General features: G+C 35.2%; 10 protein-coding genes and 1 long non-coding RNA gene across 16 annotated transcripts in view; 5 read left to right on the top strand and 6 right to left on the bottom strand.

Annotated features, from left to right (window-relative positions):
* The window catches only part of LOC110730932 (AAA-ATPase At5g17760-like), a 5,368-nt gene extending 4,130 nt beyond the window's left edge, over positions 1–1,238 (top strand). Inside the window, exon 4 of one of the 2 annotated variants that reach the window (XM_021910771.1) lies at positions 917–1,238. The gene's annotated coding sequence lies outside the window, so the exon portion shown is untranslated. Of the gene's footprint in view, positions 121–916 lie in introns of those variants that run through there. The other variant, XM_021910772.1, reaches the window with a different exon arrangement.
* A 36,809-nt stretch (positions 1,239–38,047) lies between these two features.
* On the bottom strand, positions 38,048–38,734 carry LOC110730748. Its single transcript, XR_002513152.1, has 2 exons — positions 38,467–38,734; positions 38,048–38,254 (listed from the first exon to the last, which is right to left on the bottom strand). It is a non-coding gene; the product is annotated as an uncharacterized LOC110730748 (long non-coding RNA).
* A 1,990-nt stretch (positions 38,735–40,724) lies between these two features.
* On the top strand, positions 40,725–47,807 carry LOC110730930 (P-loop NTPase domain-containing protein LPA1 homolog 2-like). Its single transcript, XM_021910767.1, has 8 exons — positions 40,725–41,168; positions 41,492–41,664; positions 42,886–43,214; positions 44,699–44,780; positions 45,323–45,745; positions 45,832–46,578; positions 46,740–46,847; positions 47,097–47,807. The coding sequence occupies exons 2-8, from the start codon at positions 41,506–41,508 to the stop codon at positions 47,442–47,444; spliced, it is 2,196 nt and encodes a 731-aa protein (XP_021766459.1). The 5' UTR covers positions 40,725–41,168; positions 41,492–41,505; the 3' UTR covers positions 47,445–47,807.
* A 119-nt stretch (positions 47,808–47,926) lies between these two features.
* LOC110730931 (pentatricopeptide repeat-containing protein At2g28050-like) lies at positions 47,927–50,514 on the bottom strand. Its single transcript, XM_021910768.1, has one exon. It carries the CDS (start codon positions 50,364–50,366, stop codon positions 49,077–49,079), a length of 1,290 nt encoding a protein of 429 aa, XP_021766460.1. The 5' UTR covers positions 50,367–50,514; the 3' UTR covers positions 47,927–49,076.
* Positions 50,515–58,101: 7,587 nt separating this feature from the next.
* LOC110730929 (SNF1-related protein kinase regulatory subunit beta-3-like) lies at positions 58,102–63,824 on the bottom strand. The gene is made up of 3 exons (XM_021910765.1): positions 63,389–63,824; positions 58,955–59,041; positions 58,102–58,877 (listed from the first exon to the last, which is right to left on the bottom strand). The coding sequence occupies exons 2-3, from the start codon at positions 58,979–58,981 to the stop codon at positions 58,554–58,556; spliced, it is 351 nt and encodes a 116-aa protein (XP_021766457.1). The 5' UTR covers positions 58,982–59,041; positions 63,389–63,824; the 3' UTR covers positions 58,102–58,553.
* On the top strand, positions 59,774–71,869 carry LOC110730798 (zinc finger MYM-type protein 1-like). The gene is made up of 4 exons (XM_021910621.1): positions 59,774–59,877; positions 68,806–69,055; positions 70,789–70,981; positions 71,046–71,869. Exons 1-4 carry the CDS (start codon positions 59,774–59,776, stop codon positions 71,867–71,869), a joined length of 1,371 nt encoding a protein of 456 aa, XP_021766313.1.
* Positions 71,870–77,216: 5,347 nt separating this feature from the next.
* Positions 77,217–80,878, bottom strand: LOC110730928. Of its 2 annotated transcripts, none has more exons than XM_021910763.1 (4): positions 80,740–80,878; positions 78,903–79,056; positions 77,772–77,924; positions 77,217–77,667 (listed from the first exon to the last, which is right to left on the bottom strand). In XM_021910763.1, exons 1-4 carry the CDS (start codon positions 80,789–80,791, stop codon positions 77,580–77,582), a joined length of 447 nt encoding a protein of 148 aa, XP_021766455.1. In that variant the 5' UTR covers positions 80,792–80,878; the 3' UTR covers positions 77,217–77,579. The 2 variants fall into 2 exon arrangements, with proteins under 2 accessions (XP_021766455.1, XP_021766456.1); XM_021910764.1 differs by having other exon boundaries at positions 78,903–79,063; positions 80,740–80,857.
* Positions 80,879–85,872: 4,994 nt separating this feature from the next.
* On the top strand, positions 85,873–95,526 carry LOC110730927 (ABC transporter G family member 3-like). Of its 2 annotated transcripts, XM_021910761.1 has the most exons (12): positions 85,873–86,206; positions 86,732–87,326; positions 87,426–87,505; positions 88,806–89,092; positions 90,098–90,269; positions 90,729–90,842; positions 90,970–91,098; positions 91,856–92,047; positions 92,909–92,995; positions 93,190–93,462; positions 94,583–94,690; positions 95,160–95,526. In XM_021910761.1, exons 2-12 carry the CDS (start codon positions 86,849–86,851, stop codon positions 95,415–95,417), a joined length of 2,178 nt encoding a protein of 725 aa, XP_021766453.1. In that variant the 5' UTR covers positions 85,873–86,206; positions 86,732–86,848; the 3' UTR covers positions 95,418–95,526. The 2 variants fall into 2 exon arrangements, with proteins under 2 accessions (XP_021766453.1, XP_021766454.1); XM_021910762.1 differs by lacking the exon at positions 85,873–86,206 and having other exon boundaries at positions 86,255–87,326.
* A 917-nt stretch (positions 95,527–96,443) lies between these two features.
* Positions 96,444–103,110, bottom strand: LOC110730926 (uncharacterized protein SYNPCC7002_A1590-like). Of its 2 annotated transcripts, XM_021910759.1 has the most exons (6): positions 102,711–103,099; positions 102,317–102,507; positions 101,825–101,870; positions 100,248–100,330; positions 100,053–100,169; positions 96,444–96,873 (listed from the first exon to the last, which is right to left on the bottom strand). In XM_021910759.1, the coding sequence occupies exons 1-6, from the start codon at positions 102,910–102,912 to the stop codon at positions 96,802–96,804; spliced, it is 711 nt and encodes a 236-aa protein (XP_021766451.1). In that variant the 5' UTR covers positions 102,913–103,099; the 3' UTR covers positions 96,444–96,801. The 2 variants fall into 2 exon arrangements, with proteins under 2 accessions (XP_021766451.1, XP_021766452.1); XM_021910760.1 differs by lacking the exon at positions 96,444–96,873 and having other exon boundaries at positions 100,105–100,169; positions 100,248–100,365; positions 101,825–101,932; positions 102,711–103,110.
* Positions 103,111–111,379: 8,269 nt separating this feature from the next.
* LOC110730797 (uncharacterized mitochondrial protein AtMg00810-like) lies at positions 111,380–112,388 on the bottom strand. The gene is made up of 2 exons (XM_021910620.1): positions 112,045–112,388; positions 111,380–111,782 (listed from the first exon to the last, which is right to left on the bottom strand). Exons 1-2 carry the CDS (start codon positions 112,386–112,388, stop codon positions 111,380–111,382), a joined length of 747 nt encoding a protein of 248 aa, XP_021766312.1.
* Positions 112,389–117,718: 5,330 nt separating this feature from the next.
* LOC110730925 (ABC transporter F family member 1-like) lies at positions 117,719–122,018 on the top strand. Of its 2 annotated transcripts, none has more exons than XM_021910756.1 (6): positions 117,719–117,954; positions 118,082–118,289; positions 119,115–119,188; positions 119,298–119,508; positions 119,604–119,838; positions 120,445–122,018. In XM_021910756.1, the coding sequence occupies exons 2-6, from the start codon at positions 118,089–118,091 to the stop codon at positions 121,497–121,499; spliced, it is 1,776 nt and encodes a 591-aa protein (XP_021766448.1). In that variant the 5' UTR covers positions 117,719–117,954; positions 118,082–118,088; the 3' UTR covers positions 121,500–122,018. The 2 variants fall into 2 exon arrangements, with proteins under 2 accessions (XP_021766448.1, XP_021766449.1); XM_021910757.1 differs by lacking the exon at positions 117,719–117,954 and adding an exon at positions 118,864–119,012 and having other exon boundaries at positions 118,174–118,289.
* Positions 122,019–144,179: the final 22,161 nt, after the last annotated feature.

The raw sequence follows: 144,179 nt of genomic DNA, 5'->3' as shown, positions 1-144,179 counted from the left end.
TTCGGTGCACCATCCCACTAAACGACGTAATTTTAATTTTTTTTTTTGTGCACTTCATCTATAATTTGACATTTAGTAAATATTTTTGAACATTTAACAAAAAAATGAACATTTCTTTAAAAAAATATGAACATAAACATCCAATTTAATATGTTCATATTTTATAATGAAATGTTCATTTTATATGCACTAAATGTTCAATTTATATTACGAAACTATTGAATTATTCAGAGTCAGAAAAACTTCTTTCAAAAAATTGATGTTTATAAAATAATGTGTTCACATTTAAAATTTCAATGTTCATTTTCAAATAATAAATGTTCAAATTCGAGTAATGTCATGTTCATATTTGTGGATGCTCATTATAAGATATTGTATATTGAACACTGTAGTAACTGAAACATTTAAAGCACTTGCATATGTTTTAATTTGGTCCTTTTACATAGTGGGACTGATTGTAAGACATCATCAAAAATTACCATTGGTTTTCTACCTGTTTTACCTTATTTTTCCATTGCTCAAATCAATTTCCTCCCCCTCTGTCATCTTCTATTGGATGTACTTGTACAATCTGCTAATTGTTGTTCTGTGGATACCATATTTTGCTGCAATTTTTGTTTGGAATCCCCATGGCACTTTCCCAAGTGTCACGTTCAGCATGATTTCATCACCAATGGTCCTCTTCTCTAGCTCTGTTAGTTGTTTTCTACCCCTGTCTTCAGTTTGGAATGGTTGATGATCATCTTCAGTCCCTGGTGAATGTGGATGTTACTGCTGTTGTTGATGTTCATTATTTGAATTAGGTTCTGAAAACTGACTCATGGTATCTTCCATGAGCAATTGTTCAATTCCAAAGTATTCTCCATCAAAGAAATCATCCATATTCTTTGATGTATGAGTCCCGTTTTTTTTTCAGATTACAATAATGAAGTTTTTTGGCGCTGGTTTTTTGAAGTGGAGAAGCTGAAACTCAAATGCTGCTATATTAACCACTGACATAGAAGTAGCGTGGTAGTTTTAGGATTAAGCGTAGGGATGATTTGTGAGAATGATTCCTCTCTTTTAAACAATAAAATTTTGGTGTGAACTTGTATTTATTGGACATGGATTTGAACTTGTAATCTCACAGCATAAGCTGTGTTTTGTTGTTGCTAAACAAAAACAGTGAAATGTGGAATGAAGTCTTTTTATAGGTTGTGGTATGAGAAAGTCCCTTGGAATTGGTTGGAGGGAAAAATATGAGTCCCTTAAAATTTGTTCAAATTTTTTTGGAAATAGTTGGAGGGAAAAAAAACTCTCCAAAAAAATGAGTTCCAAAAAATGAAGTGGGAAAAAAAAGAGGGAAATTTGTTGACCCATGTGGGTCTCTTTAAAAATCTATCAAAATCAGATTTTTTAACTCCCACATGGGGTCCTCTTTTCCCTTCTTTTTTTCTCCATAATTACACTACTTCAAACCCTCTAATTTCTCATTATCTTATATTGCATTGGAGTCCATGTATCAAAAAGGGTGCAGATAATGAAAAACGGAGGAAGTATGAAAAGTTTCGTGCGAGTGCATATTATTGCCTAACCTTAAGACAAATTGGACAATTTACTTAATATAGGTGCGATATGATATATGGGTTAGGCAAAGTTATGATATCGTTAGTAATCTTCAGATTGTAACTGATCCAGTAATAACGTGTGATATGATATACTTAATTGGACAATTTACTTGATTTACTAACCAAATGCATGAAATGAATTTTAGTAATAACCAGCTATAAGTAGGCAAAGAATATGCTAATTGATATGATAAACTAAAGTAGCTAGCTAAAGTAATAAAGTGCGATATGATATCCTAAACAGCTAACTAAAATTTGTTACCGCTAAGATAAGTAACGTTAAATAAGATATTTTACAATAAATTTGACAAGTACAGAATATAGTATGCTAAAATATACTCTGACAATATCATTATGTGTGTGTATATATATATATGGGGAGTGAATCATGTGAAAACAAGAGTTAAACTGAAAACAAGCAATCTCAATCATCGTTTAAAAAAATCAATGGCCAAGATTAGATCTATGCTAATTATAATAACGAAATCTGATCCATCCGCACAGTTACAAAAAGCTTCCCCTTCACGCTTCCTCATCAAGTGTACAAGACACTTTTTCTCTCCTCTAATTCCCAATTCGATGCTTTTGGGGTTTTCCTTTCTCTCTGCTCTTCTCTCCCTATCAATCAATAACTTAATTTTCTGAAATTTTCTGTTGATAATTCATTGTGTTTTTTGGTGTTCGATCTTGCTATATAGTTTTTTCCCTTCAATTTGAATGTTCAAGCTTCGCGAAATTTAGGGTTTCTAACACTATAATATTTTGCGATTAATGAGCTAAACGCTGGCAAAAATGTTAAGGATGAAGAGGAAATACAGACAATTGATTTTTTGGTGTTGATGATCGAGTTTTTGAGTTGATTTCTTCTGATTCTAGAAGTTTTGACTTTGAGCTTCATTTTGCTTTCTCTTTTATTTTTGAAAGTAATTCAATCCTTTTCTTTATGTTATAATTATCTAAATTTACCTATTTTGATTTTGATAATTTGATTATCTTTATTTTTTCAATTATCTTTATGTCGTGTGATGAATTGATTGTTAGACTGGAGAGCAAGTAGATATATATGAGATTATTCGATTTGATTATGTTCAATTTAATTTTGTTATTCATGAAATCAAATTGATTTCTAGGGTTCATAATCGAATTTTTTTAGTTGTATTGCTTTTTTAGTTGATTTTACTAGATAAAGGATAGCAATGTAGGACAATAGGACGTGTTGTGTTATTGATACGTGTATCAAGTATGAGGTATTATTATCATGGATGACTAATTAGGTCAAAGCTCGGCTAGATTGGTTTCCTAGTTGATATATTTATACGTCACCTAATAATTTCATAACAGCAATTCAACATACATGTTTTTTTTTTCAAAACTTGTTTGGATTGAAACAAACTTTAAGGGTCATTTTGGCCAACTTTTGGATACGATGTTTGTTGGTGAGGTTGAAAATTTTATGGCATATGCATTCTATCCAACAATTCTTGTTACCCCACTAGGAGCCTGAAGCATTATTGTTAGGTGCTTCTTGTAACCTTTCATAATTTCTTTTACATATCTCAAAACTCTTCCAGGGTTTTAGTGATTCAGTTGAATTGATTCTCAAATCATATGATTTATGCGATTATTTATATATGATGGGTGATATGCAGTGATGTGTTAGCTCATTTTATATTGAAAGAGAGATTGAACAAGTTGGGGATCTTGGGTTGTGTAATGTGCATTGTTGGTTCTGTGATCATAGTAGTTCATGTACCAAAAGATTTCAACAGCTTCTAGTTTCATTATGTTTTATTTTCCCTGGATATCTAAATCATGCTCAACTTGATTAATTGATATATCAATATGAACAACAAATTCATATTTTAGGCTAAGTGTAGGCGTCGCGCGAAGTGCGCTTACGTGTGCATACATGAATATGCATGGCTTTCGTAGGAAGTGGGATTTGACAAGTATACGCCGTAGGGAGGAAGTAAAGAGTCGCCAACAAGTTTTAGGAACTTGTAAACCGTTCACAAATTGTGAAGGTTACACCCCATTCACAATCTATGAGATTGCTACCATATTGGTTGCGAACCATGACTGGATATTCGGGGATGATGGTACAAGGTTGAATTATGAAGACAACCCCGCCCGTATAGTCCTTTACTCGATTCTTATTGCGACATTTGTTCCTTACAATTTGACTAGCATACAAACAATGGTTCAATTCGCTCCAAATTAAAATTAATCTAAATTGGTTGAATATTTAATGCACACATAGATTCTAATGAATCGTGACAACTTCGAATTAAAATAAGATTAAAGGTACCTAATCTGGTCGTCCAAATTATCTTAATTTAATGTGGTTTGCAAGTACATATTTCCTTTAATAATCATGCAAAAAGTGGTGATTCAATAAAATAAATAAAGTATTAAATTAAAGAAGCAATTTAGACGAGAGCAATTATAATCGTACAACATTAAACATAATTATTAGGATGATCCAAGCATGATAATAATAGTTTAGTAACATCCTAGCATGATACTAATAATTAAAATAAACATAACAATCCTAAACATGATTCAATAATAATTATAATCAATACTCGTGGTAGATAATTGAAATACTTACGTTGAAGTTGCCGGCTTTGTACTACAAAATCAATAAATCGTTAGTAACTTCAAAGGAAAATAAATCAAATTAAATAAAAGAGTATTAAAAATAATTAAAATAAATATAATATGTCTAAACCCTCAGAACATATCAAAATTTTACGCCTTGGCTTCAATGATGGATCATATGTATCGCGTATGGACTTTTTATCGTGTTTAGGATTAATCGTGTTTAAGGTTTAATATGTTTGGAGTATGTTTAGGGTTGAGAATTATGTGTGTAATGCTATTATGCTCGATTCTCGTGTATGTCCGTATGTGAAAATTAGTCTCGTATTTATAGGGAGGTTGTACGAATATTCAGAAATAAGGAAAATAATCAGCGTCGGAAAATAGGATTCAGCGTCAGACTTTGCAGATCAGCGTCCAACGTCGAAGAGAGAAGAGGAACGCTAAATCAAGGCCAGCGTCTGACACGTGGCTTTAGCACCACAATCTTGCTGTCAGCGCCATTGTTGTAAATATAGAAGAAATCTATAGTAATAGTATAAAGAAATAACAAGTAAGACTGAAAAATTGATCTCACAAAACAAAGGAACAAATGGTGTGTCGTGATGCAAATCACTGACTTGAAAACGAAATTTCGGCACAACCACGGTGCTCAATTGTATTAGCTGGCATGTTCCCTAAGGTTAACACACCTCTTCCACACAAAGGCACTTTTGGGTGGAAGGTTGGAGTCAATTATCTTATTCCCAAAGAGAGATGTGTTTAAGCTATTGTGTTTGAATGTATTTTCAAGTGTATGAAATCAGAAAATTATTCTCTAATATATAATAGAGATTGAGGTAGATGAAAAGATCATAGAGAGAATATTCTTGAATAAGAAGAAGAAGTCAGAATTATTATGGTGGTTAAAACACCATAATCAACCTCTTAAATGGGGGGTTACAAGAAATCAAACTAGAAGAGGAATCCAAGGGATCCGTTGGAGTTCAACGGACAAACATGCCCCCGATCGGGCGGACACTTTTTTTTTCCAGACGTCTTCTCGCGCCCGATCGAGCGCAAGAAGAGTCGTAAAATTCTGGAGCTCCGTTGCCAGATCGGGCGCGAGAAGAGTCATAAAATTCTGGAGTTTCGCCGCCAGATCGTCACGGGGGAATAGGTGTCAAAGAAATCTATACCTTCTTTTTGGGTGAAACCTCTAATGACAAGCCTAGCCTTGAACTTATCTATGGTCCCATCCGGTCTATGTTTCTTCTTGAAAATCCACTTACAACTTATAGGTTTAGAACCCATAGGCAAGTTACAAAGATCCCAAGTGTGGTTGGACATGATAGAATCTAGTTCACTCTTAATGGCCTCTTTTCAAATACTAGCATCTATGGACCTCATTGCCTCATCATAAGTCTTAGGGTCTTATTCTAAAAGAAACAAAGACACAACATGATCACTTACAGAATCCACGTCAAAGCCTTCTACAAGAAAAGAAGTCAAGAAATCTGGTCCAAAGGAAGACTCTACTCTAGGTCTCTTACTTATCCTAGGTTCAACTACTAGTCTACTACCACTTTGGTAGAGGAAGAAGGGAGATTAGAACTAGGCATAGAATCAACTAAAGTCACATCCATACTTGACTTACTAGCATGCATGTCTACATTAGAAGACAAAGATTTGTTCATAGGAAAAATATGCTACAAAAATACCGCATCTCTAGCTTCACAAATTGTTCTATCACTTAATAACATGAACCTATAGGCTGCACATTATGAGCATATCCAATGACCACACAATCAAAAGTTTTAGACCCGATAGTGGATTTTTTAAAGTCCAGTAAAGCAACCTTAGCCAAACACCCCCATACTTTTAAAATACTAAAATTTGGACTATATCCCTTCCAAAGTTCATAGGGGGTTTTATCCAATTTCATATGGGGCACTCTATTGAGTACATAACAAGCGGAAAGAATCGATTCTCCCCACAAGTTATCGGATAAACCGGAACTAAGAAGCATGGCATTCATAGTCTCTTTTAAAGATTTGTTTTTCCTTTCGGCAATGCCATTTGATTGGGGTGTGTAAGGTGGAATAGTTTCATGTATGATGCCATTGGCTTCACAAAAATCTTTTAAAGAATCTTTTCCATATTCACCACCTCTATCGGTTCTAATCCTTTTGATTTTAAGGTCCAATTGATTTTCAACTTCGGCTTTGTACTTTAAAAATGCACTTTCGGCTTCATCTTTAGTTTAAAGAAAATAAACTTTGGTATAACGAGAAAAGTCATCAACAAAAGTAATATAATAATTTTTTCCACCCCTACTAGTGCAATTTTTAAAGTCCGCTAAATCCGAGTGAATCAATTCAAGTAATTTGGTACTTCTTGAGACCACTTTCTTAAATGGTTTCTTAGTATGTTTGGCCTCAACATAAATATGACATTTGTCAAGTTTATCATCCATTCAAAAATTAATTAAATTCATGTCTTTTAACTTTTTCTAATAAGAGGAATTCAAGTGTCCCAAACGGTTGTGCCAAACATCCAAAGACTCAACAATATAAGCAAAAGAATACTTCCATTCTCATTCATAACATTCAAAACAAACAAACCATTATTGAGGTAACCTTTCCCAACAAAGTCTCCATTCTTAGTCATTACAATCTTGTCGGCCTCAAAGACAAGTTTTAGGCCGGCTTTGTTGAGAAGGGCTCCCGAAACAAGATTTCTCCTAAGAGAAGGAACATACAACACATTATTTAAAAATAAAGTTTTTCCGGAGGTGAGTTTGAGATGGACCTTTCCTTTGCCAAGGACTCCCGCGGTGCTACTATTTCCCATGTAGACATGATCACCATCGGTAACATCTTCAAACTTGGTCATTAAGGCCTTATTTGCACAAAAGTGCCTAGATGCTCTGGTGTCCAAAATCCACTCCACTTTGTTCTCCACCAAGTTGGCTTCTACCACCACCGCCGCAATGATTTCTTCTTTTTCCACCACATTGGCTTGGGAGGTGTTTCCATCTTTCTTTGCACCATGCCTCCGGTTGCATTGGTATGCTTTGTGTCCAACGATCCCGCACACATATCAAGCACCCTTTGGATTTTTTATTTTGTTGTTTGGAGTGAGATTGTTTTTGGACATGTTGTTTCCCTTCTTCTTAGAATTGTTCCTGTTTTTAGACACATTCAAAGAAGGATCAACAATATTAGCTTTAGAAGAATTAAGAGACAAATTCTCAAACTTATCCTTAAGGCAATTAGCCTCTTCGGTTCTCATGTGACTAATGAGCTCTTGGAGGGTCATGTCCTTCTTGTGCTTCAAAGAGTTACGGTAGTCATTCCAAGAGGGAGGGAATTTCTCCAAGAGAACATTAGCTTGAAGGGTCTCACACATCTTCATGCCTTCACCAAGAATTTCAGTCACCATGTTCTCATACTCATGGACTTGAGACATGATAGACTTCTCATCATCCATCTTGAAATTGAGCCACTTGCCCACCACGTACTTCTTTTTTCCCGGCATCATCCGCTCCATACTTTTTCTCCAAAGCATCCCAAATAACCTTGCTTGACCTGAAATTGACAAACAAATCAAACAAAGTATTGTTCATATGGATGAGGAGATGTCCACGAACAAGCTTGTTGTCCTTCTCCTTCTTCTTCAAGGCATCAGTGATGGCCGCCGGAATGGGATCCGTTGCAATCTTGGCCGCTTCCTCCGGCTTCTCCAAAAATTCAATGACATCTTCATTCAAAACATAATCTATTTCCACTTGTTCAAAAAAGATTAGTAATTTTTGTGACCATCTCTTGTAGTTGTTACCATCTAGAGGTTCCAACTTAGAGAGGTCGGGAAGAGACTTCATAATACTATTACCAATAGACATAATTTTCGTTTTCAAATTGTTGTAACTATAGAAGAAATCTATAGTAATAGTATAAAGAAATAACAAGTAAGACTGAAAAATTGATTTCACAAAACAAAGGAACAAATGGTGTGTCGTGATGCAAATCACTGACTTGAAAACGAAATTTCGGCACAACCACGGTGCTCAATTGTATTAGCTGGCATGTTCCCTAAGGTTAACACACCTCTTCCACACAAAGGCACTTTTGGGTGGAAGGTTGGAGTCAATTATCTTATTCCCAAAGAGAGATGTGTTTAAGCTATTGTGTTTGAATGTATTTTCAAGTGTATGAAATCAGAAAATTATTCTCTAATTTATAATAGAGATTGAGGTAGATGAAAAGATCATAGAGAGAATATTCTTGAACAAGAAGAAGAATTCAGAATTATTATGGTGGTTAAAACTCCATAATCAACCTCTTAAATGGGGGGTTACAAGAAATCAAACTAGAAGAGGAATCCAAGGGATCCGTTGGAGTTCAACGGACAAACACGCCCCCGATCGGACGGACACTTTTTTTTTTCCAGATTTCTTCTTGCGCCCGATCGGGCGGGGCTCGCCCGGTCAGGCGCCCAGTCGGGCGCCCGATCGGGCGGCGGAACTCCTGAATTTTACGGCCCATCTCGCGCCCGATCGGGCGGAGCCCTGGCAACGGAGCTCCAGAATTTTACGACTCTTCTCATGCCCGATCAGGCGCCCATATCTGACCCTTTGAATTTCCTCTCTTTATTTCCAAGAGCCATAATTTGCATACCAGCGTCAGACGCTGATCTCTTGTGACTGGCGCTGGTCGGCGCTAGTTTGGCAGTTTTTGTTTTTGCTATAAATTTTGATCCGTAAGTTGGAATAGGGCATGTAATATATCGTTGGAGAGAAATGTAAGTCTACTTTCTAACTCAATTAGAATCAGGTAAAAATCTTTTGTATATCTCAAGATATGGTCTTTTTAATGTAAAGGACTCGGTTTTTGGGCCTGGTTTAGTGTTTGTATCATATCTCTTTCATTTTAATTCGGAATTGGGCTTATGATATATCATTGGAAAGCTTATTTCAAGGGCTATCCAACTAAATTGTACTTGGATCAATATTATAGTTCACAAAATTTTCCTTGGACGGTTTTGAACTGTGGATACGAAAGGAGGATGTTGGGCTAAGGTTTGTGGACTTTGGGCTATGAAGGAGTATTGAATGAATGTTTGGGCTAGAAATGAAAGGGAAATGGAGGGAAAACGGCTTAGGATACACAACTTATCTTCGCACGATTCATTATCCACACGCTTTACCCAACCAATGACAGTGAAAGGTCACTCATCACCGGGTTTGATTTTGGGGAGACATAATTAGGTATCTACACTAAGTGCCTCAGACCTTTAGCTGGAACTCCTTGCACTTTTGGTTTATATCAAGTTATTGCTTAAAATGAGGAGTAATAACTAAACTAAAAATTACTCGTGTAGTCATGTTCATATGATTCTAGTGATATATTCACCGTTTGTTGTTTTCCCTTAAAGTGCATAATATGATTATCTTTTTATTAATAGTGGTCCGTGATTTTGTGCAATATTATGATAATTTATAGATTTATTGTTTTTGTATGCTGGAAGTCTATTAGCTCAATTGATCAAGCATTGTATACTTATGTTACGTATATGATGTGGGTTCGAATCCTACATAAGCCTATATGTTGTGATATTTTTAAAATGTAGCCTAATATAATATAATTACCTTATTTCTAAGTATAGTGAATTTTTTTTTTTTAAGTATAGTGACCTTTATGTAAGTAGTACCTTTAAAATTGGTAAAGTTACCTTATTTTTAAGTATAGTGACCTTAACGTAAATGTTATTAAAATTAATATAGTTGTCTTATTTTAAAATATAGATACCTAATATTTGAATATAGTAACCTTTCTATAAATATTGTTAAACTTGATAAAATGACCTTATTTTTAAGTATAGTAACCTTTATGTGAATGTTATTAAAATTGATATACTGACCTTATTTTTAAGTAAAATGACCTTATTTATGTACATGTTATCAAAATTGATATAGGCCATATAGTTGTCTTACTTTAAAATATAGTTACTTAATAATTGAATATAGTAACCATTTTATAAATGTTGTTAAACTTGATAAAATTACCTTATTTTAATATATAATGACCTTATTTTATTATATAATGAACTTATTTTTAAGTATAGTGATCTTTATATTGATGTTATTAAAATTGAAATAATGACCTTATTCTTAAGTATAGTGACTTTATTTGTGCAAATGTTATCAAAATTGATATATTTGTCTTACTTTTAAACATAGTTTCCTAATATTTGAATATAGTAAATTTTTTATAAATATTGTCAAATTTGATAAGATTGCCTTATTTTAATATATATTGACCTTATGTTTAAGTATAGTGACCTTAATAAAAATGTTATTAAAATTGATATAATAAACTTATTTTTAAGTATAGAAGAATAGTGACCCTATTTGTGTAAATGTTATCAAAATTGAAATAGTGGTCGTACTTTTAAATATAATTACCTAATTTTTGTATATAGTGACCTTTATGTAATTATTGTAATATTGGAATAATTACCTATTTTTTGTATATAGTGTTTCGGGGGTGAGGGAAGGTGGGGCTATGCGTTTTCGGCGGTTTTTAACGATTTATTGGGGGAGGAGGATGGTTGCGGGATGGGTTTAAGGGAAATGGAGGGTGGTTTGGGCGATGACCAACTCCGAGAGAGGGGGACAAGTTCTGTGTAGCAGTCGAGCGCAAGGGGTGGGGGTGGGGTTGGCCGTGGGTGGCATGGGGGTGGTTGGGCATGAGTGGGTCTTTTTTTTAATTTGAATTTTTGTTTTTTAAATTTTTGATTTTTTGATTTTTTTTTTAATTTTTGGTTTTAATTATTTTATGAAATTTTAATTTTGATTTTTTTTTTAAATTTTTTTTATTTTCTTTTTTAAAATTTTTTGATTTTTTTAGTTTTTTAATTTTTAAACCAATGATAGGTTGACCCGTGTCCAGAAACTTATGATAACAAGTTAGGTGACCGATTGAGAGTGATATTGCAGATAGGGTATAAATTTGAGATTAATAAAAAATAAATAAAAGTTGAGATTAATTTGGGCAGATGGAGCAAAAGTTGGGATTAATCCCAACAATTTTTTCTCATTTTTTTTTGTATATAGTGACCTCTAAAACACTGAATATGTTTTACTTAAAGTTAGAGAGATCCTGAGCGTTAAATCTTCTTTACTATTAATGAATGGTTGAGATTTATTGTTTTCATTTTTTCACCATAAGCCTTGTTTTCAGATGAAAGATACAAAGCGTTGAGTGCTGAGATTACCCATTATGAAAATAATTTAATGTACGAACATGTAGTATGCGTATAATATATGAAAGAGAAAATTAAGAGCCAATTTTACCTCAACAATGAACATTCTTAATGACTATTCTTAGGGCGTGTTCGGCGCTAGCTTTTGAGTAGCTTTTAGGTAGCTTTTAGTGGTTTGACCAAGTCAAACCACTACTTAACAAAAATGTGAGTGTTTGGCAAAGTAATGGTTCAAGCAGCTTTTAGTAGTGGAGGTAGCTTTTATTAAAAGTTAGGATTATTAGCTTTTGAAGTTAGAGGTAACTTTTGAAAATTTAATGTATAAATTAAAAATAAAATATTGATTCTTAGATGTAACAGCTAGTCAACCACTACTTTATCGAACAATCATACCTAAATTATCTTTTTTCACAACTAACAGCTTGTTGACAGCTAACAGCTCTAGCAGCTATCTCCACAGCTACAGCTACCTTCACAACTATATTTTGCCAAACATGCCCTTAATGACTCAAAATTAACTCTTTATGGAGATTCGCATGAAGATAATACCTAACTAAAATCCACATAATTGTTTTGAAAGTTAATAACTTTGACTTCAATCGAAATTAGAATAGAACGGAACCAAAATATAGTATTTTCTAGGTTTGGACCGCTTCTAATCTAGACTTGACAGTTCGGTTCAATTCTGATTTGGACCTGTAGGATCGACATTTTAGAATTTTAGAATTTCTTTTTTAAAATGTTGAATCTGTTAAAAAAAATAAGACAAAATTACAAGCTATAACATCATATATGAAATTTCAAATAAAATATAAAACTAACTTTTAAAAAGAAAAATTTGTAAAATACCATCTACATACTATTATAGATCTAAAGTAATTTTAGAAATAACCACCGGCAATTTCTTATTTTTATTTTACCAACATCATTTTTATTTTTATTTTATTTTTATTTTATTTTTATTTTTTTTAGCTTTACCACCAATAGTTCTTCAAAATATAAAAAATTACTATCTATTTGCCCAACTCCTATAGTGATGTCATAGTGGGTCCTACTCTTCAATTTCCCTTCTAGATTTTTCCTTTTTCTTCTCTTGATTCTCATCTCCGCTCTTCCCCCTTTTTTATCTCTCTTCTTTAACCCTTATTAGTTATTACTGATTACTCACCCACCCAGATTGAAGGCCAATTAATACATTCTAACATTCGTCACTTTTTTTCTATCTCTCTCCTCTTTATTTTATAAAATAGGGTTTTTTGTCACTGTTCTTTGAGAAATATTATTGCAAAGAGGGGAGGGGGGAGGGGGACCAAAAGCGAAGCAAAAACAAATACGACCAAGCATTGCAAGGTAATTTGTGTTTTTAAAGTGATTGTGGTAAACTTTAAAATCTGTACAAAAATAACCATAAATTGCAACTATAATTAGCAATAAATCGCGAAATAATAGCTATTTTTGCAAAGAAATAACCCTAAAATTATTTTAAAACCCTAATTCAATTGAAAAACCCAGAAATAATTGATTTCATAAACCATAATTAAACATAGCTTTTTGATAACATGACTATGAACTTGGTGTTGCATTGTTATTTGACAGAAGTAAGAATAGTGAATTAAAACCTTATTGCCTCACTATTCACAATTTTAGTAGAGAAAAGGAAGAAGAGGGAAACACGAAGTGAAAATCGAGAGAAGAGAGAGGGAAAAGGATGGAAATAGAAGAGGGGTCCCACATGATATCATAATAGAGGAGTTGGGGAAACTGGTAGTAATTTTTAATGTTTTAAAGAATTGTTGGTGGCAAAGTTTAAAAAAAAATGTTGGTGGTTAATTCTAAAAATGATTATAATAGCAGGTGGTATTTTTTAAATTTTCCTTTACAAAATTAAATAATTTTGAAGAAACAACAAATTAAAGGAAAATACACATGTGGTGCTTAGAAGCAATCAAGAGTCGCGCGAGCATCGTTGTAGTGGTTGCTAGTCGTTGGAAACACGCGAGTCAGGGGTGTTGGTGGTTTTCTAGCCATCGAAGTCTCTAGACAGCGGTTTACGTAATCTAGGGTTCGCAAGCCTTGGGGTTCGTTGCTCATGTTTACTCTAGTCTGTAGTGGTTTGTCTCACTAGTGATTGTTGATTGGTCGACCACTTTTATTGGTGCAGGGTGCTTTGTTGATTATTTGGTGTATGCTATGATGGGAAGGAACTTGAAAGTTGATGGGAGAAAGTGACAGTGAGAGAGGATGGGTGGAGGAAAGAAAAGTGGAGAACTGCTGCTAGTTTGCTAGATCAAATTTCTACCAAGATTAGGGTTAATAGGTGAAAGCTGATATTTGTATTAGAAAATTTTGACTTTTACCACCTTCAAAAAACCACTTAATTGAATTTACCACCTCCATAAAAAAATAAAAAAAATAAAAAAAATAAAAAAAAGATTTAGGCCCCATCTCTTCACCTCAAAAAAATAATATTATGTACAAATAATTTCAGTTCAATAAAAATAAGTTCAGTTCAATAAAATTAATTTCAGTTCAGTAAAAATAATTTAAGTTCAGTTCAGTAAAAATTCAGTTTTCTAAAAGAAGAATTATAATAGAAAATCAGTCAAATTAATTTCAATTCAGCAAAAATAATTTCAGTTCAGTAAAAATAATTTAAGTTCAGTAAAAATAATTACAGTTCAACAAAATTAAGGTGAAGAGAACGGGGCCTTACTTTACCACCACATAAAAAAAAACTTTCGTTTTACCACCTAATCCTAACTTTGGTGACAGAAAATGACCGTGGGTCCCACAATCTGTCACTTCCCTCCAAATTAATTGTTCCAAACCCGACTTCCCTCTCTCTATCTTCCTTTTCTCACCTTCCCTATTTAATTTCTATCATTTCTCACCTGCATCGATCCTCTTAAATTTCTTCTCTCTCCTTTGAATTTGCATTCCCTCCATGAACCTCCCTGCTCATATTCTTCAATTCCTCTCTGAACTAAGAGCCTTGCGTTTCACCTTCAAGCTGGGCAAGCACTTCCTCTACAACTCATTGATAATAGCATTGCTATTAATTTTATTTGAACACAATTACCATAACCTAACCCTAATTTTACAACCCAATTACAATTTCAAAAAACCCCAATTTTATTTTTACTACCATGAACCCTAATTTTTTTTCCCGCTGTAATGGGGGTTCAATTAATAACACATATGTGCAATTTCAATTACACTTAACAATTGGAACATAATCATGAAAAGAATTGCAAAAATTTAGGACATACATCATGAAAATTGCGTACCTTCTTCCTACTTGTTGTAGAACAGCTGACTTGATTCAATGACCACAAATCTGGAAGAATTTGATGTAGGAATGTTAGGGATCACCAATTTAAGGATTTGGGAAGAAAATCGCAAAAAACAAGTTCAATTTGGAAGAATTTGATGTAAAAATGAAGAAGGTGGGTTTAAATAGAAAAGAAAATCGAGAGAATTTGGAGAAAAGTTCAAAAAGTAGCCGTTTTGTGGGACCCACAGTCATTTTTAGTCACCGGAGTTAGGATTAGGTGGTAATAGAATTTTTTTTTTATGTGGTGGTAAAGTAAATCTTTTTTTTATGGAGGTGATAAATTCAATTAAGTGGTTTTTTTAAGGTGGTAAAAGTCAAATTTTCCTTTGTATTAATAAAAAAAATATAAAAAAAAAAAAAGCAATCAGGATTTTGGTTTTTACTTGGACAGGACCAAAACTCAAAATCCCCTTTTTCAACAGACCGAGGATCGAACCGGAATTCACTGGTCCGATTTCTGGTCCAGGTCCAATAATATTGCACACCCCTCTTAATATGTGTCTATCTGGGGCCATAAATTTTAACTTGTTTTGGCTCACCCCTGGTAATATGGCTAACCGTTGTTGGTTTAGGATATCTTGTAGAGAGACTATGGTAGAAAGAAAGGAAAGAGTTGTTAAAACATCTATATCTATATCTATACTTTAGTATTTAAAAACACAAACCACAAATTTTCCATATAACACATGGCATCACAATTCACAAGTCACTAATCACCCCATATGCCGCATGTCACCTCCCTTAATATATATGTTTATGTATATCTTTATGCATGCTACAACTTGTAAATTCAAGTAAGAAAATAAAGTGTTTCATTTCTACCATAGTAAAATAATGTTCAATTAATTAGTACACATTACTACATAAACATATAAATTATTATAAAAATTGTGTTTTCATCTCCTAGACTTAAAATATAATTTAAACTAAGGTTAATTTTTATATTATCACACCCAAAAATGTAACCATTTTCGAACTAACCACCCGTTTGATTTTTTATTTTAAATTACCACCCCTTAAATTAAAAAATGCTCAGATTACCACCAATTTTAAAAATCCGGTGGATTTTCCGTCTGTAGGCCCCACCTAATGCTTATTTTGACCCTTTTGATTGATTTTTTCCCCTATTTTTCTCTTTAAAAACTCTCTCTAAACTTTAATTCACATGTCCTTCACCAAATTCTACCAAATTTCAAAGAGAAAAATGTGAATTGAAGTTAGGAGAGCGTTTTTAAAGAAAAAAAATCGGGGAAAAAATCAGTCAAAAGGGTCAAAATAAGCGTTAGGTGGGGCCTACAAACGGAAAAAATCCACCGGATTTTTGAAATTGGTGGTAATCTGGGCATTTATTTGATTTAAGGGGTGGTAATTTAAAATAAAAAATTAAACAGGTGGTTAGTTCGAAAATGATTACATTTTTGGGTGGTAATTTAAAAGTTTTCCTTAAACTAATATTTCATTTCATATCCCACATTCTTCATGTATCTTACAAAATTCCATTATGTTCTCTCACATTTCTATCCTCACTCTTTTTTTCTTTAAGTTTTAGAAATGAAACAATTACTTTGTATAAAAGCATACCTACATATGTATATAATTAACCCAAGTAATAACCCGTATATTAAACGGGCTAAAAAGCTAATTCTACATAATAAGGTTTACTTATGATAGTTGTTAATTGCATTATTTACAATTGCAAGCATACACTATTATTCCCCCATAATTGAAGCAGAAGAATCACGTACATGATATATAAAGTCATCAAATAGTATGCGTATAGGCCTGGCCTTCAGTAAATATTTCGGCTCTGACAGCGGGATAGAAAATATTAGACACAAACTTTACCACAAACAAAATTCCTCTACCACACTACGTGTATAATCTGATTTTCTCAACTGAATTAAATTGATTGGAGGTGAAATAATTGGAGCTGATCGAACTGAATAGAGTTAAAATGAATTGTTTATGAGAGAAGGAAATTGGAAACTGAACTGAACTGGTTGGAGCTGAACTGAACTAAAATTAAACTAAAGAGAACAGGCCCTACGTATAACATTATTTCCACTCATATGTGCAGTGTCATGAAATCTCAACACCTTCCCTATTACGAAGTATATACTATACTTCAATTCGTACTCATCATGCCAATTTTGTACCTTTTAACGGCCTATTAAAAAACAAAAAACGAAACGAAATTCTCAAATAAAAACATCACATAGACACATAGTATATTAGTAATGCTAGTTCTTTCTATCACCCTTCTACGAACTAAACTTACATTTATTTAATTATTTTTTTTTTGTGAGAGAAAGTTACAATAACTTATTCAAAGTGCATATAGATCAACAAACCAAAAAAAAAAAAAAAAAAAAAAAAAAACATTACAACTATTAGCACATACATTAGACTAATGTTCATACTAAATAAAATTACATACATACGTAGGCTAGAAACTTCATATTAGTATATTACACTCACCTCAATTTCACAACTTATTTAAAAATATACACATACATACACTCATATATCATGTTATATTCGTCACTTTCACTCTTTGGGAGGATTGTTGTTAAAGTCTTGCCGTGGGATCTCATGGTGATTATTTGGATTACTTTCCGAGTAGTAACCAAATTTCGGGTTGTCAACACCGCCTTCGGACAACATTCTTGGCCTCCTCTGGCTGTTCTCTTGAGTTTGCACCATCAAAGTTCTCCCTTCTGCGGCTAACAACAAGAAACTTGAGATAATTAAGATGATCATAACCACCCCTTGAAACCTCATTATAGCTAACACAAGAGAATTAACAAGAGCTTAAGATAAAAAATCTAGCAATCAAGTTTTTATTTATATGTGTATAAGCTAGAAATTTATTTAATTGTATGTTTAACTAAGAGCTACTACATAGTTGAACAAATTTATAGAGGAATAATATAAGGTAAATGACAAAATAATGTGGTAATAAGAAATTAAATTAATTAATTAGTGATAATTAATGATGGGGTCACCCACCAAATCAGGAACATTAAGTGAGTGTTAGACACTTGTTGAAAATGTGAAGAATGATGGGAGTAGTAGGCATATATGCGTTTTCCTGTTACTAGAATTAGCATGCTTTCTCAATTCTCATTGGAGGAGACAACAATATTGGATGTTGGTGCATTGCAATATGAAATTTTAAAATTGAATTTACTTAATAAGTCATAAGTTGTGGACCTACATATCACAAAATAATGATCTTTATCTAAGGTAAAAATGATGAAATAATTTTCACCTATAAATTAAATGGTCGAGTTTAGTGTAGATATAGGTTCAAATAGAATAAAAAAAATAAGGGTTAATTTAGAGTGCGGCCTAAATTCAAATGATTTTTTTTAATAATAAATTTGATTTGTGGTTTAAAACGAAAATTTGATGTAATTGGATTACTCTCCTCTATAACACTAGGTGGCTATGTCATACTTTTTGGCTATTTGAGGTACAAATAGTCCCTCTTTTTTCCGTTTGAAATTAGACTATTTATAACCTGTTTAGGTTGTTTTTCTCTATATATTCATTGTTATTAATTTTTAATAATCTATACAAATAGTTTAGGGTTCGTTTGGCATCACTGTGGTTTTCTATTTTTTGGTTTTTTGATTTTAAAAAGTATATTATATATGTCACATAATAAATCAAAAATTATTTAGACTTATTAAAATCATGATAATTTTGAAAACTGATAACAAAAAAGTGGAAACACCTTTTTCTTATTTCCTGTTTTTGGTTTTTAGTTTTCAAAAAAAAAGAAAACTGAAAACAAAAAATGATGCCAAACAAGCCCTTAGATACTAGTTTCAGTCTCCCTATAATGGAGCTGCGTTGTTGATTTTTGGTATAGTTTGTTTTAAATGTAGAGTGATTTTTTTAGGGCAACTAGTCTTTTTCTTTCTTCTTTTTTTTTCTTTTTTTTCCGTATCTCACATGCATCTTTTTAATCAATAAAGTCTCGAACATTTTGTCCATTAATTAATGAAATTATTATCTCATCATTTATTTTCCTTTTATTGATATATATGCAGAGTATATATATATATAGTAAAAAAGGTACAAACATGCATCATTATTATAGTGTTTTGTTTATCGAGCTTTATAATAATTATCACAAATTCTTGATTAAAACAAACTTTCATTAACTTGTTGTAAGATTAACTTGTTGTAAGATATGTTAAAGTTCCTTAAAAAGCATTGAAAGCTACCATACCCTAATATAAAGTTGTCAATTCCTTACATAAATTTTACCCTTACCAAACACGTGTAATGTATTAGATTAATCATGTTACACTTCTTAGCATGTATCTTTTAGAAATTAGACATTAAAATACAACCAATTTCCTTACGAATTAAAAATTACCCTTTAAGAGATTAAAGTTACATAAAATTAAAGTTATTCTTAAATTGACCATCTTACAATAAAATTAATGTAACCCCGTTTTATACAAGACTTATTGTATGTTGAGTTGTTTTGGAAAAATGTCTAGCCGTATTTTTGCAACTTGATTTATATGTCCTACTCCTTATGCCCCTAATTATTTGCCTAGCCTAGTAGCAAAAACTTGGGTCAAACTAATCTATAAGAGAAATTATAATCTTGTTGGATCCGTCTTATTGTATATTTTGTTAATATCTAGTTTTTATATTTTTGACATGTATGAAAGTGGAGTTAAATCTATTCCAAGATGTATTTTAGAAACCGCAAAAAGTCAAACAGGACAAAATATTAAGGACGGAGCGAGTATATGACTACATTCGAAAATGTGAACCGCATGAACATCCCCTAGTTCACGTGAGAAAGCTCAATTTTCTTCTAAATACTTCACTGTGACCTACACTAGCTATTTATATACTAACTTTGACTTAATTAGAATTTCAGATCTTCGGGATTCTTCTGGGCTTTGGCATCAGGAGAATGATCAGATTGCTTCTATGACTCTGGATTTTTACAGAGACCTCTATTTGGTTCCTAATCAAGTTACGATGTATGATACAGAGTGGTGGGATAGTCTTCAATTACCTTCTCTATCATCTGATCAACAAAATTTTCTCATGAAGCCTTTTTCGTCGGAAGATATCAGGATTGCTATTTTTAGTATTGACGATAGTAAGTCTCCTGGTCCAGATGGGTTTTCGTCGAGTTTTTTTAAGGTTATGTGGGATAAGGTTGGCCCTTCAGTGGTTGTGGCAATTCAACACCTTTTTGCTCATGGTTGTATGTTGAAAGATTGGAATCATACGTTCTTAGCTTTACTTCCAAAGGTGGACAATCCAGGAGTTGTCTCTCAATTTCGTCTAATAGGTTTATGCAATGTGATTTACAAATGTATTGCAAAGTGTCTAACCAGTCGTCTTCGTCAGGTGTTACCTAGTTTGGTAGCTGATTTTCATAATGCATTTGTTCCAGGTCGTCTTCTGTCAGATAATGCATTGATTGCTCATGAGGTTTTTACCTGTATGAACAAATCAAAAGCGAAGAAGAGGTTTTTTGCAGCTATTAAGTTGGACATGAACAAGGCCTATGACAGGGTCAATTGGGATTTCTTATTTCGGTTGCTTCAAGTTTATGGTTTTCCTCCTTATAAGGTCCATATTATTCGCCAATGTGTCTCTACGGTTTCTTATTAGGTTCTGGTGAATGGTAATCCTCTTCGTGCTTTTCAGCCTCAGTGTGGTCTTCGACAAGGCAACCCTTTATCCTCCTATTTGTTTGTTTTATGCATGGAGGTTCTGTCCGCTATGCTTCGCAAGATGGAACGAGCTTCTCTTTTTAAAGGAATCAACATTTCTCGAGGAGCTCCTGAGAAGGTAAAGTCGTATCCCCAAATCAAAAGTAATTCCTAAATCCTCTAACTAATGTAGATAGGGAAGTAGGGTCGAATCCAGAAAGAAACGGATCTTTCTATTCCTAATTAACTATTATAAACTAGATTATGAGGTAACCAATATTTATATTTGAATAATAAACTAAACTACGGAGATCAAGAATAAGGAGAAAATAATATATAAAAGGATCTAGGGCATAGGTTCACCAATAAATAATATTCCAGGGTTGAATATAATAATCATTCATCAATGCATAATTAATCAGATCATAAAGGGCTTTCGCTACGTATTACAATCACACAATTAATTTACCGGTATTAAATCTCATCTTTCGAATCTCGACTTAACCATTTATAAATTAACCTGCCTATTGAAACTAGACCTAAACATCAATTCTCATCTGTCGAATCTCGAATCAATATTGTCAAACTCAATGCATAAAAGATCAGGCCTAATCTAGTCACAGAGCATTAAATCAATCAATAGGAAATTAATCTAGCATTGACAATTAACAACGATAAACTACCCCTTCATATTATTTATGGATCCCCATCAACCCTAGAAATAGAACTACTCATGCATAATTAAAACTAAACTAAACAAAGCAATTAAATAAAGCATAATAAAGACAATAATAACGAAACAAATAAGAAACAATAAAAATAAACCAAAAGTAAAAACAAAGGGATTAATAAAAGTAATAGCAGTGAGACTACAAAATTACGAAGCTGAATGAAAATAATTCTAAAGCTAATAACTAATAAGATCTAAAATATTGTAATTAAAGAAAAGCTTCAATTAAAGAACTTAAGAACTAATTACGTGAAAACATTAAACTAAAGTCAACCCCTACTTAATTCCAGAAACTAAGAACTATTAAAGATGTGAAAACTACTGAAAAGAGTACTAATGAAAAGCTGCTCCTAAAACTAAGCTAAAAGAATTTTTTTATAAAACCAAAAACTGCCCCTTGTTCCTCCAATATACGGGTTTATATCCCACTCAAAATACGAAGACCGACTTAACAAAGTCGGTGGATGAAAACAAGATCGCCGATCGGGCCCGCTTCTCTCACGCCCAACAACTTGTCTTGGAATTGGGCCATCTTTTACTTGGGCCTATCACTAATTCGTCCATTATGATAAATTTGCTCCCTCATACTTGTTTGAACTCATGGTAGTAACTTGGACCTTCGTGTTTAATCGAGCCCTTAATCACCGAACTAAATTTCTTTAACTCGGTCTTGAGCTTTAAATATACGGTCATAAAATACAATCAAACTCCAATGTCTTTGTAGTGGTTAATAAGCTCGAGAATTATCATAAATCTGCAAATTCCTACAAAATAAAACCAACTTTACAAAAACACTAGAAAACGTATATTAGTAATAAAAATAGCTCCGTAGAGCTCAAATAAGCACAAATATGACCGTGGGATGGGGAATATAATTACATATAAAATAGACTCATCAGCTCCTGCAATTTCTCACTTGTTCTTCGCCGATGACTCCTTATTATTCTTGCAGATTAATCCTGAAGCTTGCAAGAATATAACGGCTTTGTTATCATATTTCTTCTCTTTGTCTGGTCAGGTGATTAACCTTCAGAATTCCTTTGTGAAGTTTAGTCCCAACACTCCGACGGACTATCGTGATTTCCTCGCTCACAGTTTGAAATTTCAGAATAAGCCTACTCTAGGTTCATATTTAGGCTTGCCGATGGATTTGGGTCGGAATAAAGTTTCTGATTTTGGGTTTCTCATTGATAAAGTGGTTCAGCGTCTAACGAGTTTTGCCACTCTAGGCCTATCCTCCACAGTGAAGTTGGTTATTATAAATTCATTTTTGGTTGCCTCGTTCAATCACATTCTCTCGGTGTTTAAGATTCCTACTTCGATCAGTTCTAAAGTTGATAATATGTTGACCCGCTTCTGGTGGAAGTCGTATTTTCAGTCTCCAGGGCTTGCTTTACGATCCAATATTCTCCTGCATCTTCCTAAAGGCTTGGGGGGTCTTGGCATTCGTCGCCTGACTTCTTTCAATTCTACTCTTTTGACTCGTCAGTGTTGGCGTATTCATCATAACCCTCAACGCCTCGTTTCCAGACTTCTATTAACGGAGTATCCTTCTCTTCATTCTTTTCAGACAAGAATGATTCAGGGTTCATCTTGGGGTTGTCGCGGGTTGATTCATGGCCTCTTATTTTTGTCTGAGGGTATAGCTTGGAAAGTTGGTTCGGGTTCTCAGGTTCGCATTCTTGAGGACTCATGGGTTCTTGGGGAACCTCTTTCATTTCGTGACAATTGTGAGACACCTCTTTCGTCTCATGTTTCATCTATCATTAATCTGCGTTCTTACGCGTGGGACTCAAACCTAGTTCATCGTCTTTTTGATTCCTCTGCTTCAAGTCGTATTTTAGCTTTGGAACGTCCTTCCAGGCCGATGGATGATTTTGTATACTGGAAATACTCTAGAGATGGTAATTTTACTACAAAGTTTACTTATGCTACGCTGCTTAGCAGGCTTAATCACTCCAGTGAAGTGTCTTCCTTCCCCGCTTCATGGTGGAAGGTGTTTTGGAATTTGCCTATTCTACCGAAGTTACAGTGTTTCTGTTGGAAATTCCTTAATAGTGCCTTGCCTCTTTATGGAATTTTGCAGACTCGAGAAATCCTTGTGGGCTCAAACTGTGTCCTCTGTCTAGGTAATCAGGAGACGGTCGATCTGTTCCGTGATTGCCCCTTTGTTTCGAATCTTTGGTCTATTGCTCCAACAATTCAGTCACTTGTGGTGCGTTGTAATCAGCCTTTCAACGACTGGTTTGTAGACCAGGTGTTATATTTGCGGAAAGCCAAATCCTGAAAGCTTTTAATACGTCTGGTTTCCTTTCTATGGGTAATTTGGATAGCTCGTAATCATAAGGTTTTTCGACAAGCTGTAATTTCTCCTGCCTTTGTTCTTCACCTCATGAAGGACTGGATCTCTCGAGGTCTCGCGGTTCATGACTTTAAAGTTTCAATTCGCGCTTCCACTACTGGTCCTTGCTCTAGACCTAAGTCTTCTATTCCTTCCTGTTGTCTTCAAGGTACATCGGGTTCTACTTTTGATATTTGTCTGGTGTGTGATGGAGCTTTTAATGCTCAAGATAACTCTGCGAGAGCAAGTTGGGTTTTTCGAGAGCCAGGCTCGGATATGATATTTGGTGGTGGTTCAAGAGCTTTCCTTTCTTCCTCAGCTCTGCATTTAGAGTTAGAGGCTTGTCTCTGGGCTCTTAAGGCTGCTGATCGTCGAGATTTCAGGCGTTTGTTAATCTACACTGATTGCTCGACCTTATTTAATCTGGTTCACGGAAAAGGGGTGGAGATATTTCCTGCATCCGGTTGATTTAGGATATCAGGGATATCATTCTTAGGTTTTCAGTTTGTGAGCTTCGGCAGGTTCGTCGTCAGTGGGTTACCCCGGCTCATTGGTTGGCTAGTCAAGGTCGTCTTCGTCACTTTTTATACTGGTCCTTTTAGTTGTTTTTTTTTTTTTTGTTTCGTGTTTTTTCTTTTTAGCCCGTCTGGTAAAAAAAAAATAAAAAAAAAAACTTTGACTTAATTTTTTGTACTAACATCAAAAAGATCAATTTTCTTGTAATTTTTTGTACTGATCAAATAAGGGTGCGTGTAATTGGTTGCGAGATTAGGTAAAATGTCTATTTTCATAATCTAAAATTTGTATAATTTTTTACTAATAGACAATTAAAGACAATATTAAATTAATGATTCTCTACAAATTGTCTAGTCTAATTAGTGATGCACTTAAATGAAAGCAAATTAGCAATATGATTTTATGTAATACAATACTTCCTATATGCTCCTTTATTATTGAAGCAACTAAGGTTATTTTTACTCTACTAGGTCTATTCACATAACATCATTTGACCATTTACTACGTTTTTTTTTTTTTTAATAATAACTTTGATCTACTAATAAATAAAGTCATACAATAATTATAAAAGAAACCAAATTTATTACAAATAATACGTAGTAGACTAGTAGTACATAAAATAACAAATTGAATTGTCTAAAGGCTTTTCTCATTGCCGTTATTATTGTTGTAATTTGTTGTTAATATTGTACAATTGTAGTAGTTGGCTATATAACTAGATTTTATTATTAGTCATTTAGCTCCATTTCTATAAGTCCAATGTTTTCCACTTCTATAAAAATAATTAAAATGACAAGAAGTCAAGGAGGCACACTAAACTAGCTAGAAAATTGCGATCTGATGTCAAGGCATACGCATGGTTGCCTTATTGAAGTGGTTTATAAAGGAGAACCATTTCGAAATTTTTAACCTAAAATCATCATCACTTGCTAGGATTACTTAGAAAAACTCAATTATATCTACAATTTTCAACAACAATTTTATGTACACGTAATATTTAATTAACTATAACATTATCATCGTCAAGAATATTTTTTTGGAAATGTAGAGTTTTTAAGGCAACTCAAAAAAGACAATACTTAGGTTTTCAAGCCGGCAATTTCTTGTGGAGAAGCTATTGCATGCGGATGCCCGTACACAAATTTTTGTGCGGATGGTTTGGTTGATATGTTTTACTTGTTGGCTTATATGTTTCATGAGTTAGCTGATATGTTTCATTTATTGGCTGATATGATTTTTTGCTAATGTATTCTTTTTGTTGGCTGATATATGTATTTAATTGTTGGCTTATATGTTTTATTTTGTTGGCTTACCTGTTGGTCTTGTTGGCTGATACGCTTCTTTTGTTAGTTGATATACTCCTCTTATTGGCTTATATATATCTTTTGTTGGCTGATATACTCCTCTTGTTGGCTTATATGTATCTTTTGTTGTCTGGAATACTCCTCTTATTGGTTTATATATATCTTTTGTTGGCTGATATACTCCTTTTGTTGACTTATATGTATTTTTTGTTGGCTGATATGTTTTTACTAATGTTTTATACGGTCCGGGAGTTTGGGCCTCGAAACGTGCAACGCGCTCTACCCTTTTGGCGGCAGGAAAACGAGCATTGAGAGGAAGAGGGGCTTGTGAGCACAAAGCAACACAAGTGGACAATTAAATCATAAGAGCACTCACGTATATTTGGGCGACGGAGTGCGGGTGGTTGGGGCTTGTGGCGGCCGATACTTCAAAGCGGACACAAGCGGGTCCAAACCACGATTTCTTAGTGCATCAAGTTGGTTTGGAGGGGAGCTATTATGCAAGTAAGACACAATATCTATAAAGGTCTAACAATAAACAACTATAAAAGCAAGGCCACACTTGATAGAAGGTTAAATTGGCTGATATGTTCATTCTAATGGCTAATATACATCTTTTATTGGCTAATATTAACAACATACCCACAATCTCTTTCTCTCTCTCCTTTTTCCCCCTCTTCCTCTCTTTCTTTCTCAAAGAACCCACGAAATCCACGCCACACCAGCCACTAATCCCATCACAATCAACCACCAACCACCAAACACCGAACTACCACAAAAAAAATGATCTTCTGAATTGAAGTCTCCAAATGCTCGAGACATAGCAAGGCCTGGGTTTAGGGATGGCAGTGGATCTAGACCCGATCCGGATCCGTGGATCCAGATCCGTTTTCACGAATCTAGGTCTTCAAATTTTAGACTCGTCGGATTCGGGTCGAATCCGGTACCTGCTAGAAAAAATGAATTTGGATCCGGGTTTGGCCCCTAAAGCCAGATCCAGATCCGTTTACGCGTTTTAAAATTTTCCTATTAAAAAAACTAAAATTGTTTGTTTTTTTTATTAAAAATGTTGATGATGTTCGTAGTGATAAAGAATTAGTCCTTTAAGAGATGAATTTTGGATGCTCATATCGGATACATGATTTTGTTTTTTATACTTGCTCATTTATAACATCGTACTTTTTTCGTTGTTTATAATTTTTATTTCAAAGTATAAGTGTATAAGTTAATTACTTTGTGTTTTTTGATTAGTTGTATAACTTTAATTTAGGTTGAACTTAATAATCGTCGACGGAAGTTTAAAATGCATATTTTTACCCAAACATTACATTTATTACAAAAAATTAGGCGAAATAAATTGGACCGTTTTAGACCCGCATCCGGACATGAATCTGTTGGATCCATCGGATCTGGAAATGGGTCTCCATTTTTCAGACCCGCTGGATCCAGGTCAGATCTGGATCCTAGATACAAAAACGTATCTGGATTTGGGTCCATCCGGACTCGGTCCAAATCCAACCTATTGCCATCCCTACCTGGGATGTTCTCTTCGGGTTGCCATATTCGTGGGATGTGTGCTTCATCCTCTAGAGCAAACATTCGGCCTTTACATTCTCTAATCCGATCAGCTTTAGCTGCATCGATCCCCACTGCATCTCCAGCCACCAAGTCCACTAACCCACCATCAAAACCCACCCATTGATCCCCACCGCATCACCAGTCACAACCCGATCAAATTCGACGAGCCACCAGCCGCGATCTGCATCAACTAACCCAGTCGCGACCTGCATCAACCCCAGCACCGCTGCACCAATTCCACCACCGTGACCTGCACCAACTCCACCACCTTTGGAATGACGAAATTGAAGTCAAAATAATTTGATTCAATAGCAAATTGATGATTTGGTTCAATAGCAAAGTTGAAATTGAAGTGAAATTGAAGTCGAAACAATTTGATTCGCGACGAGAAAGAATGGAAGAGAAAGAAGGAGAGATATAGAAAAGACAAAATAGTTGGGACGCACAAACCTTTAGGTGAGGGTGGACACACCCAGTAGTATGTGTTTCTTGTGAGGAAGTTGTACTTAAGTTTTATTTGTACTTTATGTAATGTCGGAGCTAGTAAAACTCATCTTATCTTTTTAGTACCTTAGCAAACTTATTACATCATTTGTAATCCAAACTTATGTTATTAATTTCATGTCAAAAAAAAAAAAAAAAAAATGTTCAAGGATAAAAAAAATTTGTTATGTTGTGGCAATTAAGAACCACCGACTTAAAAACTACAATTTGGTGCAATCAGGGTGTACATTACTAAATTATAGTCGCCAATGAGTTTATATATCAATCTCATCAGTAGGATTAGGTTAATTCAGACGGTTGAGATTAAAACAAAATCCTCCCTCAAACCCCTAACCCACTGTTCAAAACTTTCTCTCTCCTCAAACTCAATTTTCAACCCTCTTTACTTTCTCTCTCCTCAAACATCTCAAAATCTAACACAAATTGCTGCATAAACAACCTAAATTGCTTAAATCGGGTACTTTTTCTTAGATTTTGTTCTAATTTCATAAATTTCGCATGATATTCAAGTCAATGTCTACGATCTTGCAATTTTGATTTTTGCGAATTTGGTTTTTGCGATTTGACTTTTGCGATTATGTGTTTTTTTTTTTTTTTTTTTTTTGTTTTGTTAGTTACATAGGTTGAATAAGTCTAGAACATAATAAAAAAATTTAGAACATAGATGTGGCACTTGCCTTTGGGAGTGCGATTGACTGGCTACTTGTTTACAATATAAGAAACAAAAAGTTAGAACATAATTAAAAAAAAGTCTAGAACATAAGAAAATAATTTTGAATATAAAGTTTTATTTTAGCATATGTTTAATTGTTAGGTATGCTAAAACCTATTAGCTCAAGTGGTAGAGCACTATGTAAATGCATAGAAGATGTAGGTTCGATTCCTACATAGGTTATATCTCTAAAAGTATCAAAAAAAAAAAAAAAAAAAAAAAAAAAAAAAAGAGTAAGCCAAATTATCTTAAAACAAACCATAATAACTAGAAAGGTAAAAAATAGATTAAACTATTGTTATGTTTTTAAAACTAAAAATTGACTTCTAATGATTTATGATTTGGAATGTAGATCACTATGCAAATGCATAAGGATGTTGGTTCGAACCCTACATAGATTGTCTCTACGAAACGATCAATTAATCAATCTTACATAAGTGGGGGGTTATTTTGAAGAATAACTATAAAAAGTAATTTAATATATGCTAAATTAAGAGCATTCGAGTCAATTAAATAATATTTTAGAACATAGTGAAATACTTTAGAATACAGGAAATTACTTTAGAACATAAAATGTAAACTTTAGAACATAGAGAGAAAATTTTTAGAGCATAGAGGGAAAACTTGAGAATATAGTGATTTACTATATGTTCTAAATTTGTTTAGAACATGGTGAATTACTTTTAGCTAAACTTTTAAATCTGTTTATCTTTAAATTCAGTAAACAACCCGGGCATCGCATGGGCACAAAGCTAGTATATATATGTATATATATATAACTTTTAGCCATGTCACGATGTTGTGACACTTGGCATTCTAATTTTTCGCCAAGTGTCGCGTATAGATTTAAATAGACTTCAGAAGATAAAAAAAAGGTTAATTTAGAATTCTATTTGGATAGAATTTTAGGATAAAATTTTAAGTTTATAATTTTATTTTCGATAAAATACCGAGATACAAATTGAATTATAATTTTATTCAAAAAAATTATTAGATTATAATTCTAAAAAAATATCATATAAATTTATTTTTTATGCCATAATATTTTTTTGGAGGGAAGGAATTAGTTTAAAGCGTAAACCATCTCTTTATAATATATACTAATCGGTTAAAATAATATACTTCACAACTAATTGCATTTTATTACTACATAGACCTGTCAATTAGGATCGGGTCATGAGTCATCTCGAATTGGGTCACTTTAGGTTACGAGTCAAGAAATGTATTAAAAATGTATTTTTAAATTCAATTAACAACCCGGGCATCGCACGGGCACAAAACTATCATATAATATATAATATAGAATTTCAACTTTTTGCCAAGTGTCGCGCCACGTAAGATGGAGTTATATAGAATTCAATTTGGGGGATAAAAACTTAATTTAGAATTCTATTTTCAATCAAATTTTGATAGAATTTTAGGATAATATTGTTAATTTAGAGTTTTATTTTCGATAAAGTGCCAATATTTCATACGTATAAATTGAATTATAATTTTATTCAAAAAATAATTAGATTATAACTCTCATAAATTATAATATAAATTTATCTTTTGTATTATAATATTTTTTTGGAGCAAAAGAATTAGTTCAAAATGTACCACATCCATTATTTATAATATATTCTAATCAATTAAAAAAAAAATTCACAATCATATAACTAATATATATAGTTTAACTTTTAGTCAGGTCACAAGACAGCGACACTTGGTGTTCCAACTTTTCGCCAAGTGTCGCACCACGTTGCATAGATTTAAATAGGATAAAAAAGTTAGTTTAGAATTCTATTTGGATAGAATTTTAGCATAAAATTGTTAGTTTAGGGTTTAATTTTTGATAAAATACTAATATTTCAGATGTACAAATTGAATTATAATTTTATTCTCAAAGATTATTAGATTATAATTCTCAAAAATTATCATATAAATTTATTTTTTATATCATAATATTTTTTGGAGCAAATGAAGTAGTTTAAAGCGTAAAACATCCATTTATAATATATATTAATCAGTTAAAATAATAAACATCACAATCTAATAGAATTATATTACTATGTAGATCTGTCAATTAGGGTTGGGTCATGAGTCATCTCAGACTGGGTCACTTCAAGTTACGAGTCAAGAAATGTTCAATCCTTGCCCAAAGTTTTGGGTTCGGGTCAACCCAACGGGCTTTAAAACATCATCTTTGGAAATAATGTTTAGATGATGAAAACAATACTTTTTAAAACATCATCTTTGGAAATAATGTTATGCATTGTTGACCCACTAAACAATATGAGCATAATAAAAGACCGGGTCTCCACTAGATTGGGGGGCCTTCCAAAGGGAGGTTTGATAGGTACTTGTATATACATATCAAGAGGCATTTGAGACATTTCGCATGAAATTTACCCATCTCTCTCCTCCTTTTCTCTCACACCCACGTGCTAGATTTAAATGTACCACTGGGTGATTAATAGTATCACTAGATGATCAAATAGTATCACTGAACATTCAGTGATACTATATATTCATTCAATGGTACTGTATATTCATTTAGTGGTACCAACTACGTATAGAAATAATATCACTACATATTCAATGATATTATATAAGTTTTTAGTGGTACATTTAAAAATTGGTCCCACTTGTCAATCTCTCTCCTCCTTTCTCTCACTCCCATGTGCTTACAATACTTTTTAATATTTTAAGGTTTGATATGTATTTGCAAATACATATCAAACCTTCATTAGTACTTCCTCGGGGGGGTGGTTTCAAGATTGTCAACTAGCCACACATGCGGGCCCTACAAATATAAAGGTCTCCCTCTCACAAAATCTCTAATTATTTTAAGGGAATTTTGTGTAAAACTACCCTAAATATAGGGTCATTTGTAAACAACTACCCATTTTTTTTTATTTGTTTAGAACTACCCGCAAGTTTGGAAAAGTTTGGGTACCTCTACTCACTAACGTTTTTCGTCCCATTAAAACGTTATTTTGGCCAATTTTTTACTTTTTTCAATTACAATGGTCAATTAATGCTAAAATAAGCAAAAACCCCAATTCAATTAAACCCCAAAACTTAGAAATTAAAATCCCCAAATAATACTGCACTCATGAACCCTAAAATAAATTATGATTAAAACCTTAATTAGGTTAATTAAGGTAAATTAAAACCTTTATACAAATTGGGAGAGTTAATTGGGTGGCAAAAGTGAAAAAAGTGAGCTCTGATAACGTCTTAATTGGACGAAAAATGTTTATGGGTAGTGCTACCCAAATGTTTTCAAACTTGTGGGTATTTCTAAACAAATAAAAAAAATGGGTAGTTGTTCACAAATGACCCTATCTTTAGGGTAGTTCTACACAAAATTTTCTTTTTATTTTTTATTTTTTTTGAATAAAAAAATTTCCTAATTTTAATTATAGAATAGTTTAATTATTTTATTAATTTAAAAATCTAAATTTAAACATTTCAATTACTACTTCCGTTTTTTATTACTCGCAATAAAAAAGAGTTTTGCGAACTCCTAGGCAAAATATGTTAAGCATAATTATCGGAAAAATAAAGGCATCTACTTAAGTATTAATCCAACCCAAAAAAAATTCAACCAAAATTAAACTAAATAACCCAGTGTCATTGAAACCACCTAGCACCACCACCCAGCACCACAAAAACACCGAACCCACTACCACCTGAACTGATCCCACGAACCCACCACCAACCAGCGATACCAACCCACCATCCCACTGAACCCATGAATCCACCAACCTAGCACGAAACCTACCAACCCACAAACCTAGCTCGAACCCAGCAAACCCACCGACCCAGCAAACCAGCGAACCCGCTAACCCAACGAACCCACACCCACATAAAACTATGAGAATGGGGTTGAAGGAAAAGAGAGAAAAATAATGGGGATGAGGAAGAAGATCAAGAAATTTGATGATGAAGGAAGAGAGAAAAAGATTGTGAATGAAGATGTTGAATGTTGATGAAGGGGAATGATTGAATGAATTTGGTGGGTAGGGTGAAACTAATTAACCTTGGGGTTTAATGTAATGAGATAACATTTGTAGTTTAATTAGAATGTTTTTTTTTTTAAAAAAAAAAGTAAGGGTTAATTTGTCACTTTACACAAAAAAAAAATTACTAAAAAAGGAAAGAAATCAATTTGTTGCGAGTAATATGAAAAAACCAGTTTTAATAAATGTTTGGAGTAATAAGAAACAGAGGTAGTATAAAGGTTAGGAAAAAAAAAACAAGAACACTATACTTAATTTTTCAAAACTAGACTGTCACTTGATAAAATTAGAAAAAAGTTTGTCTTTCACATAAAATTATTGATTCCATATAAAATTTCCCTTTTTCTTTACTAATGAGAAAATAGAGATAGACAAGCTTTATCCACAAATGATCTTAGCACACTGCTACATGGAACAAAATTATTCTATAACAAAGGTTTGAAATGTCTAAAACTATTATGTCAGTAAACAAATAACTTTTAATAATATTATATTCAAATACGAATAACTATCAATTGACTAACAACAACATAATCATATTTTTTGGAAATTTTAGAGTACGTCACAACATAATACTACATCCGGTCCAATTTAGTTGCAATTTTGGAGGTGATTGCGGAGGCCGAGGCAAAGGACATAAGCATGATTATTGAAAGATAAGGGTATATGCTTAAGTTTTAATCCAACCTAAGAAAAAAAATCAACTAAATTTATGTTAATTTACCCACCACCACCGGCACCACCTTGCTGTATTTTCCCACCACCCACTGGTCACCACCACCACCACCTACCACCGAACCCAGCAAACCTAGTGTAACACCCTTGAAATTCTTTTCCTTTAAAATACTTTTTTTGCCCTGTTTAAAACTTTTTAATAGGAATATCTAAAACATTACCGCCACCGTGATAACGGTTAAGACAACTATTAAAGACACACAGTGGAAGACTAATTTCAAAACATTTCAAACCAAGTCAACTTGAAAAGTCAATCAACGAAAGTAAGTCAAACGTAGTAAAATAAAATCAATCTACAACTTGGAACCATTGTAGGCCCTTATTAAAAACAAACCGAACTCAAAACCCTTTTCGTTAGTCACACACATAATAATAAAGTCATAAGTAAATAAAATAATAACACATTCATATACTTATAGAAACTAGCATGATTCGCTCTTCACTCATGTCCATTCATGAAAATGCTTCATCACCTAAAAAGCTTATCTATACTTGTTTCCACTACTCTCCATTAAAAATTGGTCATCATAGGGTCAAGATAAAGACAAGGCCAACAAACACATAATACATACAATCAGCAAAGCTGAGTACATAAGCGTAATTAACACACTAACATACAATTTCCTATCAACACACAACTTACCTCGTTGCACCTGTTTTTCAAGCATACAACATTCAATAAAATTTCTCACTAGACACTACATAATTTATTTAATGTTGACTACGCATCGAACGAGTTTCCCACTCAACCTCCCCCAAATAAATTGAGGTTATTGACACGGGAGCTAACCGTGCCAGCATCAATAACCACTTGTAAGTGGCGGAATTCCTGCGCATAATAATAATAAAAGGAATGTATAGCGTCCTGTACTCTAGTAGAAGTTATCATCAAATATAAAGTCACATAACTCCCCCTATATGTTCATACTCAAGGTGTATACATTCCAAGAGTTTTGGTGCGTAATCTCTTTCACTTTACGTTATTTACAGATTATTAAACTTGGTGATGATTCTCAAACCATAATCAGTTAACCAACAATAATTATTCAAACAATCAAATATACCAATTTAATTCTTGAATAATTAGTGACCACATAATATTTAATGTTGCATCCTTTTAAATTCTACCTCGGTGCCAATGACACCTTAAACGCATAAAGCGCCTCAATCCTATCCCTCAGTATTAAAAACACCTTAAGTGCACTAAGGCACTAACATACAATTTATTACCTGTGTACATAGACACTTATATAGCTCTTTCCTCATGCTTAGCCTATAGCATCAATAAAAATTATATGAACCATAATAAAATTTCTTTTCAATATTCCAAACCAAATTAACATTTGGTTTAATTAAACTTGCTTTCTAACATGTCATAAATAAATATGTGGTTCATAAATAATATTCCAAACTATTAATTTCCATTCAATAATCCATCACAAATAAATCATGCTTCATAATTCAATCACCAATAACATCCAAATTATAACTTCCATTCCAAACTTAGCATGATACTACTTGTAATCAATCAAACACATTTAGCATGCTATTATATTAACATAATTATGCTAATTTAAGTACGCGAACGTACCTTGTATACGATTTTAAAATAGCCACGGCTAATAAAAATCGCTCACTTCAAAGTCTCCTACAATTTAAAATTATAGAAGAGTATTAAAATCCATCTACACAAATTTCCAGCAATATATAATATTATAAAACCCCTCATAATTTAATTAAAATAAGCTAAAATTATATTTAAAACATCATACTTTAATCCCAATTAATGGGTATGTAACACCCCCGATTTACTAACTAAAAATAAATAAGAATTAAAGGGAAGTAAACAACCTTTAAATAAAATTTGCGGAAGCATACACTTAAATCGGAGGTATCACCGCCACACTCAACAACTTGTCAAGTGTTAAGGCTTACAAAATCCCAATAATTACAACCCAATAAACTAAGTGAGCTATTTATACAACTTTACAAACTTGTGACATCAGACTAATCGAAACACTTGAGCTCCTTTAGCTACAACCACCTGATCAACCTGTTTAGACAAATTTGACTGCTCACCATTAAGGACAAATTCCAAAATAGATCGTCGCAGGGCCACCATAAGAAAAAGACATGGCCGCAAACACAAGTAGCTCAACAAAACAACACACACGTTAGCAAAAGCTGAGTAATCACCACATATCAGAAAATAGAGTATAATATAATAATTAATATTATTAGCTTACTTAAACAATGTAGTTTAGAACTACATTACACATTGTACTCTGAAAAAAAAATACCTTTATCAACTCAACCTCGAATAATAATTCGAATCTTTACTCAATCAACTCATATAACCCATAAGTGTGTCATGCTCGTTGTTCTATACCTAGCCTTGGACATGGGTAATTCGAATAAAACCAACAAGTATAAAATCTTGAATACTCTCAATAACCAGATAACACCTTGAACCAGACCACATACGGGCCAATTCCCATTGTAGGGGACCATTGAAAAAAAAATATATAAATAAAGATTGTACCTCATTCTTAACTCATGATCATTATCTCATTACCAACATACCAAGGACTAGGTTTATAACGCTGAGCCTCAAACCAAGAACAAAATAAATAATTCTCAACCTTCTGATCTCATACTTGATCAAATTATCCTTCACAAATTAATTTATAATATCTCAATAATGGCACAAGTTCCCAAATAACATAATAATTCAATTCAAAAACATCTCAACTCTTAGGGGAATAATACTAGCACCAAAAAATAATTAACTCACAACCCAAAAATAATGCTCTGCATTAATAACCCTAAAACCTCAATAAAACAATACTCCCTATAGAAACAACATTAAAAACCCTAGAAAAATAACACAATCAATCAATACCACAAAAATAATACGGCAATTAGAATCATATAATACCACACACTAATCATACACATATAAATCATGATCATATATAATTCACAAATTATAAAATTTACACATAACAATATGGAGTACAATTAATACTAACAATTTATAATCAAACAAGTCAAAAAATTAATTAAGGTAGTGTGATTACCGTTCGGTTCAAAAAAAAAAAAAAAAGGCTGCCGAACTTGTGAATTTTGGGTAGCGATCCAAGACATCAGTCACATCACGCATACTGCACTCCAAATTAATAAGCAAAGATACAAAATTTGATCTCATATAGAGTGATAATTGTATACCCATAATTAAAGAGGTGGAAGTGTTTGGTGAATTGATTTTCACGCACCAACAAAATAAACAAAGTCAATAAGAAGTTAAGAACTCATGAAAGCAAAGACACGGATGCACTTTATTATATATTTAGGGTTTTACAATAAAATATATTTAGGAAATTAAAGATAATTTATATACGTTTACATTAAAATAGGTATTAAAATAACTTATTTTTATCTATATATAAAAATTATTGTATAAAATAAAATATTAATCATAAAATATTCGGGTATTACAATCTACCCTCCTTTAAACAAGTTTCGTCCTCGAAACTTAAAATAGAAAAAATTAGGGTATTACAGGGTAATTAAAATTCCTTAAAAAACTTGATTTTAAATGCTCTACTAAAAATTCAGCACTATATTTTAATTAAAACTTGCTGTAATTAAACCTTAAAACACTTTAATCAGAGGTCTAAACCATTATACATCATAACCCTTCAATAATTTACAAATCAAGAACCTAGGGTTTTCAAATTGGGGCTTTTTAATTAAAAACATAATCTGAAAATTAATTAACATAATACTTATAATCAAACATCAAAATCAAATCCCAAAACTTATAATTAACAATCAGATTTAGGCATAATTTAGTTTTTAACATTAAATTTTAATTTATATATATATTCGAAAGGGGGAGAGGGCAGCGGCAGCCACCACGCCGGCTGTCAGCGCCGATGGCTGCCTGCTGTCGGCGGCTAACGCTGCTGGCGGCCACCTGCTGGCGGCCACCTGCTGCCGGTGGTCGGCGGCGGTGGTGATGAAGGGGAGCCAAAAAAAAAGAAAAGGGGAAGGGGAAAAAGAGAAATAAAAATATGGAGAAAGGAGAGAGAAATTTACCCCTTCTCTACAAACCCTTTTTCTCTAACTTTCCTCTTTAAATTTTCCTAATCTCATCCCTAATAAAACTTTACTAAAATAAAACTTTCCTTAAACTAAACCCCAACTAAATTAAATAAATTAATTAAATAAACTTTCCTTTTAGAAATATTTTCAAACTTATTTAAAATAAATAATTAAAATACTTTAAATAAAACAATTCAATTTAATTAAATACTTCTCAAAATACTTAGGAAAAATTACTCCCATTAATCTGAACTTTGCCTCGTCCGCCGAAAATAATCCTAACTTTCGTTTATTATCTATCACTCCCAACTTTAGGGGGTATTAATTTCTATTGCACCCAAATAACTTGCAACCGGTAAAGCAGGTAAACCTTTGTGATTTTTTTTGCACACGTGTCAATATGTAATTGGTTGAGAAAAAAAAAAAAATTTTAAAAAAAAAGAAAAATGTACAAAAAAAAAAAAGAAAAAAAAAATTCAGAACAACCCAGCATCACCCCCACCACACCCACCACCACACGAACACCACTGACGTACATCAAACCACTACCACCGTTGGCCAAAAATGGCCGATATTGGCCACAAATGGCCGATGTTGGGGCTGAATACCCTAAACCGGCCAATTTCGGCCGTTTGTGGTCGATTTCGTTCATAGGCGTCGCCGATTTCGTGGCTGGGTTCCTCGATTTCGAGGGTGGGGAAGGGTTATCGGTGGCTAGGGAAGGGTTATCAAGGGCTGGGGATGGGTTTTCGGGACTGGGGAGGGGTAATCAGGGGTTGGGGAGGGGTTATCGGGGGCTGGGGAGGGGTGTTATCGGGCTGGGGAGGGGTGGGGTTATCGGTAGGGCTGGCAAACAGGTCGGGTCGGGTTCAGGTTGACCTGTTTACATAAACGGGTCAACACCCCCCAACCCGAACCCGACCTCAAAAATATGAACCTGAACCCGATTTGATTTTATACGAGTCGACCTGAACCCGACCTGATTTGACTTGTTTTTTTTTTTTTTTTTTTGTTAAACCTTAGATTGTTCAACCTGGTAATTCCAGAAACCTTTTGTATAATTTTATTCAATCAATAATTAGACAATTACATTTCCAACCAAAATAATAGTATAAACTTGGTGATATTACAAGTATGGCTCAAGTCTAAGTAGGCTTTCTTCTTTAAATTATCTCAACCAGATCTATGTTCATAAACTTCATTCGTTCATCATTTGACTTCTCAAGCTAGTCACCTGTGCATAGAAAAAAAATGCATAATAAGAATTCAAAAATATACCCGAAGAATGACAATCAACCAGATTTTCAAAAGCAAGGAAGTACTAATTTCAGCAAGCAAAAAATGTAGAGAAATCACGAGTTCAAATAAACAATCAACATTTTCAACATTTCATCACAAAATTAAATTGCATAACTATAAAAAGAATAAAATTGATGGGTATATTACCTTGACGAAAGAACGGTGGAGGATTAACGAGCATAGATTGAACAAAATGACATATAATGCGAGGATAATTGACCTTTTAACAAGTGAATTCCCTTTAAAAAAAAAGAAAAAAAAAGTGAATTTCCTTGAATCTGAAAATCTTGATGATAAATATTGAAAACAAAGAGAGGAGAGAGAATGGGTGAAAGCGGCGTGACAAAGAAAATGTAGTAGTTAGGTTTTACTTTCATACTTTGTTTTAGACTTTGGATAGGTTGGGCTTTGGCCCATAATTGCAAATAAAAGGCCAAATATCATTTAAACTAATTGGGTTAAACGGGTTGGGTTCAGGTTGACCCGACCTGAAACTGACCCAATTAGTTAAACGGGTTAAGGCGGATTATTTTCGGGTTGGGATTTTCAACCTGAACCTGACCCGTTTATTTTCAGGTCGGGTTCGGGTTGACCCAATTACTTAAACGGGTTGAAAATCTCACTCAAAATCCATTTATTTCGGGTTGGGTTAGGGTCGGGTTGTCGGGTTGGGTCAGCTTTTGCCAACCCTAGTTATCGAGGGTGGGGGAAGGGAAGGGGTGGCTGGGCGGCGGTTTCCGGTAGCGGGGGAGGGGTTTTCGGGGAAGGGGCGGTTTTTCCGGCGGGGTAGGGGGTGGGGGTGTGGTGTTTTCCGGGATAAGGTGGGGGGCTGGGTATTTTTCCTTTTTTTTGTTTTTTTTGGACCTATCACGTGTTGACACGTGTCTAGGTAACCTGCTACATCATGTTAGATGACCTGTTGGGTGCAACAAAAATTAATACCCCCTAAAGTTGGGAGTGATAGATAATAAATGAAAGTTGGGATTATTTTCGGCGGACGAGGAAAAATTCAAATTAATGGGAGCAATTTTTCCAAATACTTATTTTAATTAAAATACGTTTAAAAATACGAGGTATTATACCCAGCACCAACGACCCCCGAACCCACCAACCACCGTACCAACCCCGACGAGCCTAGAAACCACCGAACCCAGCCACGACCATCAATCCAGCACACCGAAACCACCAACCCAGCCACGGCCACCAACCCACCACACCGACACAACCAACCCAGCAAACTAAAACCACCAACCCAGCACACCGTAACCACCAACCTAGCACACCGAATCAACCAACACCGAAACCACCAACACCAACCCACCGATTTGAAACCTACGAGGCCACAGATCTTAAACCACGACGCCGCCGATCTTAAACCATGAGGAAGGAGAGGAGAGAGAAACCGCCGATTCACGCTCAATAACTCTTCGCCGTCAAACTCTGGAACTCGCCAAAAATCGCCGCTGAAATGAAGGAAATCGTGTCAATTGTTGACACGATAAGGCGACAAATTGAAGGAGGAAAGAGAAAAAAATGGGGACGAGGAAGAAGTAGAAATTTGATGAATAATGGTGATGAGGAGGAAGATGAAGGAGGGTGAAGGTGGCTGGAATTGCCCTAAAGGTGGTTGATTAAATGGAAAGGGGTTGATTTTGGTGAAAATAGTTAATTAATGTTAGGGTTTAAGCTAATTAGATAAAACCAGTTTTTTAATTGGGGTGTTTCAAAAAAAATAAGGGTAAAATGGTAATTTTACTACTAAAAAGTTACTAAAAAAAGGAAAGAAATGAGAAAGTTGCAAGTACTGTGGACCGGCCAAAAAAAAAAAAACAGTTGCAAGTAATTTGGACCAGAGGTAGTATATAACATCCGTATCGATCCAAAGTGGAATCCCGATTCGACTAACTCTAAATCTCGAACCACCACGGTAATATAGCATAATCAACATACGTGTCCAAGAGAAATGGAACAAATATTTAAAAATAGAGGGAGTATTAAACAAGTAAAGAATATGTAGAACATTACAATTTTATGTATACAATATAATTCCAAAGGGAAAATACAAGTTAATCTGCTAGATAAACAAATTTTTGTTAATCTGATGGCATTTTTGTAAATATATTGAAAAAGCAGAGTCATTTATTCAGTACTTTTGGTGAGCTATCTAATTACTGTTTGCCTTTTGTTTTTATTATTTGGTTAGAAAATTACACATGTACCCCTCAACTAGTACATGAAAATCTGGGGAATTGACTGAGTATCCCTCAATTTCAAATATTCCAGTCGATTTTAAGTAAAATCCTGATTCCAATAAAATAACTCCAATCACTACAGTAACCAACTTATAAAGTCAAAGACGAATGAGAATCAAACCCCACAGTTTCCCCTAAGCTCCCACTTGATTAAGACGGTGTAGATAATAATAAAAAACGATCTCAAATTGAGTCAATTTTTTAACCCGTCTCCCTTTCGGTCCGCGGTCGTACTACACGGAGGGAATCCCGTCCTTTTGGACAAACACGACCTAAACAAAAACAAAACCAAACGAAGCAAAAAGAGCAAGATTGCGAAGGTGGACGAGGCAGGCGCGAAAAGAGAGAAAGAAATTGAGCAGAGGACTCGTGTAGGCTTAACGCACACGATGCGTGGCTTCTATTGACAGCAAAAATGGCGACAACATTCAACACTCGTCTTCTCTTTTCATTCTCATTTTTGTCCTAAAATGGACATCTTACACTATAACTTCAACAATTACACAAATTCTTTATTCTTTTTATTTTAATCCCCAAATAAAACCCTAATTTCCATACTTCAACAATCTTTTATTCAATCTTACATTGCTTTTTCAGGTATGATCTTCCATCTTTGTTGTGTTCTTACATATATTTATTGCATTTTATATATACATTGTTTAATTACATATTTTTTTCCGTATTTTTCTTCAGTTTTTTGTGTATATTTTTCAATTTTGATGATCCTGAATCAAGTATATGATTGTTGTTTCAATATTTCGAGCTCTTCTGATTTTCATAAGAATTTATTTGATTTTTTTTTGGAATTTTTTTGAATTTTTTACACTTGATATAGAGATGTTATGAATTTGATCTCCTTTCTTTTTAATTTTCCTTGATTAATTGGATTTGAGAAATTTTTGTTAATATATTTTTTTCAGTTTTGGTGTAAAAAATGGCGGAAATGAATAAAGTACTGTATATAGTAGTTATGGACGGAGATCACAATAAAGCTGAGAAAGGGGAAATGGAGAAGGAGTCGTTTCGATATACTCGATCTGTTTTGCAGAGTACTTTGCAGCTCATGGGATGCAAAGCTCGCCATGCTTTTAAGGTAGTTTTAGTTTATTGTTTTCGTTTCGAGTTTAGTCGATTTTTTTGCTTAATTACTTTTGTTTTATGGTACTTTACTTTTAGCTTTTGTTAAGGTAACAAAGTGAAGTTTGATTTCATTTTTGGATTTGATTGCTAGTTGTTTTTTTTGGAAGGGTATGATTTCGTGTACGAGAATGTTGTTAGGTTGTGTTTTCGCGGTTGTTTCGTATAGGGAAAGTTATTGATTGGCTGATATTTGAGTATCTGATGCTGATTGAATTTTGTAGAACTGTACTGCATTTAGAAATTTACAAGGATGTGGCTGAGAAAAAGAAAGTGCGGGAAAGATTCGAACTTTTGGCTTTTGAATTATAAGCTGGAGTTGCTTTTATATTGCTTGGCTGGAAATCAAAGTTCCTTTGATTGGATGAATTTTTGTAGTTTCTTTACTTTTCAGCAGACATTTGTAGTTGGCCATGCGTTTTTTTTTGTGGAGTTTCAACTTGCAACTTTGGAAGTACTGTACGGGTGACAGAGTACATGCTTCAAAATTAACCTTAATAATTGGCTGGCACTTGTATTATTGCATGATATTGAAACTGATCATGAAGTTTTTATCATAATTATTTGTTTTTTGTGTTATTGAGAGGAATCTTAGAACAGACTTGTCTTACTTCATAATCATAATCAATGTTACCTAATTGGCTGAACTCCCTGCGAATTGCAAATTGAGATAAGCTTATTGTGGTCAGTTTTGGGCTATATGTTTGGGTGAATTGCGAATTCAAAAGGAATTAGGGTAATACTGACCATGATCAGCCGATTTTGGACCGTTGAGTTTCATTGTCATGTTGGTGTAATTTAGTTTTGGAATGAATCATATATGGGTGGTTCCTAGTGCTAATGAATCATCTCTTTCATATAGATATAACTTGTCCACATTTTCCTCAATATCTTTTTTTAATAAACTGACTTCACTGTTCACAGTTTCTTGAAAAATCAATGTAACTTGTGATGCTATCTCTATCTTCATTTGAATATGATGGAGTTTGCATCATTGCTAACAGTTTAGACTAATGTTGATTGTAGTAAAATGATCTTGCTGAACCCGTGTAGGTAAATTTTTTGTTAGCATGAACTACCCCAATCGTTTTTAATGTAACACATATCTCTGTTTTTTTTTTCTTGGTCGTATGTCAGAATGTTATTTAAAATGCTAAAAAATTTGTCTATTGTTTAGATTAGCAGAAGGGTTTTTGAAATGGTGAAAAGTCAATGCTCAAGTGACAGATCAGCTGGCATGGGTCAATTTGGAGCTGATACAACTTATATAAGATCAAGGTTTCAAGAACCTCCATCTCTTGGCAATCGTCTGGGTGAAGCTCAAGTGAAGAATAACTTAGTTATGGAGAAGGATGGTGGACCTAAAAGTTTGTCATCAGAGTTGTACAAACGGCGCACGACAGTGTTCATTGGTAGAGACAAATTCTTGGATATTGTCTGTGATGGCCTATCTGAGTATAAATATGTGGGTCCCAATCAACGTGAAGATTTGATTTTGGCTTGCAGGTATACATAATTTTTTTTTTTGGTTAAAAAAAAGCTATTTTGTTGACAATTTGTTTTTCCTCATAAAGCCACAATAGCCTTTGTTACATCTGGATTATGTGTAAGTTGGGCGAGGTTCAAGTATCTTTTGTTACCAAGCAACATACTGAAATTTCTTTTTGCATACTGAGCAAGTCTCACATTTTATTTATCCATAGTACTTAGCTACTTGTGATGGTTTCTAATTTACTGGGCTGGTCTGTCTCTTATGGATGAGTTAATTAGTTGCTGGTTGTAGATTTTTTACATATTATGATTTGTCTTCAATGCTTGCTTTCATGTTTGATATATCTGTTGTGGCTGCTTCTTAAACTTCTCTTTGGTTAGATGGAATCACTAGGAGAGACACTGAGGGGGAAACCCCCTCACCAGACTTGAACCTGTGTCTCACATGGCTCCTTGGGGGAAAACACTTGAATTTCACTCGAGTCTTATTAATTAGTGCTGTAAAACGTATGTTCTTATGTAAGTTGGAAAAGATTGTTTTCCTTTTTTGTTCTGGTAGAACAGTTCATCATCATGAAATATCGAAATCTGTAGAAAACCAGTGCACCTGATTGGCATATGGGCCAATGTTAGTACGGTGTGAAAATACTAATCATTATGATTTATTTATGCATCAAGTTACTGTCATCCAATGATGTTGTCTTTGATTGTATTGTCTTATACTTCCATACTATCCATAGTTCCATGTAATATTGTTTTTCTTCTTAGATGTTGATAGTATAGCTATTTTGAGATTTAGTTAGGGATAGCATGATGATGATTGTCATAAATAAACTATCTCTATATAATAATGCTTCCTTCTATCTCTAACTTCTAATACTTTAGCAATTATGTTTATTGCCGAGTGTTTAGCACCAAAAGGAGACTTCAAGGCCAGCCAACATTAAGGATTCAAATGTCAAACTCTTAGAAACGTATGTGAACTTTAAAAATCTTGTATGAATAGGAATAGTGTGTTCCATCTCAAGGTTCCCAGGCTTTCAGCCCTGAAGAGTTTTGGATTTCAAAAAAGGTTCTTTTAACATGTACGGTTCGATACTATTGTGGAATCTCTTACTTAGTGTTATTGATTCAATATTCTTTACCACTAGTGAGACACATTTATGCAACTTTAGTAATTTAGTATTGCTCTTAAATCATATATCTTGTAGCTGTAAGCTATACATTTTGGGGTGAATTACAATCAAGATTCAAGTATAGTTCACTTGGAAGATTTTTGAGTGTGAGTGTATGCAAGCCTTGGGATGCATCTTTTGCTTCCTATTGCTTAGTAGACAAGAGTTTTTGTTTTTGTTTTTTAACTCTTTTTGAAGTGTTGTTTGTTTCTGGGCTTTCTGATTCTTGAGATGCAATCATGTTTGCATTATCACCTGTTTAATTGATTCACCCTTTTCATTTCTTTGAATCACATTGCTGAAAGTGATATGTGTTGATTGTAGAATCCGTGAGAGGAAGGAATCTATGACCATCTTGTTGTGTGGAACTAGTGGCTGTGGCAAATCTACACTGTCATCCTTGCTGGTATGTACACATTATTTATTTAATATCAGCTACAAGAATGCAATATTTTTTTGCTAGTTTGGGTGTATTGATCCAGCTTCTTGTCTTCTCTCTTGGTTCACTTATGGTTTTTTTTTTTTTTTTTTTTTTTTTTTGACGGGACACTTATGAGTTGTTATATATTGTAGTTTGATAGATCAATTTGTTTGCTGTGAAATTATTGGTTGTTTGAGTTCTCTACTGTAATTTCCTGGAGATTTCATTATGCAATCATGTAAAGATTTATGGCATTGAGCATCCACTATGTCACCTCTGTCTGCATGTTCTTTCACCATACTGTCCTAACCTGATGCCTGTATACAGGACTTCTTTTTAAAACGAAATCTGTGAGCGGAATAGATTTGTTATGATGGGAACCTTTATATATGCTACTTGTTATACATCGTTTTTGTTGTTGAAGCTTAATTTCATTATTTGATTATCAATTTATGTTGGGTTACTTCAGAACCTATTGTTCTCTGTTTTAAATCAACCTCAAAGTTATTTCTTTCTCATGTTTATAGGGAAGCAGATTGGGAATCACTACTGTTATATCAACAGATTCCATACGGCATATGATGAGGAGTTTCGCTGACGAAAAACAAAATCCTTTGCTGTGGGCATCAACCTATCATGCAGGAGAGTGTTTGGATCCTGTTGCTGTTGCAGAAGCAAAAGCTAAAAGGAAGGCCAAGAAAAAGGATGGGAGTACTCAACCATTTTTGAAAGATGGTTTGAATGATAATGTTCAAAATGGAACTGATCATCAAACGCCAGAGGTGGGTGCAAATAATACTGAGCTGATCAGTCCAAAACAAATGGCAGTTGAGGGATTTAAGGCTCAGAGTGAAATGGTCATAGAGAGTCTTGATCGGCTGGTCACTGCTTGGGAAGAACGGAAAGAATCAGTCATTGTTGAAGGGGTACACTTGAGTCTTAACTTTGTGGTGAGTAGATGTATTATTTGTTCTCAAAATGAATAATTACCTTGTTCAACTTTAAGGTTCTGATATTGTCTTGCCTTGTTTGGCAGATGGGGCTTATGAAAAAGCATCCTTCAATCATACCGTTCATGATATACATTACTAATGAAGATAAACATTTGGAAAGGTTTGCGGTGCGTGCAAAGTACATGACCCTGGATCCTACAAAAAATAAATACGTTAAATATATTAGAAACATTAGAACAATACAAGAATACCTATGCAATCGAGCTGACAAACATCTTGTCCCTAAGATAAACAATACTAATGTAGACAAAAGTGTAGCAGCAATCCATGCCACAGTTTTCAACTGTTTACGAAGGCGTGAGGGTGGAGAGCAGCTGTATGACCCTACAACTAACACTGTAAATGCTGTTTTAGAGGAATTTAGGAATCAGTGTGCGGCAGATTCGCTGAGCTCTAAAGGGATGTTTCAACTTATTCAGAGGCAGGGATCATCAAGACATCTGATGGCTCTTCTAAACGATGATGGCTCTGTAGCTAAGGCTTGGCCAGTAAATTCTGTTGGCAGCAATGGCAATCCTAGTAAGGGGCATGGTGCTGACACTGAGATAGGAACACCTATGTATGGTCCGCTGCAAATTGGTAAGGCAGAACCAGTAAATCTTCAGTTCGGTCATTTTGGTTTAAGTGCTTGGCCCAATGATACTGGCTGCACGAGCCATGCCAGCAGTGTTGATGAGTCTAAGGCTGAGTGGAATGGTACTGATACTGGGAGTAAATATTACTCTTCCTGCTGCAGCTCACCCCGTATGTCTGATGGGCCTGCTAAGGAGGTAAGTCTTTATGTTCATTCAGATTTCTAATTTGAACTTTTTTTCCCTGTACATCCTTTTGATTTCATTAGTATGCAAGCCTCACATTTAATGAAAAATGCGAAGTACCAAGTGTTTTATTTTGTGCACCAAGCTTTGTTTGAAACTCAATTGTTTTACAGCTAAAGGAAGAGCTCTCAGTCTCTGGCAGTGATGAAGAGGTAGATGATCCACCCGAGATGGATAGCGATGAGGACCTGAGTGATGGTGAAAAACATACTCAAGAAGAGGTAATATATTTTGTAATGTTATTAGGAACAAATGATTGTTGTTTTCCTCATGTAGTAGCTATTTATACGTTTTATTACTGTTTGACCACCAAAGTTATGTAAATCTGTGTTGATGTCTCAGTCTTCAAGTTCTGGAAATAAATTATGCCATTGGTGCTTAATGGAAATGTGGATTTCCTACTGTTTGGTCGATTCCACCATTGAGCTTGAAGGAATGCAAAACTAACGGCAATATTTGTTTCTTTTCAGATGGAAGGTTCAGTTGATGAGGGATCCACCAAGTCAGATGAAGAGTATGATGATCTAGCAATGCAGGATGACCAAGAATATGGCTCTGTGTTGAGCAATCTGTCAGATGTGGTAAATAATAACAAGATGAGGGACAACTACAAGTATCCACCAACTCTTGACATGTTCTTGAGGACTAAAAGTGAACCTTTGTCTGATGCATTCTGCCCATACCCTCCCGTGTTTGCTAAGAGTGATAAGAAGACTCCTCCAAGCAGTAGTAGGCTGAAGAAACACTCCCTCAGTATTCCGGCTTTTGGAAAGCATGGGAAGGCTGCAGATGCCATAATTTCTGGAGCAGCGGACTAGTAGTGCAACAATTAACCGTTTAACCTTGCTATTTTAATTACTTATCCTCTTTTAGAACCCTTCCCCTTTTTCTGGTTGAAGGCATGTTGTTTTCTCAACTGGCGGTTTTTTTTTTTTCCTCTCTTTTCTTTTGCTAGGGTTATGTAGATCTGTATTTTATCTGTTGATGTCCTCCCTTAGTCCCTTGATTTGTATAGTGAGGGCTGTTGTAATCTTAGACCATTTAATTTGCTGTTTTTGGCTGTCAATAATTATAGGTCTGTAGGTGTAACTCTATTAGATGTTAGTTTTCTGAAATTGCTGTATCTCAATAATAAAGTTTCATTTCTGCAATATATCTGCTTGCTTACATTTACCTGTAAATATTTTCTATCTTGATAATTTGATATGGACTTGATTCTAATTACTGATTCTTTAATTGGGGTTGAATCAACTTAGATTTTGAATGAAATAAAGATCAAAATACAATTTTATTAGCCAAAGTAACACAAGGGAGAAATATAGAGGTTGGGATAAAATTTATTAACAAATTCTCTGATATGAAATAAAATTGCATAATATACAACACTTGATGTACTTGTAACAAACCTAAACTTAAGAAAGAACTGAAGATAAAAAAAAACACACTAGAAAATTATGATGCTTCTATGATACCTGTGTATCACGCAATTTCAACCTTGATCTTTGGGTGCAATGCTGAGTTTATCATTGCTGCCATCCTTGTGAGGTATCAAGAAACAACACTTTCAGCAAATAATTACGGTATTTGCATACAACATGCACACAGGACAGACACCAGGGTTTTGTAGACTTAATCACAAGCACAACAAAGGTCTTGATTGAAGTCTAAATGAATAGCTCCACTATATTTTATATGGCTCATCACAAGCATCAAATCTTGGATATAGTGGTATGTAATGCCTGTGTATTCTTTACACACAAGGCCCTAAACCACATGACATTTTGCACATTAAACACAAGATTGCACAAGGGGGCTATGCTTATTGTTTTATTGCTTCAGCCAGGTTTCATTAGTTTGAAAGGCACAGAAATGGTTAAAAAAAAAATTGACAGCTACACAAAAGATTCCTTCAAGGAGCTGAAAGTTTAACAGAGACGGAGACTGATGGTGTTTATAGGTCCATTGTCCATACACATTGGTCATCCATCTATGCACATCCTCTCGAAAAGCTGCTGCCCAAATCCTATTTGTTTATCACAACTTGATTCATTAGAGTATCAACCCATTTTGTCAACACAACCAGAGGTTCTCCTGAAATGCCAAGTCTAACATTGTCCATTCCTGAGATGTCCCAATTAAAAACTTCAGCAGGACCAAAAGAGCTGCAAGAAAATCGACTATTTCAGGATGTTGCTATAGTCTGACGGCTCTGATAAATTATCCCTCTTTAGACCTATAGAACTCAGACATGAGTGTTGGATCATTGCTCTAAGGCTCTGCCTTCTGCAATGTTAATCATGCTATAAGTACAAAATCTGCGCCCATCCTTTCCTTGATCTCCTCATTTCCAGCTCTTCACATAAGACTATAATTATCATCATCATATTGACTAAGCTTGGGGTTCAGAATGGAGTTCTGGCATGATTAATCTTGCTCGGGGTGGAACTTCTTTATTTTATTAGACACTTTAATTCTTCAAGTTCTTCCATCATCCCAGCTTTTTTGTATCCATCAACTAAATCAATCCACATAGAACCATCAACCTCACCTCCCTTGCTTAGCACCTCATTCACCAACTCCTTTACCTGACCCATCTCTCCAATCTTGCACATACCACTGATCAAACACTGATATATACCATCACTGGGGGCAATTTCCTTCTCTTGCATTGTTCTAAGTAATGAAAAACCATTGCTTGTATCTCCCAATCTACAATAGCCTCTAATGACCATATAGTACAAATATGTCTCCATCTCGAAACCTTTATCTTGCATCTCCAAAAGCAACTTCTTTGCTTCATCAACCTTACCATAACCCGAATACCCATCAATCAAAAGCTTATAAGTCGTATCATTAAACATAATTCCTTCTCGTTCCATCAAACACAACACTAAATCCAACTCCGCGAATTCCCACATTCTTGAACATGCATCCACTAAAGTATTAAATGTTATAACATTAGGTTTAACCCCCTTCCCAACCATTTCTTCCACCAATTCTCTACCCATTTTCAACTCCCCAATCCCACACAATCCACTCACAACAATTGTCAATGAAAACACGGAAACCTCCATGCCTGAATCCACCATTCGACGAAAAAACTCCAAACCTAAATCAACCTTATCAGCCTTAACTAAAGCATATAAATGAACAGAACAAGTTCTCTCATCCCTCTCAACTTCTCTCTCCACCATGTACTCAAAGGCAGTAACAGCCATATCAAACATATGATGATCAGAATACAATTTAAGCAACATATTCAACAATTTGGTAATAATTCTAGATTCCTTGCAATAATTCTCAACCCAATTTGTAAAATCACTAAAAGGGTACCTGTATTTCGCACCAATAATGAATTTCTGCAACAAAACCTCAGCATCCGAGTACAACATAGATTTAATTAACCTGCAAATTATGGTAAAATGGGCATGAATATCAGGCTTGAATGAAAGCTCTGATTGATTATGGAGTACAATGTTGAAGATTCTCAAGCAATCAATAGTTTTTACAAATGGGTCTGAGAGAAAAGAGTAAAGTTGATGAGAGGAGAGAGAAGAAAGGAAAGAAGAAATGGTGGTTTGGGGAGATGGGGTTGTTTCTGAAGAGGAAGAAATGGTGTTGAAAGATGAATTGATGAGGATTTTAATGGGGGTTTGTTCATGGTGTAGGGATGAAGAAATGGTGGATGGAATTGCTCTTTTTGCAGTTTTCAGGGTTTTCAGGAAATCTTGGGTTGTCATTTTGATGTTCAGAAATGGAGATTTTGTGGGGATGAAGATGAAATGCTAAAATGAGGGTTCATTAATGGCGGATTGGCTGATTATAGTGAGCGCTTCAGCGGTTCTTCACTTCTTTGGTCGCACAAGAGTCAGTCTTTGAATGGTTAAGTGACTTAAGTTGGGTCATTGAGTCGGATTTGGGATCGGTTATACTAGTATATCGATTTCGGGTTATTTGGATTTGGATTTAGACTCAGTTACTATAATCGTATTGAGTGTTAAGTTTTCTCAACAGCTAGAAGTTAAGTGATCGAAATAATTAATAATAATGATATATAGTTAGTCACCTCAAATCACATAAAAGTTACCCCTTATACTTTTGGGAAATTAGAGTCATTAAAGTTCATAATATACGGAGTAATAAACTAGTATATTAAATTTGTATCATATCACATGAAAAACCCTTACATTTTCCTTAATATAAAAGTCCTCTCTGTAAATATGTTGAGACACCTTTTTCACTAACCATGTTAGTTGCTTTGAACTAGACTCACATTAAGCTAATTTTTGAGTGTCTCCACAATGGATTAAGGAATTATATCCGTATTTCATTTCTATTAGAAAACCAATCCTTGAGGGCTTGAATTTACATTTGAGGGTGCACACCTGTCAAAGAAAAAAAGAAAGGTACATAATAACAGATGCTTAACACAACCAACTTGAAAAGTCAATTTGTATAGGTAACACTTCTAGATGACCTAACAAGCCAAACAAATCAGCTGTAAACCGAAAGGCTGACAAGCGATTGCCAAACAACCCCATTATGTTCGACACTGGATAAAGCAAGAATAAACTAGATGGAGGCCTAACTATTAAAGGTAGTACTGGGCTAAAACTTATTGAGCTTGCGGCAGCTTGTTTAGGCAAGATTATGAGCATCTTCGACCTTTTACCTATGTTCCTTGCGTATGATATCAAACAAGGTAATATTATCAGGTTTAACAGCTTCAAATTCGACAAATTTAGATGAAATCAACCATACCCAATTATAGGGATCCACGGATTACTGTATACAACCAGGTATACAAGTACTGTTTCCAAACGAGTGAGAGAGACGCCGACGTGGTGCCGGATTAGGCAACTATATCTTCGTCGCCGATCATCTTTAGGTTCGGTCTTCTCAATTTTTTGGATTCTCTCACCACGAAACCACCAATCCAGAAAAGTAAGAACACGGCGTTAACTATCAAGTTACGTTCCTACCATTATAGAATTTAATATAAAACGGGGTCCAAATAACATATCCAACATGTTTATATTACTTTACAGACTAGAAAGTCACGTGTTTGGTTTATAACAGTTATCAATGGGGACTGCCTCCTAAATTGCTTCAAGACAAGCAACAGATTCTGCTTGAAGGGTTGTACTTGATATCTCGTAAGAGCACCCTTTAAGATATCCAACCCGAAATTTAATACTTGCACCATTTAGAAATTTACGCCATTCATACATTCTCCTTTCCTATGGTTAATACATTATGAAAAACATGCTCATATGAGATCATATTAGATTCTCGGTTATACATTTTAAAAAATTAACTAGTGAGAGAAAGTCTTTAGTGAGAGATACTCTCAAAGTTTTTCTTCACTTGCTTTAACTTAAGTTCTTTCTGGGTAGTTCTTCTTCAGCTCTTAGCAAAGTGTTAACTACGTCTCGTTATATCCATCCTACTACGTTTGTTTATCCTTACTACATAGGTAAGAATTTTGAACCTCTCCCTACCCTAGAAGATGAGGCGCCTATTAACTGGGATTGTTGTGTTATTGGGCGTGTTTGGGATGCTAGGAACTTTTCATTATCTTTGTATCAGAGGTTGGTCGCCCGTTTCTGGCATCTTCGTGCTCCGGTCACAGTCTTCAACTATGTTCAGGAATTAATTTTCAGTTGCGAAACTACAGAGGATGTGGATGATTTGGAAGATAGGGGTGGGTTCATTTTAAAGGAAGTTTAGTTGTGTTACAAAGGCTTCCGCAACATGCAGTTCCAATGAATTTAAATCTTCATCTTGCTGAATTATGGGTGGGCGTGGTGGGCCTTCCATTTCGTTACTCTACTCCTCAAGTTGCGGCGGTCGTGTTAGCTCATGTGGGTGATGTAACTAATGTTGATGAAAGTCATGGTCAGTTTCCTGTCCCTTGTCCTAGAGTTAAAATATTAGTTGATCTTTCATTGCCTTTGATTGCTGGTTGTTATTTTCCCACGTACGACAATCATGTCACCCATACGAGGGTATCTTTAGATTTTGCAGAAAGTGTGGTTTTGTCGGACACGGTTCTACCTCGTGTGAAAAGAATCATGATTGGAACGTCGTTATCGTAGAGTCCACGACAATGGTGGCAGTGTTCTTTTTGGGCCCACGGATCTTGATCTATATTCAGATTCGCTTCGCGGCATCTGCCCTTCTCCAGATTCTTGGCATACAGAGTTATGGTTTGGTGTCCATGATGATGATGATCCTTCGGAATATGGAGCGGATTCTCATCCTTCAGACTATGGGGATGACGGTGCGAATACTCACTTGGTTTCGCTGGATACGTCGTCTGATTCGGCCGGGGATTCGACCACTCCGAGGTCGGTGGCTAGTATTTCGGGGCTTTTTCCTCCTCCTTCGCCTACTGCTTTCCGGTCAGCTGATAATGAGGTATTAAGCATGGATTTGGGGCCTAATAGAGCAATTAGGGAGTAATTTGAGATTGTTAATCATGAGGCCAGGCGTGCACCACGTGTAAACCATGCAGATCATCAACATTCTTGGCAATACATGGGAGGTGGCAACATGACACTCCACGTGTCCATGGTTTGGATGGGAGAAGGTTCAGTTCGAGCTTTGTCTTCTCCTTCCCCTTCGTTATCGTGTGATTTTCAGACTACTCCTACTGCAGATTCTGGGTATAATGCTGATACATCCTCGAGGACTTTTTCTTTCTCTTCATCTGTGCAACAAGCTGAAGAGCCGGTGCCATTGGAAGATATAACCACAGATGAGGAGATTCTGAATGAGGTTGTTCCAATGGAGTGCTCGCCACCGGTGTCGAAATCTTCACCTGAATCTGGTTCGACTTCAGCTATTCCGTCTGCTCCTTGGTCGTTGGTTGATAATACAATAGTCAGACCAGTGGCGGAGGGTGCTCGATGTTCTTGTTCTCTAATCAAGGGGAAAGTTAAAATGTTTATTAGATGGGTGAAACAGGTTGGTAGAGTTTGTCCTGCGAAGAGGGAAGCTACTGATGTGTTACCTTCGGCTCCTCCGCTGCCAGATTCTAAAGTGGGAGATTCTGCTTCAGGTTGCTTGCCCTGTTTACTTCCGTTCAAGGAACGTAAGGGTTTGGATGGGTCGGACTCTTCTGCTGGTTCCTCTGTTATGGGTTCGGTGGCTCCCCTCTCTGAGTCACCAATGATGAAATGAAGATTGGTGCTTGGAACTGTAGGGGCATTACTCAAGAGGACTCCCCTAAGGTTCCATATCTTTTGTCTCTAGTCCGCACTTATGCTTTAGATGTTTGTTTTTTAATGGAAACTATCCTTCATGTTGATAGAGTGGTACATAGGATAGCATCTATTCCTTTTTTGGGTAGTTGTGGTTTAGATGCTATTGGTTTGAGTGGTGGGTTGGTTGTTTTTTGGTTGGCCCCGGTTCTGGTAGAACCATTGTATATATCTCCAAACTATGTAGCTTGTAAAATTTCAGTTGGTGATGAAATAAAATTTGTAGTGTTTGTGTATGGTGCGCCTCATTTGGCTGATCGGATGGCGTTTGGTCTTCCATTGCTAATTTTGTTAGAGATCACCTCTAGTACTTTATTAATAGGTGATTTTAATCAAGTTGAATATATTTCTGATAAAGTAGGGGGTTCGGCAACTATTCCTGGGTGTTTAGATTTTATTCAATGGCGTATGGATTTAGGACTTATTGATGTTCCTTTTAGTGGGTCTTCTTATACTTGGACAAATGAACGTATTGATATGGATCCAACTTTTGAACGTCTAGACCGGGCTTATGCCACCTCTGATTGGTTTCTCTCCTACCCAGATTCACTTATTATGCATCAGCCGATCCTTTTCTCAGATCATGCAGCCATTATTTTCACTGATACAATTGATAGGTCTGTTATTCGCCGGCCTTATAGGATTGAAAATTGGTGTCTGGAGGCAAAAGAGGTTGTGGAACTGATTTCTGCTACTTGCCTTGTCCATTTTTCAGGCTCACCCCAGTTTGATTTATCCCGCTGCCTGTCGGTTATTCGGGATAAACTTCGATCCTGGTGCCTTTCTCATAGGAAATCTTGGGGAATTAATTGGAGGAAATTTTGTCATGATATTTCTGCTAATTCAATGTCTTTAGATTCCCCCTTAGCTCGGTGTCTCTTTATCACTGCCCGTAATGAGAAAATGGAGGAAGCCCAAACAGCTTATTTGTAATAGCGCCAACGTGCGAAGGTCAGATGGGATGCGTTAGGGGAATCGGGATCAAAACTGTTGTTTTCGGTGGTCCAGGCAAGGAAACGTCGAAATTTGATACATAGTCTTAAGGATGACTCAAGGGCTTGGATTTCGGATAGGGAAGAAGTACGGGCTATGATTCTGAAATTCTATTCTGATTTGTATACCCCTATTGAGGTTCCGGGTGATTTAGGTGATATTCATTGGGATACATTAGAACTTCCAGTCCTTTCTTCCGTTCAACAGGCTGCCTTAATGTGTCCATTTTCAGATGTGGAAATTAGAAACGCAATATTCGCTATTGCTGATGATAAGTCCCCGGGGCCGGATGGGTTTTCTTCTGCATTTTTTAAAACCCATTGGCCTCAGCTAGGGGTTCAAGTCATTTCGGCGGTTCAATATTTTTTTGCTCATGGTTATATGTTGAAAGATTGGAATAGGACCTTCCTGGTGTTACTTCCTAAGGTTTCTCAACCAGACATTGTGTCTCAATTTCGGCCTATTGGCTTATGCAATGTGATGTATAAGTCTATGGCCAAATGCATAACGGGTCGTCTACGTCTAGTTCTTCCATCTTTGGTGTCGGGGTTTCAAAATGCCTTTGTCCTGGGCCGTTTACTGTCGGATAATGCTTTGATGGCTCATGAAGTGCTTTCTTATATGAACTCTTCAAGAGCTCGCAAAACTTTCTATGCAGCTCTTAAATTGGATATGAACAAAGCTTATGATAGAGTGCGCTGGGATTTTCTGCTCCGGGTTCTCCGCGGTTTTGGTTCTCCGCCCTACTGGATTCATATTATTGAGCAATGTGTTACCACGGTTTCTTATCAAGTCTTGGTTATTGGTTCTCTTACTTCTGCCTTGGTTCCGAAATGTGGTCTCAGGCAAGGTGATCCTTTATCTCCGTATCTTTTTGTGCTATGTATGGAAGTTTTATCTGCCATGCTATGCAGAGCAAAGAAACAAGGTTTGGTGTCAGGCATTCGGATAGCTAGGGGAAGTCCTTCTATTTCGCATTTATTTTTTGCGGACGATTCTCTCTTGTTCTTTAAGGTTTCGCCGCAAACCTGTGATAATATAATGGGACTTCTTATCTCTTTCTGTGCAGAGTCAGGACAGATGATTAATTTGCATAAGTCATTTGTTAAGTTCAGTCCGAATACTCCCAAAGATTATAAGGAGGCCTTAGGTCGTAGTTTACGACTTCGGGTGGCCCCTTCCTTTGGTTCTTATCTGGGGCTTCCAGTGGATTTAGGGAGAAGTAAGGTGACTGATTTCGGATTTTTGATCGATAAGGTGGCTGCTCGCTTGGCATCTTTTGCCTCTCTTCGATTGTCGGCAGCAACAAAGTTGATTATTATTAACTCGATATTGGTTGCATCCTTTAATCATGTTCTCTCGGTGTTCAAGATTTCGTCGACTATTTGTTCTCATATCGATAATTTGCTTGCTCGGTTTTGGTGGCGATCTTCGGTGGATTCTAAAGGCTTGGCTCTGCGTTCAGCGTCTTTGCTCCATTTACCGAAGGGCCTAGGTGGTCTTGGGATTCGTAATATAGGGTGCTTTAATTCGGCGCTTTTGGCTCGTCAAGGTGACAGAATGACTCACAACCCCCAGCTCTTGGTGTCACGCCTCCTATTCTCCAAGTATCTGACTCTCCGGTCTCGCCCGGAGCTTCGGATTCTTCGTTCTTCCTGGGGTTGTCGTAGTCTTCAGGTGGGCTTCTCAACGTTGGCTTCAGGAGCTATGTGGAAGGTCAGGTGTGGTTCCCAGGTTAGAATTCTGGCTGACACTTGGGTACCGAATGGCCCTCTTACTCTTAGGGAGGGTGTTTCCGAGTCGGATCTTCCGACTCATGTTTCTTCACTTATTGATCCGCGTTCAAACGCGTGGGATACGGTTAAGGTCCATCGCCTGTTTGATGCTGCTACGGCCATCAGGATTTTAGCGCTTGAAAGGCCTTCTCAGCCAATGGATGATTTTGTTTACTGGAAGCATACTAGAGATGGGATCTTTTCGACTAAATCGGCTTATACTTCTTTGGTTTGTGCTACTTCTCATCGTTCGGGGACGGATCTTGTGCTTCCCCAGTGGTGGCATAGGTTTTGGGGTCTTCCGCTCCTCCCGAAATGGAAAGTTTTTGGATGGAAGTTGCTTCGCAATGCTCTTCCGGTGGCTGCTATTCTTATTCAAAGGGGTATTTCAGTTGATCCTCTATGTTCGTTTTGCCATGCGGAGGAGGAAACGGTGGGTCACCTTTTTCGTGATTGCGAGGTGGTCAAGCACCTCTTTATGTGTAGTTCATTGACCTTTAGTTTGCATGATTTGTCAGCACAGTCCTTTAAGAATTGGTTGGTCGATGTGATCTCGACCTTTTCTTCTTCTAAGGACTGGAATAGCTTGACAACTTTGTTTGCTTTGTTATGGGTTATTTGGATTTCTAGAAACAATTTCCGATTCCGTCGGCAGTCCATGGTTCCTGAGGAAGTTTTGGTCCTGGCTTCTAGATGGGTTACAAGATGTCAGGAAGCCCAACGGTTTGTTTTAGCCATCAAGAGGCCTTCAACTAGGATGCCTTCGGGCCTGTTTGGTTCTACTTTTTGGCTTTCAGGGGATTCTTCAAGGTCTTTGGAGTTCTGTGTCATCTTGGATGGTTCGTGGTCAGTTAAGGATAATACTACAGGAGTAGGTTGGGTTTTTCGGACTCCCGACTCATCTCTTGTTCTTGGAGGAGGAGCTCGTGCTACTTATGCTTCTTCGGCTATTCATGCTGAGTTGTTGGCTTGTTATTGGGGGTTGCGTAATGCAATCAGGAGGGGCTATCGACGGGTGCTTATTTATACGGATTGTGTGGTCTTATGCCAGGTTGCTGCTGGTCAGAGTCGAGTTGATATTTCGTTGCTTTGGCTTCTTCAGGATCTACTATCCTTATTGAGGCTTGTAGGATTCAGAAAGTGCCCAGGCTTTAGGTCGCTCCGGCTCATTGGTTGGCAGGGAAGGCTAGGCGTCGGGAGCTTCTTATTTGGTCTTTTTAGTTTGTTTTTTTTTTTTGTTTGTTTTCTTGCTAGTTCTCACTGTAAAAAATTAAAAAAAAAAAAAAAAAATCTCTAGAAGATAATCATATAGTTGTGGTCAAAATTACACGTTGATATGCAAAACTTCAAATGATGCAATCAAAAATGAACAGTGAAAGTATTTTGGAACGTAGAGAGATATCCGTAAAACATTAATTACAAAAAAAATAAGAGAGGTACAATTTACTCAGAAAAATCTAGCTATTTAATCACCTCAGACAATAGTAAATTAGTGTCATGTTGAATTCTTCAAAATATTTATCTGTGGATTAATGAAGTCATTCCAAATCCCATCATCAACCAAAGAAGAACCAAACACAATCTCAATGTCAATCACGAAACGGTATCATGACATCGAGAAACATATAAACAAGTGGTCAGCTCCCTTTAATAGGTACAACATCTAAAGCTGCCAATAAATTCTTCATCTACTAGAACATTGTATATGATGCTAACCAAATAATCTTAGGCAATGCAGAGGCGGTGTGGCGGAACAATCCTAGATATGGAAGTTTTTGATTACCAGGCAATAAACCACAAAGGTAATTTCCCTGAAGAAAATTTCAGATTAGTCCACATTAAATCGAGGCAAAATGGGCAATACCTAATTGAATAACTAATTTCTGGCTATACATCAAGCATTGCTCCCCCTTCTTGGGACAGGCTTGTAAAGAACAACTGTGACAAACTTTGACCGGAAGCGATGAGTAAAACCAAGCGCCACAACAGATCTTGGAGCCTCCCTGTTTTCGATGTAAAGATGATTTACAATCACGTTTTGAGGCAGGGGAAGTGTACCAGAGGTTTCTCTACTTGGAGGACAACTTAACAGGGTATGCTGCAAGTGGGGAGGGACAACAGGTGGTTCACGTGCTTCATCTTCATTTCCAGGGTATACACTGCTATAACTTGAACTAGGCGAATCAGGAGTTTCAAATCCTACTACAGTACCTTCTTCCTGCACAGCCAATTTTTTTTTGGTTATACTCCAAATAAAAAACAATCCTAACAAGGTAAACATAGGCTCATGCTTACTCGCTCATCAGTGCATGTGGTACTCATGTTGACAGCCACTCAGAGAGGCAAGGTCACAAAAACAGAAAATTCTTTTAAGTGAAGAACCTGAAACAAAATACTAGATTTTCAGTAAAAAGTTCAACAGTTTACAACACCAAAAATGCAGTATAAATCAAACAAAAATATATTGATGCGCACACAAAGCTGAAACAATTCAAGATAGCATAGGAAAAGGATCAATATTTTGATCTTTGAACTCCAATAAATTCTCGGACAATGGAACAAAGCACGTTGGTGCTCAGCATAACAAGCTAAAGTAGAGACAGCCAAAACGAAAACCAACACAACGTCAAAATTATCATTTTAAATTTTATCTTCAGATTTACTAAAAAGGCATGGGCTCACCCATGAAATGATAAATTAGCTCATTCCATGTTAAAGTTTGCAGTTTCTGAACATCATGTTTTAGAACCCCAATATGCACAGGTTTCTGATAGCTAACCCTCAGATGGTTTTTGAAACTCAAATCTTAGTCAGCAAAATGTGCAAAGCAAAGGTGATACGAGAAGAAACTTGTAAAATAAGTATAAATAAAGAATAAAGAAAAAATAAAAGGCATAACTCATCTTTGCACAATAGGTCCCCTCCTCTCCATGATCTGGCTTGCCCTTTTCCTACACTTCCCATATAAATCCGTGACATAATCTCCCTCCCCCCCCCCCCCCCCTCTTTTTCTCCCAAAATAATACTAGGTAGGAATGAGTGATATAAGCTACTCCAGATTAGTTGCTAGTTCCACCTCCATCAAATGTACCTAACATCATCTTGAGTGCAAAAATGATTTGGGATTCCAGCATAGTTGCAAGGCCTCTGTCTAAAAAGAAGCAAGTCTCAAAAGGTGACAAAGGCTTATCCACTTCTAAACGAAACACAGGAAACTGGTATAGTATTGAAAGGTCCAGGTTCAGACATGAAAGTGTAGCTTAGAACAACTCATATTCCAATAATGTACTCAGAAAGTGAGAGACTTAAACTGCAATCCCAGACACATTGAACCATTACAAAAATCAGGAGTTCAGGACAAAGATTCATAGCATAAAACCTGACAGAGCCAGGATCCTATAGTAACAGGTTAAAGGTAGCATAATATACACTTAACCTAAGCCTCAGGTAAAGAGCAATAATGCCCACCCTCCCAAATGAGAGAGCAAAGGAAGAAATAGAGGGTGGACAGATATTAGGAGACCACAAGAAAAATTTATCAGGAAGAAGAACAGAAAGAAGTGATGAAGTTAGCTGACAGAATTTACATTCACTACTCATTCCTTAGACCACCAATGCCCCTAACAATCAACATTTCACCAACAACTCATTCCTTAAACCACCAATGCCCCTAACAATCAACACTTCACCAACATTCGTTCCAACTCTTGTATCCATTCCTCAACACCTTACATGGTGTTGGACACTTCGACCTCACTCGGACCTAGAGGGATAGAACAATAGATCCATACAGATAAAGGACCTAAAATAATTGGTTATGAGAACCAAGAGTATCCAAATACATGGTAAAAAAGCATATGTATCATCTAATAACCTCAAATTATGTTCAGAAGGCTAAGAGCCTACAGAACTTTCAAGGGGCACTATACCATCTAAGTATTGTTAAAGCAACATATGCAATTCCAGAAATTTATCCTACCATATCAAAACAAATTGCTAGATATCAAATCATTCTAAGACCCTGAACATAACACCTAAGGTAGTATGTGACAAGGAGGGAGTCACATGTACACAAATTCTATCGTATTATTTCAAAAAGCTCTATCGTTAGTTTGTTACCCTAAAATTGCAAATGCAACTCAATATCCTACTTACACACGGATACAAAGTAAGCTACATACTTTCTGGGCACTTGATTCAATTTATCACGCTCCTAAGTCAAAAAAAAAAAACTACGCATTTGATGCTCTTTCAACTTTGTTGAAGAAGATCTAGAAATCATAAGATAATAGGCAATCCTAAACAACCAAGAAGAACATTCCCACCCAAGCCTCTTTGAGAAAATATTATAGATCCTTGGAAATTCATATGAATTAGATTGCTCTTCTAGCTAGTAGCACAAATCAAAATATGTCAGGCATTTGGAAGACCAAAGAAGTAATATCTGGCCAAGTAGAGGAGATGAGTCATCTTCACTTGAGACAAAGAACACCCTTCCTAATCTGACCAATAAATTTGGCAGCTCTGTAGTTATGTTTTAGTAAATAGAGAGTATTGCACATGTGCAATACCATTGTCAACAAATTGACACCAAATAAAAAGTAATAGTTATTTATGCATCATTGATCATACTATAAACATCAGATTAATATTAAAAAAAAAAAAACTTAGAAGAGAAAACCGTAAAAGGTGATGGCAAGACTAAAGAGGGAATAAATTAAATAAAGTAAGAATAAGGGAAGCTTGGTTTTCTAAAATTATTGCTAGAATTCTTGACTGACAATCAAATATAAAATTCACCAGATTCCATCAAAATTTTAATGCTCCCTCAGTCAACAGATCTTTACAACATAAATATAATTAGTGGTGCTATTAGCTATTGTTAATACATAGCTGCGACTGTACTAATCACACTAGGGTGACTAGATGAGGTGCCCCAAATAATAGGAAGCCATTGCAGTAAAGGGCACAGCAAGTGAACACTATAACAAGTGAATAGTGGTAGGTGAAGGGCACAGGCAGAGAGTCCAAAGTGCTGCTACATAAACGAAAATGGTCAATCATTAGCCTACCCCAGCGACCCCTAACATTATCCCTCCAAAGGTGACACAGAGGACCATCCATGTGTTTTTAATAAAAAAAAAATTACCCCCTTCCTTACAGGGCAACTGGTCAAAGTCACCAGAAGGCTGCTAAAATATTACAAAGCCACTAGAGCATCACCCAGAATGACAGTCCATAAAATGAAAACTCTTACTGGTGAAAGATTTTTCTGTTTTCTTATTTTGTTTCATCATCATTGTTTAACATTTCCCCGCTTTATGGTTGTTATAGAAAGGCTATTCTCCCAAACTACTAGTAAAATAGGAGTTCTGGTCACCTATTGTTAAGTTTTATTGCTATGGGAATTTATGGCTAAAAAAGTAGTGAGTATACAGCTGCTGGCAGCACACATAGTAATACAGATATCTATTGCAAGTTTTTTTCAATTCTTTGATTCCGTTTCTCTTTCAAATTTTCAACACTTTAAGTATTGTCCCATTCTTTGGTTGTAGGGGAAATGGGGTGAAATAGAAATCCAAGCACAGAGAACATAGATGCTGAGATCACAACACTGTCTCAAGCTAGTATAAATGTAAAAAGGTCCAAAATCAAACTGTTAAAATGAAAAGATCTTTGAATTGACTTGGGCATAAAAAAGGACCTATAAAGGCTACAATAAATTTACTCGCTATGGGAGAGAGGATGATGTTTTATGACCTTTAAAGATGTTTTTCTTACTTATCAATCCATTCTATTGCAAGAACTTGGAATATTTCATAAAATATCTTGGAAAATATTTGGGATTTGAATCACTTGAAAACAACCTAGTACCAGTGTTACCAGAAACGCAGTACAGAGACTACATTTCTCCATTCCAAAAACAACCCAATACGGTAAAACCTTTGACCTGGTTCAACAACCCTATGACCCATATTATTTCAGGCTTTTTTGATTTAAAGCACACCCAATTCACTATGGGTAGCACCTGTACCTTTTCCTATACCACGAATTGTATTGTACATTTAGCCATTCGATAGCACCCATATTCACATATAGACTAATATTTAAGAAAATTGGACAATGCTAGAAGCTTTCCAATCAAGCACAGCACAATCAATAAATTGTTCCTCCATTCAGGATAACAATCACATTCAGTAATTGTTGTTCTATGATACAAAGTTCTGACAATTATCATAAAAAAATTCCATTAAAATTGTTCCTCTAAAGCACTAAATGAGTTTCATATGAAATGCTAAATCCCTTACTAATAAACATGATTAAATTTATCTAAACCCAGCTACCACTCTTCCCAAAAGTCACATTTCTGCAATACCCTAACATACAATTGCCATCACAATGCACCTTAAAAAATGCCAATAATCGCATCAAATTATACAAACCCACAAATTCAAGTATCTTAAAAATTTAAATACCAACAAAATCATTGCATGTCAAAAATAGAAAGATACCCAAAATAAACCTAAACAAAAATCTCATAAATCCAACAAAAAAAATACCACCCATTTGCACAAATTAACATAAAAATGAAACCCTAATCACCAAATTCCCCTAATTTCAAACATTTCTAAAATCCGAACTAACCCACATAATAAACGGGAAAAAAATAACCCAATAAAAACACAAATTCAATTCAAAAATGAAATTCAAAAGCAAAGTAGGAATTACCGTAATGTGAAAATCGTGGATGAATATATACCGAGGTTCTAATATCTAAAGCTTTGTCAGAGATGCTTTAATGGCGGAGTTCTGAGAACTGAAGTTGATCGTACGATTCTTTAGTCTTCACACTCTCTCTGATTTTTTATTTTTTTTTTTAATTTTATTATATATTTTTGGTTTTTTGTACTTTAATTTTCCATCAATAATTAATTCCTATAATATGATTCGTGTTTGATAGGTAAAGTTCAGGTATTTCATTTTTGGTACGTCAGTTTTATGTGATATGGGTCCCTTAATTTCAGTTTGTGTGCACTTGGGCTTCTTCTCCTACCAACCCACTCTTCAATTAAGTTCTTTAGTTTTCGTACCTAATTCCATAGTAGAACTAGTGGCCACATGCAACTCTCTTCTCTTCGCCTTATTTTTTTGTTGATTGACGTTAATTATATGATCATACTTCATATTTAGTGTGATAACTTTTATTAAAATTTAATTTGTTATCGCATTGAATGGTGTATTTTATATTTTTATTATTTGTTTTAGAAAATATAAGGGAGCATGATCTATGATGAAATCACAAAATAATTCACCAACTAGTGACATAAGCTAGAAACATTGTGTCATTATACTTATTAACTCCGTTGCATTTTGAAAATGAGAAATTGTTGGACTAGAACTGATCAAACAAGATCAAGCTAGACCAAAATGCTCTAACATTTGGTTTGATTTTGGATTACTTTTTAATTTTTGTAAAAAAAAATGGTTGAAATGGAAAAGTAAATTAGAATTAGTTACTTAGTTAAACTTATACATTCATCGCCTAACTTGGAGCCATGAGATGAAAGTTTGTTTTTTATAAATCCAAACAATGGGATGTTAATTTTCTTAAATAGCTCAACATTGAATTGCTCCGTAACTAGAATTGAGCATAGGTTGGCAATCAGTTTGTTTAAATCTGGCACGACATTGGCCCAACTTATCACGTGTCCATCATAACCCCAACATGACCCAAAAAGACATAATGGTGTGCCATGGGTTGTGGTCTATGGATATACATCATTTTCAAAAATTGGCACAAGTATGACAAGTTGACTCACGTGTCGACTTGCTCATTTTTAATCAATTAACAAAATATCTAAAAACTATTATACATCATTTTCAAAAATTGGCACAAGTATGACGAGTTGACTCACGTGTCGACTTGCTCATTTTTAATCAATTAACAAAATATGTAAAAACTATTAAGAGGAATCCACTAACAGTCTAACATAACTTGATGCGTGGGATGAACTATGCATGGGCTTCTCGGTGAAAGTTTGACATGGTATAACATTGAAAAATAGAATCTAATAATACCACCTTTAAATTAGTGTGTCTTCCATATAAACAATATCACCTTTTGAAATTCCTGAAGAAAAAAAAAATCCCACCTTTATTATATATGGATCTTCCACTAACAATCCTTGACCGATTTTCTTAGGTTGGTAATTGGTTTTATTAGGTTGTCCTTCCACGTGTCAAATTTTTATTGGTCTATCTTTTTTTTATTTTTAAAAATAAAAAATTAAAAATCTACCTTGTTTTCCCCACCCCGACAGCCCTACTCCCACCGGCTTTCCCGTTCCATGACGGCTCTCCTCCCTCGCTGCAATCCTCTCGTATCTACCATCTCCTCCCTCGCTGCAACCTTCTCCCAACCACCCAAATACATCCAATCAATTAAACAAAAAATTAACAATAATAGATTTAAATCAAACCCTAGAAAAGGGGGGGGGGGGGAAATCAATTACCACCATCAACGGAGAAATGGCAACGAGAAAGGAGTTCTCAAGCGTGGTTAGGGTGTTTTTCAGGCCTACGGTTGGAGTTTTGAGGGCTAGCCGGCTAGGTGGGGTTTTTCGGGGCTAAGGTGGAGTTTTTTGGGGCTAAGGGTTGAGTTTTCAGGGCTAGGTGGTGTTTAGCGTGCTGTGGGTGGAGTTTCGGGGATGGGTGTTGTTTTACGGGGTTGGGTGGTGTCTTTTCATGGCTTGGGTGGCGTTTTACGGGGCTTGGTGGTATTTTTCGTGGCTGGGGTGGTATTTTTCATGGCTAGGAGGTGTTTCGTGGCTTGGGGTTGAGTTTTTCGAGGTTGGGTGATGTTTTCAAGGTTGTTGGGTCTGTCAGGGTGGTTAAAGGGTTTTCTAGTGTGACTGGAGAGTTTTGTGGTGGGTGCATATCAGGGTTGCAATTCAGGGGGTAAATGGGTTTTCGGGGTGGTGGATTGGTGGCCCAAGGAGAGAGAATGATCAAACTTCTTTCTTTTTTATCACACCATCTTGTTTTACAAGTTGTAGGTCAAAGGGATTGTTAATGAAAGATCCCTATCAAAGGTGAGATTGTTTCTTGAAGACATACTAAAGGTGGGATTATTAGATTCCATTTTTCCTATAACATTTATGTTTGATTTACTCATGTCTTTTTATCATTTATTTATCTCTTAACTTGGATTTTAGAAATGAAATTTTAGCACTAATGATGTGTTTTTTTTTAATAAGAAGATGAATTCTTGCACCAATAATTGATTGTTGGTGCAATGGTGATTAGGCTGCATTTGGTAAGGAGGATCGCGTGTTCGATCCTTCATAACAACAATTGGGAGGGGAGTGGAACCTAACTACGCAGAATTGAACCTCGAATTCGGGTTAGTCTAAAAGGGTGAACCAAGTGGAACACAACAAACAAACAAAAAAAAATGAATTCTTGGAACAATTCTTGTAATAAATGAGATTTTAATGATTTTTCTTTTCATAATAAAGGCTTAGCTTAAATCACTTAATTAGGGTGGTTGTTTGAATTTATTTGGTAAAAGAAACACACACATGATATAAATATTATTAATCTTTTATTGAGTAGTTTGTAACTATCTCGGCGTATCTCTCACAACTAATATTATATATATTAAATTTAGAACACGTGAGTAAAAATTTAGAACACGTGAGTAAAAATTTAGAACATACGAGTAAAAATTTAGAACATGCGACTCAAATTTAAATTTAGAACATATGACTAATAATTTTGAACATATGAATAATAATTTTGAACATGTGTGTGAGCAATAATTTAGAACATCTGCTTCAAAAATTAGAACATGTGAGTAAAAATTTTAAAAATTTGCTTTATGAAATTTAGAACATATGATTAAAATTTAGAACATCTGATTTAAAGTTTAGAACGTGTGAATAAAAAATTTAGAACAGTTGGTATAAAATATAAAAAATGGTAGTAAAATTATTGAACATATAAGTAAAAATATAGAACATGTGAGTAAAAATTGGAACATATGCTTTCAAATTTAGAACATATAACTAAAAATCTTAGAACACACGCACGTTTTATAATTTAGAACATATAAGTTAAAATTTCAGAATAAGTCATTCAAAATTTATAACGTCTAACTTAACTAATTTTTTGTTTAGAACATGTGAGTACTAATTTAGAACATTTGATTTAATTTAGATTTAAATCAGATTTAAAATTTAGAACATATGAGTAAAAATTTAGAACATAAAAAGTGTTCTCATATAAGAAAAATTCTCACGAGAGCCTCCCCATATATATATATATATATATATATATATATATATATATATATATATATATATATATATATATTAATGCAATGGCTACAATTTATCCCAATCAAACATAATTTCAAAAACAATTTTCCAGCGTTTTCTCTCTCCTCCTTCATTCAACGCACCATTTTCTCTCTCCTCCTTCAATTTCTCTACTCCTTTCTTATTACTATTTGCTTTGATTCTTCTTCAACTTCTTTGTTTCTTTTTCGAGGTGATTTTCGTTGATTTTAGTTTGATTTTCATTGATTAAAGTTTGATTTTCGTTGATTTTAGTTTGATTATTTAAGGTTTTCATCAATTGAATCTTCATTACTTAAGTTTTTTGTCAATTTTTTTTGCGATTTTCAATTCAATTTCCGTTCGAAATGTTTGCTCATTAGCAACCAAGTATTTGCTCATTTATAAATGAACAAATGAACAGTTAACTATTTGCTCATTTGCCAAATGAGCAAAAAATTAAGAAAAATTTACAAAAAATCACCTTTTATAAGACATTTTTTGCAAGAAACCACTTTTTTTTTTTTTTTTTTTGCAATGACATATCTTAATCCTTTTTTTTTGCAATGCCACACCTTTGGCCGCAAAAGAGGGTTTGATCCAGTTTTCCGGCGTTGACTCCACCATGTGCGACTCACGTGACCTCTTAAAACCACTCTCCAACTATGCCACCCACCAGAACACCCAGCGCCTACCCACCCTAGCTGCCGAGACCGCCTTCCCAACCCACCACCACCATATCTTGACATTCATCACCTCTTATGCAGAAATACCCCAATAAGGAAGTCCGATTTCTTCCACATAAACCCTAGTTTGATGAATTTATGCCCCAATCCTACCCCCAAACTATGTGCACACGAGAATGACTTTTGCAGGGGTGAACCTATACAGTGTCCGGGGTGGCACGTGCCCCCCCCCCCACTTTTAAAAAAAATCTGTTTGACCAATTTAAAAAAAATTAATTATGTAAAGCATGCCCTTACCTTCCCGCAACATCAGAACATCCCCATTAGAGTAGTTGTAATTTTGTAAACTTGTAAAAGTTTCCTTTGAGGCTTGGACAAAAAGTAAAAATAATAATAATAATAATAATAATAATAATAAAAAAAAAACCTTAAAAGTACAATTAAAAAAAAAAAGGAATACTACTGCTTCTAGGATTCTACACCTAACCCCTATTCCCCTAAAGTCTAATATTTCCAATTTTCCGACTTCCCAAAATCCCAACTATTCGTACAAATCCCCAATACCCCAACCACACTAAAAAAAACAAATAGTCTCCAACAGTAAAAAAAAATACGAGTACTTTGCAATTACTCCGTATTCAACAGTTATAACCTTTAGGTTTTGACGAAATTGAAAATTGGTCGAATTTTTGTGTAATTTTGTATTGTTTCTTGTTTGTGGGTGTCATATCTACCAAATTAAGGTTAGTTACTTTTTTATTGTCCTTTGTTATTCTTTAATGTTTTAATTTTTGTCCTTAATTTGGTTGTTTAATGTTGATATTTTAAATAAATTTTATGATTGAAATTGATATGAATTATATAATCTGTTGAATAGCACATTGATAATTTGTTACGGTGGTACTTTATTACTATTAGTAAATTGTAAATTTGTTTGACATGAGGGATTATCAATTAATTGTAAATCTATACAAAATAATTGTATCTTGTTAAAGTGCGGAGTAATTGTAAAAAAAACTAATTATACTCATTTAAAATTACAGTATGAAGAGAACAAAAACAAGAGATATTACAAAAAAAATTTTTCAAAAAGAGTTCATAAAGAATCTGGTGCTACCTCTAGTCATAATCCTCCCCAATCTCAAGCAAATCAACCTGATTTTTCTCAACCAATTGATAATTCTCCATCTCAAGAAACTGAAAATAGCCCTCAAAATTTAGGAGGTGAAGCAGAAATAGGAGCTAGTTCAAATCCTAGGACTGAAGCTCCAAACGATGAAGAAAGATTAAATGTGGTTGATGTTGTAAATCTTTCTCATGACCCGGGACTAAGAAAAAAGATATATGAGTTTCATCTAGATGACAGGGATCTTGTTAAGAGAGCATATATTCAAAGAAAACTTTGCCAGCCTAAAGACTATATATGAATTTCCTCAAAGACCTTTTGGGCCGAAAATGCGTCGATTTAACCCTTATTGGTAAAGATGGACGTGGGTCGTGCCGGCACGGGCCCAACACGACTCTGGAACGACACGGTCACCGGCCGGCCCACTTGTGGGTCGTGGGCCGTGCCGTGGACACAAAAATGAGATTTTGGCACAAGCACGGCCGGCAGCACGGTGGCTGGACCGTGGGTCGTCACGCCGGCGCGACCTGGAATTATTATTTTTTGCAAAATTAATAAAATTATTTATATAAACTTAAACATAATTTATTAATATAATCTTAATTAAATTAAGGTTGTTCAAAAAATATATATATATTAGGCTAAATTAGAAAATAACACCTGCTAAAGACCCCGATTTTGTTTTTAACACCTGTTAAAAAAAAAGTTTTATTATAACACCTCCAAAAATCCCAAAATTTTGGTTTCACCACCCACTAACAGATTTTTGGATGGAAACCGTTAGTGGGGCCACCATGTACACGTGTCAGTTGTTAATTAGTTTAAAAAAAAAATTTTAAAAAAAAAACCTAACCCCCTAACTCAGCCAGCCACCGCACCGGCACCACCTGCGGCCAGCCACAAACGGTGGCCTTCTCCCCTGCCTACCCCATAACCAACCAACCACCAACCACCGACCACCAGCCATCGATTTTCGCCGCCGAACCACCTCTAACACCGGAAATCGGCTCCCCCACCCTTAACCCACCTCGAAAACCGCTATCATCCTTCACAAAGCCGCCAAAGTACGGTTCCCCTCCCCAACGCAACCCCCTTAAATGGACCTCCTCCCTTCCCGCACCGCCGAAACCGGCGCCCCCTCCCTTCCCACACCACTGAAACCGGCTCCCCTTCCTTTCCCTCAACCCAGAAACCGACCTCTTCCCTTCCCACCTTCGAAAACGGCCCTAAGCTCCCGATGACTAAGGTTTCTAGGCTAGGTTGGGGTGGGGGAAGCAAGGGAGGTGTCGGAAATTGGTGATTGGCGCCGGAAATTGGGAATCAGGGTAGGAAATAGGGAAGGGGAAGGGAAGAGGCGGCTGGCCGCAGGTGGTGCCGGTGCGGTGGCTGGCTCAGTTAGGGGGTTAGGTTTTTTTTTTTTTTTTTTTAAATTTTCTTTTTTTTAAGCCAATAAACAACTGACACGTGTACATGATGGCCCCCACTAACGATTTCCATCCAAAAATCCGTTAGTGGGTGGTGAAACCAAAATTTTGGGATTTTTGGAGGTGTTATAATAAAACTTTTTTTTTAACAGGTGTTAAAAACAAAATCGGGGTCTTTAGCAGGTGTTATTTTCTAATTTGGCCTATATATTAACATTAACATAAGCAATTAATAAGATTATTAATATAAACTTAAGTTGTTAAAAACATTATATATTTTATTTTTTTAATATACATATATAAAAATAAAAAAATAAAATAAAAAATTCTGGTTGGCCCGCGGCACGGCCCGCCAGGCACGTGGGCCGTGCCGTGCCGTTGGCTGGGGTGTGCCAATAGTTGGCACGGCACGGAACGACGACCCGGCACGCCCCGCACCCCGGCACGGCATGATGCCCATCTTTACTAAGCTAAGTGGTTTAAAAAGTATAAATCTTGGCTTGAGTATAGTGTTGAAAAGGATGCAACGTTTTGTTTTCCTTGCTATTTATTCAAGAATGAAAATTCACCAGGTGGAGATGCTTTTGTAAGTGGTGGATTTAGAGCTTGGAATAAAACAAATGCATATGATAAGCATTTTGGAGGAAATATGAGTGCCCACAATCAAGCTATGGGGAATTTAAATGTTTTTAAAAATCAGAAGGGTTCCATTGCATGTGGTTTATCTAAGAAAACTGAGGATACTATGAGTAAGTATCGAAAGAGACTACAAGCTTCTATTAAGTGTTTGAGGTGCGTGGTTATTACTTCAAGGGTTACCGCAACGTGGTCATGATGAAAGTGAGTCTTCGTCGAATCGAGGTAATTTTCTAGAACTTCTGAAATTTCTTGCAACTGAAAATTTTGATGTTCGGCAAGTAGTTCTTGAAAATGCTCCGAGTAACTCTCAAATGACATCTCCTACTAATAAAAAAGACGTCATTAATGTTTGTGCAATAGAATTAACCAAAGCAATAATTGATGAATTGGGAAGTGATTTATTTGCTATTCTTGCTGATGAGTGTGTTGATATATCTGATAAAGAACAAATGGCTCTTTGTTTGCGATACATAAATAAAAGAGGAGAGGTGACTGAACGCTTTCTTAGTATTATCCATGTTGTTGATACCAAATCTCTGACCCTAAAAGCTGCAATTGAATCCTTACTTATGGAGCATTCTCTCACTTTTTCTAAAGTTCGTGGTCAAAGTTATGATGGTGCCAGAAATATGCAAGGTGAAATTAACGGCCTTAAAACTTTGATTAAAAGTGAATCCGAATCTGCATATTTTGTTCATTATTTTTCCCATCAACTCCAATTGACTCTTGTTGTCGTAGCTAAGAAAAATGCTGATTGTGGGTGGCTATTTGTTGATGTGCTTGCACCATTATTGAATTTTGTGGGTGGTTCACCTAAGAGAAAAGAGTTTCTTCGACAAAAACAGGATGAACATGTTGCGGAGGCACTAACTTTGGGTGAACTTGAATTGGGAACTGGTTTAAATCAGGAGCGTAGCTTGAGTAGACCCAACGATACTCGTTGGGGTTCTCACTTTAGAACCATTTTGAATGTGCTTAATTTGTATCATGATTCTTGAGTCACTTGATGACATTGGAGCTATTTCTGATCGTGTTGATAGGAATAAAGCTGAGTCACTTACTCACTTATTGATGACCTTTGATTTTATCTTTGTGGCACATTTGATGAAGAGTATATTTTCTATTACAAATGAGTTGCACATGGCATTACAAAAAAGTGATCAATATATTGTGAATGCAATGACAATGGTTGATGTAACTAAGAGACATTTACAAGAGTTATGAGATGATGGTTGAGATTATCACATGGAAAAAGTAACCACATTTATGGTTAAGTATGACATTGAAATTCCTAACATGGAAGAAAAGTATGTTGTCCCAGGGAGACGAAAATTTCGTGGTGGTAGGCCACAAGTGACTAAACTTCACCATTTTCGAGTTGAAGTTTTTCTAAGTGTCATTAATCTACAATTGCAAGAACTTGATTATCGATCTGATAAGGTAAGTAAGAAATTACTTATATGCATGTCTTGCTTTAATCCCATTAACCAATTTTCTTCTTTTGACATTAACAAATTGATCCGACTTGCTAAATTTTATTCTAATAAATTTCGAGTGTTGAAATTTCTTTTATGGAAAATTCACTTACAAAATTTATTGTGGATATAAAAAGTGATGAGAGATTTTTGAATTTGAAGAACCTTAATGAGCTTTCCATGAAACTTGTTGAGACACAAAAGAATGAAACTCATCTGATAGTATCCCTGTGGCGACAACTTATGTTGAAAGAGCTTTAAATTTTCAGGAATAACTCAAATTAAAAGCAAATTGCGCAATAGCATGGGAGATCAGTTGTTGAATGATTGTTTGGTTACTAATCTAGAAAAAGATTTGTTTTTGAATGTAAGCATAGATGCTATCGTAAACCGATTTCAAAATATGAAAACTCGACGAGAACAATTGTAACTTTTTAAGTAGAACTTTGTTATGATCGAAATTTTTTATTACATTATGAATTTACCTCTATGAATAGAAGTTTTTTTTTTTTTTTAAAAAAAAAATAAAATAAAATAGTCTATATCCTTTTATGTTCGTAGATATTGGTGCCCCCCTTTGTTTAAATTCCTAGATTCGCCACTGGTCTTTTGCCTATTAGAGTTTATCAACTATTTCCAATTGAAAATCTAAGTTGCTCAACCATTACTTCAATTCGACTTTGGAAACATTCTTAGCAATTTAATGCTACTTATATTTCTAGGGTTGAAGTTAGATTCACTTGAATTCACTCATCGACAACCCATTTTAGCCTATAAATCATCGATTGAGGATACGACGAATTCGAATAATGAAGATTTTGTGACAAGGGCTTCGAAGGAAAACCCTAGCCAAGTAGAACCTAGGTTTCGAATTGGGGATGAAGTGCTTACTTCGACTGAAATATAAAATTTGAAGAACAAAAGGTACCGTTATAGAGCTTTTGAGGTGTTGAAAAAGCTTATTTCGGTGGTTATGGTGGTTATGGTGAGGTGGGTAAGAGGTGAATGTCAAGATCTTGTGGTGGTGGGGTGGGTAAGGTGGTTTAGGTGGCTAGGGTGGGTAGGCGTTGGACGTTCTGATAGGTGGCGTACTTGGAGAGTGGTTTTAAGATGTCACGTGACTCGCACTTGGTGGAGTCAACGCCGGAAAACTGGATCAAACCATCTTTTCCGGCTAAAGGTGTTGCATTGCAAAAAAAACATTTGTATTAAGGTATGTCATTGCAAAAAAAACAAAAAAAAAAACAAAAAAATTTATAAGGTGGTTTTTTGCAAAAAAAAAATGCCTTATAAAAGGTGTTTTTTGTAAAATTTCCAAAAATTAATTGCTCATTTTCCAAATGATCAAAGAAATTTTTATTTTACAAATGAGTAACTAATTATTTGCTTATTTGACAAATGAGCAAACTAATGGTTGCTCATTTCACAAATGAGCAAAGAAATGCTTTTGATTTAATGAATTATTAAAGTAATCTTTGTTCATTTGACTAATGAGCAACTAAGTTTTTTCTCATTTATTATATTAGCAAATAAGTATTTGCTCATTTGCTAAATGATCAAAAAATTAATTGCTCATTTCCCAAATTAAATGATCAAAAAAATGTTTGCTTATTTTACAAATGAGTAACTAATTATTTGATTATCTAACAGTTGCTCATTTCACAAATGAGCAAAAAAATGCTTGTTGATTAAAAAAATATTTGCTCATTTGACAAATGAGCAAAAAAAATTAGCATTAAAGAAGAGGAGAGAGAAATAGTCGATCTTCAATTAATAGTCTTTATTGTAATCCCACCTTCAAGCTTTGAAGAGAGAGAAAGAGAACGAAGTATATAAATTGTACGTAATTTGGGTTTTGGGGGTTGATGTATTTGTTTTAAGAATTACATTATTGTCATTACTAGTTGAACAATCTCATATGTTGGATTCAATACAATCTAATGGTTGAGATTTGTCCTCACATAAGGAATGAGTTTTCACATAGAGAGTGGTTCTCACATAAGGGTATAAATGTAATTTAAATTTCTAAAAGCATACATTCTAATTGCCAATGTATTATCAAGACTATGTAAACCTAAAAGTATTGGTATTGAGAAAGAATCAAACACGCAATAACTTGGCAATATACACAAAGTTATGTATAACAAGTAAAGAATATTAAATGTCAACTATAGAGTATTTAACTTAATATTCTCCTATTAACTATCTCTATTAATTTTATATGAATACTAGTACAACAAAGATGCATTTTTTTGTAAGGATTAAGAATGAGTGAATGAATATTCCCAATTGACTTGAGCATAGTTGAATGAATATCCCTCCTTAAATACATGGGATCATCAAACTTTGATCTCTTAATATGTACGATTAGTCCTTGCTAATGTATTTAATACAACTCCATAAGCCAAAAACAAAAGATGCGGCTAAACGTATTCCATTATACTTTGTTTAATTAACAACTAGTGTGATTAAGGAGAAGAATCATTAACTTTACTAATGACAATGTCAACTTCAAAAGTCCTACTTATATCCTCTCAAAATTACACACCTTCACCAAATTAAACCTTCCCAAAAACAACCATACTAGGATTATATTCTTTAAACTCGAATGTGAGTGAGTTGGAAGGATAAAGAATGAATGAAAGAGATGCAATAGGTCAAGTGAGCATCATGTGATTGTGTTATTTCAAGTGCTTGACTTTCAAACCATTCCTTATAGTTTGGAAAATTCTAAGTAGGGGGGTGAGCCGGGTGACATAGGGAAACCCACGGGAGCCTTGACAACCTCAATTTGAATAATACGTAGTATGAAAATTAAGGTACAAACGTTTTACATTTTTATAAATAGTTTATTAAATTTTTTGTTCTCTCGAAAAGTAAAATGAAAATTTTGTCTTATTTTCTAATTTGGTCTCTTTTAACGCCTAAATGCTCCCACATTAGAGTAAAACTCTAGTGGTCATGCCAATCTGACACCAAGGTTCACCCTATCATTGTGATCTACAAGCCAAATGACCATGTTGATCAAGATCTTCTCCTTGGCCAACCCCCACATCCGGAGCGGAGGCTACAAGCAAAGAAGGAAGACATACATTAGCGACGTGAGTTAGGTTGAACGCCCGCATGTGATGGTTTGCCAGGGAGAAGATCTTGGACATTGTTATCTTGGAACTCCTGGACCAATATAGGGTGAAACTGGTGTTGTGGTACTAGTTATCAAAGAGGCCAACCTTCCCTATATTTTTGCTCCAAGTAACAAGCTCTTTACAATATTAGGCTTGACCTTGTTAATTTATGAATGTTTTATAACATGTATGTTGAAGGATTTATTTTTATTTATTTTTATTTATTTACATTTTTGGGTAGAAAAAAAAGTAATTACAGGCTTACAGTACACATATGCACATTAGTACGATGGATTAATAACTTGAATTTTTATAAGAAGGGCCAATGAAAACGGGTGTACGGCATTTTTTTGTGGCAGTACATCATTGCATCATGTTCTCTTACTTTTAATGCACATTTAATACTTGATTCAAATTATAATTATAATTATAATTATTAGGTGAATCAATATCTATTTAAACCTAGTACACCATCTAATATGCAAGAAGTACAATTGTACAAATACATATAAAATAAATAAAGTCAGTAAATGTTGTAACATGTGAATGTGTGATAATTGAATGAGCTAGACATGCTACACATGACATTTTTATATCTCAAGGAGAGGCAGAAAATGGTACAATGCAGCAGAGGAGGCAGGAAGTGGTGGTCCATATCATTGTGGCCGTGTAAGATGAAGTCGTCAATCAAGAGCCTATCATTGGCCGCGACCCTTAACAACCAGAGCAGATGCTACCGGTGAATGACTGATAACTAAGCTGCAGCTGCTGAACATTCGAATGTTGCAGTTTGTCTAGGAGATATCTGAGACATATTTGTGAATTGTGATGGCACCTCCAGAAAAAGGAATCACCAGTTCGTCATGATCTATGACAATGGCAACCAAAACTTTGTGAGGCTACCTTCAGGACCTTTTCCTTCGACTCGGACTTTTAGTTACAGACTGATCCTAATCTGCTTCACAAAGTCAGGGGCAAATCTTGGTTAGGGCGGGTAATGCCCCGGCCCCCCTTAAGCAAAATTTTAGTTGTTGATTATAAGTAATATGAAGTCTACTAATTAAAAATAAAATGTTGTTGCATAAGTGCTGTTATTTTTGTGTAAAAGGTTGAGGATTGAACCTTGGCCCCTTAACTTTTTGGCCCAAAATCCGCCATTGCACAAAGTCACACGTCAAAGTTGTCGATTTGATTCATAATTTGGGTTGTTTGCCCATTTATTTATTTCTCAACCTAAAGGTCAATTGTTGAGCAAGAATTCACCTATGTATATGTGTAGTATGTGTAATAAATTTCAGATTTGAACTATTGTCTTGCTCCACCTATAATAGCCATGATCATGTCTTAAGTCTTGTGATTCAAAGTAAACATTACATTCAAGTAATCACAGTTTCCATAAAATTTCCAGCTAATTTCTCACTGGCCCGTGATGGGACGCGATTACACTCTTAAATCTTAATTGCAAGCACCAGATGGTCTTTTCTGTTTTGGAAGAGCAGCCCGTGATGGGACGCAATTACATCTCTTAAATCATAACACAGAAACATTCTTCTGAACACAATAATTACAACTACAAATTAGAAATGGACTTCTGCAACATCGACTTACACAGAATCCACACTGCTGTATGAGACCTACTGTAGGCATTACTGATTATTGTTTGCCTTGAAACATGCTGAGTTTTAGGCATGGGAAACTAACAGTTCTACAATTTCATAAAATAACAGAAGCGATGCGTGAAGGCATGAAGCAGACTTTCAAATCTTATAGACTTTAGCTGTTTATTTACCGGTATGGTTAACATCTGACACAAAATTTGTTCTTATCAAAATGCCCACTTCCACCAGAAAAAACAGCTTTTCCAGGATAACTTATAATATTTTATGTGACTATTAATGTCAAACTCTATACGGAATAATCACTTTTGGTTCATGTAAGCAACCCCACTTATGGGATTAAGGCTTTGATTGATTGATTAATGTCGGACTGAGGGAGAACAAGTATTTGGCTGGAAGAAAAATAAGAAGAATAATAGAAATGAATGACCAAGATCCAGCCCATCCAGGTTAATTAAGCTAAGAGTCTAGAGATGTCACCGATATGGATAATTACAAACTCAGCTTTCCACTGCCATCGCAGGTTCTACAAGATCGAGCAGCTGAACACTTTGTGCAATAACTCCATTTCCTTGGAAGCCTGTTTCAGATCAGTGACTTCACTGTGAGGATAGCAAAGGGAAGTACCAAGAAGAAAATACACATCAGAAGATCTACTTTAAATTTTAATACACAGATCATTACCCAGATGTATAGCGAGTAGCTGCATCCTTAGAAATCATCCTAGCCCTTGCAGCCCTTTCTTCTGACAGTTTCTGAAGCACAAAACCCTCTCCATTGCACTCTGAGCAAATACCAGAACCACTACAATCTTCACAGATTTTCACTGGAGTCTGACTTCATTATATTACAAAAATATGCTTCGGTTAAATCTCAATTCAACAGAAAACTGAGTTCAATAAACACAGCATCTATAGGTGAAATGAAAATGGACTTCAAAATTGTACTCCGTAATATTAGAGCACATAGCCATAAGTAAGTTTCACATTTGTGGACAATTATGCAGTTTCATAGCATGTACTTGTAATTAATTATTGTATTTGAGCTGATCTAGGTACAAATTGAATGTCAGCATTCCAGTAACATGTAGCAAAACCTACATATTTTGGCCTCTATCATACAGTGCTAAAAAGACACGAATAAAATTATGGGAAATTCTCCATGGTAGAAATTGCACATTCTCATTGGTAGCAAAACTTTTTCAAAAATCTCATAAATAACATTGGATTTATAAGTTTCTTCTAATCTAGAAATATTTTGGTAATTCTCAAATAATTAACCTTAAATAGATTAATCATGGTTAAATAATAATATGCCAACAAATGTGAAAGTTATTTATTGGAAGCTATTTTCATTTTCATAATTTGTTGACATCAGAAGTTAGGCAGTAGCAAAGCAGAGAAGCTAGCAGGGGCTTTACTTAACACAATGAAGCTCTTGGGTCTTCTAGAATACTAGTATTTTGTCACTCCAGTAAGTAGAATCATCAGAATATTGAAAATGTGACAATAAACAAACTAGCACAAGTAGTAACGGTATACTACTTTTAGGCACTTGTAGCATTAATCCACTGCACCCATTGACAGGTAAATTCACCTCCATGTTAGCATTTCGAACATAGCAGTCACTACCACAGTACCACAGTATCACACTACCACACGCACACAGAGTAATGAAATATTCAACATCTAAAGTCACTGGTCAGAAGGAGGACCTCTTCTGAAGCATAAAAGACTACTCGTAATATATATCCTGTACTACAAGTTGATTCCCAGAACAAAATATACAGCAAAAACAGAAAGTAGTAGCACACACCTTTTTTCAGATTGTTGGGTTCTTTTAACGAGAAGAGTGGCTGCTGCACCAACAACTGCAGTTGCTATTGTCACAGACACAAATGTTTCTGGCAATGCAGAAGATATTCTGAAGAATTTTCTTCTGTGATCTTGCAACTTCATGCATTTGGATCCTAGTCACTTCATTACATTAACATAATGAAAATCACAAGGCCAGGCAATATACTACATGAACTTCATGCATTTGGATTCTGGGAATTTTTTTAAACAAAATATAGAAAAAAAGGGGGAAAAATGAATTTAAACTACAAAGAAATGAGGACTCACTAAACAACTACTCCATAGTTCAGTTTACAATATGCATGTTTACATGTTATATTCGAAATAACTGGTTAATCAGTGCAGTCCTCTTAAATGGAGAAGAACCCAAGTCTACATGTAATACATCATCTTCAAGGCCTAAGCTAGAAAATGACATCGAACTCCAATAGACTTATCAACTTTTAATGGTAATTAGTTTTCTTCCTGAAGTATTTCAATAAATGATGCAGAATTTAAAGAATTGGACAGACAAACCCATGCTAAATTGATGTACCAAAGCAGAGGAATAGAGAACCTAAATTAATATGAGTGCTGCACAAAAAACTTAATATGAAAAGACAATCTCTCAGCCTCTTAGAAAAGCTCAAGCGCCAATATTCCTTTGGTTTGGCTGTCAACTCATTAAAGTCTAAATTGACACTACATTCAACTTTTTCGGTCTTGAATCTTGATACACATGGTCACATGGAAACAAGCCAAGCCAGACAGCAGAAAAAATTGGCTGTAACCTATCTCGTTGGGTTTGTGTGATATTTGAAGCAAAAGGCGATAATGAGTGGTAATAAAAATTTACGATTTGGAAGTGGAAATGCATTTCCTATACCATGGACATTGTAAAGGAAATTTCCTAACAACATTACACATAACTACACAACCATACTATAGAGAACCATTTTTTTTCACCTCATACCAAACAGGTTTCCAAATATTGCTTTCAAAGATAATGTAAGCAGAAACCAAAGTCAATTAGAAATCAGATCAGAGATAGCAATGTTTTACAATCTCTCCACTGTACAAGACGACGTCAATCAGTCAATGTAGCAGGGACTTATGAGTAAGTTTATGTTTTGAGTCGTTTTTCGATATATAGGGAGCAACTAAGGGCAATGATACAAACGAGATTTTTTTTTTTTTTTACCAAGTAATCCGGTAAGCAAATTGTCATCTACTGATCTACATGAATACATTATGTTTTGAGTTGTTGAATTATCTGTTTCAAAGTTTTGTATAGGAACTCTAAGGTCACAAACCTTGATCATGGACAAAAAAACATTAAACTACTCTTTTTATGTTACCAATCTTACCACCACCTAATCCAAAATAATAGGCTGCATTTTACTTAGATTGTCAAAAACTCGAACTATAGCAAAAAATATAATCACATTACTAGATCAACTTCAACTATAAATGAAGCCCATGATTATATTATCACAGCTATAACTATAATTATAGGCACGTTAATGAAGCTAACTTTATATACTCCTTCGTTGTCTGTATTTAATTGTCACGTTTATAGTGTAATTTAAACTAGCAATTGCAATCGTGTAAATTAATTAGTAAAATTAAAAATCAGTTGGTATATCATACAAAGTTGAAACAAACCAAAAATACGACTAATTACAGTGAAGCAAAACACAAAGTATAAATGTCTTTCAAAAAAAAAAAAAAAAAAAAAAAAAAAAAAACACACCACAAAGTATAAATTAAGCAGAAATAACACAGAAAAAGAGAGAAAGTTGAAGGATGAAGCTAACCTCTGATAGGAGGGAAGACTGATATTGAATGGTTATGAAAGGCGACCTCCATCTTTGTGCTCAAAGCTATGATCCTTAATCCTTATCCCCTTTTCTCGTCGCTGTAATTTGAGGAGTTGTACCAACAAGTATATCGCTTAAGGACATAATTGACATATTGTAAATCTCTTTTTATTTTAAATTCAAAGTTAAGATATACACGCTACGTGTGTTCAATATAAGAAATTAGATGATAAAAAAAAAAAAAAAAAAGTAGTAAAGTGGTTTTATATTTTATGGGGAGTGATAATAGTTGAATATGTAAATTTATGTGAAAGAAAGGGAACGGTTATTATTGGGTAGTTATGATAGGATTTTTTTTTTTTGTTTTTTGGTAATGCTGCAACTTGAGAAGGGTAATTTGGGGATAATGAAATTTATCATCCAATAGGCCCTTTCACTTTATATATAGGATTTTTATTTGTGAGAAATAAAATGTTTTAAAGTTGAAAATAATATACTCCATCCGTCCCCAAAACTTCAATCATTTTGGGTTATTAAGAAATTTTTAAAAATAATAAAAAAAAATTCTTGGAAAGATAAACTAAATACATGAAAAAACATACTATATATCTTCTCCCTAATTTGTCATGGTATCAAGAGCATGTTAGATCTTGGGAGTATTTACGAACATAAACAAGTCATTCTATTCTCTTCTCCCTAATTTGTCATGGTATCAAGAGCAGGTTAGATCTTGAAAGTATTTACGAAAAATTTCTTCCTACTGGCGGGTTAAGAATCTTAAACCCACCAGTGGGATAAACCTTTAGCCAAAACTACAATTTTTTTTTTCTTTACGTACCTAAGGATCTTGCATTGTTTAGTGTATGTTGATCACTTGATGATCATGCATGAAGATTTTTTTTTTTTTTCTGAGTTTTCTATAGTTGACGAGGTGATGATGAATCAGGGTCTAAGCTTTGACTTTGATTTGATTAAAAAAAAAAACAGTTGTCTTGTGTCGTGAGACAAGATAAATTTGGTTCTCCTTGTGTCGTGAAACAATGTTTGTGAGTTGATTCGAGCATGATTTTGCTCCTTTGGATATGAGTGTGGTTTACTCTGAAAAACCAATAAGAGATTTGAGTGTGGTTTACTCTGAAAGACCATTGAGAGATTTGAGTGTGGTTTACTCTGAAAGACCAATAAAAGATTTGAGTGTGGTTTACTCTGGAAAAACCAATATTTGATTGGAGCTCGGTTTTGCTCAGGAAAAATAAAAAATTGTTATATTTGCAGGTTCGAAAAGAATGACGTTCCTGTTTGATTGATCACTTATGAGTTCGAAAAGATGAATGTTCTCATCGTTGAAAAATAAGAAACAAAAATTGAAGGAGACATCACAAGAGTGTGCATCTCGACTTCAACAAATTGAAGAATTTCCAATCGCAACATTCGTGTTACTACCGTTACAATTGCGGGAGGATGTTAGAGATATGATATATCGAAAAATATATGTGATATATTTTCCGTATAGATATTATAATGAGAATAATATATTTAGTATTATCTTATGTTAAGATATTATTTAAAAAATATATCATTAAGATATACTTTCTCCGTTTTCTTTTACTTGCAACACTTCCCTAAAAAGAAAATGTCACAATACTTGCAACACACTATAAAAGGAAAGTTACTTTAGGGAAAAGCTATACTATATCCCTTATTTAAATCACATGGCCCACTAAATTACACTCATAACAATCATTCATCCTATTTTTAAATTTATTATATCATATGAACCCCACCTTTCTTAATTACCGCGCTAAAGGGTGTGTTGCATCTAAAAGAAAATGGAGGAAGTATAATATATCTTTTAGGAATATTGTTTCCTATCTTATGTTCGTAGGTTTTGTATACATACTCTACCTATTGATGAATAATAAACAAGTCATTCTATTCTCTTCTCCCTAATTTGTCAGGATTTCAATGGTAATTTTGGTAATGGGGTGGGTGTTTGCAGCAACAACGACAAAGTTTTGGGTGGTTATGGTGGTTTCAGGGAGATCCGAACAATGAAAAGGTGGTCAATGGTGGTGATGGAAGTTTGGTTGGTAGTAGGGGTGTGGGCCAATCAAGTGGTGGTCTTGACAGTGCGACTGTGCGAGTGAGTGATGGTCAGGTGGATGTTGGTGCCCTTGGTGGTGATACGGTCAAAAAATAATTATCCACTTTCTTTTTATTTCCCTCTTAATCATATGCCCAAACATATACTACGTAGGGTTTGTTCTCATTAACTAAACTGAGCTGAAGTCAACTGAACTGAGCTAAACTGAAATGAATATTTTATAAGATAAGGAAATTAGGAGATGAACTGAACTGAGCTGAACTGAACTGAACTGAATTTCCAACGTATGAGAACAAGCAGTGGCAGATCCACATTGACGCCCGGGGGGGGGGGCACGTGCTACCCCAGTACCCCCACAAAAAAAAAATGCTAGAAAACCGTCCTTTATATGTGTATATATATTATAATCTGTATTAATGTTAAATGTCTCCAGCATTGCTTCAGTGGTAAAGGAGTTGGATGGGTGAATTATGTGTCTTCAAGAAGTTCAGGGTTCAAGACCCCTTAGCATCATTTTTTTTTTCTTTGAATCCAAATGAATTTCCACTTTCCTCCTATTTAATTAATAAAAGGATAAGCTATTACTATCTTTTCATGATAAATTTCTTTTTTCCGTTTTCACACTTTTTATAAAACAATCCTTATTAATATGAAATACTCTCTCCATTATGTTTTATTCATTTTTCTCATTTTCATCGCATAATATTTATTGCATTTATTTGGCCATTATTAAATCTTGTTTATAATCGTATGAAAATTTACACTGAAATAAATATAAAAAATCATACTCCAAGTGTGTTTAAATAAATGAAATGTTTTGACTTTTTGTACAATTCATCTAATTCACTTTAGCTAATATTTGTGATTTATACATAACAATAAATATAGTCATGTGGGTACTTGTTGGAATCGTCAAATTTATTACTATAATATTCAATTGTTATAAGTTTAATTATTAAAGATATATATTTCCAGTCAAAGTTTTACGTTAGCATATGTGCCATAAGAGCACAAGGAAAAATTTATACCAAAGTTTTCGGTATAAATTCATATGCAACTTTGACAAAATAAAAAATAAATAGGTGAAAAGTTTATAATAGTATAATCGATATCTACAATATAATTGAATTATTATTTGTAAAAAAAAAAAATTGAAAAAAAACTTGTCAATATAAATGTTTGAATGTGATTGTTAATTATTATACAACTACACAACGCATTATATCCATGTTTGGATGATTAATCATGTTACGTTACAACAATGTTATACTTTTTCTTTTTATTATTGTCTAGTGCTACCCCTACTTCGCATTCCTGGATCCGCCACTGAGAACAGGCCCGTAGTATTAATCTCCATTTCTCATTTTTTGCCTAGGAGACCTTATTGAGTCCAAAGTTGCAAAAAATATGAAACTGAGGTAGTATATCTTTTAGAGTTGATTAAATCTAACCCGGGCTGAACATGGGCGAGCTTTGGGCAGCTTTTTTGTCCCTTTTTTTTTGGGCGGGCTTGTGAATGCATTTTCATGCTATTTTAGTTCATTTTTTTTGGTTTGTCCTGAAAAGCCCGCATGGCCCGCCATTTTTGGCGGGATTGGGCATGGAATTTTTTGCCCGAATATAGGCCAGGCCTAGCCAGAGAAATGGGTAGATTTTTTGTGGCTCGGTTCGACCCGCGCGTTGATCAAGTTTAATATCTTTATACGGAGTATTAATCTGGTAATTATGGGAAAATACCAATCAATCAATTTGATAAACAAAATTGTTTATCAAATGGCGAATTTGTTAAATATGGGTCATACTATTGTTGATTTATTTTAAAAAAAAAATGTCATGATGACCGGACACATATGTTATTTTATTTACCATTTTTCCATTTAATAAACAAATTTTTTTTATCAAATTGATTAGCTGAGACTACCTCAGTAAATATTGCAAATCATCTAGTCAATTTTTTTCCTAGTCTGTAGCCTAAATTATACGAGTATAGCCTTAATGTAAGCTATTGTATCATGTACAATTGAAGTATATTATTAAGAGACATCAATGATATAAGACACGAATTATTCTCTTTCACTAATTTGTTTATTTGTGTGCTCTATTTTATTTATATATTTTTTTGAAGGAAAGTAATTTACATGTAAGTTGGGAGATAGGAAGACTAATCTATAAAATTAATGGCCTCCTCATATCACCAATTGATTTTAGGATGAAATTATGTGGGGCTTTATATGTGGTCATACATACTCTCCTTCTTGTGGACTTGCGTGGTTAAATGGCTAATTGAAAGTTATCATGATATTAAAGCCAACTATCTTGCCTATTATTAACATTCAATGAAGGTAACATTCAATGAAGGAGGACTCAATGCTTTACAAAGTGCAACATAGAAAGGATTTGAAGATTTGTATGTAGCACGTAGCCAAATAAAATTGTGATTATCATAGAGACCACTTGACCTCATGTTAGAAGTCTAAAGATGGTCAATGAGAAAATTTGTGATAGGTTTAGATTGTAATATCTAAAATTGTTCACATGTGAGGGTTAGTGATGGAAACGTAACTGACATGTGATTTTATATAAGATTAGTGGGGTACTCCACCTATCACCAATTGATTGTAGGATGGAACCTTGCTAACCTTTATTTATGGTCATTCTCTCTTTTGATGTAAGCTCGTGGTTAGCCTAGTGATTTAGTTAAGTTTATCATTTCTACTACAAACCACCCACATTACAATATAATTTGAGTCGTACCCTTGACTCACATCATTTCATCAAATAATACAACTTAACAAAAACTGTTTAAACATGGAACGAGTCGTACCCTTCAAACCAAAACCTACAATTTGAGCCTCGACTTTACTATACCCTTGACATAATCCGAGTATCACTTTTCAAATTAAAGACCCTTTGAATCCCAAAAAGGATTATGCTATTATAGATTGTTTAAGCCTTAAGCTAGAATGAAGAACCGACATTAGGCGCCTTGCTTCCGCAAATGTTGCCCGTAATAATGCCTCGTGTCTTTCTCTTCCAACAAGCTTCAAGTAAAATTTTGAATGAAATGATGAGAAAAACAACGATTATATTCCATTTTTTCACGAAAAAGAAACCCACTAACCAAAGAAAGAAGAATTATATTATACACATAAAAAAAAACCAAGCAAAAAAGACCAAAAAAGCATACTTCTTTCATTACAAACAACAATTAGCTGTAAAATTAAAGCAAGTCAAGAATTTTTTTGTCCTTCTGCAGTCACTCTCTGTCTCTCACTCCCTTTCCATTTTTAGCCTTGCACTTCTCACTTTCATACCTTCTTCACTCTTTTTAGTTTACTTATCAGATCCATCTTCTACAAGGTTAGTTTTTTTTAAGCCATTTCTCATGTAAATGCATCTGTATTTTGAATTAATAGTTTATAATCTTTATTGATATTTCATTATTGCATGTTATTTGGACAGTTTTTAAAACCCATTTTGTAATTTGTTGGGTTTTTGGTGTATTTCAGCTAGTGGGTTATTTGGGTGTCTCAAATTCAAGTTTATTATCTTTTTAATATAGTTCTTCTAAAATAGTATGATTGTGTAATTTAATGTGTGTTTCAGCTTCTGGGTATTTATTGTATTGTTCTTATGGCTAATTGGGTATCTCAAATTCAAATTAATTATCTTTTTAGTATAGTTCTGCTAGTATACTATGTATGTGTATTATAATGGGTTTTGGGTGTATAGTGTATTTCAGCTTTTGGGTGTTTCTTATTTTGCTCATATGGTTAAGTGGGTGCTCAAATTCAAATTAGGCAATAGTGAAGATTACAAGCTTTTTTTTTAAGGGTTCGCATGTTTTTCTGTTTTCCTCCTGTAATACTGGCTCCTTTGCTACAGGTTGGCTCCTGATTCTTACATTTTAGTTGTATTGTAGAATATTGGATGAATTTTGTTTGAGAAGAGTGTAGTGGTTGGTTTGAAGGATTAGAGAGTAGTGAATAATTTAAGTTGAAAATGGAAGAAATTCAATCCCAATCAGATAATTATAGGTCTTCATCTTCCTCAGCTAGTAGTCCTGCTACCAGTAGGTTGCCTTCGAGTAATTTCTTCTACTTGAGGAAACCTGGTTCGCTTAGGCAACCTATTTCCTTTGAGGATTCTCCGGACTGGGGGGATGATACGGATATTGATGTAAGGGTGGATGAGGGGGTTGACTCAATTAATGCCGCCACCACTCCTGGTTCGCCAACTTTGTCAAAACTCAATAGTGGTTCAGTGCCTTCCCCTTATGCTCATGACGGTGTATCTATTACGAGAAAGGTGGCAGGAGCTTCGGTTGTTTGGAAAGATTTAACTGTAATGATTAGGAGTAAACGAAAGCACTCTGACAAAGTCATAAAGAGTTCTACTGGCTATGCATTACCAGGAACAATGACAGTTATCATGGGTCCTTCCAAGTCTGGGAAGTCAACCCTACTGAGGGCTCTTTCAGGTTTGAATATTTAGTTTCTTATTACTAGAATTGAGCACGTTGTAATAGTTTTAGAGTTTAGTGCTAATGTAATGTTTCTGGTTTTTTTTTATCTTTCAGGGAGACTGCCTCATTCAGCTAGAATGTATGGTGATATATTTGTCAATGGAATGAAATGTGACTTACCTTATGGGTCCTACGTGAGTTCCGAATCATGATATAGTATAAACTAATTGTGTAAAATATTAGGTTGTTGCTTTCATAAATTCCTTTTTTGTGTGCTCATGTTGGTTATAATTATATGACATGCTTACAGTGTTTCTGCATTTTTCTATTTGTACTTGCCTAAATTGTTTTACTCGTGCTAATTTAGGCTGCTCTCATATTCTAGCACAATAAATTATATATAACTGTGATCTTATGGCAAATCATTATGTAATGATTTATCTCTGTACAGAACTAATGCACCCATAGAAGCAAAGAAGGACATCATTAATATAAGGATGTCCTGTGTACATTGGCTCCCTCACTACTGGTCTTGGCCAGTTTGTATCTGCTGATAATTCTAAAGAACACATGGGATTCTTGATAGAAATAGAAGACTTATAATATGAACCTTTTTATTTGGCACATATTGATGTTTTTGTGAAGAGCTTAAACCTTTCAGTGTTTCTTTCTTTGTCTTATTATTAGATGATGTCGTTCTTAATCTGGGGAACATTTGACTTGGGATTTGTATGAGGCATCCTAGTTCTGTGACTTTTAACACGCTACAAATATGAAGGATGAAGCTTAATGATGTGAAAGTTTACTTCTAGCCTTCTACTTGATTAGATTTATTTTGACTTTCAGATCTATTGATGTTTCTTACATTTTGACGTCAATTCAACATTTAAAGGTGTGTGACCTTCTGTCTTCACTTTATAGAGTCGTTAGTTTCATAAGTAGAAGTAGTTGGTGCTACAAATTGATTTGCCACGTTGTTGTTGCTTATATAGCCCCTTCCATGGATTGTTTGTGGCTTTTTGCAAGACTTAAAATGTAATACTGCTCCTGATTATAAGGGAAAAAAAAGTGAATTCGGATTAATTGTCTGGAAGAAAATATCAAAGAGTAATGAGCTTCTTACATGAAATCTTTGGTGCCGAAAGTCTGTTTCCCATGCATTAAGGGAAAATTTTTTTAGGACCCACGTAGCTCCTTGTAAGTTTTGTGGCTTTGTGCTAGAACAGAAATCGACCACGGGAACGAAAAAACTGTAAAATAAGAATGACTTCCGGGAAGAAATACAATTCTCTCAGTAGAGGGGATGAAAATTCTTCTTAGTAGTCCTTCCTCTCATTCAGTAGACTGAGGATTTCTTTTTAACCTTTTAAAGTATTAGGTTGGTGGTTTGGTTTTTTCAGTTGCTGTTCTAGGATCTTAAGTTGCTATGTCTACTCATTGTGATGTCCTGCATTTCATTAAAGTATTGATTTGCCTTTTAATTTCCATATGCAGGGATATGTAGAAAGGGAAACCACACTGATTGGATCCTTAACTGTTAGAGAGTTCCTTTATTATTCAGCACTGCTTCAGCTTCCTGGGTTCATTTGTCAGAAAAAGAATGTAGTAGAAGATGCAATCATTTCCATGTCTTTGGGTGATTATGCAAACAAACTAATAGGTGGGCACTGTTACATGAAAGGTCTTCGTAGTGGTGAGAGAAGGCGAATTAGCATTGCCAGGGAGCTTGTGATGAGACCACATCTCCTTTTTATAGACGAGCCTCTCTATCATCTAGACAGGTGCTGCTGATGTACATTAGATTTCTTTATTCTTTTCCCCTCCTTACTCTTTAATACTTGTTCGTTACTGGATCAAACCAACTGAAATGCTCTGTAATGACCTTTTCCAATAAAATACTTTCATATACAGACAAATGACTCCCTTAAGTGCTTAAGTTTTAGGACTTTTCAACACATGTTATCTTCCGTAAGATTCTTCTTTCCGGTCATGGAGTGCTGCTATCTATAGATCTGTTGTTCTAGAATAGGTGATAAACAGGTGTCTGAGTTTTATAAATATGTTGATGCAGCAATGGCTGATTTCAAGAGATCTGTTGTTTAACTCATTTAACTCTAATATGGCATCCATTTAACACACATATTCATGCAGCTAAATGAATCCCTTGCCCTTAAAGTATATTTATGCAATAAGGCTGGGAAGTGTTTTTGTACTATACATGAATATATCAGTGTCTCAATAACTCGTGAGCTTTTACCATTAGTATCAGATAATACGATGATATTTGCATTAAAAAATAGATTTTGATGTCAGTTTTTTTTTTTTTTTTTCTTTTTTTTTTCATGCATCTGAAGAAGCACGTGCATGTTATTGAGGCTAAAATTTTCATAGGACTTTTTTGTTATTGATACTCCATTGTTGATGATATTGAGTCACAGATGGATTTTATAAGTATTGTGTCCTTGGGAAGCTATGTTAATTAAATTCGGGGATGTGGCTTGAAATGGTTTTATTTATTTATTTAAATTTTTAATCTGTCAACTAAAATGGTTCTTGAATTTGGATACATTAAAGGGTCTCCTGATATCAATAATATCCCATAACACAATGCTTGAGGTTTATTGCCTAGTGGGTTGTTGTGGCTTGCCATGCCATTTCTTTTCATTTAGACCCATAAACAATTTTCTGCCGCCTCATGTGGAAGTGTTGTGTTGGAAATTGCTATGGTTAACACTAATTTAATGTATCGCTTGATTGCCAGAAGTTAATGAATTCTTGTCTTTCAGTGTTTCTGCACTTCTTATGATGGTTACATTGAAGAAACTTGCAACCACTGGGTGCACCCTTATATTCACATTAAACCAGAGCAGTACAGAAGTCTTTGGCCTCTTTGATCGAATCTGCCTACTCTCAAATGGAAATACCCTATTTTTTGGGGAAACACTGTCTTGTTTGCAGGTAAATTTCATAAGATGTTGAAAACTTGAAAGTGTGACATTTTCTATGTCTTCCCCTTTATGAAGCTCATTTCTTTATCTGAAATTCCCAAATCAGTCTTCTACAGCCTTCAAAAATCTCAAATTTGATTGATTATTGTCAAATGGTTTGTTTATGTTATCATTTCCTTTCTGGGTACTCTTTGCTTTGCATTGTACAAGCAGTCTAATCTGCACTCCCAAACTTTAGAATAGTAAATTTATTGTTAGTATTTTGTGTTGAAAAGTGGACACAAGCACTCTAATTCTTCTTTCTATTTACAACATTTCTGGGATCAATTATAACTTTTTTTTTCGTAGGAAATCTCTATTTTTTTTTTATTCCAGTAGCAACTAACTCTTAAAAGAACAATTTTTTTGAAACCAACTCTTAAATGAACATTTTCCTGTGTAAATAAATAGTTTTTCTTTGTTGGTGAAGCACTTCTCCAATGCTGGATTTCCGTGCCCAATCATGCAAAGTCCTTCTGATCATTTTTTGCGAGCCATCAATACAGACTTTGACCGGATTATTGCAATGTGTAAAAACTTACAGGTATAGTATTACATGTAGTTTACTAATCTTTGGATCATCATGATTCATTTGATTGCCATCTATGCTATTGTAGCTATCTTACTCATGTGTGAACTAAAGTCATAAAGATGTTATTAAACTTGATCAGGATGACCATGGTGACTTGTCATCAGTGAATATGGACACTGCTGTAGCTATTCGTACCCTTGAAGCAACTTACAAGTCATCTGCAGATGCGGCTGCTGTTGAGGCAATGATTATAAAGCTCACTGAAAAGGTTTGTTGCTGCTATATGTTAGTTTATCTTGATTTATCTTCTCTTTCTTTTCCTTTCCTTGTTTGGTCGCTTTCTTTTAACTTTTGATATACAACATACTTGTAAAGTATTTATTTGTGAGCTGAACCACTGGCATGTATTTTGCCCTTTTGTTTGTCATATAGTCATATGTCATTCACTCTCCATCCTAAAAATCAATCTCAATTTTCAAGAAGGGCCAACTTTTAGGTAAGAGGAAGTATAACTTCACCTACCTCCATAAACAAGAACCCCCCCCCCCCCCCCCCCAAAATAAAAAAAAGAAAAAAAAAGTAAAACTTAAAATTTTACAACACTTTTTTAGGAGTTTCATATGTATATACACTAATACACTGACACAGTCGTAAACCGTTGCCTCATTTGTGGCATACATATTTTACAGTGATAATTTTAATTATGTTCCTAAACCAAAACAGATACTATCACATTTCATGTAATTTTCTCATTGTTTAGTGTGACTATTCATGAGCGCTAAACGAAAATTTGTTATGAGCTGTTCCCTTGAAGAACTGTGACTCTACAGTTATACAAAGTAGAAAACAAAATGAATTTTATGTCAATTCTTTTTAAATGCAAGTATAGTAATTTTGTCTTCCATCCAGTTTAAATTTCGGTTGGAGATAGTTGTGTTCTTGTGTACTCTATTAAGATCTGAAGGGTAACTTCATTTGAGCTGCTAGCATCACTATTCAGCCTTTTGTGAACTTTTTCTCTTCAGGAAGGTCCTCTTCTCAAAAGCAAAGGAAGGGCAGGCTGGGCTACCCGGATTGCTGTTTTGACCTGGAGATCATTACTAATCATGTCCAGAGAATGGAAATATTACTGGCTTCGCTTGGTTCTCAATATGCTTTTGGCTCTCTGTATTGGTACTGTGTTTTCAGGCTTGGGGCATTCTTTGTCTTCTGTTGTGGTAAGTTGCTACAAATTTCTAAATTCTGGTGTTGACGTGCTTTACATTTGTTGCCATATTGCTCTTTTTTTTTTTTTTTTTTTTTTGGGGTGGGGGGGGGGGGGGGGTTTATATTGGTTCTAAATGTGCACTTTTTCATGATAATATGAGCTAATTCCCAATCCCCACCCCTGCCATAACTTTAGTAGGCGTTTCTGATCCAATTTGTTTCTCTTGTATTCATAACCTTTATAACCCTGGAATTTTGAATCACAGATAACATTCAACACTAATGTATTACTGCTGAGAATTTTTGTCACCACCCCACCCCCGATGTCCTAGTTGTTGATTGTTAGATTTGTAACAACTGAGGCACAAATGATGCAGCGGCAAAGCGATGATTTTCAGTCAACAACTTTAGTCCATTTGCAAATTTGGTGTTTAAGGAAAGATCATTAAAAGTAATTATTCAATTGAAGTTTTTCATTTGATTTGTTTTTGAAGCACCAGATACAATGGAGACATGATGCAACCAAATGAGTGGATATGGGAGTTTTGAATCTTCTCTGACTTGATGTTGTATCGTGATTGGCAACCATATTCATTCGTTTTTTCTGCATTATTCTCTTTGGTTGGGAACCTTTTGCAAAATCCATTTGATTTTAACCTTTGTTATGGGGTTTTGGTGTTGCTTAAAATAAAAATAAATCTAAAGCTATTAAATGCTCATATAGCACAAGCTTGTTTTTGTATTAGTTTGGTCCTTCTGAACTGTTTGTACACATGCTCTCATTCCTAGGCTTAAAGTTGTTTTTCTTGAAAGATTTTTTCCCCCTTAAACTTTTCTTCATTTACCATTGCTTTCCTTGTTTTGATCTACAGGCTCGAGTTGCCGCTATATTTGTATTTGTATCATTTACATCTCTTCTAAGCATTGCTGGGATGCGAGCACACATGAAAGAAATAAAGGTTAGGACTCCCACCCTTTGTAAGGATTAAGATTCAAAATTTATCAATCTTTCAGCTTTCTAACTCACCATCCAATTGTTCTTTTTAATCTTTCCAGTCATGCCATATTCTTCTTAGTCTTCAGGGTGAAAGTATTCTGGTTTGAAGTTCCATCCTTTGGTTATAATTTTAATCCAAGTGTGTTTGCTGTGCAGACATATAGCTGTGAAGAATCAAATAAGCATTCTGGAGCTTTTGTTTTCCTTATTGGACAACTCTTATCTAGCATACCTTTCCTGTTCCTGATTTCTATTTCATCAAGTCTTGCTTTCTATTTCTTGATTGGATTACGAGATGAATTCAGCTTGTTGATGTACTTCGTATTGAATTACTTTATGTGCCTTCTGGTCAATGAGGGATTACTGCTTACTGTTGCGGCCTTCCAGCTAGATGTTTTCTGGAGCATTTTGACACTAGTGCTTGTACATGTGAGTCTTTGCTGATCCCTTTTCTGATGAATTGCCTGTGTACTGCCCATTACATCTGAACTTTTCTCCACTGCAGTATTCCTATTGGTTTCTCATCTATTAATTATGCTTTATCTCAAGTTTTCCAGGAGTAACTGTGGGCAGGGTGCGCTTTGATAGTTGCCCTTGTGGTGGATAGTTTATTCACTACTGTTGTGTGTGATTTTTTAAAATCAATTTTTCATGGTAGTCTATACAAACTAACCCCCTTGTAATTAGCTTTCTCTATAGCTAGCTTCTTGAATACAACTTGCGTAATCCAAGCGATTAGATCTTACATTTAAACATGAACACATGCCTATGACAGTTACCAGTGGAAGTATTCCAAACATGGAATGACAAATTTTTAGAAAAAATTCTGCTGGCATGGTGGTTCAAGTGATGTATAGTCTATATTTTTTTGCTCATGAATTTATAGTATGATCTGGAAACATATTACAATACATTTCATATGATAATACTTTAACAAACTGACCTAAGGGAGGGGCATAATAGGTAGTCAAATAGAAGTCATGCTGGATATTGTTTAGTAGTATAAATACTTTGGAGAGCTCCAACCTCTTGAATGCTGGTTAGGGAGAGGACAAGCCTCTCGAAAGCTTGTACTACTATTCTTATTTTTCAGATTTTAATGCAAAGTTTATCTTCATCTTCCTTTGGAAGTCAGTTTACATTTTCCAGTTCTTAAGCTTTATTAGTCAAAATCATTATTCATCTTTAGAATCATTCATATTATGCTGGATCGTAACATACATGTATAGAATTTTTTTACAGCCACTATAGCTCAAGGTTAACATACAAATAACAGATGTCCCCGCTTAAATAACATTCTACTTTTACCCCCTTTTCCTCTGTACTTCTGAGTACTTCTCCTTGGGCCCAAACCCACTTTTTTCCCTCAAGTTTTGGAACTGAGGGTGTATTATAGGGTTCGTGAAGTAAATTACTGCATGAGACTTGGTTTAAATTATGATTGAATTTGTGATAAGAATTTTTGAGCTATAAGCCAACAATTGCTCTATTGTGGTTTGATCAGTAGCTCAAGTCATATGCTTACCGAATGAGTACTTTCTGCATTCAGATCATGATGATGCTCTCAGCTGGGTACTTCAGGATCCGTAGTGATTTGCCTGTATCAATATGGACTTACCCTTTGTCCTACATTGCCTTTCACACGTACTCCATTCAGGCAAGTACAAGTTTCTTCTCTCCTTTGTGTTTTTCCAATGTGAGCTAACTGATTTGGCTTGCTTACTATATGTGGTTGGTAAGATGTATTGATTATCCTGACTTTCTTGGGTTTAATTATCTTTATAATTATACGGACTACTATTTTTTTGTTGATCTGTACATGTCAGTTTATCCAGTGTGGATGCAGGAGGAAAATATATAATTGGGAAAAACAAGATTAAAAAATTGTACTGGGGGCAGTTGGCTAAATTCATTTGAAAGAAAGCTCAAATTTCCGAAAATGTATGAGATGAATGTTAAAATATATTTGATTTTAGTGGGGGCCGTCGACCCTATGAGCCTCAATATGGCTCTGCCTCAAAGTGTGTCTGTGATGATTCCTTTGATTCTTATGGTAGTTTCTTGGAAATAGAATTCTTAGTTTAATTACACAGCAGAATGACCCTGTTATATACTTCTTATTCCAGGGACTTTTGGAAAATGAATACGTTGGCACAAATTTTGCGGTAGGAGAAGTCAGGGCTATATCAGGATATCAGGCGGTTAGCAGTGCGTATAATATCTCCTCCAACATCAACGCTAAATGGAATAATTTGTTGGTGCTTTTTTTAATGGCTGTTGGTTACCGCTTCATGGTGTTCATTTTGCTTAGTATTCGGGTAGGGACAGGATTAATTAGGAGCAAAGTTTGCCGTTGTAATCTTAAAACAATGAGAAATGAATGAATGAATGAAAGAAATATTTATTTGATTCCATCTGTTTCTTTACCCCTCTATTGCAAATGGTGGATCACCTGAATTTGAAGGTTTAATGAGATTTTATCCATTACAGTTAGCCATTTGTTTGGGACCTGAGTTGTTTACTCTTGACAGATCTCCATTTTTTGGTTCGTGCTTGTGAACTCATATTTTCAGCTGTAGGTGCATGTAGGTTTTGTTTGTTACGACTGAAAACATATTACGGCAAAGTAGTTTTCGTTATTGTTTTCCTTAAGAAAAATTATAGAGGTACAGGAAATCAAGAGTGAAAGGGGGAGATATGGATGGGAGGAGAGGAAAGGGGATGTTAAGAATAGAAAGGAAAATGTGGTATTCCTTTCATTATTGAGGAAAATATTTTCTACACTTCGGAAATTATGTTCCACCGTTGAGAAAATTATTTCCATCCTTCATAAACCAAACATTAGAAAATGGGAAACTTATTTCCTAAAAGGCTAAAATTGTTTCCGTCTATACAAACGGAGCCATAGTGTTAAGAATGACCCTACCCTAGACTATGAGCCTGTTCACTTCAGCTTAATTTCAATTCAATTCAGCTCTAATCAGTTCAGTTCAGCTCCTAATTTTCTTCTCATAAACTATTCATTTCACCTCTATTTAGTTCAGTTCAGCTTCAATCAGTTCAGTTCAGTAAATGTAAACAGGCCCTATAACGATCCTAGAATCTATATATTACAAAGAACGGTGAATAATGATTTACTTTGTATAGAGTACAAGAGAGATTAAGTATAGAGAGTAGGAAATTGTGGATCAGGTTTTCAAATAATTTTTTGAGGTTACGGGTGCTCTTTTATATTATCTTCTTGTTTTAATCTGGTCTTATAACTGTTTATCAATGAGCATGCGCTGCATAGATTGAATTGCAAGCTTGCCAATCACGATTGAAGTCCTACCCAATAGATGCACCACAATGCAAACAATCAAGAAGGTTACAATCACATGATTAAAGGCGCATTGCACTAGGCCAAGCAGTTCCAGGTAATAGAATGCGAATTTCATCTCAAATCACTAAATCAACAACAATTTATCATGCCCACCTACATTGTCTCTTGAATGCCAAAGCAAAATGACTGTTATAGTGTATCATTAGAATAAATACAACATAACAGGGCTTTTACTCCAGAGTTCTGACACTTTCAACAATATACACGTGTACGAGATTTAACTCTTAATTTGTTATTACTAATTTTTACTAAAACTATACTCCACGCAATTTCCCGACATCTTTATGTTCTTCCTCCATTGTCTAGAAGAAGTTATCAGACATTAGAAAAAGATCGTATTCCACTGGGTAGGAGTTGGATGAACAAGAGTATTATGACTTCCAGAGTTAAATTTGACCAGTTCCAAGAGGTTGCCTTGAGGTATCCCCTGAAGCCCATGCTTGATAGTCCTTAACAAGCTGTACAAACCATAAAAGGTAAGTGATCAGTCTAACTTTTACAACTAATACAGGAAAGCCAAACATCAGAACTAATTATATGGTGGGATACGGATTCAAGGAAGTGCAAAACCAATTCCCCTAATAAGGATATTTCTTACGTAGTAATTCTAAGAACACTTACTGTTAAATTTTTAAGATATAAAGCATTACTTAGCAAAAAGGGCAACCACCATCAACAAGAGCAAAAACATAAATATTTATGACTAAGACAAGATATGCTCCCGTAGCTCACCAACAAACTTGGAGTACACAAACCATATGAGAGCCAGAAAATACAAACTACTGATTATGTGCTGAGATTAAGGATAAAATTTACCAATCTCTGAACAAAATTGTGGAAAAGAAAATCTTTCACGAGCTATGGGGTGTTTTTGTAATGTTTTTATCTAAAGGCTTGTTTTGTTGGGGTGATTGGGGACCTTTTTGGGAAGACTTTTCCCATGCGGGCATACTTGCTAAGCTTGTTGGTGTTTTTGCTCTCTCTCCCATTTCAATCAATGAAATTTTTTTTTAATCAAAGACTTGCATTTTGATGAATGTTTCTTTTTTTTGAAAACGCATTTTGATAAATGTTCTCTATCTTTTCTCTCAATTTTCAAAATCCAAACCCATTAAATCCAAATAGTTTTTATTAGCTTTGTTTTGGTTGGTTTCGTAGCTATATTTTTCTTTTAGAGTAGTGTAAGGCTCTTTGAGTCCCTTTTATTAGTAGTCTTTCCTAGTGTGGTTTTTTTAAAAAAAAAATATTTTAGTAACTAACCGCTTATGTTTGGAGTTTTGTTGTTCTCTATTCTTTTGTGCAATGAGAAAATTCCATTGGAGTCAAATTGAAACTCAAAGAAGCAAAAGCATTGATGGAATTTTATTACGAAGCACATTTGGTGAGATCGTTCCACCTTAACTCCTTTAATAATTCTTGTGGTTGTTAGTTCTCGGATACTTGAGGGAAGTTAAATGGTTTAATGTTGATTACAAATTCTATTTGAGATTAGTGGTTGATCATTGGCTATGTTGTCATGATCTTATTTTTAAATTGAGGATTAATTGACGTTACATGATTCATGCACTACAACTTCCATAATTCTTTGCTTTTAAAGTTTAGTTGCTTGCTTGCATTTGCTTGATACATCTTTAATATATAAAGAAAATATGAATGGGAAAAAAATTGAAAATGCTAAAATTTCCTTTTAAGCAAAACCTTGTAAATATTGTTATGTTTCATATTTGCATTGAACATAGAAAAATATATGTTTGAATACCTTTCTTCCTAAGAATTAAGAGTTTGCACGCTCTTGGAATGTCGTTGGTCGACTCTAAGATATGGCTATGCAAAGGTAATTTGTGTCCCGAACTCGTAAGGGCCCATTGTCCTAAATTTACGGGTTTGTGGTAAGATGAAGCCCTAGGGATAGTAATTGATCCTAATGTGAGTTTTAATGGTTCAAACCCCTAATGGTAGTAATTTGTTTTACTTTCACCCTTAGTTTTAGTAAATTTATTCGGGCATAAAGGTTTGTGTTGCTAATTTATTCGGTCATAAAAGAGGAATTGAATGGAAATCAAGATTGAGATTATGAATTCAATCAAAGTGCACAAGAAAGAAAAAGTTGTCCAAAGTTAACGAGGAAAATTCAATAAAAAAAAAATGAGAAAGAAGGAAAAAGAAGAAAAAAAAAATGAGAAAGTGCGTGGAAAAAGGAAAAGTATCAAAAGTATCTTTCGGCAAATAAGAGGGAGTTTTTGTTGTTTTTGTTATTATTGTTTGAATTTTGAAAGTTGGTAGAAAGTTTGATGCTGAATTTGAGGGTTGATCGGCCTTTGCTTCACAATTAGGCTATGCTAAATTTTTCTACACCTTTTTCTCCTTAGCCTACGTTTCAACCCAATAAAGTCCTTTAGTCCTTATATTGGTTGAGAAAATAGTCGGTGCAGGGAACTAGATTTCAAGCATATGGAATAAGCATGTCTCGGTAAGATGTTGGGTTCCTCTTACTCCTAATTTCCTATCTTTGTTCCAGCTCTTTCATGGAGTCACAAGAAGTTACATTGAAGGGCAAAATTGAATCTAGATGAAAAAACGTGGTTGGATTGTTTGGAATGTGGGAGTGGTGGAGCTTGTTCGAGTTCTCTACACTTAGCATAGTTTATCCTTCAATCAACCTTTAGCATTTGATAACGTGCTTACTGTTATTGCTTAGAAAAATTGTCATACATCTATGCTTACCTCTTAAATTAGTTCAAAAATGTTTTATGTTATGTTTGTTTGCTTCCTTTTTCTTCACCACTTCTTGTATTTGGTTGTCTTACTCAAGAGTTGTGCGTTAAACTCTTTGGAAACCTCGTGAGTGTATACTTTCCCTCCATCCTTTTTCTTCACCACTTCTTGTATTTGGTTGTCTTACTCAAGAGTTGTGCGTTAAACTCTTTGGAAACCTCGTGAGTGTATACTTTCCCTCCATAGCGATGTACAGGTTTACAAGGCTTGTTTTTGTTAAAAACAACCACAATTCTTGCGAAAGTGAGTTTAGTGTATATTCTTGCATCTAGTCTTTGTTCTATGTTTTATTTTGCTTGCTCGGGGATGAGCAAAAAAGTATGTTGGGGGTATTTGATAAGTGGTCTTTCTTTCTTGTGATATTATCCCCATTCTTGGTGCTTCTAGCTTATTCTCTTAAATTTGTTTCTTTTTAGTTGCTTTCTATAGAATTACATGATACTTGGTGTTTTATACTCAAATTTCCCATTAATCTTGCATCTTCCTTCATATGCTCACTAGTCTGATGCAAGTCCTTGTTGTAGGATGCCTTGGAGAGCTCATGCCGTGGTCTCTATAATCATCGTGCATAATATGAAACGTAAAGAAAAATTTAAGCAATTGATGGAGTAACATTTATTACTCCTAGACTGACTCTCTACTCCGTATAAAGTATCTTTTTTTTTTTTTTAAACAAAGCATTGTTATTGATTGATTGGCATAAAATCCTAGATCTACCATTGGGCAGACTTATTCCAAACAAGGAAATAGATAATAATTAACTAATATTGAAATATGGGAAAGTGAGATGGAAGGAGCACATTTGAAATGACTCTTTACATAGAATACCAATGGAAGCACATTCAGCATTAACTTTACAAACCTGTGCCATAAATCGAGGAAGCATAATCACAAGTATTTGTTCAAGTACTCGTGCTCCATTTGATTCAATCATCTGTACTGGAATTGCTCGAAATGGAAAAGGTACATCAATGCTCACCTAAAATCCAGGAGAAAATGAGTGCAAATCCTAGACCGTTGGGTAAGAATTGTAACATAATCTCGAAAGGCATATTACCTCAATGACTGCATCAGAAGTGAGCTGCTGTATTTCTGAGTTGCTTTGCTCCACACCACAAGATATACGATTCACCATGGAAGCTGCATTCCCATACCAAACCAATGTCAACGCATTCCTGAAATAGCATGACACAAGGACTCAAAACTAGCATATAATGATTAAAACATGCCAAAGACAGTTTAAAAACTGTTCTCCACTTATTCCGGGAATGTTTTGTCACCTTTATATACAAGGCAGTTCCATAACCAGTTTAAGTGTCCAACTTATAATTTCACAGAGCCCAAAAAATACCTTCATATACAAGAAAATTCCAAGGGAAACAAGGAAAGTTAAATTTGTACCCCTTCCATATATTTCTTTTATTCCTCCGGATTTATCCAGTACATTAAACACTTGCATCTTTCCTACATTCATAACCAGATAATGTGTTCACCTATAGAAGCAGAGTAGTAGTGGCAACATCTCATGTTTACATTTCTGGAGCCAATAAATTCATTATCAGACTATTAGATAGACCTTACAAACTTAAACGTACCATTTGGCCTTCAGTCCTTTTACTAATTTCTTCACGAATAAGTTTTGTCAACCATGCAAATGCAAATGTTACAAGATAGAGGTAGCATAGCCAGTACTGATGAAAAAGTTATAAAAAATACTCATGTTTATCTTAATGCTCGCATATGAGGGATCTCAAATTATTTTTAAGGCTTTACTCACCTAAGAGTTAATCTACATGGGAGAAGGATAACTTAGACTTTAACCAATTTTGATCTAGAATTATAAATATACAATTAAAACTAAGGCTAACAACACACCTAAGAAATATAATAACCAAAAATAAGACTTAAAACTTATCCAATAAGATTCACTGAACATAGATGCACACTGAACTACTGATCCAAAATTACTTCAATCCTAGTTCAACTATAATCATTCTTAAAAGACCACAAAGCTTAGTTATCCAAATTATCCCGAAAAAACCAAATGAAACGAAACGCTATATTGGGGTGTTTTGCTAGGTTGAATAATTGTGTAACCATTCTAAACACCTACCTAAGCAATCTAAACACCCAATTGGTACCTAAGTGGCTAAGTGAAGCTTAGTTATTAGGATTGAATTCTTGCAATTTATTATGCATCAACTAATTTTGATTCCATGTACCAAAAAATAAATAAATCAATTGCATTGTGTGAGACTAAGTTCTCCAAAATAGGATAGTACTACATCAAACCTAGAGGAGCGCTTTGGCCTTTCCAATAATAGTGGTCAAAATCTTTATAGGTTAACAAAAATCAATTAAAAAAAGCACAGCTAAGGCATATGCCTAGGCAGACCAGATCAATACCCAGAGGGCTCAGTCAATATTTCATACCAACAGTAAGAATCTTAGAAAATTCAATTTAACAGGGAACCCTTGGAGTAGAGATCAGGTATACACATAAAAAACGAAACTTAATGGTCACAGAAACAAATATTCAAGCATTTCAAAGCAATTCATATACAAGAGGAAGATGGCTTAGAGCTGTAAATGAAAACTAATGCTATAGGAAATCTTGTAACAGAACATTTTTACCCTCAAATTTGTCGTTCTGCGCAACCACGATCGGTGATCCCTCCAACTGTCATGAAGAATATCACACGATAAGGAAAAGCCCATGTCCACCAGTGTCAAAAGGCCAAACTACAGACACATGAGCTTTGTATATAAACAAAGTAGCTCTAAATAAACACATAATTCATTAACAAACAAATGACTAAATGTCATAATAAATTTTACAAAATTCTGAAAGAATGCAACTAATGAGTTATGCATAGGATACACTTTAAGCTTATTAACATAATGAGTAATTAAATGGCAGTTTATTCAAATTGTAACTTGTAAGCGACAACCCCTCTATTCTTTGAAAATGTCTATTATAAGGTTGACAATCTAGTCAACTTCACACTAACAAAGACCATCAATCAAGGCAATTGAACCATATATAGCCTCAATTCACACAACCAATGCATACAAAAAAGTGGACATTGCTAGCAATAGAACAAAAGGGCAAAGAAGAAGTCAGACCTTGCAGGATAAGAGCTTAATACAACATCCATTAGGCTCTTCTTCGACACGAACAAGCAAAACCGGGCAAACCTCGAAAGAAAAGAATTTAAACCTGTAGACATAGCACCTAAATGTACTATCATCTACTCTCTCTATCCTCTCTGCATCCAACACTGAGTATTGACTTGCCGGCAAGCTCATATACTCCACTACTCCACCACAAACAAACATATAAATAAATAAATTAATAAAATCATTGAAGATATCTTTAACAAACATGATTATCAAATTCCTAATTACAGTAAGATACCAATGAAAACAGGCAAACGATCAACAACCCAAAATAAGAAATACCCAAGAACAGAAATCAATAATGCAAGCATTAAAATTAAAGGAAATAGAGTAATATTACAAAGAGGGCGTTGAAGCTGGTGAACAGGAACAGTCTCCTTGCGGCGGGCGATAATTCGAGCTTTAGGGGCTAATTCAGAAGAAATTCGAAGTGGGTATTTATGGAATTGAATGGGAAAGGAAGGATTGAAGAGAGAAGTTTGAGAATAAGGAGGGTTTTTCAGCAACAATGGAGATGAATGGTGGTGGTTCATGGCAGCCATTGTTTCTCTGTTTGGTGGGTTTCACCTTACAGAGAGATTTTTTCTGTTTCAAATCAAATGACAGGTGCTTATCTTCTTAGGAATTCCAATTCCTAGGATAAGAGAGAGCAAAGAGCAGGACTTCCCGAGGTTGGCTAGTGCTACAAGCTAGGAAGTGCACGCAATACGATGATTGATATCTGCCTCTAGTCTGGTTCAATTAACATCCTAAACTTTGACTACTAAAAAAACACCGCCAACTATTGATTAGGGTGTAGCGTTTGTTATTATTGCCCTTTAATTATCAGAAATGTCTCAATTTGATGCCCAAAATACCCATTAACAGTACACGTTGCACTCAAATCAATAGTTGATGGTGTGTCAGCTACTACTTAAAGTTCCACCTTGTTTCTTTTCTATTTTCTTCCCTTTTTCCTCGGCTTTGGTGGCCAAATAGACTTCGATAGCAGGAATAAAAGATTGGTTTTCTTAAGAGTTTGTAAGTGTCATAAGACCCTTCCAAATCAATTCAAACTTGCATATGCCCTGCTACAATCCTCGGACAAATTCATACAAAGCAATTTCATCCGATAGCCCATGAATCTGAATTTTCTCCATGTTAAATCTATGAACATAGGATCAAAATCCATCTTCTGCTTTCTAGATTTTGTCTATCTGCATGCTAGTCTTCTTGGCTGGATGTTCTAGGAAAATTTTCCCGCAAACAACAAGCTAAATGTTAGGAAATAGTTTATGCATTCGGTTGGTAGAAGGCAAAACCAATCTTGTGCAACACCTTTCGGGGTTGATGGGAAGCATTTTAATCACGTAGAATCATCTACGCCTTGAAGGTAAAATAGATTTTGACAGGCTTTTATTTTCTCCACTAGGTTGCTTGTTTATTTCATCAAAGGCTTTGACTAAGACACTCTTCATCTTAGGCGGCGAAGGGGCATTAAGATCTTAAGGGGAAATGGAGGTGGATTGTCCCCTAAAGTAAGGAGTCACAGCTGGTAGTCAATCGGCTGAGGTTGTGTCGCCTAACCCCTTAGATGATCAATAATATTGTGATTACTATAAATTTTTCATGAATTAAAAGAGTAGCATTACCACTGCTTTATCAAAACAAACGACAAAAAGTATGAGTGAATATAGTACATAATTTAAGAGATTAGAAGCTTTAATCGAAACCATCAGATGTAGTTATTGTTTTAAGGGCCTGTTCTCATTTACTGAAATGAGTTGAACTGAATTGAACTAATTGAAGTTGAACTTGAACTGCCTGAACTGAACTGAACTGATTGGAGCTGAACTGAACTGAATGATTGGAGCTGAACTAAACTGAATGATTGGAGCTGAACTAAACTGAACTGAATTATTATTATTATTATTATTATTATTTATTAGTAGTAGTTAGTAGTTAGTAGTAGTTAGTTTTTTTAGTAGTAGTAGTAGTATTAGTAGTTAGTAGTAGTAGTAGTAGTAGTTAGTAGTAGTAGTATAGTAGTAGTTAGTAGTAGTAGTAGTAGTAGTAGTAGTAGTAGTAGTAGTAGTAGTAGTAGTAGTAGTAGTAGTAGTAGTAGTAGTAGTAGTAGTAGTAGTAGTAGTAGTAGTAGTAGTAGTAGTAGTAGTAGTAGTAGTAGTAGTAGTAGTAGTAGTAGTAGTAGTAGTAGTAGTAGTAGTAGTAGTAGTAGTAGTAGTAGTAGTAGTAGTAGTAGTAGTAGTAGTAGTAGTAGTAGTAGTAGTAGTAGTAGTAGTAGTAGTAGTAGTAGTAGTAGTAGTAGTAGTAGTAGTAGTAGTAGTAGTAGTAGTAGTAGTAGTAGTAGTAGTAGTAGTAGTAGTAGTAGTAGTAGTAGTAGTAGTAGTAGTAGTAGTAGTAGTAGTAGTAGTAGTAGTAGTAGTAGTAGTAGTAGTAGTAGTAGTAGTAGTAGTAGTAGTAGTAGTAGTAGTAGTAGTAGTAGTAGTAGTAGTAGTAGTAGTAGTAGTAGTAGTAGTAGTAGTAGTAGTAGTAGTAGTAGTAGTAGTAGTAGTAGTAGTAGTAGTAGTAGTAGTAGTAGTAGTAGTAGTAGTAGTAGTAGTAGTAGTAGTAGTAGTAGTAGTAGTAGTAGTAGTAGTAGTAGTAGTAGTAGTAGTAGTAGTAGTAGTAGTAGTAGTAGTAGTAGTAGTAGTAGTAGTAGTAGTAGTAGTAGTAGTAGTAGTAGTAGTAGTAGTAGTAGTAGTAGTAGTAGCACTTATTGGAGCTGAACCGAACTGAAAATAAGCTGAAGAGAACAGGCTCTAAGAGTTGTCTTTTCATGGTCATGATGAAAAACTAAGTTCATTGATTAGAGGCTTTCTTAAGCTATTGGCTTTTCTTTGAATTTAAACCATGATCTTGAGCATTCCAAAGCCAGGCCATAGTCAACTTAGTTCTCCAAGTGTCCCGAAAAGATAAAATTAATGCCGGTACAAAAGAAAAACTTAAGCATACTAGAAGAATTTGAATTGATGGTTTTTTTTTTAATTTTTTTTTTCTTACTGGTGAATCTGCTTATGTTTCCGATAAGGAACAAATGGCACTTTGTTTGAGATTTGTTAATGTTAATAAAAGGGGGGAAGTGTGTTAGTGTTTTCTCGATATTGTGTATGTTTCTCATACTAGTTATTTGACTTTTAAACCTACTATTGAGTCATTACTCATGTAATACTCTTTGATTTTTTCTCAAGTTTGAGGGCAGGGTTATGACGGGGCAAGTAATATGCAAGGTTCAAACAATATAATGGCCTTAAAAATTTAATCTTGAATGAATTTCCCCAAGCATACTTTGTCCATTGCTTTTCTCATCAACTTTAATTGCCACAAGTTTATCTTGCTAAGAAAAACTCAGATTATGGTTGGATTTTTGTTGATGTACTTGCATCTCTCTTGAAATTTGTGGGAAATTCACTAAGAGGAAAGAGTTTATTCTAGAAAAATAGTGTTAATGGGTTGTAGAAGCATTATCCATGAGTGAAATTTAGTATTGAATCAAGAACTTTTTTAAATCAAGAACGTGGCTTATGTAGGTCATTGGGGATCTCACATTAATTTAAAACTATTTTGAATGTGCTTGATTTATATCATACAATACTTTTGTCACTTGATGTCATTTGATTCACTTGATATATATCCTACCATACTTTTAATTTGTCAATTGGGTATCTGATGCAATTGATTCAAATAAAGCACAATTTATTACACACTTGTTGATAGATATCATTTGATTTTGTTTTTGTGACACACTTGATGGTTGTTATATTTGGAATTATAAATGAGTTGAATGTGGCATTGCTAAAACATGATCAAGAAATTGTACATGTAATGGTGATGGTTGATCTAACCAAGACTAAATTTTTAAAAGACGCATGAAAAGTGAAGAACAGGATTATCATATGGAGAAAGTCGCTTCTTGTATGGTTAAATATGCATTTAGGTTCCACACATGGAAAGATGATATATTATTCTTGGGAGAAAAATGTTTAGAGGTAAGGTCGACAAGTGACAAATTTTCATCATTTTCGAGTTGAAATTTTTCTTAGTGTCATTGACCTTCAATCACAAGAACTTGAAACGATATACTGAGGTGAGTAAGGATCTACTTATGTGTATGTCTTGCTTTAATCCTGCTAATTAGTTTTCTTCATTTGAAAAGAAAATTAGTTCAACTTGCACAATTTTATCCTGATGAGTTTCAAGCTTCGAGTTAATATTTTTGAGCATTCATTGAAAATTTCACCGTTGATGTTCTCGAAATGATGAGAGATTTGGTTTTTGAAAAGTCTAAGTGAGTTTTCTATGAAACTTGTTGAGACGGGAGAGTTTATAACAAATGATCAAGTCTACTTACTTTTGAAGTTAGTGTTGATTCTTCTCGTTGCAATGACAAGTGTAGAAAGATTACTTTTTGGAATGACGCAAGCTAAGAGAAAGATAAATTGTGTAATAGCATGGGAGATCAAATGTTCAAAGATTACTTGAGTATGTATCTAGCGATAGATTTGGATTATTTTTAATAATGTTGGCATGAATGATACTGTAAATCATCATCAAAATATGAAAACTTGTCGAGAAAAATTGTAATAAATCTAAATTTTATTTTGTTGTAATATGCATTTGTAGAAGTATTACTTTATAAAATGAACCTTTTTATGTAACTGTTTTTGGTTCATTATTAAAGCTTTGGCTAAGCTATTGTCTAATATATTATACGTGGTCGAGGATAGGAAAACTTATCAATCAATCCTGGATCCGCCACTGATCATCGTAATCACTTTAAACACCATCACCTTAGACGTAGTTGACTAACAACTTCATCTTTGATGGAGATCTCATATGGTGGATTTTCCTCCTCATTTGTTCATCATTAGAAATCACTTCTTTTTTAGGATTGGAGTAGTTAGGTGTTGGAACTTAAGAGCAAATGCAACGAGCCTTTAAATATTAGGGTTTATAATCATGACTCCCATCATAATTTCTTCCTCGTTCACAATTTTGATATATAGTATGTACGTGAATTGCTACCAATTGAAGGAGATATAAAGTTTAGTTGACGAGTTAGAATATGCGATAAAAAGTGGAGATCGAGATGAATAAGATGAACCCAAATTTGGGATCTCAAATGCAATCGAATTTGTTGAAGTATACCAGAAAAGCAAAGATTAAGAATTGTAATTTATAGGAGAAACCCAAAAAAAAATCAACAACACCCGTTGTATAAGCAGTGTGGTACAACACCCTCCCTTTTAAAGATTTTTATTTTTTAAAAAAGAAAATTCTAAAAAACTCCCCTATTTTCCTCCCTTTGTAAGAGGACCATTGTACAAAAAAAAATCCAAAGAAACCCTAGGAGAAAAAAGGTGTCAATTCACAAAAGGAAAGTTGGTATTGTTAACTTAAATTGGGAATCTGGTTAATAAATAGAGTTGATGATAAATAATTAAAATAAAAATTAAACTAAAAAAAATCCAAGGAAATTTTTAGATTTGACAAGTGAACAAGCTTGGGATCTGACATGTATCAAATTTTGTTAAAAAGCAAAGATTAAAAAAAAAAACAATTATTCATTTGAAAAAACCCTAGAGGAGAAAATGTGTTGATTCATACAGAAAAAAATAATTGGATTTATTAAATTATATTGGGATTATCTAGTTATAATAAAGAGAGTTGATGACAAAAACCTAAAATCGATTATATAACCCAAAGAAATTATCAAGTTTAATTTGACGAGTGAAGAATCATTGTTTTTAGGGTTCTTAAGAGGAATTATCCATAACAAATGGAGAGAGAGAGAGAGAGAGAGAGAGAGAGAGAGAGAGGGGGGATGAAAATAATGAACTAAGATATGAGGAAAGAGAGTGTGATGTAAATTCATTAATGGACAATGATATTTTAATCTACAAAGTTAACAAGTTCCATACATAAAATAAAAGAAATTGGGAGCAGTTATATAAGCTACTGCTAGAAGTTTCTTAAAGGAAATCTTACAGCAACAAACTTATTACATGTCAGCATAGAGCTCATAACAAACTCTAACAACTTCTAACAACCTGTAACAAACTAATCCAGCGTGGCACTTGTTGTATTAGCAGCAGTCACTCAACAGTAGTAGCAACATCCCCCCTCAAGCTAGGATGTATGTCATCTGCAGACAGCACTAGCTTGGACTTGAGCTTAGTATGCAGCTTCTCTGGCAAAGCCTTGGTCAGAATATCAGCTAATTGTTCACCACTAGCAACATAAGTGAGCTCCAACAACCCTTTCAAAACCTTATCTCGATTAAAATGACAATCAATCTCTATATGTTTTGTTCTTTCATGAAATACAGGGTTTTTTCCTATGTGTATGGCACTTTGATTATCACACTTGAGAGTAACAGGTTGTAAATCCTGTATTCCCATCTCTTGCAATAATCTGACAAGCCAGGCTACTTCAGATGCTGCCCTGTAACACCCTAGAAATTCCTTTCTTTTAAAATACCTGTTTTGCCCTATTTAAAAATTTAAATAGGAGTATCTAAGATATTACCGCCACCGTGAAAACCGCTAAGGCAACCATCAAAGACACACACTTACCTCATTGCACTTGTTTACAAGCACACACAACAATCAACAAGACACATTAACTAGACACTAAATAATTCATTTAGCGTTAATTACGCATCGAACGAGTTTCTAACTATACCTCCCCCAAATAAATTGAGGTTAACTGACACGGGAGCTAACCGTGCCAGCGACAAAACCACTCAAAGGTGTCGGAATTCCTGCGCATAATAATAAATAAAAAGGAATGTACAACATCCTGTACTCCATTAGAAGTTATGGTTAAATATAAAACCCCATAACTCCCCCCATTGTTCATACTCAAGGTATATACGTTCCAAGAGTTTTGGTGCGTAATTTCTTTCACTTTACATTATTTACGTGTTATTGGACTTGGTGATGACTCTCAAAGTATAATAAATCAATCAACAATAATTATTCAATCAACCAAACATATCAATTTAATTCTTGAATAATTAGTGACCACATATTATTTAATGTTGAACCTCTTTTAATTCTACCTCAATGTCAAAGACACCTTAAACGCATAAAGTGCCAAAAATCCTATCCCTCGCTGTTAAAAACACCTTAAGTGCACAAAGGCACCAACATACAATTTATTCCTCGTGTACATAGACACTTATATAGCTCCTTCCTCATGCTTAAACCATCGATAAAAAAATTATATGAACCATAATAAAATTCCTTTACAGTATTCCAAGCCATATTAAACATGTAGTTTAATTAAACATGCACTCTAACATGCCATAATTAAAAGTATAGTCCATATAATCATGCCAAAATCTAATTTTTAAATCCATAGACCATCACAAATAATTCATGCTTCACAATTCAATCACCAACACCAATACTTCACAATTCCATACGTAAACTTTAGCATGATACTACTTGTAATTGATTGAAATCAAGCCTAGCATGATTCTACATCATCAAAATATGCTAAGTACGCGAACGTACCTCAAATAAGCCCTTAAAGTAGCCGATTATACTACAAAAATTCCCGAATTAAGTCTCCTACATAAAGGGACAATAATACTATATTAATTCTCCTTGTATACACAATTTCCAGCAACTTAAATTTACTTTAGACTACTTAAAATAATCTGAAACTTATTTAAAAACCCCTAATTAAACTCATTTTAATGGGTAATCACACCCTTTTATTAAAATCACAATTATACTACTTTAAATAAAATTCCAGCCTACTTTAAATAAAATTCCAGCATTTTAAACTAATAAAAAACCCCTTTAAAAATTCATCAAAATACATCTTTATACTTAAATTATCCATAGAAACATTAAATTATCTCTTAACCCTTTTAAACTCAAGGATAAAATTTAAAGCATAAAAAAAACTTCGTTAAAAATCAAAAACTGCCCGAAAATCATACTTAGAAGCTTAATTTGGCCACGAGAGGATGGTGTTCACACAACCAAAGGTAGTGAGTTTTCTTAAAACGTTGTTTCCACATGGAAAACACTACTTTTTTTTATCAAAATCGGACGAGTTCAGAACCTGATCGGGATTAATACGGGATTAATATTAACGAACGGAAATCTAATTATTAAAACATGAATTTATGCGTTCAAAATAATCTGGAATTAAGTAAAACTAATCAGTAGTTATAATCACCAAAATTTTAAAATATCATTACTATAAAAGCTCTAAATCAATTGTTCATAAAAACCCTAAAATCATGATTTTCAATAATTAAAAACCCTAGGTTATAAAATTTACAAAATCTGAAAATTATGACATTTATAAAATCTGAAATTATAAAGTTTAATCATCAAAATATAATTTGATACTAATTAAATTAATTTCAAACAATAAAATCAAAACCCATAAATCAATAATTATAATTACACAAATTAATAAAACAAAGGAGAGAGAAAATAAGACTAACCTTTTTGTGTGGGAAATTTTTGGGGATTCATGAGGTATTTATAGAGTAGAGAGTGTAGGGTTAAATTTGGGCTTATAAAAATGTGGGCTTGAGTTATGGGATAAGGCTTAAGTTATGGGTTTTGGAATGGGTTATTCCAATAAGAGTATGTAGGAATAATTTACATTGCCCAGTAATTAATAAACGTTAGTTTGGCCCAAAACATATTTTACTTTTATAAAACTTTATATTTAAAATACTTTAACCCTTTAAAATATTTAGTTAAAATACTTGAGCCCTTGACAATACATTTTATTAATACTTAAATACTTTATAAAAATACATAAAAATACGGGGTATTACAGCCCCAGCCATGGCTCTATATTCGGCTTCACTTGAACTTTTAGAAGTTATGCCCTGCTTCTTAGATTTCCAGGAAACAGGTGAGTTTCCTAACAAAAGAATGTAACCAGTTACAACTTCCTTGTATTGGGACAGGATGCCCAATCAGAATCTGAATAAGCTTAAAGAGTAAGCTTATCTATAACTCTGAGTAAAATACCCTGTCCTTGAGTATGAGCAACATATCTCAGGACATGATTTAATGTTGTAGCATGGTGAGTTCTAGACTGACTGAGAAACTGACTGAGTGTCTGAACTGAGAAAGAAATATCAGGCCTTGTATGAGACAAAAAATTCAATTTACCCACCAGACTTCTATACAACTCAGGATCATGATAAAATTCACCAACATCTGCTTGCAGCTTGAGATAAGTAGGAAGAGGAGTCAGATCCACATTGGAAATGTCCATTTGACATCCTTGCAAGAGTTCTCTGGTGAACTTCTTCTGTGTCATAAGAATCCCAGCAGGAAGATGAGTAATTTCAATCCCTAAAAAGAAATTCAGCAATCCCAAATCCTTGATACTGAATTTAGAATGCAAATGAGATTTAAAAAAACTCAATCTCTGCAGAATCTGAGCCTGTCACTATGATATCATCAACATAAACTGCTGCCAAAGTGAAAGAAGTTTCTGACTGTTTCAAGAACAAAGAGTAATCATTTTTGGATTGTTTATATCCCATATTAATTAATTCTGCAATCAGTTTGGCAAACCACTGCCTGGATGCCTGTTTAAGCCCATACAAAGACTTCTTTAGCTTGCATACCAAATTCCCATGATTCTACATTCCCTCAGGAACCTTCATGTACACTTCTTCATGGAGTTCACCATGCAAAAATGCATTGTTAAGATCCAATTGATGTATTTTCCAAGACTGACTTGCTGCCAAAGATAGAATACACCTTTTAGTAGTCATTTTGACCACAGGAGAGAAAGTTTCCAAATAGTCTATCCCATATTTTTGAGTGAAACCTTTTGCTACCAGTCTAGCCTTTAACCTCTCAACAGTCCCATCTGCTTTTAACTTGACTTTAAATACCCATTTACACCCTATGAGTTTCTTCTCTTTAGGCAAAGGAACTAACACCCATGTATTGTTAGCAGTTAAGGCATCAATTTCCTTCTGCATTGCTTGAACCCATCCAGGATCTTGAGAATCCTCAAAATAACTGACTGGTTCATTAACTTGAGAGAGTATTAATCAAAACCTTGGTGTCTGTAGGAAAAACATCAAATTTTACAATGTTGCACCAGTGTTCAGACACTGAGTCTTCTATACAGACAAAATTATCAAAATGAGAAGGCCATTTCCTTGGTCTGGTTGACTGTGTCACTGGATTAAGGTCTAATACAGGAACAATGGTTGAAGTAGATGCTGTGTTTGGGTGAGGTGATGTGTTTGGGGTAGGATCTGTGTTTGGGTGAGGTGATGTGTTTGGGGTAGACTCTAAGATAGATTATGTAATGTTATCAGAATCAGTGGGAAAAGAGAAGGGTTCTGGTATATCATAGGGTGAATCAAAATCAGTAAGTGTGTTTACAGGTAAGAAAATCTAAGATTTTGGTTTAGAAAGGGTAGGATCAAACTGAAAAGGTAAGTGCTTCTCATAGAAAATAATATCTCTGGTGACTATAATCTTTTTAGTCTCCAAATTCATGACTCTATAGGCCTTCTGATCAGGTGGATACCTCAGAAAAATATAAGGTGATGCTCTGGGTCAAATTTTGCTATGTCATTCTTCAGTGTAGAAACAAAGCACAAGCAACCAAACACCCTTAAATGCTCCATATGAGGTTTTCTTCCATGCATCTTCTCATATGGTGAGCTGAAATTAACACTACTAAGAGGTATCCTGTTTATTAAATGAGTTGCACATAACAAACAATCTCCCCAAAATCTCATAGGTACCCTAGACTGAAAATAGAGCCCTCTAGCTGTCTCCAATAAATGTCTGTGCTTTCTCTCCACTACACCATTTTGCCGTGGTGTTTCAGCACAAGACTTCTGATGCACAATCCCCTTCTCATGATACAAACTCAAAAATATCTCCCTCACAGAGTTCCTTAGCATTATCAGATCTAATGCACAAAACTTTAGAACTAAATTGAGTTTCTATCAAAGTAACAAGATTACACAAAACAGAAACAACTTCCGTGTTATTCTTCATTAAGAAAGTCCAAGTATGTCTTGAGAAGTCATCTACCACAGTGAGAAAATAACTAAAACCATCATGAGTTTTAACTCTATATGGACTCCATGTATCTACATGTAATAGTTCAAAACATCTTGTACTGCTAGAAAAACTAGAAGAAAATGGTAATCTAGTTTGCCTAGCTTTATAATCTAGCATACAATGTCACTACCATTGTGCAAACAAAATTATTATTGACTAGATGCAACTTATTAAATGGTAGATGTCCTAGTCTAAGATGCCACAACTTGGCTTCTTCTAAGCAAGATTGAAGAGAAACAGCAGCACCACCAGAATTGTCCTGTTCCTTCCCTTGATTAACCTCATCAACATCATACAATCTAGAATTCAAGTTAGCAAGAACCAAGCACTGATTCGAAATTGGATCCTGAATTAAACACTTATCATGAGTAAAAGTAACCTCATAATTCAAGTCTTTACACAACTTGTGAGTTGAAATTAAGTTGAACTTGAAACCAGGAACATGAAGCACATTATCAAGCTGAATTCCATTCTCAAACTTAATAGTGCCAATATGATTAACTACTACCTTCTTTCCATCAGCAATAGTTATTGTATTAGGAAATTTATCAAAATGTCTAAGCTCAGTGAACAAATCAATATTAGAGCATATATGATCTGTAGCTCCACTGTCTATAATCCACCTAGAATTTGAACAAGTAATAAGGCATGTACCTGCAATATAAGCTCCTGACTCAGTCTGAGCAAGTGAACCTCCAGAACTTGCATCAAATTCCTGAGTCTGCATATATCTCAGAAAATTGTTGTAGTGTTCTTGTGAAATATGAGTCACCTGAGCATCATCAGTGTCTGCTTCCTGAGACTCATCATCTCCTTGAACAAGTGCTGCAATCCTTTTTACTTTGAACTTGCTTGGATGATTAGGTGGGTAACCAACAATCTTGAAGCATTTATCCACTATGTGACCAGGAAACTTGCAATAATCACTGAATAATGGAATACCAAGCTTCTTGTTGTGAACAACAAATTTGTGAGAATTTCCTGCATTCTGTTGATGATATTTAGGATATGATTGATACTTATGAGAATTTGCTGTAAATACCATAACCTTGCTTGTCTCATCAGCAAGTGAACTCATCTCTCTTTGCTTCTCCTCCTGAATAAGTAACCTGTAAGCAAGAGAAATAGGAGGCAGAGGTTGCATCATTAAGATGTTTGATCTTGTATTAGCATACTTATTATTCAGCTTCATCAACAGTTGAACAAGTCGTTCTTCTTGCTGCTGCTTCAAGAACTTTTGTGTTAAGCCACATGTACAACCATTGCAGGAACAAATAGGCAAAGGATTCATCTCACTAATCTGATCCCAGAGCTTTATATTCTCTACGGCGTCAACCATAAGTTTGATTACATCGCCTTCAGTTCGAGCTGGGCGATGAAAAGACTTTTTGCGTCATTAATTAAGATTCCTATCCGTTATGAAGGGGTGACATCTTTAATTTGAGTAAAAAAACTCAGCTATAGAAGTATCAACACCTTGAGAAATATCAGCAAGCTTCTGCTGCAATGTGTACAGTTGAGGACATGAAGTCTGTGAATATCTATCCTCTAGATCCTTCCAGATTTCTCTAGAAGATGTCAAATACAGAACACTTCTTGAAATTGAATTATCTAGTGATCTAAGAACGTAAGATATGATAATAGCATCACATCTCTTCCAGGCTGCAAATACAGGATCATTTGGAGCCGGCTTAACCAAGCTTCCATCAACAAATCCAAGTTATTTTTGGCAGAAAGAGCAATCATCATACTGCGCTTCCATTCACCATAACCTTCACCAGAAAACTTCTCTGAAATCAAAGATTGACTAGTATTTTCTGAAGGATGTATGTAATATGGTCTGGTAGGATCTTGAGTTGGTTGCGAAAAATTCTCAGGCATCTTGATTTGCAATTAATCAAACAGATTGTAGGCACTCAACAAAAATTATGATAATGATAAAAAATAGATAAAAGAATTCTAGAAATAAATTGGAAATTGTACAGAATAAACCAGAAATAAACTGGAAGAAAATGATCAAACTCTCAAGATAAAACCGCAGAAATTTGATCTAAGAACAACAAAATTTGAAGTAGAAAATCAAGTTCATACCTCAAACAAAATCAGAGATTAGAATTTGCGGAAGAAAAATCAACAAACAAAATCAACAGAATTCAACAAACCACTGGAAATCCACCTGCTTTTATACCATATTGAATTCTGCCATTTCATAACAGAGAAAATAGAGAGAGATTTTAGAGAGAAGAGAAGAGAGCTTTCATTATGATTGAATAATGAAGATGATTATAGGAGCAATATATATAAGCTACTGCTAGAAGTTTCTTAAAGGAAAACTTACAGTAACAAACTTATTACATGTCAGAATAGTGCTTATAACAAACTCTAACAACTTCTAACAACCTGTAACAAACTAATCTAGCGTGGCACTAGTTGTATTAGCAACAATCACTCAGCAGTAGTAGCAACAGAGCAGATTTATTGATGAAAAATATTGGTGTAACAATAGAAAAAGGCCAGGTAAAGTTTTGGGTGAGACGGACTCACGTAATTCCACCATCTTCATTCTCCTTCTTCCCCTTTCTCTCTCCTGCCGCCCAACAATGGCGGTGGCCAGATCCTCCACCACTCTCCGTCTCCTCTCCCGCACCTCCTAACTTGCCGGCAATATAATGAAGAATGATCAAATGCAACTTGCTTTGGTGATCAGTGCTTCGAATTCGGAGTTTCGAGATGACCTAGAGAATGACCAGATCCGTGCTGCTACTCAGTTGAGTTTGGGGAGGTTGAATTCTATTGATAATGGTCGAGATAAGGAGGATTTTGGTGAGGCGGCTTTGTCGCGGTAGTTTTGGTTGAACTTGATTAATTGATTTTGTGCAATTTGATTGTGGAATTGTTAATTGATGATGAACTGTAGGAGTTTGTTAGAGATGATGTGAAATATGAGGGTTGAGGAGAGAGAAAATATTGTAGTCATGTAAGAAGAAGAGGGTCATTGGTGAAGGAGAAAATAATGTCAGGTACTAGATGTTTATTGTTTGATCTTTGATTGTTATTGTTTGGTATTTAGTGTTTATTGTCAGGTATTAGATTAGTATTGTCAAGCATTACATTAGTATTGTCAGGCATCACATTAATATTAATTGGTTTAATATTTGTCAGGAATTAGAAAATTTTAGTCAGGAATAAGATATTTTTTTATCAGGAATAAGACTATTTTAGTTAGGAATAAAATAATTTTTATCAGGAATACGACAATATTATTAATTTTATAAAATGTTGGTGTGCGGGCTTTGATCAGCTTTCTCATACCCGCACCTTTTTGTTACTGATCCCGATCTCACGTGAGTCCGTTGTACGCAAAACCTTCTCATAGAAAAAATAAGAAGCAAACTAAGCTAAAGTAATGACTATATATATATAACGAAGCAAGAATTTTAAGATTTACTTCCTCCGTTCTTTTAAACTTGACCCGCTTTGACTTTTACACTATTCACCAACCCACTTTTGACTGTCTTTTGTGAATTATAGGTAAAGAAAAACATATTCATATAAGATCTTGTTAGAATCGTCTAAATAAGTACTACCACAATATATAACTTTAATAATTTTTACTTATAGAGTATTAAAGTTATTGATGGTTAAACTTGTGCATCGACAAGTGTGATAAAAGAAACATGTCAAGTAAAAAAGAACAGAGTAAGTAAGAAGTTTGGGGAATTAAGGAAGATCAAACACACATAAACACATGATGGTGTATTTAGTTTTCAATTCAGCAATCTCATTGAATCAGTTTGAGTTAGGTTGAATCCGTCCTACTTAAATCTCTATACAATCACTTTAGAATTTTTTTTATTTTTTATTTTTTTTTGTGTGTGTGTCAATCATAACCTTCCAAAAACCACAATCTCTCCCTATTCTCATATCTCGAATAACATCTCAAGATTTAAACCAACTAAGGGCCTGTTCTTAAAGGTTGAAGTGAAATGAAATGAATATTTTATAAGAGAAGAGAATTAGGAGGTGAACTGAAAATAAAAGTATGAGAATAGGCTCTAGTTTGACAAGTAACCAACCGTCCTAGAGGGCATGATTCTTTGGTATGACCGCTTATATTGACCAGATTATAGTCATTATACAACTTTGTGTCATTGTGTGTGGCAAAAAATAAATATCTAGAAGATGTAAAAATCTAGGCTAAGGGGAATAATTAAAAAAAAAAAAAAAAGTCGGCCACGACACCGATTAGGTACTTATAAATTGAGCACCTTCACTTGTAAAACCCTCTTTTTAACAAGCCTTATAATCCACACACCTGGGACTCTATTTTCTCCCTCTATCGTCCGATATAATTCCACTTCCGTCGGAAACCCTAACCCTAGATCCCAATTTTTTTCATCTTCTCTCTCCTCCATTTTTTGTCGCCGATCTCATCTCTCTATCTTCTCCGTAACCTAATTGGTATGTTTGTATATGTAATATACTCATTAATTTGCTTGAATTTGTTGTTATTGATGTATTTTGTAGTTTTGACTGATTTGTGGTGTTTTGATTTTGGATTTTTGATTGATTTTGTGTGATTTTGTAGTTTGAAAATGGTGTCGGACGCAAGCAAGAAGAAGGCTGCTCAGAAGAAGGCAGCTGCGGCGGCGAAAAGAGGAGGTAAAGCGCCTGCCTCATCGAAGGCGGCAGCTCAAAGTGTTGATAAGGTTACTGAAGCAGTTGGAGATATGGTGATTTCTGATCGGAATTGTACCGGTATTCTTTGCTCGCATCCTTTGTCAAGAGATGTTAGGGTATGTTTTTTTTAGATCTATTTCGTGCTGAATTTCTTATTTATGTGAAATTCTGTTGTTGCTCTTGATTATAATTACAAGAATTGGGATAAAAATGGGAGCTTTAGGAGGAGTTTTTGAGTTTACTAATGTTAGGTAGTTGAAGTCTATTTTGGGATTTGCTTGAACTGAATAAGGGGTTTGAATTAATCAATTAAAGGGATTATTTTTCAAACAAATTTATTTGAAAGTCATCGTCTTGTTATGGTTTGTTTGTATTGGGATAAAAAATTCATGAAATTTTGATGTAAAAAAAAAAAAAGATTTTTTCTTGTTTGTTAATCTGAAATTGAATGGCGAGGTTTGAATGATATGTTAGCCGTCGAAGTATGCGGTGAAGAGAATATGGAATTGATCCATTTCTTGCATATTAGTTTTTGCATATATTATGTTATTTGCAATCATGTCTATATTCCTTTGAGTTTCTTTTGTTGAATATGTAGTTGTTAATGGAGTCATTCCTTTCATATATTTTTCTGTGCATGTTCACAAATCATGTGGTTAGCTGGTCTCACTTCTAGCTTATTCTTGTTAGCTATGCCGCACTTAGACCAATGCCTAGGCGAGCAGATCGTCTGTCAGCTGGGTGTTCTGCCATCTATGATGCTGGATTAATTGAATGAACTTATAATTTAGTGAATATTCCCGAAATGTCATCCCTTGTGATTCCTTCTTACTTAGGAGGTAAAGTTATGTATAATATGCTTTTGTATTTTGAGCATGTGGCTGCTTCATGTCTCTGTAGCTCTCTGTTTTGTGTCATGATGGAACTCCTCTACCTTGCAGATAGAGTCTTTGTCAGTTACTTTTCATGGACACGATCTGATAGTTGACTCGATGCTGGAGCTGAACTATGGAAGGTTTGTTGCTATCCCAAACTTGTATTCTTAAAGTTTGTTTTTATCTTTATATTTGAATTTTTTTCACTCGGGGCGTAATGCGTTTTACTTGGGAATTACACATCTGCAGACGTTATGGTTTGCTGGGTTTAAATGGTTGTGGAAAATCTACCCTTCTTACTGCAATAGGACTCCGAGAGCTTCCAATTCCCGAGCACATGGATATCTATCATCTTAGCAGTGAGATAGAAGCATCTGACATGTCTGCCCTTAAGGCTGTAATAAGCTGTGATGAGGAAAGGATCAAGTTAGAACAAGAAGTTGAAAGATTAGTGGCACAGGTGTTTACTCTGCATATATTAATTGTTTGCCTGATTATTTTTTTATTTATTTTATTATAATCATTGGCTTGCAGAATTAATATTTTTGCCTATAGGATGATGGAGGTGGGGAAGCACTTGAACGTATTTATGAGCGGTTGGAAGCTCTTGATGTAGCAACTGCTGAAAAGCGTGCTGCTGAAATCTTGCATGGTCTTGGATTTGACAAGATGATGCAGGAAAAAATGACTAGAGATTTTTCTGGTGGTTGGAGAATGAGGATTGCATTGGCACGGGCGTTATTTATGAATCCAACCATCTTACTGCTGGATGAACCTACAAATCACCTTGGTAAGTTAAACCACTTCATCTTATGGTACTTCTTTTGTGCTTAATTTTTCTTATGCCCAAGTTTGTCTGACATTGACTTCCACATCCCTTTAAAGTAAGGAGAGATGTTTCTCAAACATTTTATGTTATGATGCTTTGAGAACATCTTGCGATGATTCATATGCCAGACGGTGCAATTTAGATAATCTTATCCTCTGTAAACATACTTGGTCAACATATTACGTTGAGCTGTTGATATTAACAATAAAAATGACACTGAGCCGGGCTGGCCTGTCCCCATTGACATGGCAATGTTACTTTGAGCTGGGCTCTGGGCCATGTATTAATGTAGAATGACGACTCAATGTTAGGCAACCATGCTTAAATAAGTTTGATTTGGCCTAGGCACTTAACCACAAAACTGTTAGTGCGCTTGGATCGTGCTTGGGCACTCTTTGAAAATTTCAGCACATAATGTACTAATAATATGGTGGTGGTGTTGTGATAAGATATGTTTAGCTTAATTGAATTATATTTCTCTTTGGGAACTTGTATTGTGTCGGTGTTATTGCGCTTATTTTTTATGAAATAAGTTTGATTTACCTTGCTTGTTCATTTTGATGGCAGATCTTGAAGCTTGTGTTTGGCTAGAGGAGAATCTGAAGAATTTCAATCGCATTCTTGTTGTGGTTTCACACTCTCAAGATTTTCTGAATGGTGTCTGCACTAACATTATACACATGCAAAACAAGAAGTTGACAATCTACTCTGGAAACTATGATCAGTATGTTCAGACCCGTTCTGAACTTGAAGAGAATCAAATGAAACAATACAAATGGGAGCAGGAACAGATTGCTAACATGAAAGAGTATATTGCTCGGTTTGGTCACGGGTCTGCTAAGTTAGCCCGTCAAGCACAGAGCAAGGAGAAAACACTTGCAAAGATGGAGAGGGGAGGACTGACAGAGAAAGTTTCCAGAGACAAAGTTCTTGTTTTCCGTTTTACAGATGTTGGAAAGCTTCCCCCTCCAGTGTTGCAGTTTGTGGAAGTGTCATTTGGCTATACACCAGAGAATATTCTTTACAAAAACCTCGAGTTTGGTGTGGACCTTGACTCCAGGATTGCCCTGGTGGGTCCCAATGGTGCTGGAAAGAGTACGCTTCTGAAGCTGATGACAGGGGATTTGGTTCCTCTTGAAGGCACGGTGAAGCGACACAATCACTTGAGGATTGCCCAGTACCATCAACATCTTGCAGAAAAGCTCGACTTAGAAATTTCTGCTCTACTATATATGTTGCGAGAATATCCAGGTACCGAAGAAGAGAAAATGAGGTCAGCAATAGGGAGGTTTGGGCTATCTGGCAAAGCACAGACTATGCCTATGAAAAATTTGTCTGATGGACAGCGTAGTCGAGTTATCTTTGCTTGGCTGGCTTATAGGCAGCCTCACATGCTGTTGCTGGATGAGCCTACTAATCACTTGGATATTGAGACTATTGATTCATTGGCCGAGGCGTTGAACGAGTGGGATGGTGGTATGGTTCTTGTTAGCCACGATTTCAGGCTCATCAACCAAGTGGCCCATGAGATATGGGTGTGTGAGAATCAAGCCGTCACTCGTTGGGGAGGGGATATCATTGCCTTCAAGAATCATCTCAAGAAGAAAGCTGGATTCGAATAAGCTGATGCTTATAATGGGTGTGAGTTGGTTTGAATTTTGTCAAACGTTTATTAGTACTATGCACCTCACCTCGACCTTCAGTTTTGCCTCAATGAGCATAGCTCCTTCTCGACGTTTGGATAGAAAATTGCAGTTGAGCCTTGAAGGTTCTGGCTATAGTCCCAAGCTTGGCGAGTTGAGCATTACTGTGGCCTGAGTTGAGGTAATTTTTTGTTTTTGCTTCTTTATCCCCTTAAAAAAAACCTTTATAAAACAAACTCTGTAGTTGACCAACGAGATTATGTAAACGAGATCATTTGTGAACCTGCATGTTTGAGTTTCTAAATTACTTCTAAACATATTTTTATGTATCCTCTTGTTTATTTACTAATTAGTTGCTGGCTATTGTACCTGGGAATGGTAATGGGATGTTAGCCAGTCAGCTACACTTTGGTAACAAATACACCCCAAACAGTCTAAATACTAATTATTTTTTTGTGGCAGTTAGTTTGATCATTGACAGTTACAAAGTTCTTTGTATTTTGTATGTACTTGTAGATTTTGTTTAAAGTTCTCACGTATTTGCTCCTGAACAGTGTTCTACATGGTGCCATTTAGATGACTGAGCAATCAAAAGGTTTGGCAGTCGAATAGTCGATGTTAGTTTCACTCGACAGAATATAATTCATGAAACAAAGCAGACATTCACTGATTTTTTACAAAAACAAAGTGGAGGAAGATAACTTGAGATTTATGCAATTGTTCCTTTTTGGCTAATGAGTTACTGAGAGAGCATATGGCAGTTCTATAACATTGCGTTTGCTCTGGTAGAAATAAACTAACAGATCAACTTCTCATTTTTTTATACTCGTAATAAACTTGAGATGAGAGGAAGATGCCATAACATGAGCAGTGATTTTTGGGACAAGAGACATTGAGTTTCTGTTATTTATCTGACTTGTGATGAAGAGGAAGGGTATCACATAAGCAGCCTTTGAAACAAGAATATATATGGAGTTTTCGTAATTTTGTTATTATGTGATGTGAAATTATGCATGGCTGCTAATTGAAAATGATTTCGGTGTGGTAAAAATCTGTAATTTTAAAGACCAATATATAATGTGTATAATAGGGAATTAGTAAAAAAGAAATATTCTACCTCCGATTTTTATTATTTGCAACTTTGGAGTACAATATACTACCTCCGTTGCATATTGCAACAATTAGACATTTTTTCCCTCTACTTTATGTCAAATCGTTGCAAATAATATGTAACGGAGGTAGTACATGCTAGGGTTTCTGTTTAGGGCTTTAATCTTGCAACAAGTTAGTGCATTTAGGAAGCTAGTTTTCCCGTGATAAAATAATTGATTTCTACACCTCCGAACAATTCTCGAGTCTTGTTTTGCTTCACATTTAACTATTGCCTCCGTTCTGAACTGAGACCTGTCATAACTTAGAATATGAGCTACACTACGCGTCTATGCAGGAGAAATTGATGAACTTGCAGATGCAACCGGCTATTGCTTTGTGCATCAAGTGTGATAGCATCAGCAGCTATAATCAAGCATTTTCCTTGTCTTTTTTATGTAGATTGTTGTGTGCTATCAGCTCCCCACTCTAGCATGTAATGTTATGACTAGTGTAATATTTAGCTGGATAAATAAGACGATATTCTATGAGATGAAATTGCTGCTCATGGATTTTCATTGCGTTTATACGTGCACTAGATTGGTGCTGCATTTTCCATGAGATATATCTGTGGTGACCTGGGACAATTAATCTTAACTTATTCCTAACAGTTTATCTTCACGATTGATTCCCAAATTTCTAAGGGAAATCTATCTCAAATTTACATATTTACTGAAGGGAGTATGAAAACTGTACAATTAGCAACAAGTTCAATTTAGCAATCAAGATTTGATCACTTGGTTGTTCAAGCTAAACAAGCTGAGTAGCTGACTACACAAATGAGTAACGACTACTTAGGCCTTGTTTAATTCACCTTATTTTTTACTTATTTCAGAAAAACGAAGTTCAGATTATCGTTTTATGTGCAATTTTTTATCGCAAAATATCTTTAATTTTGTAATGAAAAAAGTTATAAAAATTACATATTAATAAAAAACACATTATTACGAATCTAATAAGTTCCCACTTGATGTATTTATTCCTTACAAATTATCGTAGACTTAAGGTCAAATATGACAATAAGATAAAATCAGACCAGAACAGATCTGAGCAGCCAGACCTGATCAAATAAGAAAATAAAATAAAATAAAGTGAACTAAATAAGGCCTTATCGTTTATTTGGCATCTTTTTTTTATGGTTTACAGTTTTCTATTTTTTAGAAAACAAAAAACAAAAACAGGAAACAAGAAAGAGGTGTTTTTACTTTTCTCTTATTAGTTTTCATAATCAACATGATTTTAATTTGTTTGATTAATTATATGACATATATTATATTATATGATTATGAAAACAAAAAATCAAAAAATAGAGAACTACAACAATGTCAAACGAATCCAAGCTTTCTTCATCGAAATTTCACGAATTCCTTGCTTATCATTCAGTTCATTGAAAATCAGATAAACTGCTTAAACCTTCATTGTTAGAAATATTTGGTACGTAAATGATTGAAAACATGAATTCCAATCTATGCGCATCTAGGGACGGCAATGGGTCGGGTCCACTGAGACCCCGACCCAGACCCGGAATTTTTGAGGTGGATCCAGATCCGACCCAGACCCACCGGGTCTAAAAAAATGAGACCCAGACCCAGATCCATCGGGTCTCGGATCTAAAACGGATCCAACTATAATTTTTCATAATCTTTTATATATATTATAAATTTATAACTATACTACTACTTGATATAATAAAAGATGCATATTAAAAATTTGTTCATAGTTTTTATACACAAATGATTTGTTCATTAAAAAGTAAAGACAAATAGACAATGCATGAAAAAAAACTTAAAAACTAAAATTCTTGGGTGCTTGTTGTGTTGGTGACGTACTTTCTCTAAAATTTATCTTCTTAACCTCTAATTACGTAGTATATTACTAATCTAATATATCTAGTTAAGTGGTTTATTTCAATAATAGTATGTCTAATATACATTTATTTATTTTTTAAAAAAATAAAAATTAAAACGGGTCGGGTCTGGGTCCAAAAAGTGTAGACCCAGACCCGGCCCATTTAACTTAGACCCAGACCCGACCCAAATCCATCGGGTCTAAAATTTAAGGACCCAAACCCTAACATATGGGTCGGGTCCAGCTGGGTCTGGGTCGAGTCTAGGACCCATTGCCATCCCTATGCGCATCATACAACTTTGCCTATCTCATTAGACACTATTCATCGACAACAAGGATTCTTTGCTAGAAAATTCTTTGCCCCATTCGAAACGTTTATCTCTTTTGATGATTCAGAAGATGTCATTACTAGCTAATTTGGATTGTGGAAATTTTTGGCCTTTGAAAAACTATTATCATTGGTTCCCAAAAGGAAACAATGTTGACTAGTTCAGAGCAAAAAATACCCAATATCTCAGTATCATCATCTTTGCTTTCTCGCGGTATATCAGGTTTTTTCATAGTTTTGTTTCCAAAGTACTCCGTAGCATGTAAATTTTGCTTGTCTTATCACTCTCATGTATAATCCCAGTATCATGTACTCCCTTCGTCCCTATTTGACAGTCACTTATCCCATTTTTGGTGTCCCAAAATGTTCGTCATATTTGTTTTTTTCAAGTACCATCAATATTAATTTTTTACCAAAATTCTCTCCAATTTGCAAAAAATTTAGGAAAAATTGCCCGCAATAATCCGACCTTTTGCCCGTCCGCTGAAAATAATCCCACCTTTGGATTATTTTTGAATAATCCGAGCTTTATATCCAATCTGCTTAAAATGGTTCTGGGTGACCAGCAACCGGTTAAAGAGGTAATTTTTTTTAATTAAGTTTAATTTACACGTGTCACTACTTGATTTGTCCAAAATTAACAAAAACAATTTTAAAAAAAGTAAAATTAAAAAAAAAAAACCGTCACCTTTCAGCACCACCATCCCTACCACTACCCAAAACCAAGAGCCTAGAACCACCGACCCGGCGCCGACCCGAAACCACCGCCACTGACGCACCAACTCGAAACCACCTCCACTGACGCGCTTACCGGAATCCCATCCCACCCCAGCCAACCCACCTCAAAACCCCTTTCGAAAAATCGAAAACCCACCAAAACCCACGGCAAATCGAAAAATCTGAGATCGGGCTTGGGGTTGGGGTTGGGGAGGTCGGAGTGATTGGAAAAGGGACGGTGGACGGGGAGGGGGCTGGGATCGAGCCGGGAAAGGGATTTTCGAGGGTTAAGGGCTGCCGGTGTTTCCGTTTTCGTGGGGGAGGGAGAGGTTGGTGGTTCAGGGATGGGGGAGGGGGAGTACGTAGGGTCAGTCGCGCGCCGGATCGACGGTGGGGTAGGGGGATGACGGGCCGGAGCCGCGTGGCGGGGACGACGGTGGTTCAGGGGATGGGTTCTGTGAGGGAGGGAGGGGTTTGAGGGTGGTTTTGTGAGGGAGGGGTTTGAGGGTGGTTTTCGTGAGGGAGGCGGTTTGACGGTGGTTCAGGGGATGGGTGGCAGGGGCGGTCGGCACGCTGAGATTGGTGGCAGGAGAAGTGGTGAGGTGATTTAGCTGGTGGGTGGTTTCTAAAACTAACTAATTGTTATTTTAATTAATTTTTTTTAATTCTTTTTTTGGACTAATTGGGTGCCAACATGTGTTAAGTAACTTGCTATAACGAGTTAACTGACCGGTTGGGACCATTAAAAAAGATTGGGGGGTAAAGGTGGGATTATTAAAAAATAATCCAAAGGTGGGATTATTTTCAGCGGAGGGCAAAAGGTCGGATTATTACGGGCAATTTTTCCAAAAATCTATGCAAATTTAACTTTTCCATGTAAATTTTGCTTTCCCATGTACTTTAATTACTTTCTCTCTCTACTTTTTTGTATACCCAATGTAAATTTACTTTTTCAATGTACTTCTGCTACTTCTTATTCATGTTTATTAATTCTCGTAAAAATTGCCTAAAAGTGACAGTCAAATAGGGACAGATAGAGTAATATTTTGATAGTTTTGTTTTTTTTGGTGAAAAGGTAGGAATAAATAAACATTGGGGAGCCCATGTAATATTAGGAAGCCCATTTAAGAAATAAATATTAGGGTTCGATTTTGAGCAATGGTCTCTGATTTTCGCAGTGACTTGCTGGTGGTTGTGGCGATGGAGGAATGCGAGGAGTTTTACTCGAGATGCTAAAATTCCTTTAGATCAAATTCTAGCTCAGGTTGGAGACATTCGTAGAGCATATGAGAGAGTTGAAAAACTAAACATGCCCAAAAGAAAAAGGGAAAAGGTGTTGATTCGATGGGATGAGCCTCCGTATGGTTAGGTTAAGTTGAACACAGATGGTGCCTCCAAAGGTAATCCGGGTTCGGCAGGTGTTGGTGGTATGATTAGGGGACCACGTGGTGAACTTCATGAGCTATTCTCGGCCAACTGTGGATCCTGTACGAGGACTAGCCTTGGCTTGGAACGTTGGTCATCGAAGAGTGCAGCTCGGAGTAGATTCAGAGGTTGTTCTTCGTTAATTGGTGGATCCCTCCCCTTTAAACTCTCCTTATTAATTTTTTATTTGACAATGTAAGACTCTCCTCTATCGGCCTAGTTGGGAGGTAACGATTGGACATTGCTACAAGGAAGCCAATAGAGTTGCCGATTGGTTGGCAAATTTTGGCGTTCAACCGGAGCAAAAGCTTATCGTTTTTGAGGCGGTCCCAGAGGACCTTCGTGTAGTCTTATTGGAGGATTTGTGTGGGATGGCTTTACCAAGGAAAGTGCCGAGCAAGAAGACTTAGTCTTTAGGAGCTTTTGTTGGTCTATTTTTGTTCTTGTGTTTCTTGTTTTCTATTTCTCTGTTTTTTCCTTTGTAGTTTGTTCTAGCTCTCTCTCTCTGTTTTGGAGCTTGCCCCTCGTTTCCACAAAAAAATAAAAAAAATAAAAAAAAATAAAAAAATTTGCTAGCTACTATATGAATAAGATATAGCAACCTATGAAATAATTCTTTATCCTGTTTTTCACATTTGTCTGGTCTCTGATTTTGCCTTGTTTTTCACATTTGTCTCGTCTCTGATGTTAATATTGGCTAAAATTTTCTTAGTGTTTTCTATGACGCTCATACAAATTACATATTGGTGCATTTTCCATGATATATTCCTTCTGTGACCGATGACATTTTATCAAAACTTATCTTTAACATTATTGTACTGCTTTTGTTATCTACTCTACTACGTAGTATTTTTTTTGTTTTTTGAAAGATACTACGTAGTATTACTATATGTGCCTTCAATAATCAATATGCAACGTTAGCAAAAATTTGGTACTAGTTGCTCAGATTTAATCACGAATTGATTCTCAAATTTTGGCAAATCAAGAATAGATCACTTTCATTTGCCCACATAGTCTTCTAAGGGAAATTGCTCTCAATTTTACCGAGGGTTTTTGGAAATCTTACTAATACCTCAAAAATCAAGTTTAATTTTAGCAATCATGAATTGGTCACTTGATCACTTAAGCTAAACAAGCTGAGTAGCTGACTACACTAATGAATAGTGACAACTTAAGCTTTTTTGATTGATAATTTCATGAATTTCTTACATTTTTTTTTTTTTTTTTGAATAGAGACATGAATTTCTTACATATCATTCAGTTTATGTGTTAGGATTAAATTCAGCTAGTTATACCTACCGCAGTAGAAATATTTTGGTGCGTCATAAATGAATAGAAAAATGAATTATAAAGCTTGACAATTCCATAGTTGAACAAGCACTATTTGTCCATCGCAAGGATTGAACATCGTTAGAAATTTCTTTGCCCCATCCTACAACTTAGGGAATACATTTTGGCCGCAAGCGCCTTAAATATATTTTTTTCTTCTAGAAATTATTTTTAATATTTTTGAAATTCTAAAAATAAAAAAAATGTATAAAGTAATTAAAAATAATTTTAAATTTCTCCTCAAAAAAAAAAAAAATTTAAATTAAAATTACTAATTAAAAATAATTCAAAAAATAATTAACCTTGGCCGTTGGTTTTAAAATTGTGGTAATTAAAAGTTATAAGGCTATATTAGAATTTTCATCTCCAAACCCAAACTTTTCCAAAAAGAACCGTTCGATTCATTTTTTTGAGCAGCGGTGAAACTTTTTAGTAACAATTAGTCTTTTGGCCCGTTCGATTCATTGGTTCTTACCTAGGTTATTTCATATGTAGGTATGCTTTTTAATAGTTGAAAATTTTGATATGAAATACGAAGTAATTGCTTCATTGCTAAAACTTAAAAGGAAAAAAAAATGGAAAAAGATAAAGGAATTTAGTTACATATATATTGACAAGATGGTATGATATGAAATGACTACATATTGATTTAAGTTATATTTTTAACTCTAGGAGTTGAAAAGAAAATTTTTATTAAATATAATTCATATGTTAATGTGATTTATATTAATTGACTCACATTTAATTTATTATGATGGAAATAAAACACTTCATTTTCTTACTTGAATTTCAACTTATCAAATACATACAAATTTAAACAAAAAGATTAAAAGAGGTGACATATCTCATATGAGGTAGTGAGTGACTTGTGATAACAAGTGTCATACGAAAAATTTATGATTTGTATTTTTTTGTTTTTAAAAGAAATGATTTGTGTTTTTAAATACTAAAGCGTTGAATTATAGATTAGATTTAATTTGTTCTGTTGGGAGTTGGGGAGTGGGGGCTACTAATAAATTTGTTATGCAAGTAGACATGTACTACCGTAAAATGCATGATGGAATCAATAATTTGGTACGTCAAGTTAGGGAATAAAAACACAAGTCTTACATAGTCAATTAGTCGTCATACAAGTACACAACACTATTTATTTGCCTAACTGATTAAAGGCTATGTTAGACAATTCAGCTTTGCGGCCTTACCATCGTTCTTCATGTTTATCTCGACAATATGAGGTTTCTCCCTCCTTTTTAAAATAATTAACATTTTTAATCAACTTTGACTATTTTTTTTTACTATTATGAAAAATAAAATGTTTATAACTAAGTTGTTGGATTTATCCCCATGTACATTATTGGAATATTGAGTTTTTATTAATTAACATATAATTTTATGTAATAGCAATAAAAGATGATCAAAGTTGATAAAAAAAAAGTCAAATATTTTAATTATTTTGGAACGAAGAGAGTATTACATTATTACTTAAAACATCTATCTATCTATCTATCTATCTATCTATCTATCTATCTATCTATCTATATCTATACTAAAATAGAGGGCACTCAAGCTACAATTTGACACGTGTCAGTCTATCATTAAAATATTTTCCGCTCATTTTCCATCCTTAAATATATCAACTATATATTATTGTGATATTGCAATTCACTATAAATATGTATATATTCTTATTAAACGGATTCATTTTAGTATTTTTTTCCTATTTATGATGATAATAATATCATATAATTTGGATACAATTATTAATTCATAGAGTATATAAGAATCATGTATCTTTATTCTCAAAGATGCATATAATTTAATTTCTTAATTTCAATAACAAAGAACCCACGTTAAGATATGGAGTATAACTTTTTTTTTTGTTTTTGTTTTTTTTTTCTTTGAAATAATTTTGTTGTACACTTTGAAGGAAAATCCTATCATCAATGATACTAAAATTCCAATTATAAGTTTAACTTATGTTATAAAATATGCTTATATTTTTATTACAATATATAAAATGTGCATATAATTTGATTCTCAAATAATGCATTTTATAATCGTATATAGCATGGATCTCAATATTAATTTACGTTTGGCAGCAAAATTTTATATACTATAATAACTTTTATAATATCTATACTAAACCGAGGGCACTCAAGCTACAATTTGACACGTGTCAGTCTATCATTAAAATATTTCCCGCTCATTTTCCACCCTTAAATATATCAACTATATATTATTGTGATATTGCAATTCACTATAAATATGTATATATTCTTATTAAACGGATTCATTTTAGTATTTTTTTCCTATTTATGATGATAATAATATCATATAATTTGGATACAATTATTAATTCATAGAGTATATAAGAATCATGTATCTTTATTCTCAAAGATGCATATAATTTAATTTCTTAATTACAATAACAAAGAATCCACGTTAAGATATGGAGTATAACTTTTTTTTTTTTTGTTTTTGTTTGTTTTTTTTTTCTTTGAAATAATTTTGTTGTACACTTTGAAGGAAAATCCTATCATCAATGATACTAAAATTCCAATTATAAGTTTAACTTATGTTATAAAATATGCTTATATTTTTATTACAGTATATAAAATGTGCATATAATTTGATTCTCAAATAATGCATTTTATAATCGTATATAGCATGGATCTCAATATTAATTTACGTCTGGCAGCAAAATTTTATATACTATAATAACTTTTATAATTATATATACCATGTGGTCGCTTATACATTTATCAAACAAAATAATTCTTATATATGACACTAACCGAGTAACATTGTTATACTGATTGAGTAACTCCTATAATAACCTTGACTGAGTAACCCTTATAAAATTGAAGAAATAATCCCTAAAGCCACATATAAAAGTTGGTGTATGTGGTTTGTATTAAAATAGACAATTTTATTTATGCTAGGGTAATTTTTATTGGTAAAGACTAGAATAGACTCGGTTTACAATAACTTATTGTAGACCCAACCTTCTAGTATATCATACGAATGTGATTATATCATACGAAATGTGATTACATCACTACAAAAGTGATTATATAATCCTGAAACTGTTATGTAGCTGTGTCTCTCAAAAAGTGAATTTATCATTATAAAAAGTATCAAATTAAATAGTAAATTACATCCATTTAAAAGATGATTTTTAAATTTTATATAATTATATAATCTCATTAAATGGTTAATAAGTATGAGATTATATAATTCAAAATATGACTCACAAAAAGATAATTATAGTGTCTAAAAAATGATTCTATCATCCAGAATGTGGTTATAATATTTGAAAGTGTCAAATTTTGGGTCTACAATAATTTATTGTAGACCGGGTCATACAAGACCAATTGATTTTTTATTTGTGTTGAAGTACCTTTTGACTATTTTAGGGAAATTTTACAGAGGATATATAATACTTATTGTATACCTGATGTTTTAAAATTATGTAGATTAAGACAAAAATTATGTAGATTAAGACAAAAGTACTTATGAAGGGCAACATACTTTTTTTGGTGTTCTACCCAGTTCACCCTTTGGCCTAATTCGGATTCGGGGATCAGTTCTGGGTGGTTAGGTTCCAGTCCCCTCCCAATTGTTGTTGCGGGGAATCGAACACAGGTCCTCCCTACCAAGTGTAGTCCCAATCACCACTACACCAACATCCAATTGGTATGAATGACAATGTACTTAGTATTAGTATATTAGATATATGTGAAGGGGCTTGATTTATTATGATCTAAAAGGGAAAATATGATCGAATATGTATAGTGAAAATTTCGGCCTTATTCACTTTATTTCTATTTTATATATTCAACAATGAATTGAAAATATTAATTAAGTTATGTGATAAGTAGATACACATTATTGTGATTAACATTGTCATGAAATTATAAATAATCAAATAATGTAAAAGAACTTCACTATTATGCATTATTCTAATTATTATACACATCAACCTTTTGGTGTAGTAGCCCACACTGTGTGGCAGGGGTTACTCGAGTTATTTTGTTAGGGGTTACTCGAGTTATTTAGTTAGGGTTACTCGAGCTAATCGGTCAGGGGTTACTTGAGGGGTTCGGATAGGGGTTACTCAAGGGGTTCACTCGATCAAGGGTTACTTGAGGGGTTACTCGGTCAAGGGTTACTCAAGTTACTTAGTCAGGGGTTATTTAAGGAATTCGGTTAGGGGTTACTCAAGTAATTCTGTCAAGGGTTACTTAAGGAGTTTGGTCAGGCGTTACTCGGTCAATGGTTACTAGGGTTCAGTCAGGGGTTACTTGAGGGGTTACTCGGTGAAGGGTTACTCGAGGGGTTCGGTCATGGATTACTCGAGGGGTTACTCGGTCAGGGGTTACTTGAGGTGTTACTCCCTCAAGTAACCCATGACCGAGTAACTCGAGTAACCCCGGCAACTCGAATAACCCCTGGCTGAGAAACTCGAGTAACCCTTTCCAACTCGAGTGACCCCTGACCGAATAACTCGAGTAACCCCTGTCGCACTGTACAACAGACCATGCAAAAATTTGTGTTAAATATATACAGCGAGATTAAATAGTTGAACTTTATATATCGTGCAATTGCACGAGTACTATACTAGTAGTAGTTAAATATATTGTCTTTGGAAATTGTTATTGTCATTTGTTCTCAAAATTTAAAAAATATTGACTAGTTTATAACAAAAAACTAGTGTTTCTGACTGGACCTGAGATCCTGATACCCCTATCGGCAAGCTGAGAACCTGAGATCCTGATACCCCTATCGGCAAGCTGAGAACCTACACAATGAGAAGAAGTTAGCCAACCCCGGGGTGATCCGGGAATAAACACTCCGATGATAAAGTCAGAAAGTGTTTAAGAAAGGAAGATAAGTATGAGAGAGAAAGTAGAGAGAGAGAGAGAGTGTAATTCATATCCTCATTAATGAGGTCTTACCTACTATTTATAATGACCCAACTTGACAGGTGACTCTCATCCATGCAAAGCCTCTTGAGCCAAGTGTCAAACTTCTGCTGCCACGTGCCGAATTCCGACAAGCCGATATGTCTGCTTTCTGGTACATATCAGCGCCTTTGACGATTACTCAAGATTTGGTCACGCGTTTCTTCAAGATATCGGCCTTACCTAGATATCATCCTATACAATTAGCCCCCCAAGTGAGGACGTATGATCACATATCATCGTTCTCAGTTAACTTAGCCGACAAACATAATCTAGCTAAACAAACTTTGGGTTCCACTTCTCATTCTTCAAATTTCACCTCATTTTGGAATTTTTATGTGACACAACGTTTCTTGCACTCTGTCAAGCACTGTGCACCAATAAAGCACTGCTGCTACCCCTGCTGCTGTTCCAGTTCGTTATGCCCATTTGGCTTACACTCAGATACTGCAGTGGATGAAGTTTTAAGGATACCTCAGAGTCTTTATTTTGACCTGATGGTGTGGCTACAACTGGATTTATTCTTGTACTTTAAGCTCTATATTCTTTTGCTGAGAAGATTTGTTTCTTATTTTTGTAGTATTCAAGATGACCTTTGTATAATGTTATAATTCTTTGGTATCTTCATTCGCATTATCTCTCAATTTTGTACTCCGTTATACTCCGTCGACATATTTTTGATATTTACTATCTCCGTTTTCCCCCCTAAGTGACATTGTGTGTCGATAGCAGACAAGGTCTACTTGTTACAAAATATATGGGAGCGAAAAACTCCGTTTTCCCCCCAAGTGACCTTGTGTGCCATAAGAAGACAAGGTCTATGCTAGAAAATGTAAATTGGGAGCAGAAAAAACTCCGTTTTCTCCCCCAAGTGACCTTGTGTGCCGTAAGCAGACAAGGTCTACTTTAGAAAATATAAATCGGGAGCAGAAAAAACTCCGTTTTCTCCCCCAAGTGACCTTGTGTGCTGTAAGCAGACAAGGTCTACTTTAGAAGATATAAATCGGGAGCAGAAAAAACTCCGTTTTCTCCCCCAAGTGACCTTGTGTGCTGTAAGTAGACAAGGTCTACTTTAGAAGATATAAATCGGGAGCAGAAAAAACTCCGTTTTCTCCCCCAAGTGACCTTGTGTGCCGTAAGCAGACAAGGTCTACTTTAGAAAATATAAATCGGGAGCAGAAAAAACTCCGTTTTCCCCCCCAAGTGACCTTGTGTGCCGTCAGTAGCCAAGGTCTACTTTAGAAGACTTTTGGGAGAGACTTTATGCCGGCGTTGTTAAATTTTATAAAATACTGCCGGAATCTATTAAGTGGAAGTTGAGGGGTTACCTTTTATTTGGGCGGGAAAATGTAGGTTAAGTGACACGTGTTGTTTATCCTGTCGTTGCTTTTTGAACTGTTACTCTCATTTCGTCTGTTGGATCTCTGAACCGCCTTTCACTTCAACCGTCTCCTCAACTTCCCCCTTTTTTTTTTTTTTTTTTTTTTTTATATACTCTCCCCCTTTTTTTTAGGTTTATCTTCTCTTCTTCTCTAAATACGAGCGATCATTCCTTGATTTTTATCAGTCACCTGTTAACAAATTTTCAGCGTCTTTTAGCATTCTGCTTCTTTACGCCAGTTACACAACATCCTTTTCGCCATTTGTCGCTTTTTTCGCCTCTCCTGCATTCACTATTCTCCAAAGGTATTTTTTTTAAAATTCTAATTTTTATTTTGCATGTTATTTTTGCTTGCTCAATTTTTGGGGTACCACTAATACTAAGTTATTTAAAATGTCTGAAAATAGCAAAGAGGAAGATTTGCCTAACCTTAGCAATTCTAGGCGTCGTTTAATTAGACAGTCTTTAGGTAAAGATGTCGGTAGGGATCAGGGTAATTCATCATCTATATCCGACAACATTGACCACCCTTTCGACCCCCTTACCTCTGAGGAGCAAAAGCGTGCCTACATTCGCCATAAGGTTATTGCTTTTTGTGAACAGTATATAAATCCAAGCAACCCTAATCTCCCTGCCGATACTGAAATTCTGGACGTTGAGCCTGTTAGTGTCTGTTATCATTTACGTAGCTTTGCTGAGGATCAGAATTTTGACCAGTACGGCTCTAACGTTGGCAATATAGGTGTAAGCACTATGCCGAGAGTAAAGCGTGATGTTGCTGTTGCCGAGGAAGCTGAGTCCAGTAGAAAACCCGGTCAGACTCAAGTTGTAAGCTCTTCTGAATCGGGTGATAAAGAGGTTCCTTTAGACTCCCAAGCAGATCAATCGTTGCCTGTGCATGAATCCGCCGTTAACTCTGTTGAAGATGATGATGAGGCTGAGACTGACAGTGAAAACTCTGATAGTAGGGACAATGTTATTGACTTAACCTCTGAGGTTATCCAGGAGGAAAACCTGGACGAAGGGTATAATTCCGAAGAAGATGACGCGGAATTCCGACAACCTCTTGTCCTGGCTGATAACGGAAAAGTTGCTAAGGCAAAGGTAAATGAAACCTTTAGGAAGACGACGCTTGGAAAAGATTATTGCCGTAAAGCCAAAACTTTTTATAACCTTCCAGATGAGTATGAATTGGCTATCCCTTCATCTGGATCTTCAGTGCTGGATTGTCCAGCAGGTTGCGTTGCTGTTTACGCGAAGCACTTTGATTTCGGACTTCGTCTTCCTCTCCATCCTTTCATTGCTAAAATCCTAAAGGCCTGGAATGTTTGTTTAGTGCAATTAACTCCTCCCACTATTTGTGCTGTTATTGCAACGGTGTGGGTCATGTTGTATAGAAATTATCCATTGACTCTTAATGCATTTAGACGATTGATTACTTTAAAAAGAGATGGTCAATCGGAAGGGTGGTGGTCCTCGTATACTCAACCTCGTAAATACACCGTCCACCCTAAATTATCAAGCTGTAAGGGCTGGCAAGGCAAGTTTTTCTTCATGTTCGTTCCTGATGATTTTCCACTCAGGAGAACATTTTTCCGACCTCACCCTCGGTTTGATACTATTCCCGAGAGAGATCACGGTAAACATGAACACAGGGCGATTAGCCATTTTGATATTTTGGAATATGATAACGGTGAGGGTAAAATCCGTCTCACCCCTAAGGTGTGGGTGCCGAATGTGAGTTATATTCTCGGCAACGCACCTCTATCACATGTCGGTCTTTGCTGGACTGACCTCCATGGTACTAACTTATTTATGTCTAATATCTTTGCATTTTCCCTCTCTTTTTTTTCGGAGTTATTGTTGTATTCTTCTTTTATCTAGTTTAACGTTTTATTTATCAATATCTTAGGTATCGGCAAGTTGGATAACAAACAGCTCGGGTTGTCAGCTGACGGCAACAGAGTTATCAGACGCTGCCCTAAAGCCTCCAAACCATCTTACGACACCCTTGCTACCTATTGTAGCCGTGCTTCTACCGTTAGTGCTAAAAGAAAGGCTGAAGAGATGGCTGATGATAGCGCAAAGAGAAGAAAGTTGTCTTCTCTTGCTAATCGGCGCGGCGGCGGTGTTAGGGTTAACAGCCCTAGGCGATCTGATGGTGCCGCCACCAAGGCAAACCAAGCCAAGGACAAGGAATTGCCCCCTTCCCCAAAGATTCGGGACAAAACGGTGGTTCAAAGTACTGCACCGTCCATCAAGAGGGTGACAGATGGGGTGGAGGTTGAGGATCTTACTAACACACCCGAAACTCCTCCTTCTCAACCTCCTACTTCTGGTCAAATTATAACTCAAAGTATTCCTACCGCTGGTGGTTCTGATACCAGCGCTCCGGGTCTCGTTTATCGAGACAGGCTATGGATTGAACGCCCTAACGGGAGATTTCCTGAAGAGGTTCTTAAAGGGTTTACTGCCCCTCCTGGCCATTCCGGAGACCGATGGCAGCCCACCATTGATGCATGCCGGAATGAATCAATGATTACAGATGACCCAATGCAGGGTGGGACTCTCGGATATCGGCTGCTGAGTAATCTTACCCTTCCAATGGACAGGCCTGCTGCTGCTATCGGTCCTCTTGCTGCTCTCCACATGCATAATATGCTGAAGGTATGTACCGAAATCATTGCGCTTGTTACTTTTGTTTTTATATACACTCATCATTTTCATTTGTGCCTTTTGTACAATTTTATTTCTTATTACACATTTATTAATATAATTCTAACTCACACTCATCTTGCCCTTATTTAGGCTGTTATGTCTGGTACTGAACTCGTAGAGATGTACCGATATTATCAGGAAAAACATCATCAATCCTCTACCAGTCAGAATGCGCTGCAAACGGCCTTAGATAACGCTGACAAGGCTTTAAAGAAGCTGAAGGAAATTAAGGAAAAAGACGACCTTGAGATGACTGCTCTCAGGACAAGAGCTAATAAAGTCGAAAGTCTTGAGCTAGAGGTTCAACAGCTTAAGACTGAAATTGTTGAGAAAAATCAGGCCATTGAACGCCTTCCTACCCTTGAGAAAGATCACAATGACGCTAAGGCTTGCATCAGCAACCTTGAAAACAAAGTTCAGGGATTGGAGGCCGACAAACCTGCAATCCGACAGAGAGCAGTTAGCCGTTACCTGGCTTCTCGGGAATTTTGCAGTCGGCTTCAAGATCGCTTTGACGGCGGATGGACTGCAGTGTAAAGGTGTATTGTTCATGCCGCTGGCTGGAAGAAAGAGGATTAGGCTAAGGTTGAAAAGGCTTTTAACGAGGAAGCGTTCATGATCCCTTCAGGCTTTGAAGAACATCAGTTTTCGGACGAGGACCTTTTCAATCTAGAGCCCAGCGGTGACGACGGCATCAAGGATCCTAGCATACTAAACTCCCCAACTCCCGAAGATGCACAAGCTTGAAGGAGAGGGAAGTCATCACCGACATCTTCCTGTGGTTCTAGCATAATTGGGCCTTATCAGCTATAGCCTGATATGTAAATTTTTACTTTGGTTCAGAACTGTTTTTTTTTTTTACAATGATGTTTTATCAGCATATACCCTTTTTGTGGTGATGCCTGTTGATTGTCATCTTTAACTATTATGAATACTCATTTGCACTTTTAATCATTATGCTATATTAATTATTCACGTCCGTAAACTTTTCATTTAACAACTTTTACCATCTGTCATATTAATATTAGCATTATAGCAGCACCAACAATTACCATTTAACAAGTAAATTTGTATATGATTATATGATATCTAACTCTTTCACTCCCCTTAGTATGCATATTTCCCTTAGGAATTATGTATACTATGAAATGATACGCATTGCGGGTTCAGAGTACAACACCGGTCACCTACTGCTATGATTTTTCAGCCAGTTAGGTACCCTCTCGGCGATCACTTTCTGAGCTACGCCTTACACTGGCGTATACCCGAATTGATTTTGCCGGTATTATTTTTTGAACCAGCAACCTCGTGAGTTAATGTATACAACTGATTAGGCTGTAGGTCATTAACCTCACGGAAGCGGTTTTTTGCTGTCCGTCCCATTTAACGATGTACTGCTAAATGGAGGATGCCTATTTCCAACACATGTTATCTGAATATTTTTTCATTCATCACTGACATCTTTATTGATATTAGCTTCATTTCGTTGAAAAAAATTTATACATTTCTATACATAGTACTTCTTTAGCACCGCTGAGTTCCATACATTTTTTAGCGGTGCTCCATCCAATGTCTCAAGATAAAATGATCCCTGGATGACTACATCTCTAATCCGATAAAGTCCTTCCCAGTTTGCCGTGAGTTTTCCATCTTCATTTCCCTTTCCTGTTGCTGCTGTTCTTCTGAGTACCAAATCCCCTATACTTAACGGCCGATGAGACACTCTTCTATTGTAGGCTCTCGACATTCTTTCTTTATATGCAGCTGACTTAACTGCTGCTTTTTCTCTGAGCTCTGGCAGAAAGTCCAACTGCTCCCGTAAGAGCAAATCATTTTGTTCTTCACAGTAATGCTGAACTCTAAATGTCGGCAACCCAACCTCTACTGGTATAACTGCTTCTGTACCAAATACTAAGGTGTAAGGTGACTCACCCGTGGCTTCTCTAACTGTAGTTCTGTTGGCCCACAATATCTCCGGTATCAAATCTGCCCACAAACCCTTTGCATCTTCAATCTTCTTTTTTATTGCTGTTATAATTTGCTTATTTGCTGCTTCTGCCTAGCCGTTAGACTGTGGATGGCATACTGCTGCATAAGCAAATTTCACTTTGTACATCGTTAAGAGATCTTTGACCGGCTTACAATCAAATTGAGTTCCATGATCAAAAACCATTGCCATTGGCAACCCAAATCTTGTGAAGATACTCTTCCATATAAATTTTTTTACTTCTGATGCCGTTATCTTCGCTACTGGTTCTGCCTCAATCCATTTTGTGAAATAATCTATTCCCACTATTAAAAATTTTCTTCCACCCGTGGCCGACGGGAACGGGCCAACTATATCCATCCCCCATTGTGCAAAAGGGATTGGATTTAATATCGGAGTAAGATCATTGGGAGGCAAGTTAATAACTGGGGCAAATTTTTGACATTTCTCACATCTTTTAACATAAGCCACTGCATCTGCATTCATCGTTGGCTAGTAATACCCCCTTCTCATTGCTTCTCTGGATAAGGCTCTTGCTCCGAGATGATTACCACAGCTACCGTCATGTAACTCTTCCATCAACCTTGCTGACTCAAAATCCGTTATACACCTCTGTAATGGCAGTGAAAATCCCCTTTTGTATAACTGACCTTGGTACATGACAAACCATACACTGTCTTTTCTTAATTTTTTTAACTCCCCCTTATCCGTCGGCGCTGCCCCATGAAGGAGGTATGCCAATATTTTATCATGCCACTGGTTCCCGACATCAGTACACAATACCTCTGCTGACATCTCATCTATGATTCTCTGCTTTAAAACCTCCACCATTATCGTTCTTTCCAAGTCATTAAAACTCGAACTTGCCAACCTTGCCAACGCATCTGCCTGAGCATTTTTCAGCCTCAGAACCAATTTAATCTCAAAATATTGTAGCTGCGCTGCTAACTGTTTCATTTTCTCCAAATACTTCACCATAGCTGGCTCTCGTGTTTCATACTCTCCACTATATTGACTTGATACCAGCTGGGAATCGGTTTTAAAACCAACCGTTTTGCCTCTACTGCTATTGACAACTGTATTCCAGCTATTGCAGCTTCGTACTCAGCCTCAGTATTTGTTGCCTTGAACTTAAACTTCATGGCATATTCAAACACTTTCCCATTTGGTGCCGTTATCACAATTCCAGCCCCTGCTTCCGTTGTCGTAGCTGAACCATCAACCTATACCTGCCATGTTCCCAATTCTTCCTCTTCATCGGTATATGTGGTCTCAACAATGAAATCCGACAATGCCTGAGCCTTGATTGACGTTCTTGGCCTGTAGCTTATTTCATACTCCGATAACTCTACTGCCCATGTCAGTAATCTGCCTGACGTATCCATTTTGTGCAATGATTTTTCCAAAGGATGATTGGTTAATACTTCTATCGGGTGTGCATCAAAATAAGGCCTCAACTTTCTAGCCGCCACTACTACTGCTAACGCCATCTTCTCTATCACTGGATATCTGCGTTTTGCCGCATTCAATACATGACTAACAAAATATATCGGCTTCTGCTGCTTCTTCCTTTCCACCAACAAAACGGCTGCTACCGTTTTTGGTGATGCCGAAATATATAACTGCAACACCTCTCCCTTCTCAGGCCTGGCTACCGTGGGAAGAGATCTGAGATGATTCCTGTAGACACCCATTTGTGTCTCCCCAAAACCAAACCCAGTGATGAGTGCCTTTCACGTCGAATCATAATCGAATGAAACGAAAGTGTGGAAAGGTCTAGTGTTGCGGAAAGTTTTATTTCTTTTCTTTTCTTTTCTCTTCTCTCTGTTTTTGAAAACTTTTATTTTAAGAAAACAACCAATACAGTTTTTTTTGGTCCATGATATGGGTCCAATAGTGGTGTAGTTAGATGGGGCTTGCAAAGACCTTTCCAACGATATATTATAAGCCCAATTCCGATGAATATTGAGGAATTTATGGCCAATTTACTAAACTGGGCCCGGTTTGAGCTTTAAGTACGGCCCAATGATCTAGGGGAGGGCCTAATATGATTTATCATTCCTAATGTAATTAGGAATGGTTTTGTTCTTCTAGAAGTTTCTAGAAGGTTCTTATCATTCTTAATTCAATTAGGATTCTTTAGAGTTTTAATTAGATCAAATAGCATTTTCGACTGAAATTATATTATTTTATCTTCCAGTACGGGAAATTTATCAGATTTTCGAAAACGCGTTGAAATCCAATTTGGCGTCCAACCCCAGGCCTTGGCGCCTGGAATCAGGATTGGCGCCAGACGCCAGCCATTGGCGCCTGATGCTAGCCACTGGTCCTGGCGCCAATGAGCCAGGGCTGGCGCCAAGGTGGTTTTGCGATCTTCAGACTCTGTTTTGATAAATTATCTTTTTTGGCTGATTTTCTCTATAAATATCATATCAAAAACTCCGTTTTCATGGACGGATTATCATCTATCATTCACCACTTCTTTTATTCTTAAGTTTTAATAAATTCCGTTTTCATTCATCATCTACAATCTTCAATCGTCAACAAATTAGTTTATGAATCATTAATCTTTCATTCATTCTTTCTAAACTTTATTTTTTAACACAAAATTCCGCATTCACAAGATCTAGATACACCTAGCTATATTCAAAGTTGTCTTCGCCCTAGACGTGAAAGGTTTTAATTTCTGAGGGTTTGGTCCCTAATCTCTATTTCAATTATTTAATTTAATTGTTTTTATTACTATTTTCCTTGAAGTTACTAACGTGTGTATTTTGTAATTAGAAAGAGGTACGAGGTATCCAAGTAAGTACTTTAATGGTTTAATTGATTTCATGATGTAGATATCATGCTTAAATTGTTATTTTGATGATTCCTAGTATCATGTCTAGGGTATTTTTAATATTAAGCGTGATTAAAAGTATGATGCTTCCTATGTTCTTTCTAACATTTATGATTATGATTGGTGATGATTATTTATTATGTTGCTTGATGTGTATTATTGTATATTGTTATTGCTTGATCACCTTTATTGCATGTTTAAAGGGAATTGGTATTTGCAATCACGCTTGATAAGATAATTAATAATCTTGTTAGGGTTAATTGTGATTATAAATTCAAGTGATCGCCAATAATAGTTTATTTGTGCATTAAATTCAACCAACATAGATTAAAAAGGTTTAGGGTTAATCCTATTGATTGCATGTTAATCAGAAAGCGCACATGAATACGAGCAGAATAAAGTAGAGGCCTATTATTAGGGCAGGTTCAATCTCTTTTAGGTTGGATTTGTACCATCATCCCCGAACCCTTATTTGGTTCATGACCTTATGGAGTTGATGATCTCTTGGATCGTTAAGGGGTGTAACCTTCACCTCGTGAACGGTTTACAAGTTCCTTAAAAACTTGTTGGCGACTCTTTTGCTCTATCTTCTTCCCTTTTGGACGCCACCGTACTTTAGTGTATGATCACAGTGGGGTTCGAGCTAGTGGGATTTTTAAAGGCTTGAAACTATTCCCTACAGTTTTTGGCGACTCCACTGGGGAGGATTTCTATTTTAATTCCTGAATTTGTTTCGGCAATGATTTAGAATGAGCGGATGAGACTCGAAAAGTTCTAAGTATTTCATGTGCGTAATTTTTATTAACATTATTGTCATATGCATAAAAAGGGTCTCATTGGAAAGACCATCCGTAATGAGTCAAAAACATAGGATTTTACACGTAGGAAATTTGAGAAATGTCTTTCACAACTAGGACTGAAATAACACCGCGCGAAATTGGATGATTTTATCGAGCACAGAAAGCTGCTGAGGCATGTGGGAAGTAGCGTCAGGGGCCAGAGCTTGGCGCCAAACTTTTATCCGTAGCGCCAGACGCCAGTATTGGCGCCAGGCGCTACAGTTAAAAGTTGGCGCCAGTCTCTGTTTGCTGGCGCCAATTTCCCCCAATACCGAGCCAGAAATATGCGTTCTAATTTCGACCGTTTTTTCGTATTGTTTGCTCGATCCTACTTCCTGATTGAATTTTTTCTCATTTTTCTGAAACCCATATGTGTTCTACATATGGACATAACCCTCTGAATTCATGCTCTATCTACCCGATTGAACGCTCCTGGCAACAAAGGGTACATTTGAGATGTTGAATTCACCAAACCATGGAAGTGAGTTTTTTCTAAAAACTTGCGGTGTTCTATCCACACGCGTTAACCCTTCATGGTTAGGCTTCTACGCGGTGCATCTGAACAATTAACCATGGACCCTATTTGAATGAACCATATCCCGAACTTTAGAGAATTAGAGCCATGGTTAGGTTGCGAACTCATTGCATCATATTGTGCTTACTTGCCTAATTATGCATTATTTGTTGTGCATATATATTCTATGCTCCTCCTAATCGTTTATTGATTTGTGTTGAGATTATAATCAATGACTTAAAGAACTTTGCCTAATTAATTAATTAATTAATTAATTAATTAATTCGAGTCAATAAAGTTTTTTCTTCTTTTAATCGGAATTGACCTAGTACGACTTTAGGCGTACCCAAGTTGACTAATAATATCGAAAACAGTCCCAGACCGAGGCTCCAATATTGGTGCCAAAATCTGGGCTGTAGCGCCACTGTATGGTGTGTAGCGCCAGACATTTACTAAAAAGTCTGGCGCCAACCACCATATTGGGACGCCAGTCCTGTCGCTTGGCCGACAGTTCGGATTATTTGTCGAGTCATCACCTAATGTCTAATTATTCAGTTTCCTGTTTAATTCGGTTAATACTGCTTAATTAAATCAATATTCGAGTTTAGGCACTAAGTC

Source organism: Chenopodium quinoa, unplaced genomic scaffold (assembly GCF_001683475.1).
Source record: "Chenopodium quinoa cultivar QQ74 unplaced genomic scaffold, ASM168347v1, whole genome shotgun sequence".
Lineage (NCBI taxonomy): Eukaryota > Viridiplantae > Streptophyta > Magnoliopsida > Caryophyllales > Amaranthaceae > Chenopodium > Chenopodium quinoa.
This window is presented reverse-complemented; position numbering and strand designations above follow the sequence as displayed.

What these genes read in the sequence shown, in the direction of transcription:
- LOC110730931 (XM_021910768.1), bottom strand. Translation starts at nt 50,366, where the DNA reads ATGACAACCCAAGATTTCCTGAAAACCCTGAAAACTGCAAAAAGAGCA.
- LOC110730925 (XM_021910756.1), top strand. Translation starts at nt 118,089, where the DNA reads ATGGTGTCGGACGCAAGCAAGAAGAAGGCTGCTCAGAAGAAGGCAGCT. An exon ending in CTTTGTCAAGAGATGTTAGG is followed by an intron (nt 118,290 to 119,114) that starts GTATGTTTTTTT and finishes TCTACCTTGCAG; the next exon opens with ATAGAGTCTTTGTCAGTTAC. An exon ending in CTGGAGCTGAACTATGGAAG is followed by an intron (nt 119,189 to 119,297) that starts GTTTGTTGCTAT and finishes ACACATCTGCAG; the next exon opens with ACGTTATGGTTTGCTGGGTT.
- LOC110730930 (XM_021910767.1), top strand. Translation starts at nt 41,506, where the DNA reads ATGGCGGAAATGAATAAAGTACTGTATATAGTAGTTATGGACGGAGAT. An exon ending in CTACACTGTCATCCTTGCTG is followed by an intron (nt 44,781 to 45,322) that starts GTATGTACACAT and finishes TCATGTTTATAG; the next exon opens with GGAAGCAGATTGGGAATCAC. An exon ending in ACTTGAGTCTTAACTTTGTG is followed by an intron (nt 45,746 to 45,831) that starts GTGAGTAGATGT and finishes CTTGTTTGGCAG; the next exon opens with ATGGGGCTTATGAAAAAGCA.
- LOC110730929 (XM_021910765.1), bottom strand. Translation starts at nt 58,981, where the DNA reads ATGAGTACCACATGCACTGATGAGCGA. An exon ending in CCACATGCACTGATGAGCGA is followed by an intron (nt 58,878 to 58,954) that starts GTAAGCATGAGC and finishes TTGGCTGTGCAG; the next exon opens with GAAGAAGGTACTGTAGTAGG.
- LOC110730927 (XM_021910761.1), top strand. Translation starts at nt 86,849, where the DNA reads ATGGAAGAAATTCAATCCCAATCAGATAATTATAGGTCTTCATCTTCC. An exon ending in CCTCTCTATCATCTAGACAG is followed by an intron (nt 89,093 to 90,097) that starts GTGCTGCTGATG and finishes CTTGTCTTTCAG; the next exon opens with TGTTTCTGCACTTCTTATGA. An exon ending in TTCACACGTACTCCATTCAG is followed by an intron (nt 94,691 to 95,159) that starts GCAAGTACAAGT and finishes TTCTTATTCCAG; the next exon opens with GGACTTTTGGAAAATGAATA.
- LOC110730926 (XM_021910759.1), bottom strand. Translation starts at nt 102,912, where the DNA reads ATGGCTGCCATGAACCACCACCATTCATCTCCATTGTTGCTGAAAAAC. An exon ending in TTAAGCTCTTATCCTGCAAG is followed by an intron (nt 101,871 to 102,316) that starts GTCTGACTTCTT and finishes TCTTCATGACAG; the next exon opens with TTGGAGGGATCACCGATCGT. An exon ending in CTTCTGATGCAGTCATTGAG is followed by an intron (nt 100,170 to 100,247) that starts GTAATATGCCTT and finishes CCTGGATTTTAG; the next exon opens with GTGAGCATTGATGTACCTTT.
- LOC110730928 (XM_021910763.1), bottom strand. Translation starts at nt 80,791, where the DNA reads ATGGAGGTCGCCTTTCATAACCATTCAATATCAGTCTTCCCTCCTATC. An exon ending in ACCCAACAATCTGAAAAAAG is followed by an intron (nt 77,925 to 78,902) that starts GTGTGTGCTACT and finishes AATATAATGAAG; the next exon opens with TCAGACTCCAGTGAAAATCT. An exon ending in GCTACTCGCTATACATCTGG is followed by an intron (nt 77,668 to 77,771) that starts GTAATGATCTGT and finishes GATCTGAAACAG; the next exon opens with GCTTCCAAGGAAATGGAGTT.
- LOC110730798 (XM_021910621.1), top strand. Translation starts at nt 59,774, where the DNA reads ATGATTTGGGATTCCAGCATAGTTGCAAGGCCTCTGTCTAAAAAGAAG. An exon ending in AAACGAAACACAGGAAACTG is followed by an intron (nt 59,878 to 68,805) that starts GTATAGTATTGA and finishes TGCTACCTCTAG; the next exon opens with TCATAATCCTCCCCAATCTC. An exon ending in GAAAACTGAGGATACTATGA is followed by an intron (nt 70,982 to 71,045) that starts GTAAGTATCGAA and finishes TATTACTTCAAG; the next exon opens with GGTTACCGCAACGTGGTCAT.
- LOC110730797 (XM_021910620.1), bottom strand. Translation starts at nt 112,388, where the DNA reads ATGCAGAAGGAAATTGATGCCTTAACTGCTAACAATACATGGGTGTTA. An exon ending in ATGAAGGTTCCTGAGGGAAT is followed by an intron (nt 111,783 to 112,044) that starts GTAGAATCATGG and finishes TTCTAAATTCAG; the next exon opens with TATCAAGGATTTGGGATTGC.